The sequence below is a fragment of the Nicotiana sylvestris genome, chromosome 1, assembly GCF_000393655.2.
Source record: "Nicotiana sylvestris chromosome 1, ASM39365v2, whole genome shotgun sequence".
Lineage (NCBI taxonomy): Eukaryota > Viridiplantae > Streptophyta > Magnoliopsida > Solanales > Solanaceae > Nicotiana > Nicotiana sylvestris.
Window position 1 is genome coordinate 149811100 of NC_091057.1, and position 144179 is coordinate 149955278.

General features: G+C 39.0%; 6 protein-coding genes across 10 annotated transcripts; all 6 read right to left on the reverse strand.

The window, feature by feature from the left end:
* Window positions 1-33504: 33504 nt before the first annotated feature.
* On the reverse strand, window positions 33505-40135 carry LOC104218183 (transcription factor bHLH14). 5 transcript variants are annotated; one of them, XR_011405962.1, is made up of 3 exons: window positions 38678-40135; window positions 38448-38533; window positions 33505-34162 (listed from the first exon to the last, which is right to left on the reverse strand). XR_011405962.1 is itself a non-coding variant. In XM_009768608.2 (2 exons), the coding sequence occupies exon 1, from the start codon at window positions 40019-40021 to the stop codon at window positions 38687-38689; it is 1335 nt and encodes a 444-aa protein (XP_009766910.1). In that variant the 5' UTR covers window positions 40022-40135; the 3' UTR covers window positions 36980-37322; window positions 38678-38686. The 5 variants fall into 5 exon arrangements, 3 of the variants coding, with proteins under 3 accessions (XP_009766910.1, XP_070025426.1, XP_009766909.1); XR_708928.2 differs by lacking the exon at window positions 33505-34162 and adding an exon at window positions 36980-37322; XM_009768608.2 differs by lacking the exons at window positions 33505-34162; window positions 38448-38533 and adding an exon at window positions 36980-37322.
* A 21302-nt stretch (window positions 40136-61437) lies between these two features.
* LOC138876008 (uncharacterized) lies at window positions 61438-61911 on the reverse strand. The gene has a single exon (XM_070154895.1). It carries the CDS (start codon window positions 61909-61911, stop codon window positions 61438-61440), a length of 474 nt encoding a protein of 157 aa, XP_070010996.1.
* An 809-nt stretch (window positions 61912-62720) lies between these two features.
* LOC138876019 (uncharacterized) lies at window positions 62721-64265 on the reverse strand. The gene is made up of 2 exons (XM_070154907.1): window positions 64142-64265; window positions 62721-64078 (listed from the first exon to the last, which is right to left on the reverse strand). Exons 1-2 carry the CDS (start codon window positions 64263-64265, stop codon window positions 62721-62723), a joined length of 1482 nt encoding a protein of 493 aa, XP_070011008.1.
* Window positions 64266-73990: 9725 nt separating this feature from the next.
* Window positions 73991-75283, reverse strand: LOC138876026 (uncharacterized). Its single transcript, XM_070154915.1, has 2 exons — window positions 74768-75283; window positions 73991-74665 (listed from the first exon to the last, which is right to left on the reverse strand). Exons 1-2 carry the CDS (start codon window positions 75281-75283, stop codon window positions 73991-73993), a joined length of 1191 nt encoding a protein of 396 aa, XP_070011016.1.
* Window positions 75284-79314: 4031 nt separating this feature from the next.
* Window positions 79315-79980, reverse strand: LOC138876033 (uncharacterized). Its single transcript, XM_070154919.1, has one exon. It carries the CDS (start codon window positions 79978-79980, stop codon window positions 79315-79317), a length of 666 nt encoding a protein of 221 aa, XP_070011020.1.
* Window positions 79981-91604: 11624 nt separating this feature from the next.
* Window positions 91605-95512, reverse strand: LOC104221215 (rho GTPase-activating protein 3). The gene is made up of 5 exons (XM_009772225.2): window positions 94808-95512; window positions 94047-94167; window positions 93833-93952; window positions 92618-92848; window positions 91605-92437 (listed from the first exon to the last, which is right to left on the reverse strand). The coding sequence occupies exons 1-5, from the start codon at window positions 95239-95241 to the stop codon at window positions 91916-91918; spliced, it is 1428 nt and encodes a 475-aa protein (XP_009770527.1). The 5' UTR covers window positions 95242-95512; the 3' UTR covers window positions 91605-91915.
* Between the last annotated feature and the right edge of the window lie 48667 nt (window positions 95513-144179).

Genomic DNA, 144179 nt, shown 5'->3' on the forward strand with positions numbered 1-144179 from the left:
TAATTAGTTAGGTTTTATTTTATTATTAGTAACAAGTAAAAATAGGAAAATCACCATAGCTTTTAAGTTTGCCTTTTGAATAATAAAATGAGAGGAGCCTCGCTAAACAAACATATAAACTACGGGGCCCTCATTAAATGTATATATATATATAAATACTTAGATTTCGGGACGGGCCGTTTAGCGAATTTCACGATTTTTCCCCAAAGTAATAACGCGCTAGTCTCTTTAGGTGCGTATTTTAATAATGTGACCTTCCTAAACTCGGGTGCGCATTTATGTGACCCAAATCCAAATCTTAACGATGTTAAAATATGTCAAAAGCCATGGGTGCGTTTATGTGACATGGTTCAAGACTTGTTTTAATGACGTTGCAATTTTTCTTAAAAAATAGATAAAAAGCGGTTGAAGTTAAAATTTGCACATAGGTTCAACATGTATTAAAATCAGATAGATAAGTCGAATATGACAGTTGAGTGTCCGTGCTAGAACCACGGAACTCGAGAATGCCTAACACCTTCTCCCGGGTTAACAGAGTTCCTTCTCCGGATTTCTGGTTCGCGGACTGTAATACAAAGTCAATCTTTTCCTCGATTCGGGATTCAACCGGTGACTTGGGACACCATAAATCTCCCAAGTGGCAACTCTGAATTAAATAAATAAATCCCGTTTCGATTGTCCTTTAATTAGAAAAACTCCCTTTACGCCCCTTTATGGGGGTGTAGGTGAAAAATGAGGTGTGACAGGTGGTACACCTGGGACGACTTGGCACAAGCATTCGCCTGCCACTTTCAGTACAATCTCGAAATCATTCCAGACCGTCTGTCATTGACAAAAAATGAGAAAAAGCCCGGGGAGAGTTTCAGAGAATATGGATTCCATTTGAGAGAACAAGCCGCAAGGGTCGACCCTCCAATGAAAGAGACTGAGATGGTTGATTATTTCTTGCAAGCTTTGGAGCCGACTTATTTCGGTCATTTGGTGTCAGCAATTGGCAAGTCTTTTAATGAGGTTGTAAAAATGGGAGGCATGGTTGAGGAGGGACTTAAGTCCAATAAGATCATGAGTTATTCAGCAATCAAAGCAACCATCCGGGCCATCCAAAATGGCACTGGGGGTGTGCTTGGGAAAAAGAAGAAAGAAGATGTTGCGACAGTTGAGTCCAGAGCCTGGTTGGGATCTTGAGGCCCATCACCTTACTATAACCAACCCCACTACCAAAATTACCCCCATACTTCATATAGCTCCACAACACTATTACCTACCGCCAGATCCCCATTTTTCCGTCCATCATGCACAAACCTATACCGAAACCCAGGCTCACGCACAATGGCGTGCGCCGACCAAACCCCCTGGAGCAGGTTTCCGACCAAACCAAGCCTTCAAGAATGAGAGATTATAGAAACAGAAGACATTCACTCCACTGGGAGAATCATATACCAGTCTTTTCCACAGATTGAGGCAGTTGGGCATGTTGAATCCAATTGAGCCCAAAATGCCAAATCCCCCTCCTAGAAATCTTGACCACTCGGAGAGTTATGAGTACTGTTCAGGGCCCCCCGGGCATGATACAGAGAAGTGTTGGAAACTGAAAACAGTTGTGCAAGAGCTTATTGATACTCATCGGATTGAGGTTCAGGCCCTAGAGGCACCAAATATCAATCAGAATCTGTTGTCGGCTCACCATGAGACCCATATGATTGAGTTGATACACAAGGGAGGGGAGCCTAAGAAACCCTCACAGATAGTGATGATGATCCGTTCCAGTGAAACCAGGTCAAATGGGAAGGCAACTAGTGGGAAATCAGTGGTCCAATTGAAAGGGGTAGACAATAAGCCAGCTGTGGTAGCCGAAAAAGGGTCGTCAAGTATTGTTGCAGTGAAACCATAGAAAGCTAAAGTGGTGGTACCAGGGGTAGCAAGTAAACCTGTTGTGGTCGTGAAGGGTACTCGCACAGAGCCTGGTATTATAAAACCAGTAATTCAGCTGCCAATGATCAACAGTAAGGCTGTTCCATGGAGTTATGAACAAGTGGTAGTGACGTATAAAGGGAAGGAAATTAGAGAAGAAGTTTGTGAAGCTCAAGGTCTGACTCGTTCGGGGAGGTGTTTTGCCCCCGAAGAGTTAAGAAAATCCAGAATTCCCAAAGATAACCCGATATTGGTAAAGAAAGCTGTGACAGAAGAAGAAGCAGAAGAATTCTTGAGGAAAATGAAAGTACATGATTATTTTTTTGTAGAACAGCTAAGGAAGACACCTACCCAGATCTCATTGCTCTCATTGCTGATCCATTCAGATGAGCACCGCCGGGCGCTGATGAAGATATTGAATGAGGCCCATGTCCCTGACAAGATCTCGGAAATATTTGAGGTGAATAGAGTTACTTTCTCCGATGATGAGTTGCCCGTGGAGGGCACTGAGCATAACATGGCCCTTTATCTGACGGTAAAGTGCGAAGATTCTGTAGTCACCCGAGTTCTGGTTGACAATGGGTCTAGTGCGAACATCTGTCCTCTGTTCACATTGAATAAGCTGAAAATCGACGATGATAGAATCCATAAGAACATCATTTGTGTGCGGGGGTTCGACGGTGGGGGCAAAGATTCAGTGGATGACATAATACTAGAATTGACAATAGGGTCCGTGGAGTTTACTATGGAATTCCAAGTACTAGATGTGGCAGTCTCTTATAACCTTTTGTTGGGGCGACCCTGGATCCATGCCACCAAGGCAGTGCCATATACCTTGCATCAAATGGTTAAATTCGAGTGGGACAGACAGGAGATTGTGGTGCGTGGTTCAATATGTGTGCCCTGAGTGATGCCATTATGCCTTTCATCGAAGTTGACGATGACAAAGGGCCGTAGGTCTACCAAGTCTTTGACACAGTATCAGTGGAAAAGGTCCCAGAGGGAAAAAGCATCCCAGTTCCTAGAGTAACGGCCGCAACTGTCATAGTGGCCTCTGAGATGTAAAAGAACGGGTTCATACCGGGTAAAGGTTTGGGTGATGCTCTTCAAGGCATTGTGCAGCCAGTTTCTCTTCCCAAGAATCTGGACACTTTTGGATTGGGGTTCAAGCCCACAGCTGCGGACATAAGTCGGGCCCGCAAAATGAAGAAGAGGGCATGGGCCCTTCCCAAGCCAATCCCGTGTCTGTCCATATTATTCGTCAGACCGGGTATGAGAAAGCTACTGTTGTCAAAGGTTCCTAGGTCATTGATTGGTGCTGATGGAGACTTGGATAAGGGGTTCGAAAGGTTATTCGCCGAGGTTAACATGGTTGAGGCCGGGGAAGGATCAAGCAAGGCAGACGTGCAATTCGTTGGACCACGTGCAAAAATCAACAACTGGGAAGCTACTCCTCTTCCTACTCGGAGGGAGTCTTGGTAGTGGGTTTTGATTTTCTTTTAGTTGTCTGGATTATTCCAGGGTTTATAATTCAGATATTATGCTCCGTCCAGTTGGATGTGTTAAAACCCTGTTATCTTTAAATTCAATGAAATGCAATTGTTCCTTTTCCTTTATTTCTAATAGTTTTATTTTTGTTTTCTTTTTCTTCCTTGTACAGATCTTTTTATGGTGATATCAATGACATGACATGCATGAGGAATCTTTGGCCCAGTTTTAAAAGCCAATATAACTCTAAAATAATAATACAAGAAATTGAGTGTGATGACGAGTTGAAATATGATGATGATGAGGCCTATGAAGAAATTAGTAAGGAATTAAGCCATTTTGAGGAAAAGCCCAAACCTAATTTGAATGATACAGAAGCAGTTAATCTAGGGGACCAAGATAGTGTCCGCGAAACTAAAATAAGCGTTCATCTGGAACCACAACTCAGGGAGGATATAATCAAAGCACTGTTCGAATGCAAGGATATTTTTGCATGGTCATATGATGACATGCCGGGTCTAAGCACTGATTTAGTGGTTTACAAATTGCCCACTGACCCGGCATTCCCTCCCGTCAAGCAGAAGCTGAGAAAGTTCAAAACAGATATGAGTGTAAAGATCAAAGAAGAGGTCACCAAGCAGTTCGATGCGAAAGTCATTCGGGTCACGCGGTATCCCACCTGGTTAGCCAATGTCGTGCCGGTGCCGAAGAAGGATGGAAAGACCAGGGTGTGTGTTGATTATCGAGACCTCAACAAAGCAAGTCCGAAGGACAACTTCCCCCTGCCAAATATCCATATATTGATCGACCATTGTGCCAAACATGAGATTGGTTCCTTCGTGGATTGTTATGCGGGTTATCACCAAATCCTGATGGATGAGGAGGATGCAGAAAAGACGACATTCATCATGCCATGGGGAACGTACTGCTATCGGGTCATGCCATTTGGTTTGAAAAATGCTGGGGCAACCTATATGAGGGCAATGACCACAATATTCCATGATATGATACACAGGGAAATTGAGGTGTATGTGGATGATGTGATCGTAAAGTCTAGAAAGCAGTCTGACTACGTCAGGGATCTAAGGAAGTTCTTCCAAAGGCTTTGCAGGTACAATCTTAAGCTCAATCCTGCAAAGTGCGCTTTCGGGGTGCCGTCTGGAAAATTGTTGGGATTCATAGTCAGTCACCGGGGTATTGAACTAGACCCGTCGAAAATCAAGGCCATCCAGGAATTGCCACATCTGAGGAACAAGACCGAGGTGATGAGTTTGTTGGGGAGATTGAATTATATCAGCAGGTTCATTGCTCAGCTCACGACAACTTGTAAGCCAATCTTCAAACTGTTAAAGAAAGATGTTGCAGTCAAATGGACAGATGAATGTCAGGAGGCTTTTGATAAGATAAAGGGGTATTTATCGAACCCACCCGTGTTGGTCCTGCCAGAACCAGAGAGACCTTTGATTCTATATTCGACGGTTTTGAATAATTCATTTGGTTGTGTATTGGGTCAACATGATATCACTGGTAGAAAGGAGAAGACATCTATTATCTCAACAAGAAGTTCACATCTTACAAGGTTAAGTATACTCATCTTGAGAGGACATGTTGTGCCCTAACTTGGGTGGCACAGAAGCTGAAACATTATTTGTCATCTTATACTACTTACCTAATATCTCGCTTGGATCCATTGAAGTATATCTTTCAGAAGCCTATGCCTACAGGGAGGCTTGCGAAGTGGCAGATCCTGCTTACAGAGTTTGACATTGTCTATGTGACTCGGACTGCAATGAAAGCACAGGCCTTAGCAGACCATTTGGCCGAGAATCCGGTTGATGAAGATTATGAACCTTTGAAGACTTATTTCCCTGATGAAGAGGTGATGCACATTGATGAGTTGAAACAAGTTGAGAAGCTGGGATGGAAACTTTTCTTTGATGGGGCTGCAAACATGAAAGGCATAGGGATAGGAACAATACTTATTTCTGAAACAGGGCAGCACTACCCTATTACGGCTCAGCTTCGTTTCTACTGTACTAACAACATGGTTGAGTATGAGGCATGCATTCTATGTTTGAGGTTGGCTGTGGATATGGGTGTCTAGGAAGTCTTGGTCTTGGGTGACTCAGACCTTCTGGTGCACCAGATTCAGGGAGAGTGGGAAACACGGGATTTGAAGCTCATACCGTATCAACAATGTTTGCATGATCTTTATCAACGGTTCCATTCAATAGAATTCAGGCATATCCCGAGGATTCATAATGAAGTTGCCGATGTTTTGGCTACTCTGGAGTCAATGTTACATCATCCATATAAAGCTTATGTGGACCCTCTACAGATTCAGGTCCGTGATCAGCATGCTTAATGTAATATGGTGGAAGAAGAACTTGATGGGGAGTCATGGTTCCATGATATCAAAGAATACATCAGGATGGGGGTATATCTTGTACAGGCCACAAACGATCAGAAAAGAACAATTCGACGGTTGGCAAGCGGGTTTTTCTTCAGTGGAGGGGTGTTGTACAAAAGAACTCCAGATCTTGGGTTGTTAAGATGCATAGATGCTAGGCAGGCCACAACTATCATGACTGAGGTACATTCCGGAGTTTCTAGACCGCACATGAGTGGGTACATTATGGCAAAGAAGATTCTCTGAGCAGGTTATTATTGGCTCACTATGGAGCGAGATTGTATCAGTTTTGTGCGCAAATATCATCAGTGTCAGGTGCATGGAGATTTGATTCATTCTCCACCGTCTGAATTGCATTCCATGTCAGCGTCATGGCCCTTTGTTGCTTGGGGTATGGATGTCATTGGGCCAATCGAGCCAGCAGCATCAAATGGACACAGGTTTATTCTGGTAGCCATTGATTATTTCACCAAGTGGGTTGAAGCGAAAACTTTCAAGTCTGTGACCAAGAAAGCAGTGGTCGATTTTGTGCATTCAAATATCATCTATCGGTTTGGGATCCCGAAGGTAATCATCACGGGCAATGGTTCTAATCTCAACAGTCATTTGATGACGGAAACATGTCAGCAGTTCAAGATTACGCATTGCAATTCCACCCCATATCGCCCTAAGGCGAATGGAGCAGTCGAGGAAGCTAACAAGAATATAAAGAAGATACTTCGGAAAATGGTGGAAGGTTCCAGACAATGGCATGAGAAGTTGCCTTTTTGCATTATTGGGTTATCGCACTACTGTTCGTACTTCAATAGGGGCAACGCCTTATTTATTGGTGTATGGCACTGAGGCAGTAATACCCATAAAAATTGAGATCACATCCCTTCGGATTGTCGCTGAGGCTGAAATTGATGATGTTGAATGGGTCAAAACCCACCTGGAGCAATTAAGTCTGATTGATGAAAAGAGATTGGCAGCAGTGTGTCATGGCCAATTGTACCAACAGAGAATGGTGAGAGCATATAACAAGAAGGTGCGTCCACGAAAGTTTGAAGTGGGTCAGTTAGTGCTGAGACGTATCTTGCCTCATCAGGCTGAAGCAAAAGGAAAGTTCTCCCCAAACTAGCAGGGGCCATTCGTTGTAACTATAGTGTTGTCCAATGGTGCATTATATTTGACAGATGTAGAAGGAAAATGTGTAGAATTGACTATTAATTCCGATGCAGTCAAGAGATACTATGTATGATTTCTTTGTTTGATTATACTTGTTTGTATTTGTCATATTTTGAAGATTGAAATGACGAAGGCATTTTGTTCTGCTATCTAAACACTTTATCCCTTGTCACCCCTTTTGAGCCTTATTTATTTTCTTTCATACCCCTCTTTCGGAATCAATGGCACAATTCAGAAACGTAAGTGCGGAAGATAAGCAAATGAAAAAAAAAAAAAGAAAGAAAAAGAAAAAAAGAAGAGAAGAAAAGAATGAAAAGAAAGAAAAAGAAAAGAAGAAGAGAAAAACAAAAGGAAAAAAATAAGAAAAAAAAAAGAAAAATCACAACAACAAAGCAATTTCTATGACATGAACTACGTTCGACCTGATTCCTTTTAAGGATACATAGGCAGCCTCACGGTTCGGTCCCATCAAAACAAAAATCCAAAAGTCCCCAAGCAAGAAACTGGAGCAGAAGTTGTGGTTGTTGTAAGAAATCTGATTCCGAAAGTTGTAGTTTTAACCCATTTGAATTGATTTGAGCCATTTGTACCTTTCTTGCTAACCCTGTCCAAAAGCCCATGTTACGGTCCAAAGAAAGACCTTCTGATCAGTCTTCGAGAAATGCCAAGTCGAGCAGGTAAAAGTAATTCGTGTTAGGGGCATCACTCTGGTTCAAGTTGAGAGAAATAAAAATGAGAGAGTCTTATTGGTGAAAACCTTCACAGGCACCGTAAGGCGACGGGAGTTGAGAGAAATTAAAATGAGAGAGTCTTATTGGTGAAAACCCTCACGGGCACCTTGAGGTGAAAGTGAGTTGAGAAATGAACAAATGAGAGAGGTCTGTTGGTGGAAAACGTTTTTAAGGTACCGCAGGATGAACAAGGTCAAGGTTTGGGTAAAGTAATCAGGTTATGGAAATTCTGGGGCAACAGAGTATGGCAACTGAAAGTTGATTGATTGGATATATTGGGCCGACTAATCCGAAATGCATGTCATGATCATTGGTACCAGTTGTTCCACTCAGATAAGTTTCTTTTTCCCTTTTTAGCAGTCATCCGGTTTTGGATTCTTCTTATCCTTAACTCGCAAAATCATTGCATTTCATTTTCTTTTGGGGTTTATTTGTCTAAAGATGTTTCAATGTCAATCTTGTTCAAAGCAAGTGAAAAAGGATTTCAAAGCTCACTACCAACTTCCAAACTACAAAGCACAACGTGATCATAACATACTAAAGACAACATGATGTAAAGTGGGATACAAAGAATCATCGGAAGTTTCATCGGTGGAATGATTTGGCAATGTCATGGGAGATGCAAAGGTTCTAATAAAGTGGTCAGAGGTGTAAAACAACAACATGGGTATAGAGCACTCGGGTCGTCAAAGGTCATGGGGTTTGAAAGTCAGACAGAAAGTCAAAGTGGTTCAGGGCCAGTCGGGGAAGCCAGTCAGAACAAAACAATGTAGCGGAAAGATCTTCAGCAAGAATGTCATCAGCTAACCACCATCTTAAACTGACAAAATTTTCTTTGATTGAAATAGGGGCAGAAAATTCGTTTGTTCCGGAGGAACTCTCTGTAAGGGAAAAGCAAGCACTAATCAGGTTTGACCGTAAACTCTCAGGACCCTCCTGGAAAATGTGGCTTAGTTAATATTCAAAACAATCATGAGTAGCATTATTTAGCATAAATGTATCCCAAAGGAATATAAGTTGGTTTCAATGTTTGCATATTTAAGATAGGATTCAATTAGGAGATTTTAGGACCTTCCTGGATAATAGGATGTAGTTTAAAACCCTCTTAGATAACAGGACTTAGCGAAACTAATACCTTTAGAAGATATAGCTTAGATCTATAATTGTCAGTTGTCAAGACCTCCCTAGATAATAGGACTTGCTTTCAAATTCTTAGTAATAGTTGGTAGAATGATTCAGTTTAACACTTACCCATGTGCCCAGCTACCAAATTGAGGCAGAAAATTTTCTTTGTTTTATCCGTTTTGTTGAAGTCAGGAGCCCGCCTGGAGAGTAGGGAATACATTTCAAGTTGAAGTCAGGAGCCCGCCTGGATATCAGGGAATAAATTTCAAGCTGAAGTCGGGAGCCCGCCTGGAGAGCAGGGAATACATTTTAAGCGCAACGGTCAGGAGCTCGCCTGGAAAACAAGGGAGTACAATTCAAGTTTTAGCTTCAAATTTTTGTTGTTTTTGTCTATTTTGAATTCAGGAGCCCGCTTGGATAGCATGGGAATACATTTCAAGTTGAAGTCAGGATCCCGCCTGGAGAGCAGGGAATACATTCAGTTCAGCAGTCTGGAGGCCGCCTGGAGAACAAGGGAGTATAATTTAAGTTTTAGCTTCCAAATTTTGGTTTTGTCTATTTTGAAGTCAGGAGCGTGGCTGGAGAGAAGGGAATACGTTTCAAGTTGAAGTCAGGAGCCCGCCTGGCGAGCAGGGAATACATTCAGTTGAGCAGTCAGGAGCCCATCTGGAGACAAGGGAGTACAATTTAAGTTTTAGCCTTCAAATTCGTTGTTCTGTCTATTTTGAAGTCAGGAGCCCGCCTGGAGAGCATGTAAATACTTTCAAGTTGAAGTCAGGAGCCCGCCTAGAGAGCAGGGAATAAATTTCAAGTTAAAGTCAGGAGCCCACCTGAAGAGCAGGGAATACATTTTAAGTAAGCAGTCAGGAGCCCGCATAGAAAACAAGGGAGTACGATTCAAGTTTTAGCTTTCAAGTTGCTATTGATAGTTGTTAATGTGACTCGTTTCATACTTACATGTGTGCCCATAAACCCAAACTGGGGCAGAAAATTTTCTTTTCTATTTTGTTGAAGTCAGGAGCCCGCCTGGATAGCATAGGAATACATTCAAGTTTGAAGTCAGGAGCCCGCCTGGAGAGCATGGGAATACATTCAAATTCAGCAGTCAGGAGCCCGCCTGGAAAGCAGGGGAATACATATCGAGTTCAGCAGTCAGGCATCCACCTGGAGAAAGGGAAAACATCTCAGTTTACAATTCAAGGCGGCAACAAATGGATTTCACCGAGAGAATACAAGACAACAAGGCAACAAGAAATACAAGATCAAGTTTGAAGAGATAGATAGGACTTTTGTAATTCACAGATCATAGCTTAGTCTAGCTTCTTTTTATTTTGACATGGTGTAATAAGGGGTTAAGTAAGCAGTAGCAGCAGCAACAACAATGAAATCACAGCTTCATGGTAGTCCCAGCTACCACACATTCTCGAACTACACTGACCTGATTCCTTTTTAGCCAAGGATACGTAGGCAACCTCAGAAGCAGGGTGCGGTCAAATCTTTCAAAAATGCTTCACATGGAGTATTCAAACGGGCAAAAATCGCTCGTGTACGCTCACTTATCTTTGCACGAAAACTCTTCGTGTTTCCGAGCAAAGAGGGGCAGCTGTGAGCACGTGATTTTTTCCCTATATGAATTACTCCCATAAATTCAAAATAAAATAATTTCTTCAGTATTTACAATTTTGTGTATTTTTGTGACATTTTATGTTAATTGTTTGCATTTTGCCTGTGCATTTTAATTCATAAAAATACAAAAATATCTTGCATTTTGGCATTCAAGATTTAACTTTGCATTTTAGGATTAATTGGAAAATCAATTATTTTATAAAATGGAAAATCACAAAAAATAGTTAAGCTACACTTTTAATGTTAGCTTTGATTTATGAGTAGTTTTTCTGTTAATTTGCTTTTAATTAATTGTGTTAATTATCATTTTAGGTTTAATTAAGTTTTTTAGTTAGTTAATTAAGTTCTAGGAGTTAATTTTGATTTTTATCTTTAATTTGAAAGAAAAAGAAAAAGGAAAAGAAAAAGAAAAAGAAAAAAAAAAGAAAAAGAAAATCAAAAAAGAGTTTAGTCTCATTTGTAAAGACCTGAAATTGGGCCAGTCTTTGATGATTAATCCCAAGCCCAACTTTTTTCCCTTAAGATCTGGCCCAAATCGACCCTCACCCGGTCCAACCCTCCTAGACCCAAGACGACGTCGTTTAAGGCATCATAGATCTGAGCCATTGATTGCATCAAATCAGACGGACGGGAACTGATCTTTCTCAAGTATAAAACTGTCTAAAACACCTCCCCCCCCGGTCACTCGTCTATCCCAAATCCACTCTCTTAGAGACGGTGTGGGAACCCTAGCCCGCCGCCCCTATTCTCCACTGCCATTAATGGCGGCGCCACCTCCAAATGCCCCCAAATTAACACCATAGGCTCGCCTCAACCTCCTCAACCCTAATCTACCATTAGTTTTCCTCAAAACTTCCCTGAACCTCTCGAATCTTTGAAACCCTAGCCACCGCCATGAGTCTCCATCGTCGTCCGGGGGCGGCGTTATTTCAAATACCATTCAAAATCCAGTCAGGCAACCTCCCACACTTTTCTCACCTCATATCCCGTTTTAGTTCATCGAAACACCCCTGTACTTCGCCCTTTCATTTTAAGTTTAGATCCAGTCCCTCTTTGAGCTTCAAAGTTGATTTTGGGTAAAAACGAGTGCTGGACATTTTGTTCTCGCAAGAACAAAACAACTAACACTCATTTTCGCCTCAAATTAGAGAGCAATGGAAGTCCATTCAAGTCGTCGTCCCTTGTTGATCATATTAGGTATTTTCTCTATTTCTCGTTTTTTTTCTTTTCCCTTCTCTTTTGTTCATACTCATCCCCTTCTATCATCTTCCCTTGTTATGTCTCATCTTTTCTTAGAATGCATTTTTATTGCATTTGGTTTGTTTTTTTTCCTTTTTCTTTCTTTTTGCGCTAAATGCTAGTTAATATATGCTGCAGATTTAGAATTCGAGTCATATTAATAATCGTCAGTATGTTAATGTGTTTCAGTACTTTTGATTTCATTTTTGGCCCGTTTCTATGTGCTTTGGTCCAGTTAATTTCTTTTGGTGTTAAAATGACTGAAATGATTTGGGTTCACCTCTTTTGTGGCCTATGATGTTTCTTATCACATTTTGGGCCTCGAAGGTCCAGGCAGCCCAAAGGCTGTTGGTACTTGTTGATGCAGTAGCCCAAGACCATAGGTTAATTTGAATCAATGGGTACGCTAAGGTAAAAAAAACAGGGGTATTGGGGTTATTTTGGGTAGACTAGGCTAATAGAATCTTATGGTAACAGAATAGGAAGCTTCTAGTGAGGGGGTCTTTCGGAATTTCAGGTTTTGGGGTAGCTTAACTTGAGTAACAAGTCAATAGGTGAGGGATTTCTAAGCTAAAAACAAGAATTGAAAAGGGTCAAAGGGTAAAAATTGAAACCAAGAAGGCTGCCCTATTTTCTTACCTATAAAGCATCTCTAATTGGGCATTAAGAGGTTAAGGGCTGAAAATCAAAAAATCAGAGACGGCTAAAAAATACAAAAAAATTATACTGTTCTATTGAAAAATCCTTGGAAATTCTTGTGGTACTCATTCTGTGACAAATTTTGAGCAGCTGAAGGTTAAAAAAGAGTTGAATCTATTTGGTATTCAAGTTTTTTGGTTCACTCTTGGGTGGATTTTGGTTCTAAGCTTTATGTGATATCATTGTGGATTCAAAACTCGGTTAAAGTGGTTTTTTCTCAATCATTTTTGGGCTGATTTTGTTGCTGATTCCTGTTCCTGCTACTGATTCCACTACTGATTCTTCATTTCTCTATTTTGCTTTTCAACTTCCAGGTATACCTTGACATTTGTGGATATTACTTGAATGTAATGGAGAGCTTGACTTTGGAATATGAAACTGTTGTTCACTTGCCTTGAATCATTTGTTTTTTTAGTTTCCTGTTTGATTTTCTGTGTGTTCAAGTTCGCTTGAGCTACATAGCCTCATAGTGGCATTGATTGGTGATAGATTTACTTGAGAATGTTGTGACTGATTCATTTTCTGTAATGACTCACTCTTTACTGTTATTTCTTAGTCGCCATTTCTATAGCTGAGTATTTGGTTTTCTAATAAAGAGGCTTTCATTATAGTGTTTGAATATGGTTTGTTGCATGTGTGAGTATTAAGGAGGCTGAAGTGAGCAGTAGAAGTTTAATTTTGTTGCTTGCTAGGCAGATCCTACGTGGAAATTGGTAATCAGAGGGTGGTAGATTATAGTACCTTGTAGCATATTCATCATGTGCTTAGTTTTATCATAGTTCTGATTCTCAGTATTATTGTATTTTGTATTTAGTTTTATGCTGGAATCATTGGTCTGGAATTTAAAGGGAAAGAATGCTCTTACATTTGCATTCCAAAGGCATTTTCTTGATAGGCGTAAGTTGGAAATGAGTGCCTGTAATTTGCATAGTTTAAAATTTGAAATAGAATCATCAATGTTTGTCTACGAATTTGTTCTCATCACCATGGAATGTTAGCTTTGTTTGAGATAAATAACCTTCTGAATCCACTTATGATTACCAGTATTGAAGCCAAACTCGACTCAGTGTTAGTGAGGGCAACCTTTGATTTCGTTTGTTAACGTGGAAGCATTGGACTTGGGCCCCTGAAGTTGGCCCATTTCTTGTGTTCGTACCTCGCGGTGCGTGTAGCAGTATAAATCTTGCATTGCTCATGTGGGCTCGTCCTTGGTCCCAAATGTCTCACATAGACATTAGACCTCACTCCGTTGCCCAATTCTTTGGTTGACGGAACTGACCAACCAAGCCCTTTTATCATAAGCTAATTTCTTAGCAATAACCCGAGGTGAGCTGCAGTAGGTTAATTTGCAACCCTCATCACATTAGATTGAATACCCCTTGAAGTTAAAGTAATTTGAGGTGTGTCACTAAAACCAATAATGACTTGTGGTCCTCGTGAACTAGTTTAGAAATTTTTTAATTAGAATACAATCGAGGTGCGTCGCGCCAAATAAAATGACAAATTGTGTGGCCCTCTTTAATTATGTCTTTAAAATATTTAGAATTCGAGGCATGCCGTTTAACAAATTTCCACGGCCCTCGCAAAATTAACAATGCGTTAGTTGCTTTAGGCGCGCACTTTAATAATATTACCTTCTTAAACTCGGGTGTGCATTTTATGTGACCCAAATCAAATCCCAAAACGTTGAATAAAATATGTTTAGGATTGCGGGTGCATTTCATGTGGCGCGATCCAAATACATGTTTTAAATGACGTTCAATCTTCTTTAAAAATTAAATAAAAGCGGTTAAAAAGTTAAAATTGGCACATAGGTTCATAATTGATTAAAATCAAATAATTAAGCCGAATATAATAGTTGAGCGACCGTGCTAGAACCACAGAACCCGGGAATACCTAAACCTTCTCCCGGGTTAACAGAATTCCTTACTCGGATTTCTGCTTCACGGACTGTTAAACAGAGTCATTAGTTCGGGATTCTAAATCGGTGACTTGGGACACCATAAATTATCCGAAGTGGCGACTCTGAATTTTAATAAATATAATCCCGTTTCGATTGTCTTTTAATTGGAAAAACTCCTTAACACCCTCCCGGAGGTAGTGAAAAAGGAGGTGTGACAGTTAATATTTTGGCGATTCCGGTTGGAAGGTGAGATTTTGATCCAGGGGTCGGAATGGAATTCCGAGAGATGTTGTAGCTTTGTTATGTCATTTAGGATGTGTGTGCAAAATTTTAGGTCATTCGGATGTGGTTTGGTTGGGTTTTTGATCGAAAGCGTATTTCGAAAGTTTTAGAACACTTAGGCTTGAATTCAATGAGTTTTGAGTAATTTGATGTTGTTTGAGGTGTTTTGATGATTAGAGCAAGTTTGAATAAGGTTTTAGGATGTGCTGGTGCTTTTGGTTGAGGTCTTGGGGCCTCGGGTGAGTTTCGGGTGGTCAATCGGACCATTTCTAAGTTTGAAATGTTGTAGATTTTTGGATCAGCTGTTGCAGAAGATTTACCCTTCGCGATTGCGTAGGGTGTATCGTGATCGCGTAGAAGGGATTGGGAAGGCCAGAATTTAAAGCTTCGCGTTCGCATAGGGGGCCTCGCGTTCGCGGGAAGGCTGGAGAGATGTGTATTGCGTTCGCGAGAGGATACTCGCAATCGCGTAGAGGAAGTGAGTCAGATGGGGTCCAAGGTAATTTGTGCATCGCATTCGTGTATGGTTGTTCGCGTAAGGTTATTTCATCTGGTCATCGCGTTCGCAGGGTGTTGGTCGCGTTCGCGTAGTGTATTTTTGAGGTCTTGAATATTTGCTCTTCGCGATCGCGAAGCTTGTGCCGCGATCGCGATGAAGAAAGAACAGAGCTGGGCAGAATGCCTTTAAGTTATTTCATCCGCGATTTTGGGTCATTTTTCCTCCATAGTTGATCATTTTGAGAGCTTTTTGAGGGAGATTAAAGAGGGATTTAAGGAGAATCTATTGGAGGTAAGATCTTTGAACCTAAAACGTGATTCTATTATGAAATCAACCTAGAAAATCATGGAACTTAAGCTAAAAATGGAAGAACTAGGGCTTGAGATTTTGAACTTTTGAATTGGGATTTGAAGGACCATTTGAGGTTGGATTAGAGAACTTTTGATATGTATGAACTCGTAGGAGGATAAGGAACCCATATATTGAGGTGAGACATGCAACTGATGATGAGCGCGGGGTCGTTTACTATTGGGGATTGTGACTTGGTCCGTCCCGATTGATAATTTTACTGCGTATTTGACTGAAACTTATTTGTTATCATCATGATTTGGGCTGAATGCCATAGGCTTCATACCAACTATTTGAACCCTTCGGGGATTTTTATCACTATTTCCTCACTGTATCGACTTATTACTTGAACTTAGTCCTTTTGTTTTCCACTGATTTACAACTCAACCACTTTTACTCAGTTTTGAGACTTAAATGATGTTTTGGGCTGAGAACTACTAATTTACTAATGCTTGAGGGGCTTGTGATGATTTTCGGACTGAGTGCGACCGAGGGCCAGATGTGAGGATACACTGAGTGATATGAGGCCGAGGGCCTGAGATACATATATACGCCACGAAGTGGCTTGAGTGATGTGTGGCCGAGAGCCGAGAGTTGATGCCACGAGATGGCTAGATATAACGCTTGGGCCGTAAGGGGCCCCTCCGAAGTTTGCACACCCCCAGTGAGTGCAGGTACCCATTGTGATCTGAAAGTGACCCGAGGGGCTAAAATTGTTCTGAGAGTGAGCCCAAGGGGCCGATATTATTCTGAGAGTGAGCCCAAGGGGCTAGTACTGTTCTGAGATATTGCCCGGGGGGCGAACCTTTATGTGTTCATCTTTCATATTTACTTGTCATTTTACCTGTTATACTGTAGTTTTTGTGCCCGAGGGGCGAATTTTCTGTGCTTATCGGCACTAAGTGTTTTGCATTCATTTGCGTAATTGTTGAAAAAGTTATTTCAAAAAAGGTTTAAACTGAGCTAAGATGTTTCTAAAGATTTCACAACTTCACTACTTTTTCTCAAAAGGTTTTACACTGCTTCTATACAGCATGTTGATTTGCTTTACGTGATTTCTTACTGCTCAGTTGTTATTTACCTTTATTACTCACTGAGTTGGAGTACTCACTTTACTCCCTGCACCTTGTGTGCAGATGCAAGTATTTATACACCCGGTAGCGGGTTTTGGCTGATCGGAGGCATAGTTATCGGAGTTTTGCGAGGTGGCTGCCAGCATTCGCAGCATCGCTTTTCTCCCTTTTCGTTCTTCAGTCCTATTTTGTATATTTCAGACCTTGTAGTTGTATTTACACTCTAATAGATGCTCGTGACTTATGACACCCTGGTATCGGGCTGTGTTTTGAGCTGTTTTCCACACATTATAAAAATCTTTTGCTTAGTTTATGGTTATCTATCCATACTTGAATTGTTTATTAATATTTAACTATTTTGAAAAGGCGGAATGGGTTAGTTGGCTGGCCTTGTCTTCATGAGAGCTGCCATCATGACCGGATCGGGGTTTGGGTCGTGACACTCAGCCATCTAGAGGTGGAGGTAGAGGTGCTAGAGGTGGAGGTAGAGGTATTAGAGGTAGAGGTCACGCCGCTAGAGATGGAGGCCAGCCAGCAAGAGGTCGTCCTAGGGATGTAGTTCAGAGTGGTGGGGCCCAACCCCGATGTTATGCTCTTCCAGCCAGGCTTGAGGCTGAGGCTTCCGATGCAGTTATCACAGGTACGGTTTCGGTATGCAGCAGAGATGCTTCAGTTTTTTTTATCCAGGGTCTACATATTCCTATGTGTCATCTTATTTTGCCCCTTATATGGTTGTGCCCCGTGATTCTTTGAGTGCACTTGTATATGTGTCTACACCGGTGGGTGATTCTATTGTTGTGGAACGAGTTTATCATTCGTGTGTGGTTATCACTGGGGGTCTTGAGACCCGTGTAGATCTCTTACTTCTCGATATGGTAGACTTTGATGTCATCTTAGGGATGGACTGGTTATCCCCTTATCATGTTGTTTTGGACTGTGATGCCAAGACTGTGACCTTAGCCTTGCCGGGTTTACCTCGTTTAGAGTAGAGAGGGACTTCTAGTCATTCCACCCGTAGGGTTATCTCATACATGAAGGCTCGACATATGGTCGAGAAGGGATGTTTGGCCTATTTGGCGTATGTTCGTGATTCTAGTGTTGAGGTTCCATCTATGGATTCTGTGCCTGTTGTTCGTGAGTTCCCTGAGGTATTTCCTTCAGACCTACCGGGTATGCCACCTGATAGGGATATCGACTTTTGCACTAATTTGGCTCCGGGAACTCAGCCCATTTTTATTCTGCCATATCGTATGGCCCCCGCCAGAGTTGAAAGAATTGAAAGAACAGTTGCAAGACCTGCTTGATAAAGGATTTATTAGACCTAGTGTCTCATCTTGGGGTGTGTCGGTGTTGTTAGGACAGATCGATGAGAATGTGTATAGATTATTGGTAGTTGAACAAGGTCACAATCAAGAATAAGTACCCATTGCCGAGGATTGATGATTTGTTTGATCAACTTCAGGGTGCCAAAGTATTTTCAAAGATTGACTTGAGATCGGGCTACTATTAGTTGAGGATTAGGGCATCCGATGTCCCTAAAACTGTTTTCGCACTCGGTACGGGCATCATGAGTTCTTGGTGATGTCATTCGGATTGACAAATGCCCCAGTAGCTTTTATGGATTTGATGAATCGAGTGTTCAAGCCTTATTTGGATTCATTCATGATAGTCTTCATTGATGATATTTTGATCTATTACCGCAGCCGGGAGGAGAATGAGCAGCACTTGAGAGTGGTTCTTTAGACTTTGAGAGATAGTTAGTTATATGCTAAATTTTCGAAATGTGAGTTCTGATTGAGTTTAGTTGCATTCTTGGGTCACGTTGTATCAGCAAAGGGTATTTAGGTGGATCCGAAGAAGATATAGGCAGTCAAGAACTGGCCTAGACCCGCGTCAGCTACGGAGATCCGGAGTTTCTTGGGTTTGGCAAGCTATTATCGTTGGTTTGTAGAGGGGTTTTCATCTATTGTGGCCCCGATGACTAGACCCAGAAGGGTGCCCAGTTCAGGTGGTCGGACGAGTGTGAGACGAGCTTTCAGAAGCTCAAGACAGTTTTGACTACGGCGCCGGTGTTGGTTTTGCCCATAGGGTCAGGACCATATACTGTGTATTGTGACACATCTCATATTGGACTTGGTGCGGTGTTGATGCAGGATAGCAAGGTCATTGCTTATGCTTCGCGACAGTTGAAGATTCATGAGAAGAATTACAACAACAACACTTCTATTCATGTAGATGAAAGGCTAATCAATTTAATCGATGTTGTTATTCCAGAAGTTACTCTGAAGACAGAGATGTTGGAAAACTTTGAGTCAACGGAAGAGGAACAGCATCCCGCTCGTGAGCATTTTATGAAATGCCAATAGATAAGGTAATGATGCCTTTAGACAAATCAATAACTATATCTGAAGATCGAAAAAAAAATAAAGTATTGGGTGTTAGGGAAGAAACTTCTAATGAAGATGCTGAAATGGGAACTGAACATTATGAACTAATTGATGGAGGAAATGAGTGCATTACTGATGAGCTGAAATCAATCCCAGCAACGTATGGTAAAATGAGTATCCTCGAATACGAGCGCAATATGTCCGAAACTAAGTTCTATGTGGACGACAATACCTTTTTCACTGTTTAGGAGGTCGAGAAAAAGTACGTTGATGAGAGTAACACTCCTTTGATCGACAAGAAGCTTAAAGAATCTGCCGCTATGGTGAAAAATAATGATAGCAATCACATTATTCAGGTTCATATATTTGCTACTATCGTGAGTGCTGAAAAGAATACACTATGAGGGATTCTGTGACAAACTTGAAGAAGTATATATTTGAGAACAACCTGGCCAGTGAAGTGGAGTTGAAGGTCACAGATAAGAAGATTGACAAGTTGGTTGAAGAGGTTGTTGAGTTTGTAGATGCAAGCCCTGTTCCAGATCATAGCCAGTTACTAGAGCATGTATTTGTTGATCCTAGGAGCCTTAGAATTGGGCCTGATCGAAGGAATGTGGATTCACTGTATTATCTTATGGTGAATGGTGTAATATGCAACACTGGAGCAACTTCTAAGTCTGCCAAGGAAAATTCTTCTACTGAGTTCGTAGGGAAACATTAATTCCTTCTACCTAGCACCATGACAGTTTTTGTAGTTAGTGAGATGTTGATAAAAGAAACTCACATATGCAAAGAAGAGAAACATATTGCTTACAAATTGATGTATGAGTTATTAACTGCTACTTCGACTTCTCGAGTAAATAAAAAACGAAAAAGAAGTGGAGATGAGAAAAATTTAAAAGCAGTAGCTTATGTCATGAAGCAGCTTGATGAATTTGATAAGAGACATATTAAGCTTGAATATATGACCTCTAAAAGGGCATGTGAACAGCTCCAAAACAGAGGTGTTATTCGATGTGACCAAGTAGATAGCTACAATAGAGAGGAAATTGTTGGTTTAAGGATTTTGTGGCATAATGGAGAATTGTGGAGAGGCACTTTGGACACTCAGTGTCTTGAAGTCTTTGTTTCTATAGAGATCACAAAGAACCTTACTCTTGCAGGGCCTGAGATACATAGAGAGTTTTTGGTAAAGGAACTTGCTCATTGCCCGGGAGCTAAGCTATTTTTCTTTGATAGCCATTTCCTTCTAGATGGTTTATTAGTGAAGGAGGTTAAATTGATGAAAGAGAGGTTTCCGAGGTCACTCGAGCATGACATGATCTTAGCACTGGCAATTGTACTTTTTGCTCAAGCTTGTGTTGGAAAGAAACCTCATATCATCCAGGAAGTTTATAACCATTTTTAGCAACTTCACTAGAGAAAAGTAAAATCTCTTGATATTTTTGTGTTGGTGTGCAATGTTGGAGAAAATTGTGAAATAGACTTTCCATTGAAAAAGAGGTTGTGGCAACTTTTTGTTGGAGAAGCTGATGATTGTCACTCATGGTTGGATAACATGTTTAGGCTTTATGTTGTGGCAACAAAAGGTCTATCTCGTATGACTTTTGTTGTATCACACTCCGAGGATGATAACAAGATTGATATGATATTTAGACCTTGTAAGCTTTTGCACACCTAGTTATTAAAATGGATCTTATCCAAATTTAGGAAGACACTGCACATCAGTGTCAAACTTAGAGACATTAATAGTTTGATAGCTTTAGCAAGGATGATAGGTGGGCATATTTCACCTTTAGTTGTTGTTGCAGCTAGTGCAAGGAATGAAGCTGAAACTACAAATGTGGTTGATAATGCTAAGACTAGTGTAGTTCATGCATTGCAAATTGCAAGAAATCTAGCTTGGAAGTGGCAGAATATGATTTTTTTTCTTTTGGACTTGATCACTGTCATAAAAACCAGTTTTCACTTGCTTTCATCAAAACTAAAATTTTAGGCATTTTTAGTAAATTGCTCTATGACATGGATGCTGAAATTATAGTTGAAGATGCTGGCAGTAAAGTGTTGAAGTTATTTCCTTGTTGTCGAAGATGGCGTGCCGATATTATGGGAAACTTTGTTCCTTATTTACTGTTGCAGTTTTGAAGGGAAGTGTGTTGGTGCTAATTCATAGTAATGTTATGGAATATTTATATTTTAAAGTGATTGATACCAATTTTGAGTAAGACAGAGGAAGGGTCTCTATTAGCGTTACTCCACAAGGCGAACTAGAAAATTGCAAGAAAGTTGTGTGTAATCCTTCCTATTTGCTTAACAAGATTATTGTCACGACCCAAAATTTGCTAGTCGTGATGGCACCTAACCCAACCCGCTAGGTAAGCCAACTAATAAATGTCCAAATACAATAATAATAAGACAATAAAAAAAGGAATTATCTGAATCTTAAACTTTTCCCAAAGACTGATAGTACAAATCATGAGCTTTTAAGAATAGAATTTACAAAGCTGATATAAAGTAAATACATCTTATGTTTGAAAAGTACACAAACAGAGTTTTTATAAATCTAAGTCTACCATGAACAAGAGGTAGCTACAACAGGAACGCAGGTACATCTTCAAATCCGGCAACCATCGAGCACAACAACAACAACAGCCAGCATCTGCACACAATGTGCAGAAGTATAGTATCAGTACAACCGACCCCATGTACTGAGTAAGTAACAAACTTAACCTTAGATTGAAAGTAGTGACGAGCTGGAACATAGGTTGGGTCCAACACCAATAACCAATAGCAGTTCATAACAATGTAGAGCATATAAATAAGAAAGTAACTCAGAAATAAAAATGCTCAACTTTTTCAGAGTTTTCCAAAAATAGTTCCACTTTTCAAGAATATCAGTGAAAACTCAAATCCTTTATCGACATCGTCGTATAATATGAGATAGTTTGAAAACTGTAAATTTTTCCAAAAATCCTTTCCACAATAACTTAGATGTTACGTTTCCTTCCAGATAGCAAGTGTGAAATACCTCTCTATGCCCACATATCAATGTGTATAAAAAATCATAAATGATGTGATACCGTACAACATGAGGAAAAATGCATCTTTATGCCTATATGTCATGTGTACATGTCAATGCCATGTATATCAAATATGAATCATGTACTCACACTTTCAGAGTACACAATCTCACTGTCTCATACTTTTCACTCATCATGCTCAACCATTCGGTATTGTATATGGCCCATACGGCCTAGGAAAATCCATCTCGAAACATATACAACACTGATTATAAGTCATCCAGTACCGAGAAAAAAAAAGGCAATCCAACCCTGTGGAGAAATCCATCTCCAAATATCAAGTACTTCGGACAAATCTATGTCCAGGGAAATCCATCCCTCAATAATATTATTCGCGCTCACTGAGGGTGTGTATAGACTCCGGGGGGGTTTCTACAGCCCAAACGCTCTCATAAGCCAGATCTAGGTATAAATCAATATAAAATGTTGTGGCGTGAAGTCCGATCCCATAACTGTCACTCATAATCAGGCTCTCAGCCTCACTCAGTCATCAATCTCTCCAGTCTCACTCACGGGCTCACAATGTCATGAAACTTGCCCGACAACAATGAGATAATGTATCAATAAACGACAACTGAGCCTGAGATATGATATGAATGCATGAATATGACTTAGTACGAAATATCAATGAAATAAGTAAGATGACAACAATAAATGACCACTATAGGTCCTAACAATATCAGCATAAAGCCTAAACATATTATCTAGCATGATTGACAGCTTAGTTACTTAATCACATGGTGATAACACAGATATCAACAAAATAGGGTCACTAAACAGTACCATAAAAACAACTGAGTCGCAATTCACCAGGTGCACGCCCACACACCCGTCACCTAGCATGTGTGTCACTTCATCATCAATCACATAGCACGTAATTCGGGGTTTCATACCCTCAGCACTAAGTTTAGAAGAGTTACTTATCTCGAACAAGCCAATTCCAATACCGAGCAAGCCAAGTGATGCTCCAAAAATGCCATCCCGCACGTTCCGACCTCCGAACGGCTCGAAACTAACAAAAAAACTCAAATACATCAAATAATACTAAAGGAACCAATACCAATCGAAAAAGGTCGAATCTTTAATCAAAAGCCCGGCCAAAAATCCCAACCCGGTCCCGCGCCTCGGAACCCAATAAAGCTCACAAAATCCGACAACCCATTTAATACGAGTCCAACCATACTAGTTTCACTCAAATCCGACTCCGAATCGATATTCAAAACTCAAATATTCACTTTATAAAATTTTAGACAAAGCCCCCAAATTTCACTTTGAAATCATCAATCAAATGCCAAAAACAAAGATGGATTCATGAAATATAACCAAGATCGAGTATTGAATACTTACCCCAATCCATATGGTGAAAATCGCCTCCAAAAATGTCCAAATCGGAGCTCCCCAACTCAAAATATGACCAAATGAACAAACCTTCGGTATTAAGTACTTTTGCCCAGCTGTTCTGCCTTATTTTCCATGCCAAATGATCTCAAAACTTGCTTTTGATACCTTCAATGGATTCCTTGTGAAATTTCAGTCAAGAAAGGCTTTTGAATCACTCCATTTGACCTTATAATGAAGAAGATATGCTGGTTTCAATATTTAGAAATAGTGCAGATTTTTAAATACGAAATTAGTGACAATTTCGTAATTAATCTGAAAAATCTGGCAATCCAATTCTTAGTAAAATGACCACAAAACCCTCATACGATGTCCTAATTTGATGATTCTTTTTGCTACGGATCCGTAATTACGATTCGGATCTAATGCTTCAACCAAAATCGAAATCAGAGCTCATATGTTCAATGTGGTGCGATTTATGCTTGAAGAAACAACGTCGAAACATAAGAAAATGAGCGCAACACAATCCAATTCTATCCAAAACTCACTCGAGCCCTTTAGGACCCGCACGAATATATCAACAAGTCTCATAACATAACACGGACTTACTCGAGGCCTCAAATCAAACTTAATGAACTTTCAAACTTTCAACTTCCAAAAACTCGCGCCAAAATATACCTAATCAACTCAGAATCAACTCAAATTTTGCACACAAGTCCTAATACATCATACAGAGCTACTCATACCCCCAAACTACCGAGCGAAGTGCAAATGCTTAAAACGGTCGTTCGAGTCGTTATAATTATCCTTCCTCAGAAGAAATTGAATTGCATATCAAATGTGTATTTGTTCTGTTGTACTTACGCTCATAATGTTGCCCCAAAAGGAAAAGTAAGTGGAAGTGCTGAATATGATATTATCACTTCACACATGGAATTTCGGGGTGTACTTGAAGTGTTGCAGTCACAGTCTCATTCTCGGGACAAATCCAACAGGTTCTTTATTTTAGTGAAGGAGCAAAGGTAGTGTTTTGCGAGGAATTCTTCTCCCTCTTTCAACAAGTTCACTTACAAAAGTGTGATCACTGATGGTGAGAATTTTGAATCATGGATTCGACTTCCTAATGATAGCACTTGCGTTGTTGGAGCAGTATAGCTTATGAACATTGATCCAAAGAAGCTGGCAGAGTATGGGGGCTATATTCGGGACTTAAACAAGCTATTCTTTTCATTGTTGAAGCTACTTCGAAGCCAAAAGGAAAACAAGATCATCAAGCTAGTCCTTCTCAATTACAAAGATCATTGGATGTTTCTTAAGGCACAAAAGAAAAAGATCAAACCAACTGATTTGAGGACTTCAATAATGTATAATGCTTGCACAGGGCTGGCAATCATTGATCTGGGAAGATACAAATGCATCCAGAGTACATTTTCCATCTCTTCTTCCTTGAGGATAAGGAAGTTCTTAATGGGGGAGAACTGATATGATTAAAAATGGAAGGGGTTGGAGTTATTGGTAGAGCTTGTATAATGGGCTTGCAAGGTTGTGCTATATGAAGTTAGTGAGAGGAGTTGGCGGAGTAGCTAACAAGTCTTACTATTTGCAATTGAGTCCATTTAGCTAATTTATTTTATTATTTTACTATCCCTTGTAAGTTTTTTTTATTTCTTTTTAGTCCTTAGGTCTTTAATCACATTTGGAGCTATATGTACTGTGCGTCAGCTCATTTTCATGGCATGAATGAAATCTGTTATTTTCTTTTTCTTAGCTTAGCTTAATTCTTAGCTTTAGTTTCTTCTTAAATCTCAAATCGTAACTCTACCTTTTCATGTAGATTATGATCAGCTTACTCTGCAAAACTTCTTTAGTCAAGTTAGATAATTTGTAGTAGTTCCTAAGGAATGCTAGAAATCTGATTTTGTTGGAACGTAATGCAAGTTAACATAGATTACTCTTACGCACCAATTAGTGGTTTGCTCAACAACCTCAGCGTTATTTGGTGCCCAAGCTTCTGAATTGCTTATTTATTTCTTCTTTTTATCCTTTTAAGTGCTTATCTTGGAGAATTTATGGTGTTTCTTCTTAGAAGCAGAAACAAAAGTTGTTTTAAAACTTTAAAGATAAAAGCACCCTTACAAAAGATTATATTTGTCAATCTATTCCCAAAAGCTTGCCGGTCAACAACACATCTATGACCAAAGTCTCAGAAACTTGCTTCCTCTCTTTATTTGGTAGTTTTCATTCTTATACTTTAATTCAATAAAATTAAAAACTTACTTAAGTCTCTCAAAATAAATATTTCAAATCATTAATTTATTCGGTGAGCATTTACATCTTTTTTGTAATTTGACGTTCAAAAGCTTATTCTTAGAGAGACTGGTCTAATATAAGTTGCTTATCTAGTACTCCCTCCGGTCCACAATAAGTGGCTAATTTGCCTTTTTATTTTGATCCAAAATAAGTGTCCATTAATATAATCAAGAAAAAATTTAATATATTTTTTCAAAATTACCCTTATGTATGTATCCCTAAAAAGTCTTTTACTCCTCACATTAAATTATGCTGCAATATTTAATTAAGGGTATTTTAGTCACACTAACTATTTTTGTCTAGAATTTAGTATTTCCGTAATGGGCGTGCCCAAGACAAATTGGTCACTTATTGTGGACCGAAAAGATTATTAAGAGAAGTGTTATTCTAAAAAGTAATTTAGCTAAATATAAAATGTTACTCTCACAAAAGTATTTTTCTGAAACTCAAGCAATTTTTTTAAAAGTTTAGCTGAATAGACACCATTTATTGGGGCAATTTACTCTTAAACAAAAGAGATATTGAAAGTCGCGTTAATGCCACTTAATTACCTTAAAGAAAATTCCAGGCAGCAATATCTCTTGATGTCTCTCTATATCTCTCTCAACAGCACACACCCGCTCCAACATAAAAGTGGCAACAAATTTGTACGGTGAATGATTGGTTGGTCGGGTTTCGCTTAGCATAAACAGAGAATACGTCAAACGCTAGTAAATTTGCACTGCGTTAATTTTTCTTTTAATGTGAAACCAAGTAGGAGTAGTAATTTTCATCGCTTATGTCGTGCCGTGCCCTTTCTTTTATTCTCTACTTCTAACCACTATTCTCAGAATGCGTTATGCTAAATGGAAAACTGTAATCCAGGTAGACCAAGGCGGATGTAGCCTTATATAGCATCGCAACCAAATACTATGCGGAATATGAATTTATGCTTAAAAATTTAGTAAAATTTCATCAAATAGAAGGTTTGAACCCAACTTTTTTGAAAAATTTCTCCTCACTATTAATGACATAAAGAAAGCAAGTGCTAGAAACATAAAACTAAAAGTTGCAAACCAAAAATGATGAAAAAGGGAAGTTATCAACGCTTATTTATTTTGTAGCTCTATAGTTTAAAGCATCTGTCTTCTTTGTCACCGTATGCAGAGATACTGTTTAAAGAAGTTGAAACGGAGATGGAGTCAATGGATTAATTCATCAAATTATGAATCAGAATCCGTAGGACCGTTTGGCCATAGATTTTGCCAAAATAAACTTAGGCTTTATTTGACAAACACATGTTTGGACATAGATTTTGGCAAAATCCCAAAACCAGTTCAATAGGTGGTTTGGGCCAAATCCCTAATAATACACATGTTTTTCCAAAATAAATTTGGAAAATATGTTTTAAAAATGTATGTCCAAACATATTTTCATCTTCGAACAAAACTTAGTCCAAATCAGATTTTTAACATAAATTTAAGACTCTTTAGCCAAACGCTAGCGTAGTTTTATCACTCAAAGTGAAAGAGACGCAAAAATCGAAACATGAGCGACATATTTGTTTGTCCATGTGTAAATTTTCACATATAGTTACTTTAGTGGAAGCTTTTCCCCCTGTGTTTTGAAAGCTTTTGAGCACGTGATAGTACGGATATTGCTTTTTGTGAATAAAAATGAAAAATGAAAAATGTGAGGTCGCAAATTGCAATGGATCACGTGTTTTTATTTTATTTTAAATAAAATATATGATAAAGGGAGAGTAAAATATGTGTTGTTCATAGCCCACCAGGTAACGGATGTACGTAGGACCACTCTGTTTTGGCCTTTTCTTTTCCTTTTGAAACGATCTGTGCATCAGATTCGTTAGAGAAGAAACTTTTAATTAAGGTTGTGATTTTAAACGGAAGTGAAAGCAATGTTTGTCTCCCAATAGGCAAAATAATTACTCTTCTCTTAGTGATATTAGTTAGGTACATATATATACAATTCTGTTATAAAATAAAAGTAAAATGTAAACAAGAAGAGATAGAGAGAATGAAGAAGTGTTTTCTTCTTTCACTTTGGTGTAATTTTTCATTGCAATTACATGGCCTTTTATAGGCATAAAAAGTAAAGATGATGGACATAAAATAGGAAATGTAATCTTTAAGTTATTCACAACATGGACATTCAATGTAGCATCCAATGTAGTATCCAATGTACAAACTATTCATAACACTCCCCCTTGGATGTCCATGTAAGATAATGTGTCTCATTAAAAACTTACAAAAAAAATATTGGGATGTACATAGTTATTTATAATATGCATTGCTTGCTGCCTCATTAAAAACCTTACCAGGAAAACCCAGTGGGACAAAACCTTGGTTAAGGAAAAGAGTGCAGCGTGTAGTTACTCCCCCTGATGAAAAATCACTTAATGTCTCGAAGACGACGCATTCCAATCTTATATATCAGCTTTTCAAATATTGAGGTTGGTAATGCCTTAGTGAACAGATCAGCCAAATTATCACTTGAACGAACTTGTTGTACATCTATTTCACCATTCTTCTGAAGATCATGAGTGAAAAAGAATTTCGGTGAAATGTGTTTTGTTCTATCTCCTTTGATATATCCTCCTTTCAATTGAGCTATGCATGCAGCATTGTCTTCATACAATATTGTTGGAATATTCTCTTTCGAAGAAAGACCACATGTTTGCTGAATGTGTTGAGTTATAGATCTTAACCAAACGCATTCTCGACTTGCTTCGTGAATGGCTATTATCTCTGCATGATTTGAAGAAGTAGCAACCATAGTTTGTTTTGTCGAACGCCATGATATGGCTGTACCTCCACTTGTAAATAAATAGCCTGTCTGAGATCGACCTTTGTGTGGATCAGACAAATATCCTGCATCTGCATAACCAATCAATGATGGCTTGGATTCATTTGAATAAAATAAACCCATATCAATGGTCCCTTGGAGGTATCTGAATATATGTTTAATACCATTCCAGTGTCTTTGTGTTGGCGAAGTACTAAATCTTGCCAATAAGCTTACTGAGAAAGCTATATCTGGTCGGGAATTATTGGCAAGATACATTAATGCCCCAATTGCACTAAGATATGGTACTTCGGCACCAAGAAGCTCTTCATCATTTTCATGAGGTCGGAATGGATCTTTCTTTATATCAAGTGATCTCACAACCATCGGGGTACTCAATGGATGTGCTTTATCCATATAGAATCGCTTTAAAATCTTTTCGGTGTATGTCGATTGATGGACAAATATTCCATCTTTCATATACTCAATTTGTAGACCAAGACAAAATTTTGTCTTTCCAAGATCTTTCATTTCAAATTCTTTCTTCAAACAGTCTACTGTTTTTGGAAGCTCCCCAGGAGTTCCAATGATATTTAAATCATCAACATACACGACGATTATAACAAATTCAGATCCAGACCTTTTTATAAAGACACAGGGACAAATTGGATCATTCTTGTACCCTTCTTTCAACAGGTATTCACTCAGGCGATTGTACCACATACGTCCTGATTGTTTCAATCCGTATAAAGATTTCTGAAGCTTTATTGAACAAGTTTCTCGAAAATTTTTATATGCTTCTGGCACTTTAAATCCCTCAGGTACTTTCATAAAAATTTTCGTTGTCTAATGATCCATACAAATAGGCTGTAACAACATCCATTAGATGCATATCAAGTTTTTCTTGTACTGCCATATTTATGAGATACCTGAAGGTGATAGCATCCACTACAGGAGAATATGTCTCCATATAATCAATTCCAGGCCTTTGGGAAAACCCTTGTGCCACAAGTCGTGCTTTATATCTAACGACTTCATTTTTATCATTTCGTTTTCGCACAAAAACCCATTTATACCCTACTGGCTTTATGCCTTCAGGTGTTCGAACTATGGGTCCGAAGACTTCACGTTTTCCAAGTGAAGTTAACTCTGCCTGGATAGCGTCTTTCCATTTTGGCCAATCATTTCTCTGTCTACATTCATTGACAGATTTTGGTTCAAGATCCTCATCTTGTTGCATTATTTCAACAGCAACATTATAAGCAAAAATGTTATCGATAACAATATTATTTCGGTTCCATCTTTTCCCGGTTGAGACGTAACTTATTGATATCTCTTCATTTTCATTATTTTTAGGTACCTGGACCTCCCCTAAGGTCTTATCATTTGTTACGTCTTGGGGCTCTTCTTGAGCCACTACCTCTGTGTTATGTTCACTTTGATCACTTGCTCCTTTTCTTCTTCGAGGATTTTTATCTTTAGAACCGATTGGTCTACCACGTTTCAAGCATGGCTTAGACTCATTTGCTTTAATTAATTGTTCTGTCGGGATATCAACTCGAATTGGAGCATTAGCAGCTGGAATATGTGACTTAGTCACCCTTGGTAGGTTAGTGAATGCATCTGGCAATTGATTTGCAATATTTTGTAAATGAATAATCTTTTGAACCTCTTGTTCACATTGATTTGTTCGAGGATCTAAATGAGACAGTGATAATGCATTCCAATCTATCTTCTTTTTCAGCTGCTTATTTTCTCCCCCTAATGTTGGATATACTAATTCATTAAAATGGCAATCAGAAAATCTTGCCGTAAATAAATCTCCAGTCATCAACTCTAGATATTTTATAATAGAAGGAGATTCATATCCAACATATATCCCCAACCTTCTTTGAGGACCCATCTTTGTGCGTTATGGTGGAGCAATTGGAACATATATCGCACAACCAAAGATCCTAAGATGAGAAATATTTGGCTCCTGACCAAAAGTCAATTGCAATGGGGAGACTTTATGATAACTTGTGGGTCTTATCCGCACAAGTGTTGCTGCGTGCAAAATAGCATGACCCCATACTGAAATGGGAAGTTTTGTTCTCATAAGCATTGGTCTAGTAATTAATTGGAGGCGTTTGATCAATGATTCTGCTAGACCATTTTGTGTATGAACATGAGCAACCAGATGCTCAATTGTTATCCCAGTTGAAATACAATAGTCATTTAAAGGATTGAGATGTAAACTCACCGGCATTATCAAGACGAATTGTCTTAATTGCATAATCTGGAAATTGTGCTCTTAGCTTTATTATTTGAGCCAACAATCTCGCAAATGCCATATTGCGAGTTGATAGTAAGCACACATGTGACCATCTTGTAGATGCATCTACCAAAACCATATAATATTTGAATGGTCCACATGGAGGGTGAATGGGCCCACATATATCACCCTGTATACGTTCCAGAAATGCAGGGGATTCCATCCTAACTTTAATAGTTGATGGTCTAATAATTAATTTTCCTTGAGAACACGCAGCACAAGAGAATTCCTTAAATTGAAGAATCTTCTGATTCTTCATTGCATGTCCATGTGAATTCTCAATTATTTTACGCATCATATTAGAACCAGGATGGCCCAACCGGTCATGCCAAATAATAAAATTATCTTGATTAGTAAACTTCTCGTTTACTACGGCATGTGTTTCAATCCTGCTAATACTTGTGTAGTATAAGCCGGAGGAAAGAGCAGGTAACATTTCAAGCACATATTTCTTACCGGACATTATTGTAGTAATATAAAGATATTCAATCTTTTCATCATTTGTAGTCTCAATATGATAGCCATTTTGGCGAATATCTTTGAAACTTAATAAGTTTCTTTGAGATTTACTACAATATAGTGCTTCATCAATAGCCAAATTTGTTCCTCCTGGTAGTAATAAATTGGCTCTTCCAGAACCTTCAATTAATCTTGTACTACCGGATATTGTATTAACATTCGCTTCTTTCATTACCAAATAAGAGAAATATCTCTTATCTTTTAAAATAGTGTGTGTTGTAGCACTATCCAGAAGACATATATCATCTTTATTAATCTTGAGTCCAACTGAAGACTGGGGAATTTTCATATTCTTCATAAAAAAGACAAATAATACATCATAAGAAATATGAAAGACAAGCAGGAAAAAAACATTAAGAAATACATTAGAAATGTAGAAACTAGCAACACATGATGCATTAGGAAAATACACTCAAGAAAAATAAACTAGTTGCAAACATAAACATAACAACTTTTATAGCTTCATTCCCCAGTAAGATGATTAGTTCTTCAGTCAATATCCTCAAAGAAGTCCCCAACTTCTAAATGAGTAATATTTGTTAGGCCTTCAAAATCATCATCTTTATATGCAAGATGTGCCTTAGAATCATATTTATTTGAGGGACCTGCTTCATCATCATTATTTTGAAAGGTCAAGTGTGCCTCCACATTATTTTCTTTTTTCTTGAGGGAGGCTTGATAAAGTTTGACAAAATGTTCTGGCGTACGACAAATGCGTGCCCAATGACCTCTCATACCACATCGGTGACACATACTAGCTTTACCTTTTGAATGATTAATTTGAGAACCTTTATTGTTCTTCAATTTATTTCTACCATAATGACGATAATTGTTTCGCCCCCTGCCACGTCCACATTTACGACCATGTCCACGATCACGGTGTTTATTTTGTTTTCTTTCAAACTTATCATATGTTACTACAGCATTCACTTCCGGAAATGGAGCTGACCCAGTGGGACGGGCTTCATGATTTTTTTATTAATAGAGTATTATTCTGCTCAGCCACAAGTAGGCATGTGATTAACTCAGAATATTTCTTAAAACATTTTGCACGGTATTGTTGTTGTAGCACCACATTTGAAGCGTGAAAAGTAGAAAATGTTTTTTCCAATAAGTCCTCATCTGTGATAGTGTCTCCACATAATTTTAATAGATAACTTACTTTAAAGATAGCAGAATTATACTCACTTACGGTTTTAAAGTCTTGCAACCTTAAATGTATCCACTCATACCGAGCTTTCGGTAATACCGTAAGTTTTAGGTGGTCATATCGATCCTTCAAATTAATCCATAATTCAAGTGGATCTTTTACGGTTAAATATTCAGTTTTTAACCCTTCATGTAGATGATGACGAAGGAAAATCATGGCCTTCGCTTTATCCTGATTTGATGCTTCATTTCCTTGTATAATAGTATTTCCAAGACCTTTAGCGTCAAGGTGAATTTCAGCATCAAGAACCCATGATAAATAGTTCCTCCCGGTGATGTCAAGTGCCACAAATTCAAGTTTTGATAAATTTGACATAGTGAAAACTATCATAAAAGATGAATAAGTTAGAGAAATAATTATAATAATAAACAATTAATGAAAACAAAACGATTAAGGTAAAAGAAATGAAAATAGAGCTATATCATGTTAACAATCTACTATTTCATTTTATTCTTGCCATAAAGTAGAAATTACATACTTGTTTCATTTCACTTTATATTATTGATATATATGTGTTAATAGAACTGAACGTGACTAACATTATTTATATGTTCCAATAAATATAAAGTAATTAAACTATAAAATTATTGCTTGTCAATTTATTTCTCACAGTTCTTCAAAATGCCTTAAAGATATGTTTTGATCTAGGGAGTCCATGAATATTATAAGTATGACATTAGTGCATAGCTAGTTTGATGACTTTGAGGTCCTCTAAGAGTTGAGCACGGAAGGAAATAGTTATTTTATCACTGCAATACACTTAAACTATTTAAGATGCTCAAGCGCACAAGTAATCTGCAAACAATGAGCATATGATATGTACTGCCATAAATAAAATGATTATAATGATACATACCTTAATAAAATATGGCTCAACTTAGCCGGAGTTAAGAATAAAATTAGAGCTTCGTGCTGATAACGTGTTATAAAATAAAAGCAATGCAGTAAAATGTAAACAAGAAGAGATAGAGAGAATGAAGAAGTGTTTTCTTCTTTTACTTTGGTGTAATTTTTCATTGCAATTACATGGCCTTTTATAGGCATAAAAAGTAAAGATGATGGACATGAAATAGGAAATTTAATCTTTAAGTTATTCACAACATGGGCATCCAATGTAGCATCTAATGTAGTATCCAATGTAGTATCCAATGTACAAACTATTCATAACAAATTCCTCTTTCACATAAGTTTCAGAGTAGCTAATTTTAGGTTAATTCGAAAAGAAAGTTGACGAAGACCTTCATTTTTACCTTATTATAGGCTCATAACTGAAAGCCAGAAAACTAATCTTTACTAGTCATTTTTGTTACGTGGTGCTCGTATTCTTATGTTCAAATACTAATTTCTTTTTTGCTATTGGTGCCCCCTCTTCCCGGGGTGGATATCGGTCGGTTCGGTTCGGTTTTGAACATTATTGGTTTTGCCTATCGGTTATCGGTTTACAAATATCATAACCCGATAACCAAACCGATAAGATATTGGTTATCGGTTATCGGTTAATCGGTTATATATCATTATCGGTTCGGTTATCGGTTTACCCGATAAGATAAAACAACTAAAAAAATTTGCAATATATAAAACAAAGAAATCAAACTGCCAGAACGTGTAAACTGCCAACTTTTGTTGTTTCTTAACAAAAGCACGCTCCCACTTCTGTGCAGTATCTACTGATGTCTGACGGAGAACTGGTGGTGAGTCTTGCGTCTTGACTCTTGGAGGCTGCGACGGAAACAAGAATGAGAACTGAGAGACAAATGACTGAAGAGTGAAGAGGGAATTAGGAAAATAAATAACCCTAGTATATACTTAAGGGTAAATTAGTAAATTATATCATTCTTATTGGGTTATCGATTTTTACCCAATAACAAAAATGCAAATCGAGCCCGAACCGATAACCCGATAAAAAAAAATTTAACCTGTTACCGAACCGTTAACCCAATAACCCAATACCGATAACCCAATAAAGAATTAACGGTTCAGGTTATCGGTTTTACCCGATATATGCCCACCTCTACCCAGTACCTTGAATTTTTAAAAACGTGTGGTTAGTTTTGAAGTCGCCAAACGAATTAATTGGATAATAACGCACGTGTAAATGTGGTATGACAAGTAAGACAATTTTTATTTTGTGTCTAGTAGACACTAGTTGTATGAGGCTCCTTTTTGTCTCACAAATTTTTGGACCCCAATCTTACACTTCTGGGTCCACAAAAATCCAGGTCTACAAAACTGTGAGATAAAAAGGTTGCCTCATACAACTAGTGTCAGTTGTATGAGACACAAAATAAAATTTTCCGACAAGGTAAGGAGGGGCTGTCCTTGATTTAAAACCCGTTTGGCCATAGACTTTGCCAAAATAAATTCGGGTTTTATTTGGCAAACATATGTTTGGTCATAGATTTTGGCTATATTTTGGCAAAATCAAATATCAAATCCATCTCAATAGCTGGTTTTGGGCCAAACTATCACTATTACATTTTTTAAAATTGCCCTAAACTTTTGTATTTTATAAAAGAGTCCACCGTTTATTATTTTGTAATAATATTGCTTTGTCTTCTCGGTCATCTGATATGTATCATGTAGTTCATTATAAAAATGATAATTTTGTACCAGATTTATTTATGTTCAGGATTATGGTTTGCAATAATATAATGAATGTTATTGATAATGATACCGTTAGGTATTTGTGATAGTTTTTAGACTTGTGGCTATAAGTCATATTTCATGTTTATCTAAAATAAATTTGGGAAATATGTTTTGAAAACTGATGTACAAACACATTTTCATCTTCAAACCAAACTTCACCCAAATCAGATTTTTCAAAACAAATTCCAGAATCTATGGTCAAACGCTAGCTTAAATTAAGGTCATAGTAAAAGTTTTTCTTTTTTAATTTTTTTCTATCCACTATCGTCCGCACCCTCATTTGTGGTTTGACTACCTCGGATATCCAGATTCATGTTACGTAAGACTCATTAAAGAAGAAAACACTCTTTATAAGAATTTTTTTTTATTTTCATGGTTCGAACTCATGACATCTGAGTATGAATAGATTAATCTCACCACAACTTTTAAGATATGAAATCTACAATAGCATTATAAGTGCTTTGTATTAAGAAAATATTGAAAGGTGCCAATCTTTTAAAACAGACTAACAAAAAAATAATGTCAATCTTTTTTAAACGAAGGGATAGCGAATTTGTATGTTTTTGTAAGTGTCACTTACTTAGGGTGAGTATGATTATATTTATTGACAATAAGAGACATATATATATATATATATATATATAACTACTAGAATTCCTGTAAAAAGCGATCAAAAATTAGCGACCAAATTTGGTCTGTCAAGAAAAGCGACCAAAGTTGGTCGCCAAACTGCCGAAAATAATAAAAAAAAATTGAAATACTTTAGCGACCAAAGTTGGTCGCTATTTGGCCGCAAATTTAGTCAAATTATTGACTGGACTGGTCAGACTTGCTTGGTCAAATATATACTGAGATTAGCGACCAATATTGGTCGCTAAAGTGGGACCCACATTATATATGGCCTTCCTACTAAGACATCCCATCGCTATAGGTGTGGAATGCAAGGAATAGGGACTTTCTCGCAAGCCGAGCAACTTGATGGGGAGAGCCTCTCCGCTATGCGGGAGACTGTGACAAAGCTCACATCCGAGCTAGAAGCGTCCAAGGAAAGAGAAAAGCTTAGAGATGCTCAGTATATTGGCGTGGTCGCTCAGTGCCAGAGCATGCAAGAGCAGATCAAAAATCTCCTAGCTGGATCTTTTTCGATTCCCCGGTCTCGGCCATCATCGCCAGAGGCTGCCCGTCCCCGTGCTCGTTCCTCCCGTCCTCCCCGTGATCATTCTTCCCGTCATCGACAAGTAGACCCTTCTCAATACCGTGATGATGATGAAACTTCATCAGACGGTGATGATAATGATGTACCAAACAATGAATGAATTTTAGACAATTTGAACTAGACAAATACAATTTGTTTTCCATTGGGTTGTAATAAGAGTTAACCTAGTTTGGTAGTTCTATTGAAATTTACACTTTCTTGGTTTTAATGTAGCTTTTAATGTTGTTGTTGGGTTGTTGTTTGGTATTGTTATTGGAATTGTTGTTTGAATTGTTGTTGTTGTTGCTTGTTAGGGTTTTGGTATGACTGGCAGGTGGTGTAGCTGCTAAAACAGGCAGTTTCTGCCAAAATAATACACAGAAAAGCGACCAAAGTTGGTCTCTATTTGGTCGCTTTTCATGTTAAAAAAAATAATTTTCTGGAGAATAGCGACCAACGTTGGTCGCTATTTACCCAGATTTCTACAAAAAGCGACCAAACTTGGTCGCTATTTCATTAAAAAAATAAAATTTCTGGTGATATAGCGACCAAAGTTGGTCGCTAATATTTAAAAAATAAATTAAATTCATGTATTTAGGGACCAAAGTTGGTCGCTAGTTTAATAAAATAAATAAATAATTGAATAAAAAAGCGACCAACATTGGTCTCTAGTTTCCAGATTTTAAAATATAATATTTGGATTAGAGACCAAAGTTGGTCGCTTTTTAATGATTAATAATAAATAAATAAATAAAAAACGTATTTTATATTTAGAGACCAACTTTGGTCGCCAAATTTATATTATTAAATTAATAAAGCGACCAAAGTTGATCTCTATAGTCAATATCCGGAAAAATTGGTCCATTTAGCTTAGAGACCAAAGTTGGTCGCTAATTAGCGACCAACTTTGGTCCCTAAATAAAAGGAACCATCAATATAACTACCAGACCCTTCTGGTCGCTTTTTAGCCCAATAGCAATCAACTCTGGTCGCTTTTTGCGGACGCTTTTTCCCGAATTTCTAGCAGTGATATATGACCTATAACAAGACATAAACGATAAGTTCAATGAATTTGACGTCTTGCATAGTTCAACCACATAATTTTTTCATGTTATACAAAAGGCAGAAAAGAACAATACTAAAGAAAGGAAAAGTGGATGGGCAAGTCTTTATAGTGGTAGGGTCTGGGATGCAACATGATTCTGATCCTTTACTAGGATGAGCCAAATTGTCCTCCACATGAAATGAAAAACGAGGGAGAAAAAGTAGATATTTTACGACAAAACAAACAGGAACACATGTGAGAAACAGTGACATATTACAATTTGATATATGGTGATTTTGGTACACTATACAACTAAACAGACCAGGCCAAATAAGAGCATGCAACACTTTATTTAATTTAATTCTGACACTTTATTTACCACCGTCCCAAAATAGCAAGTCACAGTTGGCAAACGGGAAACATGTGTTGTATGCTACAGTTTTTAACACTCACAAGTCACAACTATGTCAATCTAAATTTATGATTATTGGTTAAATATATAAGAAATAATACAATGATGAAGTACGGTTAGGTTTCGCGTCTTTTAATTAAGAGGATGTGTTAGTGTGTTACAAAACTTTCATTGTATCTTGGATATATCGTTATAGCCTCAAAATCTTGATCCAAAACTTTGTTTTAATTAGTTCATCACCCCTCAATTCTCCCTGCAATGCATGTTCATTTCAGAATATTAAGTTGAACATATATCTCTCTCGGAGATCTCAAATGTATACAACCTGCATGTATACGTAATAACAAAAAAACGATAAAGATAACAACAACAACAACAAACTCATTGGAGTCCCACAAGTGGGATCTAGGAAAGGCAGTGTATATGCCGACCTACCCATACCATTAAGAGATAGGGAAGCTGTTTCTGATAGACTTCGGCTAAAAAAAATATGAAAACAACAATGGGAACAGGCGGTATAAACCACAAAGACCAGAAAGCAAAGTGATCAGAGGCGAAGCCAGGATTTGAACTTTATGGGTTCGGAATTGTAATCCTTTTAAGTTATTTTAAGTTATTGGGTTCTAAATTAATAAGTTGTACATATTCAATGAATTTCTTAAGACAAATACATGATTTAAACAAAAGCTAATGGGTTCGGTCGAACCTGCATCCCGCACTCTACCTCCGCCCCTGACTGTTTGTTATTGGAACAAGAAATTGAATGACTGAAGATTCGAAGCACGCCTCTACCTAACATGACCAAGGTTATTTAGTAGTAATTTTTTTCTTTTTCTTGAATGATAATTATAGAAATATTCTAAAGCCTACTTGATCCGACTAATTTACACATAAGCAAAAGTGCAATAAGAAGCTAATTAAAGTGTAATTCCTTACCGAAATTAGCTAGATATTGCTCTCTAATGTTGTAAGAAGAGCAGTCCTTAATCCGTCTTCGCTTCTTAATCCCAGAGGAACTTTAACCACGACATCATGAAGCATAAGATTATTGACACTTGAAATGCTGGCATGGTGAACTTGCAGTTGTAGATGTCGAAGCGCACTCATGAGTTTTGCTGATGGGTGATTCACGTTCTCTGATTGAACTCTGATCATAGCATCTGGTCCCACTATCTTTACCTCAACCTCTGAAGATGAATTAGGCCTTAATTCTTGGTCCACTGAAGTATTGGTGCTCTGGTTCTCACCTGATTCATTACTTTTCTGTTTCTTGTTGCTGTTGCTATGATCAATTAGTTGTGATTCTAACTCATCCACTTTGGTTTTGAGTTGATTGATGTAGGACACTGCGTCTGATAGCAATGACGCTTTGTCCATTCTCGATACGTTTGGTACAACAGAGCGCAGCGCGTAGAATCGGTGGTTTAGCTTTTCCCTTCTCTGTCTCTCCGCCTCTACGTGGTTCAACGCCACCATATTTATATTACTGTCCCCGCCTTTAGGCTTTCTCCCTCTCTTCTTTGCTACTGCTTTTTTATCTGAATCCAGCTGCTGGTTTTCTAATTTCTCTTCGCTATCTTGTTCCAAGCCGGTGACAAGACCAATATCAGCAAAACAAATGGATTTCTCGAGAAACTGAATGGGCGGGCAAGAGAGGAAGAGGGACTTGACCTGTTGAACTAAGTCAAAATTCTCTTTGATTAAGTGGGACGAACCCAGTTCGAGCACGCCGTTTGAAGTTGGAATACAAAGCAGAGTCTGAATTCCATGGATCTGAGCTTCTTTAGCCCTTTCACAGCTGGAAAGCTGAAATTGAGCAGCACCTGTAATCCACACAAAATTACCACCACTAAAAGCTTTACCAGGAACTGATCCATTGTCCACGGTGAAAGAACGAGCTAACGACATCACGTAGAACCATTCGATGTCGGTTACATCACCGTCGTCTATTAGATTATTATCTCCATCAATTAGAGCTTGAATTCCTCTGATTACTTTTTTTCTCTCCGATTGGGCCGCCTCTGAGCTGCTGCTGTTGCTGCCATTGTTGTTAGCAGCTGCACCTCCTTTGGCCCCTTGAAAATAGCCATCTCCCCAAGCTAAAAAGGCTTTCCCCTCGTCGTCGCTAGAGCTTTGCCAAAAAATGGCGTAAGCCCACCAATCTGGCTGGCTTTTGATAACATACTGAAGCATATGTTGAAGTCCCAAAGGCAACTGGTTGTCTCCTTGAGATAGTGATGAGTCTACCATGGGAAATGAGGAATCCATGAGTTGTTCCATTTCACTACAATTTGATGTATGGTGATGAAAATAAGAAACAACAACTACTTATTACTGTATCATTAATGGAGTAATAATTGTAATGAAACCTCAGTAGTTGATCAGTGGAAAGAGACCATCCATTAGTATTTGTTAACTACCGTTAAAATAAGTATCGCCTAAGATACCCTTGCCCACTTGCCTAGTACTATTGTAGAGCAATTATTAACACAGTAAAAAAAACTAACTACTCCTTGTTTAAGCGGAAGAAAAAGACTTTTAAAATTTGTAGTCTTACAAGCTTAAAAGGTAAAAGTTTTGTGGGGTCATAATATTTGTGTGGTTATAAAAACTTCTCATTAAGGGTAAAATGGGTAAAATAAAGAGTTTATAGTTAAATTATTTCCAATTGTAGGAATATGTTATTCTTTTTTAAACGGACTAATAAGGAAAGTGTGTCATCTAAATTGAAATAGATGGAGTAATAAATAAAGTGTATAATTTACCATGATACATATATTAATTGGTGTATAGTCTTAATGGATTTGAAAAATAATTTGGAATGAGTAATTAATGTAAAGGGCAAAACAGAAAAAATAAATTCTCTTAATATGCGAAAAGTGACAAGTAAAAATGAAAATTTATTAGAGAATAGTAAAGAACGTCCATTAATAGTCTGTTTGACTAAGTAGGCATTTGGACATAAAAATTGTAATTTTTGAAAAAAGTAGTATTTAGAGTTAAATTGAAAATGATATTTGAAATTTAAAATTACATCTGGACATTCATTTCATTTGAAAAAATGTTGCAGTTTTATGAGTGCGGAAAAAAATTAAATTTTTTTAAAAAGTGGATTTGAAAAACTCATATTCGAAAAATTTCCAAAAACTTGTAAAATTTCATGGACAAACACATTTTTGAAAAGACAATTTGAAAAAAAAAGAATTCTTTTTGTATGGACAAACAGGTCCTAAGTTTAAGGGAGACAAAAAAATACTTGTTTTTTTGAAAAAAGAAAAACTGAATATTTTTAAATAGTAGAGGTGTTTGGTTAAATTTTAGGAAAAAATAAGTATTTTCAAAAAGTAATAGAAACTGTTTTTCAGAAGTTGAAAAATGTGGATTTTCTCTAGAAATACTTATTTTTGAAGCATTGGTCAAACACAAATTACGGCTGTAAGAGCATCTCCAACGCTGCTGTATTTCTCCAAATGTAGTTAATTTTTGCCAAACTGTGGCTCCAATGAGGCCATTTTTGGCTACAACATGGGGGATGAATAGTGTTATTCCAAATTTGGAGTGACACTATTCATCTCCTTCATTACTATTCATCCTTATTTTATTATATTATTATTATTATTATTATTATTATTATTATTATTATTATTATTATTATTATTATTTGTCACGACCCAATTCAGGATCGTGACCGGCGCTTAGGAGCAAGTGCTCCCAAGTAAGCCTCATCGGTATTTTACAGAAAATCGGACAGAGTTTTCCCTGTTTTTGGACTATCCCAAAAATTTTCCCTGTCTCAAATCAGCAACCAAACATCCTAATAGCAATTCAAACAATCGACAACTTATCAATTAACCAAAATAGTCTTTACAATTACTAATCAACCCACTAACAACCAGAAATACTAATTTATCTCCGACTTTGATAATAAAGAACGATACTCGACATAAGACTAATAACAAAATAATACTCATGACACTAAAAGAATGACTATGGAGCGACTCTAAGAATTCAAAGAAAAGACCATTGTAAGCACGTGATTTTTGCCCTATAAAAGAATTACTCCCAAAAAAATTCAAAATAAAATGATTTTCCTTGGTGTGCAATTTTGAGAATTTTTGTGATATTTTTGGATAATTATTTGTATTTGTCTGTACATGTTTATTTGTTTAATTAATAAAAAATATAAAATATGTCGCATTTTGCATGTAGGATTTAATTCTACAATTGTTAGTAATTAAATTGGTTTTACAAAAATTGAAAATTACAAAAATGTGCATCGTTTGCGTTTTTAGCATTTAATGTCCAATTGTACAATTTTATGCTTAATTATTACTTAATTGTGTGTTAATTGTTATTGGGTGCTAATTTGCGTTTTTATAAATTAATTTAGTTATATATAATAATTTAAGGATTTTTAGAATTTAGTTTAGAAAAATAAAAGAAGAAAAGAGAGCAAAAATACAAAAAAATCGGAATTGGGCTCTTCTTCTAATTCAAGCTACAAGCCCAAAAATACCCAACCTTCCCCATGACCCGGTCCATCTCCACACGGGTCGACCCGGTCCGCCCCATAACCCCAATACCTAACCCCTCTTCATTTTTCATTTTTTCCCAAAACAAAACAAAAACAAAAAAACAAAACCAAACCCTAAACTAAACTATCCGCCCCCCACCCTCTCTTCTTCTTTTCCAAAATCCCAAACACCCCATCCATGGCTGCCCGTGCTTCGTCTTCTTCAAACACACACACACACACACACACCAGCAGCTCCATAGTTGCCCAGCCCCATCGTCTCCTCCAACACCCCATCGACCACCCTCACCATGAACAATTCCTCCAAACTCCAAAACACACATCCATGGCTGCCATGGCTAAGCTCCATCGCCATTGCTGCTCCTGCTACATCCAGTCGTTGACGACGAACAGCTCGTCGACCTTCTCCTGAATGACCCTTCTGCTTCTGCTTCTGCTCCGTCTCCAAACGACCACCATCTTGCTAACCAAAACAGTCCCCGACGTTCGTCGTCGTCACATCCAAACGACAACCAGTCCAAGCACCACCATCTTTTGCTTCGTCTTCAACAGACCAACTGACCACATTCTCGTCGAAACCACGACCACGTCGCACAGCCCTGCCATGAACGACCCTTCTGCTTTATCTTCTCCATAGCTGCTGCGTTTTCACTGTCCGCCATGGATGTTGTCGCTGCTGCATCGTCCAGCTTCATCGATGATGTCGATGTTGCTTCTCTTCTTTCTACCATAGCTGCGTCAAGCTCGTCAAGCATTTGCTCCGCGTCCAGCCCCCTCGTCGCCAGCTGCTACTGCTTCACCTCCTTCAGTTGCTTCTTAGGATCGTCTTCGTCATCGTTTGTTCGAGTTTTGGTTGGGATCGTCAAAACAGTCCATACATAGTTCGAGTTCGTCGTTGGTCAGTCGTTGTTCATCGTTTCGATCCGGTTAGTGGATTTTGAGTTTCACTTTTATCCGTATTTTGTTTTTGATATTCTCGAATATAAAATCGGTAAATGTTTGATTTATGTTTTGTTTTGTGTTCATCGTTTTGTTAATTTTTCAATATTTTCATGTGAAATTGTTAGTTTAATGTTTGTTAGATTCAAATTGAAGTTTGATTAATTATTTCTTCAGTTCGTTCCATATGTTTTATGTATTTTTCAGAAATTGTTAATGTTGTTAGATTCAAGTTTAAATTCATAATTATTTCTTCTTCGGTTTTGTTTTTTTATTTGTCTAAAAGAATTTAGTTGTAATAAGGAAATATGTTGGTTTAATCATTTGAATCCGTCATGTTTGTTGTTTAATATGGATTTAATGCATGTTCATTCTTTGTTTGAAGTTCGTTTTTAATCCAGTAATTTAATGTGAGTTTGTTTTGGTTTTTGATTTGTTGATTTAGTTTGAATCATGTATTTTGTTGTTAATATTGTTGTCTCTTTTGCTCATTCATTTTTGGTCTAAGTTAACCAGGATTGGTTCCCAATATGGTTAATTTATTCACATTAATTTGATGTTGTTCAATTTGTGTTCATGTGATTTGTTGTTGAATTTGTTTAGAAATTGGTCATATTTGTTATATTTTGGTTGAGATTGATTAGGTGAATTGATTATAGCTGATGGGGTAGTTTGGTAAATTGCAGTACGTTCAGGGGTAAAATGGTAATTGCAATAAGGTCGGAGGGGTAGTTTGGTAATTGAACATTTTCAATAATTCTTTATGTTAAGCATGGGCGACTAATGTAATGGGGTGGGGTTGATAAAAATTGTTTAATATAATGGAGGGCAAGACATAATGTAGTGAGGGGGGAATATTGTAATTGATTATGTTAGGCATGGGGGACAAGATGTAATGGGTTGAGGTTGATATATTTATTTAATGTAGTGGGGGACAAAAGATGTAAGCATGGGGGACAAGGGTTTAAAATAAAGAAAAAACTTTAATTAGTGGGGACAAAGCATGCCATTGGGGGAATATTTCGGGTTGGGGATTCAAGACAAGAGTCTTGTTATATATAGAGTCATTTGACACATTTTAGGGGGGACTGGAACTAGAAGGACTTTTACACTTGGGGGACTTTTTTACACTTGAAAGGGAAGACTTAGATAAGAGTCAAGACTTGAGAGGAGAGAAGAGATTTGAACTTGAAAGAATTTTGAGAAATTAGAATTTGAGAGTAAAAGAGAAAGACAATTTGAACTTTCACTTGAATAATTTTCGTTTGCCTTTCCTCGGGTGTTATTCAAAATCAGTAAACTACTACATCTTGTATCCGTCTCTCTTCTGCTTTTACTGCGATTGCACTTTGGTATTGCTGATTTTTTAATCTGTTACTGGGTTATTCTACTGGTCGTTACTGGTTTTGCGGTGTTGCTGAATCTGCTGTTGCTGTGTTATTACTGCTGCTGACTCCTCCTTCTTTTCTTCTTGTACTGCCATTTCCAGGTACACATTTGTACACTCTCGGCTTGAAGCGAAATGAAATATTAATCCGGCTTTGTTCCTATTGAATTCCGCCTATTTAGATTTGTGTTTGAATAGAATTTTTCCTTCTTTGTATAAAAATGTAGTTGGCTGATTAATGAGTAATGGGGTTGCATATGTATAACTTCTTCATCTAATAATGTTAGTTTAAATTAATCAAATACTAGTTAATTTGTTTTGATATTATGGTGTGTCAGTCACATGTTCTAGTATTATTGAATAGTAGAATATAGAATAAAGCAGTTTTTCTTTGTACAAACTCGATCGCAATTTTCCATTCGCATTAGCCGCAAACTAATAACTAATAAGTTACGTTTTTCAGCATGTAATTAATTGAGAGATTTTCTTTTATTTTAGAGACAAACTTAATAGAAGAAATATAGTCACTGCAGGTTTATTCTTTAAAATAAAAATGAGACGAGTCTCGCCAAATAAATCACACATCGCTGGGGCCCTCAATAAATACATAACCATTGACTAGACTTTGGATTTGGCCGTTTAGTGAATTTTCCACGGTCTTTTTCTAAAACAACAATACGTAGTTTCTTTAGGATGCATCTTAATTAATCTTACCTCCTTAAATACGGGTGTGCATTTATGTGACCCAAATCCCAATCTCAACGGAGTCGAAATGTGTCTCTAATCACGGGTACATTGATTGTGACGTGGTTCGAGATGCGTGTCCATGACGTTGCAAATTCCTTTTAAAAAATAAGAATGAGATGAGCCTCGCCGAATAAAAATACAAAATTGCGGGGCCCTCAGTAAATATTTGCTTTAAAATTGCTTAGACTTCGGGATGGACCGTTTAGCAAAATTCCACGGCCCTACCCAAAGTAAATGATACGCTAGTCACTTAGGCGCGCCTTTAATAATTTAATTTTCTTAAACTCGGGTGCACATTTATGTGACCCAAATCTAAATCTCAACAGAGTCAAAGTGTGTCGGCGACCACGGGTACATTGATTGTGACGCGGTTCGAGATATATTTTCACAACGTTGCAATTCCCTGTAAAAAATAATAATAATAATTATGAAAGCGGTAAAAAGTTAAAATTTGCACATAAGTTCATATTTGTATAAAATCAGATAATCAAGCCGAATATGACAGTTGAGCGACCGTGCTAGAACCACGGAACTCGGGAATGCCTAACACCTTCTCCCGGGTTAACAGAATTCCTTATCCGGATTTCTGGTGCGCAGACTGTTAAATAGAGTCATTCTTTTCCTCGATTCGGGATTAAAATTGGTGACTTGGGACACCCTAAATCTCCCAAGTGGCGACTCTGAAATAAACAAACAAATCCTGTTTCGATTGTCCTTTAATTGGAAAAAACTCCTACGCCCCTAGCGGGGCGGAAAAAGGAGGTGTGACAGCTCTGGCGACTCTGCTGGGGAATCTACCCAGAACCACTGGTTCAGGGTTAGAAATTCGAGCTTAGATGAATTGTTATATTTGGTTTTATCTGATTTTGTTACATGATACATGCCTAATGTGCCAAATGATGCTTTTACCGCTTTAATATTATCTGAATTGTGTATAAAACTGCTACGAAACTCTTCTTCTTTCTGAGTCTTCTAAATTTATGGTGTACACGTGCGCGTGACCCACCTTTCTGTTAGAAGTCATACCAAATAAGACGAAGTTGGGACAAGTAACTAGGCCGGGCAGACTTTCGTGCTCCCGGTACGTTGCCCCCATTTCGGCTCAAGCTGTCCACTTGGGTAAGCCAGGGCTAGAACAATATGCCTCAGGTTTTTTTTCACTTAGAATAACTCAGCTTCATGCCGGATCCCTAGTAGGAACGTTTGTTTGCATCACGTGCATTTGACTTTGGAGGCTCAACACAGGGGTTGGGTCTGTCTAGGACAGGTGTACCAAAAAAATGACCATCCTGATGCATCTTACCTGCTGCTACTTGTGCATTTATTTGATTCAGACTTGTGTGTTGACCGATTTTTGAATATCAGGAATATTGTAAAATTGAAAAAAAAAGAGAAAAAAAAAAAGAAATAGTGGTTAGGGAATTGATTGTTTATTTTTGAAAAAACCCAATGCCCAAATATTGTCAAAACTCTGCCGAAATTTTGAGAAAATGAGAAAAAAAAATGTCTTATTAGTTTGTTTTATTAAAAGCAAAGGAAAAAAAAAAGTCGTTGTTCTGTCTTGTTTTTCAAAAAAAAAAAAAAATAGTTTGTTTCGCCATGAAAAATGAAAATGAAAAAAAAAGTCTTGTTTTTAAAATAATTTTTTTTATTTATTTATTTGTTTATGAAAATGCCAAAAATGAAAATAAAAAGAGTCTTGCGTTGAACGTGGTTTTATTATTTTTTGCAATATATATATATATATATATATATATATATATATATATATATATATATATATATATATATATATATATATATATATATTTTCTTTATTTCCTTTCTAGAAAAGTTTTTTTTAGACCCCCAATTATTGAGAAAAATCCAAAAATATTTTCCATTATTGATGTCTTTAGAAAGTCTTTTTTTAATTGTTTTAAAAAAAATATTTTCTTTTAATTTCTTCCAAAAAATCCGAAAATATTTTCATTCTTCTTTCAAAATTGAAAAGAAAAGTCAAAATTCAAAAATATTTTTTAGAAGCATTTCTTTCATTGAAAATAAAATTCCAAAAATATTTTCTTTCTTCTTTAGAAATTTCTCTTTCAAAATTCAAAAAGAAAAAAAAAACTTCTTTATCAGTCTTTCCTTCAAAAATAAATAAAAATAATAAAAAAAAAAGGGTTAGTTTATTTACTTTATTCATGATTGCCCAAAATACGCGGGTTTGATTCTCACCGGATGTGAGATACGTAGGCAACCCTCATCGGGTCCAACCTCCCTTTTTGTTAAAATAGCCAAAAATAAATAAATAATTAAAAAACATGTCAAAATTTTAATTTTGTCATAAAGAAGTCGGGTGACGCTGTTTTGTCAAAACATAGCCGAATGTTCCCGAAAGGAACGCCGGAGGGCTGACTTTGCATAAACAGCCACCTTTGGGTCATTTTTTTTAGTATTTTTTGTCCAGTTGACCCACACAGCCTTAAAAATCTTCGTCCCCGAGGCGCTGATGGGCTGTGTTTGCAACACCAAGTTTTATTGTAATTTGAAAAAAAAAACAAAGAGTCAGCGGTCAGGTGAATACCGTTTGGGCTTTTGGTCACAATAAGCCGAGCCAGCTTTGGCAGTGTCTTAAACCGTTCTTGCCAAAATATCCTTAGAGTACCTTTCAGTTGTCGAAAGGCTATTTTCGTAAAAGAACGAACAAGTTTGTAAAGTGTCATAAAATAATTCTCCCCGGCCTCAAAATTCATGTGAAATTTGGAAGGGGCCACATTTGCAAAAAATAACCGTTCGGTTGCATTTGTCAAATGGAGAAAGGAAGCTGGCCATTTGTTTTTGGAGTTTGTAAATCTTATGATTAGAATATATGGGTTGTTTGATTTTCGAGTTTGTAGGTCACCTTCAAACCTTTGAAACCCAGTTTGTTTTAATATGAAAATTGAAAAAAAAATGTTTTATTATTATTTATCTTTTATTGGTCCGAACTACGCAAGGTCTGATTCATGCGGGGTCATAATACGTAGGCAATCTCCATAAGATTCGACCACAAAAAAAAATGATGGAAAAATGAAAAAAAAATGAAAAATGATGAAAAAAAAGAAAGAAAAAAAAAGAAAAAAAAAAGAGAAAAAAAGATGTTGTTAATAATGGGGACCGACAGAGTCCATTCTAACCTGTTTTTTTTGAATCGCAAAGAAAGTTAAGGTGGTTGGTTTGTGGTAATCCAAGACAATGACACCCAGAACATCGCACAGAATCCCTTACCCGCACATAATGATGCACACTTTGCGGGGATCAGGCCTGATAACAGAAACACTCAAATCCTATTGGGGACTTGTTGACTAAGATTGATGATATTGAAGTTGGTAATGGTCTAGGCAATACTGATGCGAAGCTCAGTAGCTAAGATGCCAGTTTTGATAAAGTGGGAGGACGCTCCGTTCCTTGGTTAGCAAGAGAGAAGCTTGTGGTGGCTCATTTTGTTGTCATTTCTGTCGTTCGGATTATTAGGATTGTAATTCGGATATTGTTTTGTGTCAAACCTTCTTATCTTTCCATTTTGTCATAGCGGTTTGTTTAAGTTTTGTCCAGTTTGTTTTAGGATTTTATTCTAGTTTGTTTTGTTTGTCTTGTTATTCAAACCATTCCACCGGTAGTCTAAAGCAAATCCGGTCTTTTATTATTTCCAGTCATCCTTTTGTTTAGTCCTTTTATCATTTTTATTCAACGCCAATTCTAGTGACATGACATGCGCACACAGTTTGGGCCTAATCTTAAAAGTTAATCATAAAATCCCGGAAAGGTGATCAGAACATTTAAAGGAAATAAGGACGATTTGAGATTATTCGGAGCTCGAGTCATGCGGAACTGGGGCAATAAAACATAAAGAAAACCGTTAAAGGCAAGATTCGCCAAATTGACACGAGGGTCGTTCATGATAATGAGAGTGAGAGTGTTGCCCAGCAGTGCTTTAGAGATGACAAATAAAAAGGCAAATGTGTGAATATAATTGTCAAGTCCAACACCATCAGAAGAGGCTACAAATCTTTGTTTAAACTGTGTTGTTTGCACTTGGCATGTTTTGAAGACTGGAATGACGAAGACATTTTTTCTGCTACCTAAACACTTTATCCTTCGTTACCCCTTTTGAGCCTTATTTGTTTTTCTTTCGTACCCCTCGTTCGGAATCAGTAGCAATGACTAGAAAATACGAGCATGGCAGGTAAAGGAAAAAAGGAAAAAAAGAAAGAAAAGAAAGAAAAGAAAACAACAAAACGAAAAGAAAAGAAAAGAAAAGAAAAATGATAAAAAAAAGGTCAAATGAAAAAGAGGAATTGGGAACTACGTTTGACCTGATTCCTCAAAGAGGATACGTAGGCGCTTCACAGCTCGGTCATAGGGTGCATAATGTGCATAGTGTAACATAGTATAACAAAAATAAAAATCCCCAAGCAAGAAACTGGGGCAAGGGTTGCGTTTGTTGTAAACAAATATGGTTTCGAAGGTTGTAATTTTGAACCCCAAATTGATTTGTTTTTTGAGCCTTTAATACCCTTTCTTTCTAGCCTATCCAAAAACCCACATTACGGTCCAAAGAAAGACCTTCTGATCAGTCTTCAAAAGATGCCAAGTCAGACAAATGAGAGTCTTGCCGGTGAACATAACACTCTGTTCCACAGCAGAAAGGACTCTAATCCCCAGCAGAAAGAGTCATACCGGCAACACTCCAAATCCCCAGCTGGAAAGTGATACAAATGAGAGAGTCTTATCGGTGAAAATCTTTACGGACACCGTAAGGCGATGAAAGCTGAGAGAAAAACCAAAATGAGAGAGACTTGATAGTGAAAACCTTTTGGGCACTACAAGTCGAATAAGATTGAGAATTACATGGGGAATCGCCAAGGGAAGATCTTGAAAGATGATTGACGGCGGAGGATAGGCCACATATGCATGTCATGACCATTAGAGTCGGTATCTGCGTTTGATAGGTTTTTATTTATAGTTTCTTTTGTTAAAGAGTCATCTTTTTCCTTTGTCTTTTATTCTGTTCCTTTTTATCTTTCTCCTTTCATAGAAAATTCCCCAGTAGAGTCTGTTTGGTCAGAACCAGTGGGAAATGACTTCAAAATAGGCCATCAGCTTTCCAATTATGCAAGATGAGATATGGCTAGTACATCCAAGTGGTATAGTCAGCAAGGAACGAGCACAAGGCCAGTGTCAAGAAAGATATCCCCAGCAAAAGGGAATTGACAAAAGGATTGACGAGTGTCAAGAGGGATATCCTTGCCAAAATCAGAGGTTATTAAAACCTCAAGGCCAAGGCCCGTGGACAAACAAGGAGAGCAATAAGCATGACTTGGAAAATTCATGCGAGACTAAAAGGTCGGAAAAATGCAAGTCTCCGAGCCATGCCACGAAAGAAGAGGGATATCCCTAGCAGAAAAGGATTATCCTCAGCAAATAATATCGTCCCTTGTGGAATGCAGAGCAAGGAAGGAGAAAGGGGAAAGCCATCCCAAGTAGGAGTATCACAACCAACCACCACGTTTTAAACTAATAAATTTTGTTTGATTTGAAACAGGTAAAGGAAAAATGGCATTGATGACGGAAATGCATGCCACAAGAAAGATTATCAAACTGGGGCAGGAAATTTTCCTTCCATTTAGAAAATTTTCTGGAAGTCAGGTACCCATTCGGGGAAGAATAAAGATAACACCAGTCTCAAGGGAAGTGGTCTTAGAACCAGTGTTGCCCCCAACATAATAAGTTTCAATAGAGAAAGTTGTTCCCCAGCGGACAGAACAAAGGGATGAAACTTGAGCTCAGAAAAAGCAAAAGGCCAGTATCATTCCCAACAGCCTTCCGAAGAGTGAAGCACTAGTTCTGAAGGAATCAGAATCCCCCAGCAGTGTTATCCTCGACAGCATTATCCCCAGCTGATAACATTTTATCCCCCAACAGGTAAGTAAATAATTCCCCAACAGTGATAACCCCAGCAGTTTCGAGGAGTCCAACACAAGTTTGGTGAAAATCGGTATCCTCAGCGATTCCTTTCGGGGAAAGGCAAAACAAGTCTTAAGGGAGGTAGTCTTCGAAGGAAGAAGCTAGCAAAAAAAAAAAGAGAAAAAAAGGGGAAGTAGTTTGCAGAGGAATGAAACATCCTACTTAAAAGGAAGTAGTTTTGGAAGGAGTAAGATAACATATTTACTCAGCAGAGTTATCCTCAGCAGTGTTATCCCCAGCAGGGTTACTCAGCAGTTCGCAGTGTTATCCCCAGCGGATCATCGAGATGTAGAAGCATCCTCGACAGAGTTTCGACCAAGTTTCAGGAAGGTCGGACAACCCAGAGTGGGTAAGGAAGAAAAGGAAAATTCATCCCCAGCAAAATAATCCCCAGCAAGTTTTGAGGTAAGACATTTTCAAGTTTATAGGATATTTTGGGTTCATCCGCCCTCAAAATAGGATTTTATTTTCAAAGTTGTTGAAGTCAGGAGCCCGCCTGGAGAACGGAGGCTGAATTATTTTAAAAGTTGTTGTCGAAGTCAGGAGCCCACCTGGAGAATGGAGGCTGACATTTTGAAGTTGAAGAAGTCAGGAGCCCGCCTGTAGAAAGAAGGTTGTTAAATTTTAAGTTGAAGAAGTCAGGAGCCCGCCTGAAGAGAGGAAAGACGTTTTATTTTTAAAGTTGTTTAAATCTCTTCAACCTAAAGAAAGTAATGGCGTTTTATTTTTCAAAGTAGTTGTTGAAGTCAGGAGCCCGCCTGAAGAGAGGAAAGCCATTTATTTTTCAAGGTTGTTGTTGAAATCAGGAGCCCGCCTGAAGAGAGGAAAGACGTTTTATTTTTCAAAGTTGTTGAAGTCAGGAGCCCGCCTGAAGAGAGGAAAGGCGTTTTATTTTTTAAAAAGTTGTTGAAATCTCGCCAGCCTAAAGAAAGGAATGGCATTTTATTTTCAGAGTTGTTTGTTGAAGTCAGGAGCCCGCCTGAAGAGAGGAAAGACGTTTTATTTTTAAAGTTGTTGTTGAAATCAAGAGCCCGCCTGAAGAGAGGAATGGCATCTTTTAAAGTTGTTGTTGAAATCAGGAGCCCGCCTGAAGAGAGGAATGACGTTTTATTTTTAAAAGTTGTTGAAATTTCGCTAGCCTAAAGAAAGGAATGGCATTTTTTTAAGTTGTTATTGAAGTCAGGAGCCCGCCTGAAGAGAGGAATGGCGTTTTATTTTTAAAAGTTGTTGAAATTTCGCCAGCCTAAAGAAAGGAATGGCAGTTTTATTTTTTAAAGTTATTATTGAAGTCAGGAGCCCGCCTGGAGAACGGAGGCTGAATTATTTTAAAGTTGTTGTTGAAATCAGGAGCCCGCCTGAAGAGAGAAAAGGCGTTTTATTTTTAAAAGTTGTTGAAATCTCGCCAACCTAAAGAAAGGAATGACATTTTATTTTCAGAGTTGTTTGTTGTAGTCAGGAGCCCCCCTGAAAAGAGGAATGGCGTTTTATTTTTAAAAGTTGTTGAAACTTCGCCAGCCTAAAGAAAGGAATGGCGTTTTATTTTCAGAGTTGTTTGTTAAAGTCAGGAGCCCGCCTGAAGAGAGGAAAGACGTTTTATTTTTAGAGTTGTTTGTTGAAATCAGGAGCCCGCCTGAAGAGAGGAAAGGCGTTTATTTTTCAAGGTTGTTGTTGAAATCAGGAGCCCGCCTGAAGAGAGGAAATGCGTTTTATTTTTCAAAGTTGTTGAAGTCAGGAGCCCGCCTGAAGAGAGGAATGACATCTTTTAGTTTGTTGTTGAAATCAAGAGCCCGCCTGAAGAGAGGAATGGCGTTTTATTTTTAAAAGTGTTTGAAATCTCGCCAACCTAAAGAAAGGAATGACATTTTATTTTAAAAGTTGTTTGTTTGAAATCAGGAGCCCACCTGAAGAGAGGAATGGCGTTTTATTTTTATTTTTAAAAGTTGTTGAAATTTCGCCAGCCTAAAGAAAGGTATGACATTTTATTTTTAAAGTTGTTGAAGTCAGGAGCCCGCCTGAAGAGAGGAATGACGTTTATTTTTAAAGTTGTTGTTGAAGTCAGGAGCCCTCCTGAAGAGAGGAAAGGCGTTTTAATTTTAAAAGTTGTTGAAATCTCGCCAACCTAAAGAAAAGAATGACATTGTATTTTTAAAGTTGTTGTTGAAGTCAGGAGCCCGCTTGAAGAGAGGAATGACGTTTATTTTAAAAGTTGTTTGTTTGAAGTCAGGAGCCCGCCTGAAGAGAGGAAAGACGTTTTATTTTTCAAAGTTGTTTGTTGAAGTCAGGCGCCCACCTGTATAACGAGAGGAATACTTTTTAGTCTTATACATCAGATTTTGAAATCAGTAACCCTACCGGAAGGCAGAAGGTTACAACAGGAATCCCCAGCAGGAAACAATAAAAATCCCCAGCACCGGAAAGCAGAAGGTTGCAACAAGAGGTCCCAGCACAAATTCAAGCGCCTGAGTCAAAAGGAAGAAAAGACGCTTCTTGAAAGAAGCGGCTTGTGAACATTAAATTATGCCCAGCATAACAAATCTGATGAAGAAAGTCGTATCCCTAGAGGAACCACCGAAAAGCTTAATGAAGGAAGCCATATCCCCAGCGGACCGAGCAAAATGATGAAAACTGGTATTCAGAAAAGCAAAGGGCCAGTGTCATCCCCAAAATCTCGGAAGAAAAGCACCGGAAGAAACGCAAGCCGACAAGAAAGCAAGGCAACAAGAACAAGTTGAAGATATATGAGATCTCATGATCCGTAGTCTAGCCTAGCTTCTTGTTTTCTTTTAAGCACGGTGTAAACAGTGGTAATAGCATGCAATAGCAGTAACCTTGCAGTCCCACGGTAGTCCCAACCACCAAAACTTCCCGAACTACATTAACCTGATTCCCCTTTAGCCAGGGATATGTAGGAAACCTTTGAAGCAAAGGTTCGGTTAAATCTTTTTCAAAAAATGCTTTACATGGAGTACTCATATGGGCAAAAATCGCTCACTTTATCTTTGCACGAAAACCCTTCGTGTCTTCGGGCAAAGAGGGGCAGCTGTAAGCACGTGATTTTTGCCCTATGAAAGAATTACTCCCAAAAAATTCAAAATAAAATGATTTTCCTTGGTGTGCAATTTTGAGAATTTTTGTGACATTTTTGGATAACTATTTGTATTTGTCTGTGCATGTTTATTTGTTAAATTAATAAAAAATACAAAATATGTCATATTTTGCATGTAGGATTTAATTCTACAATTGTTAGTAATTAAGTTGGTTTTACAAAAATTAAAAATTACAAAAATGTGCATCGTTTGCGTTTTTAGCATTTAATGTCCAATTGTACAATTTTATGCTTAATTATTACTTAATTGTGTGTTAATTGTTATTGGGTGTTAATTTGCGCTTTTATAAATTAATTTAGTTATATATAATAATTTAAGGATTTTAGAATTTAGTTTAGAAAAATAAAAGAAGAAAAGAGAGCAAAAATACAAAAAAATCGGAATTGGGCTATTCTTCTTATTCAAGCTACAAGCCCAAAAATACCCAACCTTCCCCATGACCCAGTCCATCTCCACACGGGTCGACCCGGTCCGCCCCAAACCCCAATACCTAACCCCTCTTCATTTTTCATTTTTTCCCAAAACAAAACAAAAACAAAAAAACAAAACCAAACCCTAAACTAAACTATCCGCCGCCCACCCTCTCTTCTTCTTTTCCAAAATCCCAAACACCCCATCCATGGCTGCCTTTACTTCGTCTTCTTCAAACACACACACACACACGCACCAGCAGCTCCATAGTTGCCCAGCCCCATCGTCTCCTCCAACACCCCATCGACCACCCTCACCATGAACAATTCCTCCAAACTCCAAAACACACATCCATGGCTGCCATGGCTAAGCTCCATCGCCATTGCTGCTCCTGCTACATCCAGTCGTCGACGACGAACATCTCGTCGACCTTCTCCTAAATGACCCTTCTGCTTTTGCTTCTGCTCCGTCTCCAAACGATCACCATCTTGCTAACCAAAACAGTCCCCGACGTTCGTCGTCGTCACGTCCAAACGACAACCAGTCCAAGAACCACCATCTTTTGCTTCGTCTTCAACAGACCAACTGACCACATTCTCGTCGAAACCACGACCACGTCGCACATCCCTGCCATGAACGACCCTTCTGCTTTATCTTCTCCATAGCTGCTGCGTTTTCACTGTCCGCCATGGATGCTGTTGCTGTTGCATCGTCCAGATTCATTGATGCTGTCGCTGTTGCTTCTCTTCTTTCTACCATGGCTGCGTCAAGCTCGTCGAGCATTTGCTCCGCGTCCATCCCCCTCGTCGCCAGCTGCTACTGCTTCACCTCCTTCAGTTGCTTCTTAGGATCGTCTTCGTCGTCGTTTGTTCGAGTTTTGGTTGGGATCGTCAAAACAGTCCATACATAGTTCGAGTTCGTCGTTGGTCAGTCGTTGTTCGTCGTTTCGATCCGGTTAGTGGATTTTGAGTTTCACTTTTATTCGTATTTTGTTTTTGATATTCTCGAATATAAAATCGGTAAATGTTTGATTTTTGTTTTGTTTCGTGTTCATCGTTTTGTTAATTTTTCAGTTTGTTCATGTGAAATTGTTAGTTTAATGTTTGTTAGATTCAAATTGAAGTTTGATTAATTATTTCTTCAGTTCGTTCCCTATGTTTTATGTATTTTTCAGAAATTGTTAATGTTGTTAGATTCAAGTTTAAATTCATAATTGTTTCTTCTTCGGTTTTGTTTTTTTATTTGTCTAAAAGAATTTAGTTGTAATAAGGAAATATGTTGGTTTAATCATTTGAATCCGTCATGTTTGTTGTTTAATATGGATTTAATGCATGTTCATTCTTTGTTTGAAGTTCGTTTTTAATCCAGTAATTTAATGTGAGTTTGTTTTGGTTTTTGATTTGTTGATTTAGTTTGAATCATGTATTTTGTTGTTAATATTGTTGTCTCTTTTGCTCATTCATTTTTTGTCTAAGTTAACCAGGATTGGTTCCCAATATGGTTAATTTATTCACATTAATTTGATGTTTTTCAATTTGTGTTCATGTGATTTGTTGTTGAATTTGTTTAGAAATTGGTCATATTTGCTATATTTTGGTTGAGATTGATTAGGTGAATTGGTTATAGCTGATGGGGTAGTTTGGTAAATTGCAGTACGTTCAGGGGTAAAATAGTAATTGCAATAAGGTCGGAGGGGTAGTTTGGTAATTGAACATTTTGAATAATTCTTTATGTTAAGCATGTGGGACAAGATGTAATGGGGTGGGATTGATAATAATTGTTTAATATAATGGGGGACAAGACATAATGTAGTGAGGGGGGAATATTGTAATTGTTTATGTTAGGCATGAGGGACAAGATGTAATGGGTTGGGGTTGATATATTTATTTAATGTAGCGGGGGACAAAGGATGTAGGCATGGGGGACAAGGGTTTAAAATAAAGAAAACATTAATTAGTGGGGACAAAACATGCCATTGGGGGAATATTTCGGGTTGGGGATTCAAGACAAGAGTCTTGTTATATATAGAGTCATTTGACACATTTTAGGGGGGACTGGAACTAGAAGGACTTTTACACTTGGGGGACTTTTTTACACTTGAAAGGGAAGACTTAGATAAGAGTCAAGACTTGAGAGGAGAGAAGAGATTTGAACTTGAAAGAATTTTGAGAAATCAGAATTTGAGAGTAAAAGAGAGAGACAATTTAAACTTTCACTTGAATAATTTCCGTTTGCCTTTCCTCGAGTGTTATTCAAAATCAGTAAACTACTGCATTTTGTATCCGTCTCTCTTCTGCTTTTACTGCGATTGCACTTTGGTATTGCTGATTTTTCAATCTGTTATTGGGTTATTCTACTGGTCGTTACTGGTTTTGCGGTGTAGCTGAATCTGCTGTTGCTGTGTTATTACTGCTGCTGACTCCTCCTTCTTTTCTTCTTGTACTGCCATTTCCAGGTACACATTTGTACACTCTCGGCTTGAAGCGAAATGAAATATTAATCCGGCTTTGTTCCTTTTGAATTCCGCCTATTTAGATTTGTGTTTGAATAGAATTTTCCCTTCTTTGTATAAAAATGTAGTTGACTGATTAATGAGTAATGGGGTTGCATATGTATAACTTCTTCATCTAATAATGTTAGTTTAAATTAATCAAATACTAGTTAATTTGTTTTGATATTATGGTGTGTCAATCTCATGTTCTAGTATTATTGAATAATAGAATATAGAATGAAAGCAGTTTTTCTTTGTACAAACTCGATCGCAATTTTCCATTCGCATTAGCCGCAAACTAATAACTAATAAGTTACGTTTTTCAGCATGTAATTAATTGACAGATTTTCTTTTATTTTAGAGACAAACTTAATAGAAGAAATATAGTCACTGTAGGTTTATCCTTTAAAATAAAAATGAGACGAGCCTCGCCAAATAAATCACACATCGCTGGGGCCCTCAATAAATACATAACCATTGACTAGACTTTGGATTTGGCCGTTTAGTGAATTTTCCACGGTCTTTTTCTAAAACAACAATACGTAGTTTCTTTAGGACGCATCTTAATTAATCTTACCTCCTTAAATACGGGTGTGCATTTATGTGACCCAAATCCCAATCTCAACGGAGTCGAAATGTGTCTCTAATCACGGGTACATTGATTGTGACGTGGTTCGAGATGCGTGTCCATGACGTTGCAAATTCCTTTTAAAAAATAAGAATGAGATGAGCCTCGCCGAATAAAAATACAAAATTGCGGGGCCCTCAGTAAATATTTGCTTTAAAATTGCTTAGACTTCGGGATGGATCGTTTAGCAAAATTCCATGGCCCTACCCAAAGTAAATGATACGCTAGTCACTTTAGGCGCGCCTTTAATAATTTAATTTTCTTAAACTCTGGTGCACATTTATGTGACCCAAATCCAAATCCCAACGGAGTCAAAGTGTGTCGGCGACCACGGGTACATTGATTGTGACACAGTTCGAGATACATTTTCAAAACGTTGCAATTCCCAGTAAAAAATAATAATAATAATTATGAAAGCGATAAAAAGTTAAAATTTGCACATAAGTTCATATTTGTATAAAATCAGATAATCAAGCCGAATATGACAGTTGAGCGACCGTGCTAGAACCACGGAACTCGGGAATGCCTAACACCTTCTCCCGGGTTAACAGAATTCCTTATCCGGATTTCTGGTGCGCAGACTGTTAAATAGAGTCATTCTTTTCCTCGATTCGGGATTAAAATTGGTGACTTGGTACACCCTAAATCTCCCAAGTGGCGACTCTGAAATAAACAAACAAATCCTGTTTCGATTGTCCTTTAATTGGAAAAAACTCCTACGCCCCTAGTGGGGCGGAAAAAGAGGTGTGACAACCATAACAACTGATAAAAAATAGGACTGTTAAATCGAGTCATTCTTTTCCTCGATTCGGGATTAAAATTGGTGACTTGGGACACCCTAAATCTCCCAAGTGGCGACTCTGAAATAAACAAACAAATCCTGTTTCGATTGTCCTTTAATTGGAAAAAACTCCTACGCCCCTAGTGGGGCGGAAAAAGAGGTGTGACAACCATAACAACTGATAAAAAACTCCGTCCACGCGAACAAGTGCGAGGCTCACCAAGAATTCTCAACCTGTGCACTCTAATTAACGAAATCCTCGCTTGCGTCAACTGTTGTCTCTGTAAAAAAAAATAGCGGGGAATGAGTCACTAGCTCAGTGAGTAATAACACTATTTGGGGACAAGTCAGAAAATATGCTAGTATCTCAAATAGAAAATAACATAAAAATGCCCTTTCAGAAACAATAAATAATTTTCAGTCTCATCACGTTTTTCTTGTAACATAATATAATTAACAATTCAGTAATAAGCTCGGTAACCACTGTATAATATCAGTATTCACATTTTGGGAGGTTTCAATTAACGGATCATGTAATCGGTATAACTGTGGACTTCTTCGCAAGAAGTCAAATATAACGGTAGTCCCTACTCGAGGGAAATCGGTAACGGTATGCTAGTTCTACCTTCCCATTAGCGAGGGCAACGAAAATATTTAAAACGGTATTCATCTCAGATAACTATTTCGGTATCATATCGAGTAAAAGACTTGTCCAACATGCAACTCAAAATAATCGGTAACATATTCATATTAAAAATCACGTGTAAATCATGCAAGTTATGAAAACACAAATTGCGGTAAAATTACTACTCACATTACTCGTGCCGAAATACCTACTACTTCACCTCAAGCAACTCGTACAAATTCCTCCAATCAATCTATAATTACATAATATCGATCTCATGTTAATTTTCTTATTTAGGCTAATTCATAGCTATTTTAGAATACCCAACCCTCGAGGTTTCATGTTTGACTCTTAATTTGCCCAGAATAAATTCTTATTGGTATTTAATTTCTTATACCTTGTGAAACCCTTCAAATATATGAACTGAGATAAAAAGAATTACCAGAAGAAAAGAACCCAGATGAGAAATTCGAGTATTACCCGTAAAGACCAATACGTAATTAAGATTTCTCAAGATTTGGTTCCAGCTTTTTTTTTCTTCTTCTCCTTCTTTTGAAACCCCTATTCTGCGTTTTTCTGAAGCAGACCTTATTCGTTTTCTGAAGCAGACCTTATTTCCCCCTTTCTCTCTTTCGTTTGCTCTTTATTTGTTGTAAACCCCTATTTCTTTTTCCTTTTTTTGGATTTGTTTTGTTTTGCCTTTTTATAGTTATTTTCTTATAATTGTTGTTGTTGTTATTATTATTATTATTATTATTATTATTATTATTATTATTATTATTATTATTATTATTACACCCTTATTTAAAGATATAGGGTATTACATCCTCCCCACCTTATGAAATTCGGTCCCCGAATTTAACTCAAGTACGTACCTATAGACTGAAACAAATGGGGGTACTTGACTCGCGTAGTGTCTTCTATTTCCCAAGTAGCTTCTTCAACTTTATTATTTCTCCGTAAGACTTTCACGAACACAATTTCTTTTGACTGTAGTTTTCTTATTTGTCTATCAACAATAGTCATTGGCTCCTCCTCGTAAGATAACTTCTCATCGATTGGTATAGTCGGTGCTTCAATCACCTGAGATGAGTCTGATATACATTTTCTTAGCATTGAGACGTGAAACACTGGATGAATAAAGGACAACTCAGGAGGAAGTGCCAAACGATAAGCCACCGCTCCCACTCGGTCTAATATCTCATATGGTCCTATAAACCTGGGGCTCAACTTGCCTCTTTTCCCAAACCGCATCACTCCTTTCATAGGGGAGACTCGTAGGAACACTTTGTCCCCAATTGTGAACACTAAATCTCTTCTTCTCTTATCAGCATAAGACTTTTGTCTACTTTGAGCTGCAAGCAATCTTTGTCTGATCAACTGGACCTTGTCCATAGCTTCTTGTACTAGGTTGGGTCCCAATAAGTTAGTCTCACCAGCTTCAAACCATCCGATAGAAGAACGACATCTTCTACCATACAATGCTTCGTACGGTTCCATTTGAATACTGGACTGGAAGCTATTGCTGTAAGCAAATTCAGCTGACGGTAGATAAGTGTCCCAACTACCTCCAAACTCAAGAATGCAAACTCTCAACATATCCTCCAAGATCTGAATAGTACGTTCAGACTGTCCGTCTGTCTGTGGATGAAATGCAGTACTAAGATCTACTCGTGTACTCAATGCTTCTTAAAAAGATTTTCAAAAGCGTGAAGTGAACTGTGATCCTCTATAAGAGATGATGGATATTAGAACCCCGTGAAGTCGGACAATTTCGTTCATAAATATCTGTGCATACCTGACTCCACCATATGTAGTCTTCACCGGCAAAACGTGTGCTGATTTCGTCAGTCGGTCTACAATCACCCATACCGAGTCATAACCTCTAAGGGTTCGTGGTAGCCCGGTGAAAAAATCCATAGTAATTCTTTTTCATTTCCACTCTGGAATCTCAATTTGTTGTAGTAGTCCTGCGGGTCGTTGATGCTCAGCCTTGATCTACTGACAAGTCAAACAACTAGAAACAAAGTTAGCAACATCTTTCTTCATACCTTCCTACCAATAAAATTGCTTCAGGTCATTATACATTTTTGTGGATCCAGGATGTATAGTGTATTTAGTGTTGTGAGCTTCTTTAAGAATAGCGTGTCTCAACCCATCTACGTCTGCTACATATAACCTGTCACCCATTCGAAGAACATCATCACTTTCAACAATTATATCCTTGCTTTTACCAGCTAAGGCCTCATCTCTGTATTTGCATAATCGTTCATCCTCATATTGGGTGGCCTTAATGCGCTCAACTAATGAAGACTTAGCCTGAGCACAAGCCAACAATGCCTCTGAATTTCCGACACTAAATCTGATACTTGTATCTTCTAGTCTCCGAATATCTTTGGCCAAAAGTCTCTTTGCAGGGGCAATATGTGACAAACTCCCCATAGATTTTCTACTCAATGCATCAGCAACCACATTGGCTTTTCCAGGATGATACAAAATAGAACAATCATAGTCCTTGAGTAGTTCCATCCAACAACGCTACCGAAGATTTAGATCTCTCTGCTGAAAGATATACTTCAGACTTTTATGATCAGTATAAATCTCACAAATGCGGCCGTATAGATAATGTCTCCAAATTTTTAGAGCAAATACCACTGCAACCATCTCCAAATCATGTGTAGGATAGTTTTGCTCGTGCTTTTTCAATTGTCTCGAAGCATAAGCAATAACACGACCATCTTGCATGAGAACACATCCTAATCCCACCCTCGAGGTGTCATGGAATAGTGTAAATCCTTCATAACCTGATGGTAAGGCTAATATTGGTGTAGTTGTCAAACATGTTTTGAGTTTTTGAAAGCTCTGCTCGCATTCCTCCTTCCACTGAAACTTTGCATTTTTCTGTGTTAGCTTGGTCAGCGGCGCTGCTATTCTGGACAAATCTTGCACAAAACGCCTGTAATAACCTGCTAAGCCTAAAAAGTTGCGAATCTCTGTAGGAGAAGTAGGTCTGGTCCATTTCTGCACAACTTTAGTCTTCTTAGGATCTACCATAATTCTGTTTTGGAAATAACATGCCCCAGAAATGGTATCGAGTCTAGCCAAAATTCACAATTCGAGAACTTAGCATAAAGTCGATGTTCTCGCAAAGTCTGCAACACAGTCCTGAGATGATCCTCGTGTTCTCCTTGGCTACGAGAATATATCAGGATATCATCAATGAATACTATTACAAATCTATCCAAAAATGGCTTGAACACCCTATTCATTAAATCCATGAATGTCGCTGGAGCATTAGTTAGTCCGAAAGGCATCACTAGAAACTCATAGTGCCCGTATCAAGTTCTGAAAGCAGTCTTAGAAATATCTTCATCTTTGATTCTAAGTTGATGATAACCAGAACGGAGGTCAATCTTTAAAAAGTGGGCAGCTCCTTGTAACTGATCAAACATATCATCTATATGAGGCAAGGGATATTTATTACGTATTGTTATCTTGTTCAACTGCCTGTAGTCAATACACATTCTCAGGGATCCGTCTTTCTTCTTTACGAACTGTACTGGTACACCGCATGGTGAAACACTAGGTCTAATAAAACTCTTATCTAACAAATCCTGTAGTTGTTGTTTTAGCTCCCTCAACTCTGCTGGTGCCATTCGATATGGGGGTATTGATATAGGCTGAATTTCAGGTAGCAAATCAATACCAAAGTCTATTTCTCGTACTGGAGGCAATCCTGGTAAATCTTCAAGAAATACATCAGAAAATTCTTTCACTACTGGTATATTTTCTATACTAACTGTTTCCTTTCTTGTGTCATTTACAATAGCTAAAAGACCCAAGCAACCTTTCTTCAGAAGTCGTTGAGCTTTCATAAAAGATACAATTTTGCAAGTCTCTAGAACCTGACTCCCTCTTAGAATAAAACTGGGTTCATTTGGTATCTCAAACCTTACTATCTTTGCATGACAACTGACTATAGCATAACAAGAATATAACCAATCCATTCCCATCAGCATGTCAAAGTCAATCATATCAAGTACAATAAGGTCATCTAGAGTATCTCTACCCTCAACCCGAATCTGACAAGCACAATACACGTATTCAGCTAATAGAGACTCTCCAACAGGAATAGCAACTAGAAAAGGATCATTCAATAGCTCGGGCTGTCTACTAAATCTCAAAGCAAAGTACGAGGACACATAAGAGTGAGTAGATCCCGGATCAATCAACGCAAGTGCATCAACTGAACAGACAGAAAGAATACATGTAACCATTGCATTCGATGCCTGAGCATCCTGTGTAGTAAATGCAAAAACTCTCGCCTGACCTCTACCAGCATTCCCTTGTCCTTGATTCACGGTAGCACGGTCTGCAGCACCTCGACCTTTGTTTCCTGTATCTGTAGCACCTGAAGTATTACGAGTAGTCTGAGTTGATGAAGTTGACTGAATAGAAGCCTGGTTGAAATTTCTCGGAGGCTGAGGGCAATCCCTCAAGTGATGTCCCAACTGGCCACACCGAAAGCACTCTCCAGTTAGAACACGACATTGCCCCAAATGTGATCTACCACTAGTTTGGCAGACTGGAGTAGTGGCATATATCTGCCTAGAATTACGATGTCCAGAAGATGATGGTCCTCTATTACCTTGTCTGTAATGTGGTCTGTATGTGGACTGTGAAGATATGTGTGTCCCTGTTTAAGAACCCTGTTATTGTTGTTGTCTCTGATTTCCTGCTCTTCTATTTTCACTAAAACCGCCATTGAAAGCCCCTTCTCTCTTGGTCTTCTTACGTAATTCACTAGCTTCACGCTCTTCACGTCCCTTATTTTCAATCTTTCTAGCAAGGTCGACTACATCAGAGTAGGATAAAGTCTTCATCTGTGGGGCTACTGTAGTGTATAAATGACCAACTAATCCATCAATAAACCTCTAAATTCGAGCTTCTTCGGTAGGCACTAAGTGAGGAGTATATATAGCCAGCTTATAGAACTTAGTGTTATATGTTGACACATCCATATCTGGAGTTTGAACCAATCTCTCAAAGTCCCTAGTATATTTTTGCATCAGACTGTCTGGAAGAAAATGATTCTTGAACAACTTAGTGAACTCGTCCCATGTCAGTGGTAGTGCTCCTGTTGACCTTCCTAGCAATACCGTTTCATACCATGTGTTGGCCATATCCTCTAGTTTTTATGCTACAAGCTCTACGGCTCCCTCACTAGAACATCCAAGAGCACGTAATGCCTTAAGTGTCCCATCCAAGAAACCTTGAGGATCTGCTGAATTATCAGAACCTGTGAATTTTGGTGATTTCAATTTCAGTAACTCGTGTAGGGATACTTCCTTATTCCCGAAAGGCTGAGTCTGTGTAGGTACTTGTGTCTGTAAAGTAGCCTGAGGAGCTGAACTTCCGCCCTGAGTAGGAACTATTGCCTTTAACACATTCAATAACCTTGCCACTGCATCTGCATGTAAGGCAACAGTAGGTACAACGGTTGGCACTGGTGGTGGAGCGTTCTGAACTCCCTTCCCTTGCCCTTGATCTAGCATAACAGCTTGGGTTTGACTTATGTTCCCAACTTGGGGTTGAGGAGCAGTCTGTCTTCTAGTTTGATGAACCCCAACTTGACCGCCACCCCGGGTAGCACCACGTCCAGCAGATGAGGGTGTGCGTGTCCTAGCCATCTGCGAAAGAAATATCCCAAAGTCAATCTCAAGTTATCTAAAAGTACGAGCAAAGAATGAAAGAAAGGAAAACATTCCTAGATGTTCAGTAGCCTCAAGATCATAAGTATGGGCACCTACATACCCATAAACAAGACTCTACTAAACATTGCTCCATGTCTCGGGACTTAAAGCCTAAGCTCTGATACCAACTTTGTCACGACCCAATTCAGGATCGTGACCGGCGCTTAGGAGCAAGTGCTCCCAAGTAAGCCTCATCGGTATTTTACAAAAAATCGGACAGAGTTTCCCTTGTTTTTGGACTATCCCAAAATTTTTCCCTATCTCAATCAGCAACCAAACATCCTAATAGCAATTCAAACAATCAACAACTTATCAATTAACCAAAATAGTTTTCACCATTACTAATCAACCCACTAGCAACCAGAAATACTAATTTATCTTCGACTTTGATAATAAAGAACGATACTCGACATAAGACTAATACCAAAATAATACTCATGACACTAAAAAATGACTATGGAGCGACTCTAAGAATTCAAAGAAAAGACCATAACAATTGATAAAAATCTCCGCCCACGCGAACAAGTGCGAGGCTCACCAAGAATTCTCAACCTATGCACTCTAATTAACGAAATCCTCGCATGCGTCAACTGTTGTCTCTATAATTTTGGGGTCATAGACTCTCTTTCTCAAGAAGAGTTAAAACCCACTAAGCTAGAATCAATGTTTGCAACCACTAATCCTTAATTAAAGCATAAATTAAACCAAATAACAAACACTCAATATCAATCTATCATTAGATGGCAACACCCATCAATTACCCATACTAGGGTTGAGACATAACCCTAGCTAATGGGTTTAGCTAGACATAATTGAAGAAGAAACATAAGAAATAAACATATTAATTACTAAGATAAAACTACAAGAATCTATGGAGAAATTGATGCTAAAATGCCAAAATAGGCTAAATCTTCGGTTCTCACGAGCACAGCTCTACTGATAATACAAAAACTTAACCTAAAAATGGTAAAATGTTCTATTTATAGTGGGCTAGAAAAACTGGACAAAATTTCCCCTGCGGGGTCAGTGCGGGCCGCACAAATATGACCACGACCGCACTGGCTCTTTGACTCCAATTTCTATCTCTCTGAACTTGTCTAGTGCGGGCCGCGTAAAAGTGTAGCGCGGCCACGAGAAGCTCTGACGCGGACCACGTGGAGATGACCGCGGCTTCGTGGTTTGCATTTGACAAATTCTCCAACTCTCTGAACCTTGTGATATGGACCGCGTAGGTGAGTAGCGCGGCCGCGTCAGCTGAACACGGGCCGCATGGATCCAACCGCGGCCGCGTGGTGAAAGTTCTGATTATGCATCTCTCTGAATCTCCTAGTGTGGCCGCATGCACTTTTGTGCGGTCCGCACTAGGCTCTTATTCCATCACTTCACTTGGCCTTTGATACTTGAGCAGGTTTCACTCCGTTTTGAGTCGATATTTGACATTTCATCACATTGTTGCTCAAACCTGCAATCAAGCACAGCCTGTGAGCATTTTGGGACTATTTTGTAGCAAATTATACTCAAAGCATAGGCAAGTAGGGGCATAAAACAAGTTAAAATCCTACTTATCAACTCCCCCAAACTTAAACCTTTGCTTGTCCTCAAACAAACAAAATAAGACTCACCCCTTAAAGGACAAATCCAAGTAGTTCCAGTTATCCTAAAGTAACCTCAACAAGCATCAATTGGGACTAACAATTGCCCTCAATACGAATGCATCATTAACACATTTAAACTTTGAAACTATGGATCAAGTGTGACACAAGAGCATCAAAGAGTTGACCCACTTATTCATCTTGGTCTTTCTTTTTGTCTTTTTATTTTCTTTCTTTTTCATTGCCTTCCTTTTCTTTTGCTTTTGTACCTTTTACCACATTGTTTCCATTCTTGTCTTCCCCCCCCCCCAAACTAAGGGAAGAATTGGGTGCCAAGAGAGGATATCATTAAGAATGGGTATAGGCTTGTAGCATTGGTTCTTGAAAGAAGAAGGTTTAAGGCTCAAAAGGGTTAACTAGGGATCATCTCATTGGTAGGCTATGGAATTGTTTAACTTAAAATTCGGATCAAGGAGAGCTTATAATCACTTCTCAAGTCAAAATTCACCTAGGATTTTGCCTCAACAAACATTCAGGGCAAGTTCTAGACCATCGGCTCGGGACTTGGACTCACAATTCGAATTCTCACCACACACACTCAAGGATTGCTAAAAACATCGAGTCGAGGGCCCATAACGACCTTAGTTATGATTCAAGCGCACAATGGTACAAAACGACCACATGATGATTGTTTGGTCAACACAAAAGTCTCAAAGTCACGACTTTCACCATCCTAAACACAACATTATGTCTTTGATCATGGGATCAAAGGCAAATGTGCTAGGCCCAAGTGAAGCTTTGTCTGAGGTACCCTTAACTACTAAATATCAAAATCAAAAGAAAAATCAAAAACAGACTCAAACCCCTAAGAAGGTTGTCACGCCATCTATAATTAAGAAGAGCCACCCGGTTCGCACAATATTCCACCCTTGGAAAGGACCGCGGCATTAAGAAAACCAAGGGCTTATTGAAAATGCCAAAAACAAAACAAAAGGCTATGAGCCTATCTACGAAGCTAAAAATGAATTTTTTTTGCGAAAATAGAAAAATAGAATGAATATGTACAATAGGGGAGTAGATAATACAACGAGGGATGAATATATACATAATGTAACTTTATATACAAACCAAGATATAATAAAAAAAAAATACGAGAAAAGTAGCTAAAATGTAAAGTTATGTACAGACCAATTAGAAAATCAAATCAAAAGAACATAAAAGGAGTATCTAATATGTACAGTCATCCAAATAGATAGTAGGGCGCACCCCCATGAATAAAAGCTGGCATTGTCCCCAATGCCAACTACCAAATAAGCATAAAAGATCAAAATAAAGGATATAGAAGGGCTCTCTAGGCCTGGTCCGTATGCATGGGATCCTCAGTGGTCCCCTGGTCCTCTGTATGGACGGGAACCTCAGACTGGTTCCCGACCTCCTGCTGCTCAGCTGTTGGGATTGGGGCCTGATCATGGACTGCCTGAATGTTGGGTGCATCACTAGAGGGAATCTCCTAAGTCTCTGCAAGCTCAATCACTACACCCTCTGTACTGGGGAGCTTCCTCTTCTTTCTTGGAGGCCTGGGTGCCTGCTCATGCTGTGGCTCTGGTGTTGCTGCTGGAGGAGCTGAATCCTCAAATAACAAGTCTAAAGGCAGCTGATCTGCCAATAGCTTGTCCACGTATGCTCTAAGCACCTTCACCAATTCCTTAGACGCCCTTGACTTTCTCATCTTTTTGTGCTTCTTGGCAAGCTCCTTCAGAGCCTTGCCATGCTACCGCCTTAGTCAAAGTGGTATGAGTCTCCATAATCTTCTCCTGGTTAGCCAGGAGCTTCTTCAAAGTATCCTCAATAGACTGAGGAATCTGAACAGTGGCTGGTGCAGAATGGGCCTCAACTGAAGTAGCCAATGTGGACAACTTGGATGTCGCAGCTGATATCTAGTTGTTTAGACTGGCAAGGGTCTTGGTCAACTGATGGGTCGTGAAAGGATTGGTCCAGGAAAAAGGTACTCCTGGACCCGCTGAAGTACTAGGACCCGCAGAAGAGGAGGGCACATCATCAACAACAGTGGCAGCTGGAATGGAAGGAAGCTCAGTAGTGGGCTCAACAGCAGACTCTACCACAACTGGCTCCTCAGACTGGCCAATCGGGGCAGAGGTGGATGCCTTGTGCTTTTTGTCCTTAGAATTGTCCGGTCCCTGAATGTTGAACCATGAAAATGGGGACACCGGTCAAACTTTCACATCGTAGGACTTTTTCTTTACCTCCGCATACCGGAAATACATCGTGAGAGTGTTGGTATATGGATAGTTCCGGTCGATGTCAACTCCCATCGAAGTGATCGCCTTGTACATCATATTCCCCACATTGATAGGGAAGCCCGACATGATAGAGGCAATCAGCACAGCATGGGGGAGTGGGATAGTTTGGTCATGGGAAGTGGGGTCAAGCCTGTTGCACACAAATTTAAGCCACCCTCTAGCTTCGAAGTTCAAATTCTTCCTCAAAATCTTCACCCCCGCCTGTATCCAATCCGGAATAGTACCCGGATGAGCCAAATACTTAGCCAACCATGGGCGAACCTCCTCTTTCATCTCCAACTTCTCATTGTATTGGGCCTCGTCTTCATCTTCAAAACCCAAATAGTCATTGAACGCCTTTCCAGAAAACACTATATTTTTGTCACGTACTTTGGTCGCAATTGAGCCCTTTTTGGTGTGGGCTACATTGCAATAAAATTCCTTGACCATATGCTCGTTGGCATCTATCAAATCATCTCTAAAATGCTCCCACCCTACTCTGGTATGAAATTGCTTGTGTACATTGGGTAGTATGGGCAATAGGTCTCGTGTGATTATGCTCCTCTATGGAATCAGTTTTCTTTTTTGCCACAATTTTCTGAATTTTTGGAAGGCCACTTGGCTAACAAAGCAGTCTTCCCAAACCTCAACTTTTCTTGTTCGTTCAATACCACCAATCTCGGGCACCCCACTGTCCGGAACCTCATCATCACTATTAGTCCCCCCTGCTGCACTCTCCCCCGATACTGAAGCTTTGGGGGGGTGGAGTATTTGTCGTTACCCGCTGTTGATCCATCAGACGACTCAGGCCGTACATTCTGTGGAGCTTGAATTGTAGATGGGGCTGGGACTGAGGGGGCTTGCCCCGAATCAGCTGAGAGGTCCTGAGAAGGTAGGTACTCACTCCCCGACTGATCATCATCACTCACGACCTGTTTTCTTGTTTTTAGTTTTGGTCGGGGAGTGACTTTGGTTTGTTTCACTTTTCCTCCCCGGGAGGAGTCAACTCGTCCGGGTTGTTTTGCACCTCGTCCTCTTTGTTTTACCATTTTCTGCAAACAGATATGTCTAACTTTGTTAGTATAAGCACATGCAGTGTATCAGTTGATGAAAATAAGTGCAGAAGATCAGCAGGAAAAATTGTAGAACACATTGCAGAACAGGCCCCGCGGACCGCACCATCAGGGGTGCGGCCGCATTGACTGCAGCGTGGGCCGCGTGAAAGCGACTGTGGGCCGCACTGATCAAACACCAAAAATCCAGCCTCTATGAATCTCCCAACGTGGACCGCGTAAAAAGGGGTGCGGCCGCGTTGGGCCAGCGCGGACCGCATAATTAGGGATGTGGCCACACTGGAAGCAACTTGCATTACAGAACAAAGGCCACCGCGGACCACACCATTAGTAGTGCGGCCGCGTCAGGGCCATGCGGACCGCGTGAAAATGGCCACGGGCCGCGCTGAAGCTATCGTAGGGACTGAGTTAGGGTTTGACAAAGTGGTCCATTTTTGTTCAAGTTTTTGCATCCTAGTTGTCCCTACTCGATTACCCAACATGAAATTCGCACTCAGCATTCAAAACCAACAGATAAACTAACCTAGTCATAAAATCTAAGAAAAAACTGAAGAGTAAAGAAGCTAAAACTATTGGGAAGCAAAAAAAAACTAATTAATGATACTTATAAGAAATGTTACCAGGAATATGAAGAATCAACACACTCGATGCAACCACACAAGAAGGTCTCAGAGATGAACAGTAGAAATATAGGGCTCAAGTGTTCAAATTGCGAAAAGTGTAAAATGATGCCTAAGGTCCCTATTTATAGAAAGCTGTGGGGCCCCGTACTTACCCACCAGCGCGGCCACGTAAAACGGACCACGGACCGCGCTGGGTTTAACCTTGCACCTTTGCAGAAAGAAGCCCACGCGGGCCGCACAAAAGGGACACGGCCGCGTGAGACCACTGCGGACCGCAGTAACATGACCGCGGCCGCGTGGTAAACTTTAGAGACCAGACATATGCAACTCATGCCAGTGCAGACCGCATAAAGCTCACCGCTGCCGCACTAGCAACTTCAGAGACTGTGCACTTTTTTACACTTTGTTTTGCACTGCTTCAAAACAATCCCTGCAACATCTCACAAACAATTAGCTCAAAAATCCTAATCTACAAAAAAATCAAAGAGAAAGAAAAATACATGGGTTGCCTCCCAAGAAGCGCCTGATTTAACATCGCGGCATGATGCATGTTACCATTATATCACCTCAAATCAAGAACCGCCACCACGTGGCTGTCATCAAACTTCCCCAAATAATGCTTGACACGATGCTCATTGACTCGAAAAACTTCACCATTTTTGTTCTTGAGATTAATAGCATCAAATGGGGTTACACCAACAATTTCAAATAGTCCACTCCACTTAGACTTGAGCTTTCCTGAGAATAACCTCAATCGGGAGTTGAAAAGAAGAACCATGTCACCAACCTTGAATTCCTTTCCCCGGGCATATTTGTCGTGATGATACTTCATCTTGTCCTTATACAAGGACGAGCTGGAGTAGGCATGAAATCTAAACTCGTCAAGCTCATTGAGTTGCTCAACCCGGAGATTTGTCGTAACATCCCATTCTAAGTTCAACTTCCTCAAGGCCCACATAGCCTTGTGCTCCAATTGCACTGGAAGATGACAAGCCTTCCCAAACACCAACCGGTACGGCGACATACCAATTAGGGTCTTGTAGGCCGTCCGATAGGCCCAAAGAGCATCATCCAATTTTCTCGACCAATCAGTCCTATTAGCATTAACAATTTTAGAAAAGATACTCTTAATCTCTCGGTTGGAAACTTCGACTTGGCCACTCGCTTGAGGATGATAGGGGGTGGTCACCTTGTGATTTACTCCATACTTGGCAAGCAACGAATCAAAGGCTCGATTGCAAAAGTGCGACCCTCTATCACTAATAATAGCACGTGGGGTGCCAAACCTTGTAAAGATACTCTTTTTCAGAAATGCCGCCACACTTCGGGCTTCATTGTTGGGCAAAGCCACGGCTTCGACCCATTTGAAACATAATCCACCGCCACTAAGATGTAGGTGTTCCCACAAGAGCTCACGAAAGGACCCATAAAGTCGATACCCCAAACATCAAATATGTCCACCTCTAGAATTGTATTAAGGGGCATCTCATCCTTTTTAGAAATCCCACCGACTCATTGGAATTCATCACATCTCTTGACAAAATCACCGTCATCTTTAAACAAGGATAGGCAATAGAATCCACAACTAAGCACATTCGAAGCCGTCCACGCCCCGCCATGATGGCCACCATAGGGAGAGGAGAGACAAGTCTCCAAAATACTCAATTGTTCTTCTTCCGGGGTACATCGTCGAATCACACCATCGGTGCAAATCTTAAAAAGATACGGCTCATCCCAATAGTAATCCAAGCTATCCCGCTTGAGCTTCTTCCTTTGGTTAGAAGATAGCTCATACGGGATTATACCGATAACAAGATAGTTGGCAACGCCGGCAAACCACGACATATCATGCATTGACACCGCGAGGAGTTGTTCATCCGGAAAGGCATCATTGATCTCAAGGCCGTCAAAAGGCCTCCCCTCCTCCTCCAAATGGGACAAGTGGTCCGCCACTTGATTCTCACTCCATTTTCGATCCACATTTTCCAAATCAAATTCCTGAAGAAGTAGCACCCATCTCATCAATCTCGCCTTGGAATTTTTCTTGGTCATCAAATACCTAAGGGCGGCATGATCGGTGTGGATACTCACTTTGGCCCCCATAAGGTACGGTCGGAACTTCTCCATGGCAAAAACAATAGCTAGCAATTCCTTCTCGGTGACTATGTAATTCCTTTGAGCTTCATTCATTGTCTTGCTTGAGTAGTACAACGGATGGAACATCTTGTTGATTCTTTGGCCCAAAACCGCCCCCACCGCAACATCACTAGCATCACACATGAGCTCGAAAGGCAAGCTCCAATTTGGTGCGGTAATGATGGGGGTAGTTGTCAACTTGTGTTTTAGAAGCTCGAAAGCCTCCATGCATTTCTCATCAAAGACAAACTTGGCATCTTTCTCTAACAACTTGCACAACGAGCTAACTACCTTAAAAAAATCTTTGATGAACCTTCGGTAGAAACCCGCGTGCCCAAGAAAACTCCTCACCCCTTTGACAGAAGTAGGGGGAGGAAGACTTGAAATCACCTCGATCTTTACCTTATCAACTTCAATACCTCTCTTCGAAATCTTGTGACCCAACACAATACCCTCTTCTACCATAAAATGGCATTTCTCCCAATTGAGAACTAGGTTCGTGTCTTCACATCGGGCTAACACTCGGTCCACATTTTGCAAGCATTCTCCAAAAGAATCCCCGACCACACTAAAATCATCCATGAAGACCTCCAATATATCTTCCACCATGTCGGTGAAAATTACCATCATACAACGTTGGAAGGTCGCCGTAGCATTACATAATCCGAATGGCATTCGAGAGAAAGCGAATGTGCCATAAGGACATGTAAAAGTAGTCTTCTCTTAGTCCTCCGGGGCAATGAGAATTTTATTGTACCCCGAGTAACCATCCAAAAAGCAATAGAAAACCTAGCCCGTAAGACGATCAAGCATTTGGTCAAGGAACGACAACGGGAAATGATCTTTTCTAGTCACCTTGTTAAGCTTCCGGTAGTCCATATACACTCTCCAACCCATCACAGTACGAGTAGGAATAAGCTCATTGTTGTCATTGGCTACCACCGTCATCCCACCCTTCTTCGGTACACATTGCACCGGAGAAGTCCATGAACTGTCAGAAATGGGATATACCACACCGGCGTCAAGCCACTTGATAACCTCTTTCTTTACCACTTCTTGCATTGCTTCATTGAGCCTCCTTTGATGTTCAAGTTAGGGCCTAGAATCCTCCTCCAAAATGATCTTATGCATTCAAAAGGTGGGGATTATACCCTGAATATCGGCCAATGTCCATCCAATTGCCCTCTTGCACTTTTGTAGAACCGCCAAGGTGGCGTCAACCTGCACGTTAGTTAAGCAAGACGAAAGAATAACAGGCAAAATAAAATTAGGGCCCAATAATTCATACTTGAGGTGAGGAGGAAGTGGCTTCAACTCCAACATCGGCGGCTCCTCAATAGATGGCTTGGTTGGTGGAGTTTTGCGATTCTCAAGATCCAAGGATAACTTCCTAGGCTCATAAGAATACGAACCCATACCATGCAATGCATTTACACACTCCACTCTCCCGACATCATCATTGACATCCATATTCAAAAGCACGGCCTCAAGTGGATCCTCAACATTAATCATAGTGCTTGTGTCATCCACTATCACCGCTGTGACAATGTCCACAAACGAGCACACTTCGGTGCTATTTGGTTGCCTCATATACTTGCACACATAGAACACCACCTTTTCATCACCAACACAGAACGTCAACTCTCCCGCATCAACATCAACCAAAGCCTTCCCCGTAGCTAGGAAAGGTCTCCCAATAATAATAGGAACTTCAAAGTCCACCTCACAATCCAATATGACGAAGTCGGCCGGCAAGATGAATTTATCAACACGAACAAGGACATCATCAATTATTCCCAAAGGCCGCTTCATTGACCGATCCGCCATTTGAAGCCTCATTGAAGTTGGACGAGGTTGTTCGATTCCCAAGGTCTTGAAGACCGAATATGGCATTAAGTTAATACTTGCCCCCAAGTCACAAAGGGCTTTTGCAAAGTTGGTACTTTCGATGGTACAAGGTATAGTGAATGCTCCGGGATCCTCAAGTTTTGGAGCCATAGAATGCACAATAGAACTCACTTGATGAGTCATCTTGATTGTCTCACACTCCATTGATCGTTTTTTCGTAACCAAATCCTTCATGAATTTTGCGTACCCTGACATTTGCTCGAGTGCTTCCACTAAAGGCACGTTGATAGTCAAACTCTTCATCATCTCAATGAATTTCTTGAATTGGTTGTCACCCTTTTGCTTGGCCAACCGTTGAGGATATGGCGGAGGAGGCCTAGGCAAGGGTGCCTTGGCTTTGGGCACCACCGGTTCGGGCATATCAATCACGTGTTCCCTAGACGGGTTCACGGCCTCTTGTGTCTCCTCCTCAAACTCATCAATTTCAATCCGCACATCATTACTCACATTTGGTTCAACAACATCCTCAACCACCAAAGGTATATCATCATCCCGCAACTCCTCTTCATCAACCATTACTTGATTCCCTCTTAAGGCATGCACGTCACCGCCTCTCCCGCTTCGCGTTGTCACCGCCATCACATGATTGTTGTGCCCACCCTTAGGGTTTACGACCGTATCACTTTGTAGAGCACCCTTTTGGCGAGTGTTGAGAGATTGAGAGATTTGGCCAAGTTGTACTTCCAAGTTATGGATAGAAGTGTTATGGGAAGCCAATTGAGCATCAGAGTCTTGGTTCTTTTTCATCATTTGCTCGAACATATTTTCAATTCGACCCATGTCATTACCCGAAGAACTAGACCCATGAGATTGAAACGGAGGCGGGTTGTTTGGTTGTTGATACATCTGAGGCCAAAAGGAAGCCTAGCCCCCGATTACCTTGACCACCATTGTTACTCCACCCACCTTGACCATTGTTGTTGTTCCAATTGTTGTTGTTGTTCCCGTTCCAATTCCCTTGATTACCCGAATTGTTGTTCCCCCAATTTCCTCCTTGGTTGTTGTTATTGTTCCAATTACCACCTTGTTGATTGCCCCAATTACCTTGGGGTCGCCATTGTTGGTTAGAAGAGTTGCCTCAGCTGCCTTGGTGATTATTGACATATTGAACCTCCTCGCTTTGATCATCATAACACTCATTCGAAAAACCATTCCCATCATCATAGTTGTCACAATTTCCTTGAGGTTGTTGCCCTATTTGCCTCCTTTTCAACATATTCACTCCTTCCATGGCATTGACTTGGCGCGGGTTTTGGACTTGTTGCAATTACGCTTTCGCCAATTGATTCATTGTTGTTGTGAGTTCCACAATGGCTTGGTCGTGGTCATGCAACTGCTTATGCAAATGTATGACATTAGGATCACCTTGAGGAACGTTTGCCCGACTTTGCCATGCCGAAGAAGTATCGGCCATTTCATCTAAGACATCACAAGCTTTATTGTACAGAAGCTTCATAAAATTTCCACCGGCCAATTGATTCACAATACATTGGTTCGTTGTATTAATGCCCCTATAGAACGTTTGTTGAATCATCACATCGTTCATGTCATTGTTTGGGCACTCTTTCACCATAGTTCTAAATCTCTCCCATATTTCGTGCAAGGGTCCCGTTGGCTCTTGTTTGAAAGCCAAAATTTCATCACGGAGCGCCGCCATGTGACTTAGAGAAAAGAACTTGGAAATGAATTTGTCCGCCAATTCATCCTACATTGTGATGGAATGATTGGGGAGCCTTTCTAACCAATCCAACGCTTTACCCCAAAGAGAGAACGGGAAAAGCCTCAATCTCAATGCATCCTCCGACACGTTTGTCTGCTTGCTACCCCGGCATGTATCTACGAACCCCTTCAAGTGCTTGTAGGCATTTTGATCGGAGGCGCCCGTAAAATACCCTCTTTGCTCGAGCAAGGTCAACATAACATTTGTGATTTGAAAGTTCCTTGCCCGGATTCGGGGAGGAACAATGGCACTCGCGTACCCTTGATTTGGAAGAACTCATGGGGCCACTTTTGGTGGAGGCGGAGGAGGGTCTGGAGTGTTCTCATTAGCATTTGCATTGGCATTTCTACCTCTCCTTTGAGCTTGAGGCAATATATCTTCTTGTTCAAGATCCTCAACCTCCTCCCCCGCGACCACGTTACCAAGAGGGTCATTTCCATTTAAAGCCATGTGTACCTGAGTGATTGACACAAATAAAATTAGTAAAAATAAGGAAAGAGAAGCAAACACAAAACTAACTAAACAGATAGTCAACACCGTAAGCTCCCCAGCAACGGCGCCAAAAAGTGATCGATGCTGACTCAACGCTACACGAATGTAGGAAGATCGGGTCGCAATAGCTTTTATCCGAATAGTGGTTCGGGATCGAATTTCCATAGGGAGCTAGTAGTGGAGTTGGAATGTCTGTCTAGCCTAGAATTGCGTTTGTACTTCTAATTGCACTCCTAACATTTTTGGATTTTCTTTGTATTAATAACTACTATTATGAACTAAATATTAAGACTAAATTATGCTAAGGGAATATGTCTAGGTTGTAATTAATAGAGAGAAAGGCACTAGGGTCATGGAATCACCTAGGTGGTTAATTGACGGGTAGAAACTACTAAGGATAGATTGACGTATTTGGGGCTTATGCTATAACCATTGCACAATTGTACCCACTCTCACATCTCTTGGTAGAGAGAGTGATTTTGCCCAATTGACTCTCTCGAGACCAATTAGGTAGGCCAATTAGACCAAGCAACTAGGGTTCAAGTAGGGTGATTACTCTCTCGAGGTTTAACCCGTTAATTGGGACTACCATTTCTCATGGGTCGATCCCAATTCCTTGTTGGGTCAATTTTGGGGTCATAGACTCTCTTTCTCAAGAAGAGTCAAAACCCACTAAGTTAGAATCAATATTTGCAACCATTAATCCTTAATTAAAGCATAAAATTAACCCAAATAACAAACACCCAATATCAATCTATCATTAGATGGCAACACCCATCAATTACCCACACTAGGGTTGAGCCACAACCCTAGCTAATGGGTTTAGCTAGACATAATTGAAGAAAAAACAGAAGAAATAGGAGAAGAAATAAACATATTAATTAATTACTAAGATAAAACTACAAGAATCTATGGAGAAATTAATGCTAAAATGCCAAAATAGGCTAAATCTTCGGTTCTCACGAGCGCAACTCTACTGATAATACAAAACTTAACCTAAAAATGGTAAAATATTCTATTTATAGTGGGCTGGAAAAACTTGACAAAATTACCCCTGCGGGGTCAGTGCAGGCCGCACAAATATGACCGCGGTCGCACTGGCTCTTTGACTCCAATTTCTATCTCTCTGAACTTGTCTGGCGCGGGCCACGTAAAAGTGTAGCGCGGCCACGAGAAGCTCTGACGCGGACCGCGTGGAGATGACCGCGGCCGCGTGGTTTGCATTTGACAAATTCTCCAACTCTCTGAACCTTATGATGTGGACCGCGTGGGTGAGTAGCGCGGCCGCGTCAGCTGAACGCGGGCCGCATGGATCCAACTGCAGCCGCGTGGTGAAAGTTCTGATTATGCATCTCTGTGAATCTCCTAGTGCGGCCACGTGCACTTTGATTATGCATCTCTGTGAATCTCCTAGTGCGGCCACGTGCACTTTTGGCCTTTGATACTTGAGCAGGTTTCACTCCGTTTTGAGCCGATCTTTGACATTTCGTCACTTTGTTGCTCAAACCTACAATCAAGCACAACCTGTGAGCATTTTGGGACTATTTTGTAGAAAATTATACTCAAAGCATAGGCAAGTAGGGGCATAAAACACGTTAAAATCCTATTTATCAAGCTTCAAGCAATCTTTGTTTGATCAACTGGACCTCGTCCATAGCTTCTTGTACTAGGTCGGGTCCCAATAAGTTAGTCTCACTAGCTTCAAACCATCCGATAGGAGAACGACATCTTCTACCATACAATGCTTCATACGGTACCATTTGAATATTGGACTGGAAGCTATTGTTGTAAGCAAATTTAGCTAACGGTAGATAAGTGTCCCAACTACCTCCAAACTCAAGAATGCAAGCTCTCAACATATCCTCCAAGATCTGAATAGTACGTTCAGACTGTCCATCTGTCTGTGGATGAAATGCAGTACTAAGATCTACTCGTGTACCCAATGCTTCTTGAAAAGATTTCCAAAAGCGTGAAGTGAACTGTGATCCTCTATCAGAGATGATGGATATTGGAACTCTGTGAAGTCGGACAATTTCATTCATAAATATCTATGCATACCTGACTCCACCATATGTAGTCTTCACCGGTAAAAAGTGTGCTGATTTCGTCAGTCGATCTACAATCACCCATACCGAGTCATAACCTCTAAGGGTTTGTGGTAGCCCGGTGACAAAATCCATAGTAATTCTTTCCCATATCCACTCTGGAATCTCAATTTATTGTAGTAGTCCTGCGGGTCGTTGATGCTCAGCCTTGAGCTGCTAACAAGTCAAACAACTAGAAACAAAGTTAGCAACATCTTTCTTTATACCTTTCCGCCAAAAATTGCTTCAGGTCATGGTACATTTTTGTGGATCCAGGATGTATAGTATTTAGTGTTGTGAGCTTCTTTAAGAATAGCGTGTCTCAACCCATCTACGTCTGCTACATATAGCATGTCACCCATTCGAAGAACACCATCACTTTCAACAATCATATCCTTGCTTTTACCAGCTAAGGCCTCATCTCTGTATTTGCATAATCGTTCATCCTCATATTGGGTGGCCTTAATGCGCTCAACTAATGAAGACTTAGCCTGAGCAGAAGCCAACAATGCTTCTGAATTTCCGACATTAAATCTGATACCTGTATCTTCTAGTCTCTGAATATCTTTGGCCAAAAGTCCCTTTGCAGGAGCTATATGTGCCAAACTCCCCGTAGATTTTCTACTCAATGTATCAGCTACCACATTGGCTTTTCCAGGATGATACAAAATAGAACAATCATAGTCCTTGAGTAGTTCCATCCAACGACGCTGCCAAAGATTTAGATCTCTCTGCTGAAAGATATACTTCATACTTTTGTGGTCAGTATAAATCTCACAAGTTTCGCCGTATAGATAATGTTTCCAAATTTTTAGAGCAAATATCACTGCAGCCATCTCCAAATCATGTGTAGGATATTTTTGCTCGTGCTTTTTCAATTGTCTCGAAGCATAAGCAATAACACGACCATCTTGCATGAGAACACATCCTAATCCCACCCTCGAGGCGTCACAAAATATTGTAAATCCTCCAGAACCTGATGGCAAGGCTAATATTGGTGCAGTTGTCAAACATGTTTTGAGTTTTTGAAAGCTCTGCTCACATTCCTCCGTCCACTGAAACTCTGCATTTTTCTATGTTAGCTTGGTCAACGGCACTACTATTCTGGAGAAATCCTGCACAAAATGCTTTTAATATCCTGCTAAACCTAAAAAGCTGCGAATCTCTGTAAGAGAAGTAGGTCTGGGCCATTTCTGCACAACTTCAGTCTTCTTTGGAACTACCATAATTCCATCTTTGGAAACAACATGCCCAAGAAATGATACCGAGTCTAGCCAAAATTCGCACTTCGAGAACTTAACATAAAGCCGATGTTCTCGCAAAGTCTACAACACAGTCCTGATATGATCCTCGTGTTCTCCTTGGCTACGAGAATATATCAGGATATCATCAATAAATACTATTACAAATCTATCCAGAAACGGCTTGAACACCCTATTCATTAAATCCATGAATGCCGCTGGAGCATGAGTCAGTCCGAAAGGCATCACTAGAAACTCATAGTGCCCGTATCGAGTTTTGAAAGCAGTCTTAGAAATATCTTCATCTTTGATTCTAAGTTGATGATAACCAGAACGGAGGTCAATCTTTGAAAAGTGGGCAGCTCCTTGTAACTGATCAAACATGTCATTTATACGAGGCAAGGGATATTTATTATGTATTGTTATCTTTTTCAACTGCCTGTAGTCAATGCACATTCTCAGGGATCCATCTTTCTTCTTTACGAATAATACTGGTGCACCCCATGGTGAAACACTAGGTCTAATAAAACCCTTATCTAACAAATCTTGTAGTTATTGCTTTAGCTCCCTCAACTCTGCTGGTGCCATTCGATATGGGGGTATCGATATGGGCTGCGTTTCAGGTAGCAAATCAATACCAAAGTCTATTTCTCATACTGGAGGCAATCCTGGTAAATCTTCAGGAAATACATCAGAAAATTCTTTCACTACTGGTACATTTTCTATACTAACTGCTTCCTTTCTTGTGTCATTTACAATAGCTAAGAGACCCAAGCAACCTTTCTTCAGAATTCGTTGAGCTTTCATAAAAGATATAATTTTGCAAGTCTCCGGAACCTGACTCCCTCTTAGAATAAAACTGGGTTCATTTGGCATCTCAAACCTTACTATCTTTGCATGACAATCGACTATAGCATAGCAAGAAGATAACCAATCCATTCCCATAAGCATGTCAAAGTCAATCATATCAAGTACAATAAGTCCAGCTAGAGTATCTCTACCCTCAACCCGAATCTGACAAGCACAATACACGTATTCAGCTAATAGAGACTCTCCAACAGGAGTAGCAACTAGAAAAGGATCATTCAATAGCTCGGGCTATCTACTAAATCTCAAAGCAAAGTATGAGGACACATAAGAGTGAGTAGATCTCGGATCAATCAACGCAAGTGTATCAAATGAACGGACAGAAAGAATACATGTAACCACTGCATTCGATGCCTGAGCATCCTGTGTAGTAAATGCAAAAACTCTCGCCTGACCTCTACCAGCATTCCCTTGTCCTTGATTCACGATAGCACGGTCTGCAACACCTCGATCTTTATTTCCTGTATCTGTAGCACCTGAAGTATTACGAGTAGTTTGAGTCGGTGAAGCTGACTAAATAGAAGCCTGATTGAAATTTCTCGGAGGCTGAGGGCAATCCCTCAAGTGATGTCCCAACTGGCCACACTGAAAGCACTCTCCAGTTAAAACACGACATTGGCCCAAATGTGATCTACCACAAGTCTAGCAGACTGGAGTAGTGGCATATATCTGCCCAGAATTACGATGTCCAGAAGATGATGGTCCCTTATTACCTTGTCTGTAATGTGGTCTGTATGTGGACTGTAAAGACATGTGTGTCCTTGTCTGAGAACCTTGTTGTTGTTGTCCCTGATTTCCTGCTCTTCTATTTTCACTAAAACCGCCATTGAAAGCCCCTCATGTCTTGGCCTTCTTACGTAATTCACTAGTTGCACGCTCTTCACATCCCTTGTTTTCAATCTTTCTAGCAATGTCGACTGCATCAGAGTAGGATAGAGTCTTCATCTGTGGGGCTACTGTAGTGTATAAACGACCAACCAATCCATCAACAAACCTCTGAATTCTATCTTCTTCGGTAGGCACTAAGTGAGGAGCATATATAGCCAGCTTACAGAACTTAGTATTATATGTTGACACATCCATATCTGGAGTCTGAACCAATCTCTCAAAGTCCCTAGCATATTGTTGCATCAGACTGTCTGGAAGAAAATGATTCTTGAACAACTGAGTGAACTCGTCCCATATCAGTGGTGGTGCTCCTGCTGACCTTCCTAACAATACCGTTTCATACCATGTGTTGGCCATATCCTCTAGTTTGTATGTTGCGAGCTCCACGGCTCTCTCACTAGAACATCCAAGAGTATGTAATGCCTTAACTGTCCCATCCAAGAAACCTTGAGGATCTGCTAAATTATCGGAACCTGTGAATTTTGGTGATTTCAATTTCAGGAACTCGTGTAGGGATACTTCTTTATTCCCGAAAGGCCGAGTTTGTGTAGGTTCTTGTGTCTGTAAAGTAGCCTGAGGAGCTGAACTTCCGCCCTGAGTAGACACTAATGCCTCTAACACATTCAATAACCTTGCCACTGAATCTGCAGGTAAGGCAACAATAGGTACAACGGTTGGCACTAGTGGTGGAGCGTTCTGAACTCCTTGCACTTGATCTGTCATAACAGCTTGGGTTTGACTCATGTTCCGAACTTGGGGTTGAGGAGCGTCTGTCTTCTAGTTTGATGAACCCCAACTTGACCGCCACTCCGGGTAGCACCACGTCCAGCAGATGAGGTTGTGCATGTCCTAGCCATCTGCGAAAGAAATATCCCAAAGTCAATCTCAAGTTATCTCAACGCATGATCAAAGAATGAAATAAAGAAAAACATTCCTAGATGTTCAGTAGCCTCAAGATCATAAGTATGGGCGCCTACATACCCATGAACAAGACTCTACTAAACATTGTTCCATGTCTCGGGACTTAAAGCATAAGCTCTGATACCAACTTTGTCACGATCCAATTCAGGATCGTGACCGGCGCTTAGAAGCAAGTGCTCCCAAGTAAGCCTTATCGGTATTTTACAGAAAATCGGACAGAGTTTCCCTTATTTTTGACTATCCCAAAAAAATTTCCTGTCTCAAATCAGCAACCAAACATCCTAATAGCAATTCAAACAATCGACAACTTATCAATTAACCAAAATAGTCTTTACAATTACTAATCAACCCACTAACAACCAGAAATACTAATTTATCTCCGACTTTGATAATAAAGAACGATACTCGACATAAGACTAATAGCAAAATAATATTTATGACACTAAAAGAATGACTATGAAGCGACTCTAAGAGTTCAAAGAAAAGACCATAACAATTGATAAAAATCTCCGCCCACGTGAACAAGTGCGAGGCTCACCAAGAATTCTCAACCTGTGCGCTCTAATTAGCGAAATCCTCGCTTGCGTCAACTGTTTTCTCTGTAAAAAAAAATTAGCGGGGAATGAGTCGCTAGCTCAGTGAGTAATAACACTTAGCCACAACCATTTTTATTTGGGGACAAGTCAAGAAACATGCTAGTATCTCAAATAGGAAATGATATAAAAATTCCCTTTCAGAAACATTAAAAAAAATTCAGTCTCATCACGTTTTTCTTGTAATATAATATAATTAACAATTCAGTAATAAGCTCGGTAACCATTGCATAATATCAGTATTCACATTTTGGGAAGTTTCAATGAACGGATCATGTAATCGGTATGACTGTGGACTTCTTCGCAAGAAGTCAAATATAACGGTAGTCACTACTCGAGGAAAATCGGTAACGGTATGCTAGTTCTACCTTCCCACTAGCGAGGGCAACGAAAATATTTAAAACCACGGTATTCATCTCAGATAACTATTTCGGTATCATATCGAGTAAAAGACTTGTCCCACATGCAACTCAAAATAATCGGTAATATATTTATATTAAAAATCATGTGTAAATCATGCAAGTTATGAAAACACAAATTGCGGTAAGATTACTACTCACAATACTCGTGCCGAAATACCAACTGCTTCATCTCAAGCAACTCGTACAAATTCCTCCAATCAATCTATAATTACATAATATCGATCTCATGTTAATTTTCTTATTTAGGCTCATTCATAGCTATTTTAGAATACCCAACCCTCGAGGTTTCATGTTTGACTCTTAATTTGCCAAGAATAAATTCTTATTGGTATTTAATTTCTTATACCTTGTGAAACCCTTCAAATATATGAATTGAGATAAAAAGAATTACCAGAAGAAAAGAACCCAGATGAGAAATTCGAGTATTACCCGTAAAGACCAATGCGTATTTAAGATTTCTCAAAATTTGGTTCCAGCCTTTTTCTTCTTCTCCTCCTCCTCCTTTTGAAACCCCTTTTCTGCGTTTTTCTGAAGCAGACCTTATTCGTTTTCTGAAGCAGACCTTATTTCCCCCTTTCTCTCTTTCGTTTGCTCTTTATTTGCTTTTGGTTACATATGGGCTTGGCCCTTTGTTGTAAACCCCTATTTCTTTCCTTTTTTTTGGATTTGTTTTGTTTTGCCTTTTTTTATAGTTATTTTCTTCTTCTTCTTCTTCTTCTTCTTCTTCTTCTTCTTCTTCTTCTTCTTCTTATTATTATTATTATTATTATTATTATTATTATTATTATTATTATTAATACACCCTTATTTAAAGATATAGGGTATTACATTATTGTTATTATTATTATTTAATTATTTTAATTTTTTACTTTGTTTATACCTAATTATGTTTATGTAATATCTTTATAATATTAATTTTACATCTTAACTTTGGCGTATAATTTTAATAAATTAATTTTCGTGCATTTATTATTTTTATGTAAAATTGTAAGTTAATTTTATTGTAATTTATAATTGTACAAAAAATATATAATTATATCAAAAAGTAAATGGTGCAAATATAAACATTAGATGATGCTAAAATTGAAAGATGCGAATATAAAATATTAGATGTTGCTAAAATTCAAAAGTGAAAATTAAGAATACATTAAAATTGGAAATACATTAAAATTAAAATATATAAAAATTAAAACTACGGTAAATAGCACAATAACTTAGTAGGGACCTATGTCATTTCCATATGCACCAAAATCATTATAAACAACAACAACAACAACAACAACAACCTAGTATAATCTCACTTAGTGGGGGTCTGGGATAGAGAGGTTGTTTCCAAATAGACCTCCGGCATCCTTCCTTCCAAGAACTTCCCACCTTGCTCTTGGGGATACTCGAACTTACAACATCTATGTTGGAAGTGGAGGTTGCTTACCATCAGAGCAACCCCTCTTGTCTTTACCAAAATCATTATAGTATTTAGTAAATGGGACCGAGGATTGTTATGCTTGTGACTGTGAAAATTGTTGACTTCTTTTATACATTATTCGATATCGTTCTTGTCCTAAAAATTTACGACGAGCCGGATCGACAATAGAATCTACACCAATCATTAAAAGTTTATTTTCTTTTTTATATAAGAAAGGAATATAAATTATATGTGATGGAATATTCTATTTTGGAGTAAAAATAATTTTATATTAAATGGTTATATAAAAAAGGAATACAAATTATATGTGATGAATATGTAAAAAAGAAAAAAGAATAAATTTCTTTAATAAAAATAAGAAAATAAAATTAAAATAAAAGATAACAATATAATATTGAAAAGAGAGAAGAATATAAAATGAAATATTCTTTTTTGGAGTAAAAAATGCAATAATGGTTACAGTAACTTTACTCCATTTTGGAGGAGAAAATGGAGGTAAGGGTTGGAGATGGCCTAATATAAGGCAAAAGTATTTTACAAATTGATTAGTCAAACACAAACTGCTATTCTTAAACAATATTTTTTCCGATAAGCATTTCTAAAAAGAACATATTTTAAAATAAATAGATTTTAAAAGCTTGACCGAAACATTTGTATTTTTATTTTAGCTAATTAAAGCATATATAATCAAGACATGATTTTTAGTTTGAGATAATACATAAGATGCTCCCTGAACTTGTCCCCAAAACTCAGTTTCCCATTCAACCTTTACGGTTGTTCTTTTTCCATCATATACTTGTCCGAAATGGATTTAATACCACACTAAAAGCTGATGTGACAAAAAATTAAAAAAATTAAAGTGGAAGCGCCTAGTATCAAAATTTAAAGTAAAAAAATGACTTTTTTGACAAAGAACCCCACTCCCCTTTTCTCTTCATCTTCACTCCCCCCCCCCACCCACCCACCCAAACCCCTCTTTCTTCTCCATCTCAACGCCATTTCTTTCTTCTGCATTTTTACTCTACTCCTTTTTAAGAGCAGATTTTCTTGCTCTATTTCCTTTCCTTTTCTTTCTCCAACTTTTCCTCTCCTCTCCTTTTATCTTCCATCACCAAAACCTCCTTTGCCGCCTATTCCCCTTCCTATTTTCGGCAGAAAAATAAGATGAAATTAATCAAGAGATTGTAAAAATCATCAGTTGTATTCTCACTTTTAACTATTGAAAACCCATAAAAATGCATTAACATTGAAAATTCAATTAAACTATGAAATCCCACCAGATGTTGGCCGAAAAAGTTCTTCCGGTGCCGCCGAGCTTTCATTTTCTCCTATCAACCTCCAACTAGAGTCATATCTCACTTCTCAACCCTTTTTCTATTAGTATTACAATGCCAAAAATCTCAATTAACTTGAAAACTAATTTATCTAAATCTAAATTTTGTAGTTGGGGTGAAGGATTGCTCGGTAGGAAAGGAGTTTGAGAAAAGAGATTTTTATAACAAATATAAGGAAGGAGATACAAATTTTAAAAAGTGAAATAAGAATAAGGAGTAAAAACTAAAAAATAAAGTCAAAAAAGAAAAGGTAAAATCAACTTGAATATGTTGGGATAATCCGTGGCCAAGACATAAGGAGAGTGTGCAACACCTTCCACCATGAGACTGGTTGTATATGTCTCAGAAAGGTATTAAATTCATTTCGGACAAGTATAGGGTAGAAAAAGAATACTCCTAAAGGTTAAATGGGAAACTGACTTTTGGGGACAAGTTGAGGGTGCATCTTATGTATTACCCCATTTAGTTTTTTACCATATAGATGGAAGGAATTTAAGCCAGACTAATTGTGGATAAGCCTCCTGGGATTAAGTTGTTTCCCAATTGTATAACACAGAATCATGATCGAGTCATAGGAAAAGCTCTAAGGAAAGGATTCTCATAGAAATTGAGGTATGCTATAAAAATCTAAGACATTTGTAGACATCAAAATTTTAACGGATCAAGATAAATCCAAAATTTAAGATACTACAAGATGATTCTTGAAATTCTAGGAGTCTACTCTACAAAAATCCTAACTTGAAGACTACTCAACCCTTGCCCTAGGTCACTTCTATAAAAAGGGCTACATATTCCCTTAAAAAAATATCTCAAAAATGGAGATCATCTCGAAAATCCCATAAACTCACGGGATATTCACAAAGAGATCAAGAAGTGGCCGGATAATTCTTGATAATCAAATACTTCAAGAAGATCCACAACATACTTCATGGATATCAAATAAATTCATGAAAGCCCGCAACATCCTACGTTCGAGAAACACGCTGTACTAGCCCTCGAATCACGGAGATAATCAGGAGAGAAGAATCAAGGGAACAAATAAAATTGTACCCGTATCAATAAATCTATGTCTCTTCATATTTATATTGTGGTTGCAATTTATTTTTGTATTCACAAATAATTTGTTGCAAACAACATCTTAAAACACTATCCACATGTGTTAGCTAATATTAAAAGAAATACCCGATACCGTTATATTGATATCCAAAAGATCTATGCTCTACATGAATTCATAAACATCTTAGAATTACAAGATTTGCATTTCATTTTTAAAAAAGTAGATATGAAGTACTCTTATTTTAAGTCAACCTAAGAACGAAAGTATGACAAGTACTTTGACATGAAAAATACTCGTTTTTCAGTAAAACGTCATAACGGTTTGAGGTTGGAGAGGACCTGAGGCCGTACAAAGAGAAGTTTTCAGAGTCCGGAACCCAATTGTGGTTTTTTTAAGGGGGAAAAAAAGATGACATTGTTATATATAGTGTCACAATACTTGACGCTATATATTAACGTTAATTGTGTCGTTAATGTATAGCGTCAAATATTTTGACACTATACTGAAAAAGCTGACACGCCAAGGCATAGCGCCAAAATACCTGGCGCTATACCCCTTTTTAGCCAAAGTTTCCAAAGCACAAAACAAGACTCTGTCTCTCGGTAAAAAGAGTGCGTGTACTTTACAGAAACACCACATTGACTCATATCCAATTTAATTATTCTTTGAAATCACTACATTTTTCTTGTTATATTTAATTTCTTAAGATAACGAGAAAATAAAAATAAAGTAAGACTATTATAATTTAAATTCATATTTTTAATAACTTAATTATACAAATTATATATATATATATATATATATATATATATATATATATATATATATATATATATATATATATATATATATATGGGTTCCGGGCTCGATATTTTGAGGCCCAGTGGCACCAAACTATCATTAATAATTATGTATTTTTTTATAATTTAAATTCATATTTTTTAATAACTTAATTGTACAAATTACTAATTATGTGTGTTGATACAATTATTAACTTAATTGTACAAAGTTTGCATTTTCAACTACCAGTATAAGATACTTAAACAAAAGGAATTCTAAGCTAAAATACTACACATTACTATGCTACAAAGACTCTAAATTTTACTACGCTAAAAGGGTATACGTTTTTTACTACGGTAAAAAGGTTTAGATTTTACTACGCTAAAACACTAATATTAAATCCGGATAAATTTAACATGCTAGTTTCGAAAAAAAACACAAACCGAAATAGAACACATACAAATCAAATAATATGCATTATTATAAAAGTTTCAATTTAAAATATTTGATTTGTAAAATTATTAATTTAAATTATAAAAAAAACACATAATTATTAATGATAGTTTGGTGCCACTGGACCTCAAAATATCGAGCCCGGAACCTATATATATATATATATAATTTGTATAATTAAGTTATTAAAAATATGAATTTAAATTATAATAGTCTTACTTTATTTTTATTTTCTCGTTATCTTAAGAAATTAAATATAACAAGAAAAATGTAGTGATTCCAAAGAATAATTAAATTGGATATGAGTCAATGTGGTGTTTCTGTAAAGTACACGCACTCTTTTTACCGAGAGACAGAGTCTTGTTTTGTGCTTTGGAAACTTGGGCTACACAAAAAGGGGTATAACGCCAGGTATTTTGGCGCTATACCTGAGCATGTTAGCTTTTTTAGTATAGTGCAAAAATACTTGGCGCTATACATTAACGGCACAATTAATGTTAATGTACAGCGCCAAGTATTGTGGCACTATATATAAAAATGTCATTTTTTTTTCACTTATTAATAAATTTTGAGTCCAGAAGAACCACAATTGGTTCCGGACTCAAGTTTTCATGGTTTTGCAGTTGTCACTAGTTTCGTACAATAATTTTTTTTCCTTTCTCTGGTGAAAAAAATTATATTTTCATTTGTTATACAGTAGTATTGTACTAATGAAAGAGAGATTTTTGTCACGTTTTTTTGTAGCGAAACCAATTTCACTAAACTTTATAGCCTTGACACCTTACCGTTGGGAGAAATTCAAAAATAGCCAGATTTATAACTGGTAGTTTAAAAATAGCTCAATTTTAAAAGTAATCGAAATTTAGTCACTTTTTATGTAAAGATAAATCTGAGCGAAAACACTGTTCAAAACCCAGAAAATACACCCGTATATTATGCTGGAGCTCCAGCATAAGTATACTTGAACTCCCACATATTATACTGGAGTTCCAGTATACTTAACTTGGAGTTCAAGTATACTTATGCTGGAACTCCTGCATAATATACTGGAGTTCATACACAGGTGCACCGAACTCCCGTATATTATGCTGGGCCGGTCTTTGTTGCAGAAAAATAGTGGCTATTTTTCATTGACTTGGTAAACGCTGGCTATTTTTGATTGACCAGTGCGAAAACTGGCTATACCATGTTATTTTTACGTTTTCCATGATATTAAATTGAAATATGTGAAAAAGAAATTCATATAGTTGTTTGTTTTATAATTTGGTCAATTATTTTTACTTCTAACTTTGAAAGTTTTAAAGACATGTTTGTGTTTCGCTTTACTCTTTTCCTATTTTTTTTTTAAATAACCCATTGGCTTTTCTTCCTTTTTATGAAAACTGTTGGCTTTTCTATTGAGGACATTCCGTGCCGTCACAGAAGGTCGTAAAAATAGCACGAACTAGTCAGTTTTCGGACTGATCATTCAAAAATAGCCAGCGTTTGCAAAGTCATTAAAAAATAACCACTATTTTGCTGCAATAGGGACCGGTCCAGCATAATATACTGGAGATCGGTGCACACATGTGTATGAACTTCTAGCATATTATGCTGGAATTCCAACACGCGGAAAGCTCCAGCATAATATACTGGAGATTGGAACACCTATGTATGAACTTCCAGCATATTATGCTGGACCGCTATATTATACTGGAACTCCAGTATATTATGCTGGAGTTCAAGTATATTTATGCTGGAACTCCATTATAATATGCTGGAGTTCCAGTATACTTATGATGGAACTCTAATATATTATGCTGGAGTATTTTCTGGATTTTGAATAGTGTTTTCGTTCAGATTTATCTTTACATGAAAAGTGGCTAAATTTCAATTACTTTTGAAACTGTGGCTATTTTTGAATTACCATTTATAAATCTGGCTATTTTTTAATTTCTCCCTAGAAGGTCTGCGAATGGTGATACCTTGGGCTTTCTCCAGGGCACCCTGCAGGATGCTGACTTAACAGGCCCAGAGGTAAAACACTTGCACATTTTATTCACCAAATCTTAAGACCTTATATGAAAACTATAAAAAAGGAAGGAAAAAGAATCAAAAATCCAAAACTACCTAACGCTAATTGTGAGAATAATACAAAAAGATTCACGCAATGGAGAATAATACACATAGGTGCTTCCTGTGTATAGAGTAGTTTCTTCAGTTGACAGTTGACACTATTGCCCTGCTCTTTGCCGAAATGCACCAAATACTAGGCTCCCGTTTGGCTATGGATTTTGGCATTCACTTTTCAAAATTTTTTTAAAAACATTATTTGTCTATGAAATATAATCATGTTTTGGGGGAAAAAAATCAAAAAATTCCAAGTTCCCAAAAACTCGTTTAGGGCAGTTTTTGGGTTGAAAACTTTTCTCACTCACAAAACTTCGAATTTTCTTCAAATAAAATACATGTCCCAACACAACTTTAACTTTCAAAAATTATTTTTCAACACAACTTCAAAAACTCATTTTTCAAGTTTCAATCAAATCTATGTCCAAACACTAGTTAGGAGTCTTTAAATAAAAACAATACTGCTGTCTGCTCATTTCTAATATTTGAGTCCAACATTACCAAGTATACATAATTCCCCTTGTTTTACAGTACTCTAATGCTGTTATTGCTCTAGGGTAGCTGGCAAATGAAGTAACAAATTATACTCTGAAGCACATCTTCATCAAACTACAAGTTAGTACCTGGAACATTCTACAAATAAAATGCTTCTCTCACTAGATTATATATGGATCAAACATTACTGATACCAATATTAGTACAAACTGCAGCAAATATTAAGGATCAAAGAGATAACAGATCCCATCCTGAGGTCACCCATCTCATGCCAATGCTTCTCCACCTCCTCTCCTACTATTTACAGTCCCGATAAGTCTGCTCTTCTTCACTGGCTTACTCAGTTGAAATACAGGATGCCTGTATAGCTTTTGCATTCCCTTCCTTAAACTAAGTCTAATCATTGTGTTCTCACCCTCTTCAGGGTCAAATCCTTCTCTAAACCTACTCTCTAGCGTTTGTCTTCTGCGAGCAACTGGAGAGGTCCTCACAACAGAATCACATTCCTCTCCAGCATCACTTGTACTCTTACAGTTCCAGAATTGCTCTTCTAACTCGCATTCTGTTCCGTCTAAAGTGGCACTTCTTGAGAGTTTACCAGCATTTTGTTTTTCACAAGAATAGCCATCCACATAATCTACCATGCAACTGGTATTATTAGCACATGACGACTGTATTTGGCATGTCACATGTGATTCTTCTCTTTCACGAAGGGTCTTCATAATGAGTGTCTTAAGGAGGTTCATGACTTGGACTGCATGAATCAGTGCAGTCAATGGATCAGCCATCTGCAAGATTTATTATCCCATCATAAGTATATGAAACACAATTCACCAAAGGACATACCATATCATTCCCAATTTAGACATTTGGGTAAAACTAACCCTCATCTCAGTTCCCATGAAACATGCATTTGCGAAGGAAAACATAACAAGTAAAAGCTACACTAAGGAAAAGTTCCCAAGTACCTGAGTCATGTTAGGAGCAAAAACCATGGCAATATTCCTTGCATTCATCTTGTTATAATGCTCATTATGCACAACATCTGCCATTAAATTGATTGCCCACTCAAGCAGGGCAGCTTCAGTTGGAGGAAGTAAGTTCACAAGTTGGGTGCAGTCTTCTTCAGTGTTGCAGTGCATCACCTGCTCCGGGGTTAGAGAATCTAGTACACCTGTAGGCAGCTCCCTAAACCATGCCTGGAGACATATGGAAAGTGTTTGCTCATCAATTTTCTAAGAGTGATAAAGACTATTGCTGGGCCAAGTAGATTGTCATAGAATTAGGGTTTACATTGTCATTTAAGGGGTCTATCTGGCAACAAAATTAAGTAGCCATAAAACACTATTTTGGTGTACTATTCTAGCCCCTGAGATAATTATATTATACGAGGGCTACTTTTCTCAAGAAATAAAGGCAGTTCAGATCTAGCTTATGGTATTATAACCAAAAGACTAACACAATAACCACGAATGGATTTACCAACCAGAGCACAGAATGGCAAGCCGTATCTGATACTAAGAAACCTGTCGAAGACAGAAGCTTAATAAGCTTTTCATCATGGAACAGTCTTGACGAGCATAAATTTATATAGGATCTTGACACAGTAGCAATAAGTAATGCATTTACCTCATGTACAGAAAGAGTTCATTGGAAAAGAGAAGCTAAGATCTACGATATGCTCCTTTGGACAACAATCCCATAGAAAGCACCTAGAACACTCATCTTTGTTTTCCTTTATGTTCAAGAAGCATCTTTTTTGTTGATCAATTTCATGGTTTATTCACTTTTAAAAATTGCACAAGAATGATGTACTAAACAAAAGGGTAAATGCATGTTAATTTTTCAAACATCTTTTTGATTTCCCATTCTTGCCCGGACCAGTAACTTTTATGCCAAATCATTGATCTGCATATTGTTTTCCCTAATCTATCTTGTAATGACTCCAAAGGTCAAACTTGTTTTTTCCATACACGATTTAGCATATTGACATAAATGTGACAATAGACTGGGAAGGTACTTAAACAGGCTAAGCATAGCAAAGGTGGATAAAATTTACATTTCAGTTTACTTCAGAGCTTCAAGATCTTGCTAGCATCTATTCTAATTGTTAGTTTCAACTTACAGAATGCAGCAACAAATGAAGATGGATGAAGGATGAAGGATGAATATGTTAAAGCTACCTTAATCAATCCGGCCAAACAATGAACATCAATTCCATATGGAACACTGCCTCTATTCAGCTGGTTCCTCACAGTTTTTTCTTGACTATTCTCAGCATTTATCCGGAATATTCCTTCTGCCTTCAACCAAAACGCCGAAAAGAATGCAAGTTTCAGCATATCTAATGCCAATAGCCATATTTTAGATTATTCAAGTACAAAGAAAGAAGAATACTTGCAGGCCTCCTTCAGAATACAGACGACTTTGCAGCTTAAGAAGAATTGTTGGCACACTGTTTCCTCTATAGTCATATGAACACTGCATTGACTGGACAGATACTCCAAAAACACTAACACTGTAAAGTACAACAAGAATGTGAGAACTAAAAATTATCAGCTTAAGGAATCAGCACAAGAGATGAGCAAGACAGTAAGCTTGGGCAATACATAAGAATCAATGTGGTCCAGTCCTTCCCAGGACTCGCGCATAAGGGGAGCTTAGTGCACCGGGTTGCCCCTTTTTGCTTTCCTTACAATGGGTAATTTCAATTGAGCAATTCTCTCTTCGGAGCAATTCACTCAGTTGGTTATTTATGCATATCAACTTTCACAGCAGGATGAAGCATGCAAGACAGATTCAGCATTTCATTTGTCTGCGTTAGATCTAGTATATCAGTCACTCAATCAACTATACTCAATATCAAACTAGTTGGGATCAACTATATAAATTTCACATCAATTCTACGTCCTATTATCTCAAAACTGGTAAAATGATTTTCCCTTAGGTCTTACTTCCATATCATTCCTTCACATTTTATTTGTTTTTCATCGGCTGTAAGCTAAATAAATTGTTGAAAATGTAGTTCCCGGATCTGGGTGAATCCTGTACCCCCAGCTTACCACAGATAAACTCAGCTCCTTGGAAATTAAAATTGAAGAAAAGAAATAGTAATACTAGGAACTGAATGGGCATGGGATAAGAAATAGAAAAGGAACCTTGCGCTAGGGACTTTACGGGGAACTTCAGGCTGGAGCTCAATAGGGAGGCCAAGGAAGCCATCGAAGCGATCGAAGGTGACATGAGAAACATGGCAGACATCGGTGGGCCATCCAATGTCCATGTTAGCGACGTCATCTCTATCCACACTGCAAGTCACCAGCGACTTCCGGAGCGCCGCCACAACTACCGCCAGAATTGGAGAGGGGTTGTTATGATTGCTCTGACGTCCACCGGCAGCCCGAATCCGACCCCGTTGCCTCTGGTCCGGACTTGAAAACCCCTCCTCCCCTTCTTCCTCTTCTTCTTCTTCATCATCTACTTCTTCGTAGTCATAGAGAGAAGAGCAGCGAGGAGACAAGTCTAGAACAGAGGAGTTGGAAGCAGAGAGACGGCCAAATGTATACGACTTGGATCGCAACAGACGAGTCATTGAGAATTAAGTAATTCCAAGCAGCAGAATAGTATAAGAACTGAATTTAATTTGCTCAATTATATGAACAAAGGAATGAAGATGAGGGGGAGAGGTTAAGAAAAGGTGTAAAGAAGATAACATACATGCATTATTAATACGAAGAATTAGTAATGATGGAACTGACACCAATGGGTAAGAGGGGGTTGCTTTGCTTGTGAAGGAGAAGAAGGATAGAGGGGACAATTATTATGGACATGAGAGTGAGTGAATAGGAATAGTTGGAATGAGAGCGATAGATGGATTGGGTAGAGGGGTGGGGGGACACCAACGCATTATTATATTGCTCTGTCTTTTTGGATTTTTGTATCATCGCCTCGTGACCAACCTGGAAATACCAGGTACGTACAAACTCTTTTTTGTGTTTGAGTTTGACCGGCCGGTGACTCCGATGGGGTCACCGTCTGAAGCTACCGGAGAAGGCAGACACCACCACTGTTAGAGATTTTTCTTTTTTCTGTCGTGGAAGTTAACAATTAGATTCATGTAATTTTGACCCAATTCTTCAAAATTAGAGAATAGTTCTGTATTGGTCAAAATCTGACCACACGCCGCTACGGAACCAGCCCGCCCTAATTGACTCATAACAAATAGTCAACAAACTTGACTCTAACTGGTTACGACTGTTTCTAAGGCAAGCAATGGGGCTACGGCCCCTCCGCGACAAAAGAGCATCTCCTCAACTGAGCTACGACGACTTATGACAAGCTCGTGGAGCTTGTAACTATAAATACCAAGAAAGAGAACCTTAAAAGGGGCTTCCTCTCTGACACTATGGGAGATCCACAGAAGAGAACGAATATGCTCCATGAATAAAATCGTGAACAGCACGATTGTAACTCCCGGAACCTCTTCAAGGAGAGGCAGGTCAAGCTACTATGATCAATAAAGTCCTAAATATATCATTCTTCAATTCTGTATTCTTATATTTCGATTTTGTCTTCTAATCCAGCGATCAATTATGATTGACTATGATTTACCCTTGATTTATTTTGATTGATTTACTCGTAAAGTGTTCGATAACTTTTGAGTCAAACAATTTGGCGTTGTCTGTGGGGATTTCCTAGCGAAATCGCATAGTTTCTTCCTGGCTCGAAGCCAAAGAAACATCCAAAAAGAAAACAATCCAACTCAAACAAGTCAAAGGCAGCGCATCGAGCAAAGAAATCTCGAATGTCCAAACAGAAGTGTGAAGCATCTCCCTCACCCCTAATACGGTGTCAGGCCGGAAGTCGGCAGAGGGATGTCTCAAACCAGGGATCGAAAATCATCCTGAAACAACCCAAATATCTCGGTTAGGAAGACAACATGTGTACAACACAAAACCACAAATCAAAACAAAGTCTCGACGCTCAACACCCGTGGCGTTGAACCATCAAATTTAACAAGTTCGACCTCAGTCGAACTGGGACTCAGGCTAAGAGCCTTCGCCTTCAATGTAAGTTCGACCTCGCTCGAACTAGGACTTAGGCTACGTGCCCTCGCCTCCAAATTTAAGGAGTTCGACTTCGTTCGAACTATAAGGCTAAGTGCCTTCGCCAACAAAATGGACGAGTTCGACCTCATTCGAACTATAAGGCCAAGTGCATTTGCCATCAAAGTAAGTTCGACCTCGCTCGAACTAGGACTCAGGCTAAGAGCCTTTGCCATCAAATTTAACAGGTTCGACCTCAGTCGAACTGGGACTCAGGCTAAGAGCCTTCGCCATCAAAGTAAGTTTGACCTCGCTCGAACTAGGAATCAGGCTACGTGCCCTCGCCTCCAAATTTAAGGAGTTCGACTTCGTTCGAACTATAAGGCTAAGTGCCTTCGCCATCAAAGTAGAAAGTTCGACCTCGCTCGAACTAGGATCAGGCTACGTGCCTTCGCCTCCAAATTTAAGGTGTTCGACCTCGTTCGAACTATAAGGCTAAGTGCCTTCGCCAACAAAATAGATGAGTTCGACCTCATTCGAACTATAAGGCCAAGTGCCTTCGCCATTAAAGTCAGTTTGACCTCGCTCGAACTGGGACTCAGGCTACGTGCCCTCGCCTCCAAATTTAAGGAGTTCGACTTCATTTGAACTATAAGGCTAAGTGCCTTCGCCAACAAAATGGACGAGTTCGACCTCATTCGAACTATAAGGCCAAGTGCCTTCGCCATCAAAGTCAGTTCGACCTCGCTCGAACTGGGACTCAGGCTACGTGCCTTCGCCTCCAAATTTAAGGTGTTCGACCTCGTTCGAACTGGGACTCAGGCTAAAAGCCTTCGCCATCAAAGTAAGTTCGACCTCGCTCGAACTGGGACTCAGGCTACGTGCCCTTGCCTCCAAATTAAAGGAGTTCGACTTCGTTCGAACTATAAGGCTAAGTGCCTTCGCCAACAAAATAGACGAGTTCGACCTCATTCGAACTATAAGGCCAAGTGCCTTCACCATCAAAGCAAGTTCGACCTCGCTCGTACTGGGACTCAGGCTACGTGCTTTCGCCTCCAAATTTAAGGTATTCGACCTCGTTCGAACTATAAGGCTAAGTGCCTTCGCCAACAAAATGAATGAGTTCAACCTCATTCGAACTATAAGGCCAAGTGCCTTCGCCATCAAAGTAAGTTCGACCTCGCTCGAACTGGGACTCAGGCTACGTGCCCTCGCCTCCAAATTTAAGGAGTTCGACTTCGGTCGAACTATAAGGCTAAGTGCCTTCGCAAACAAAATGGACGAGTTCAACGTCATTCGAACTATAAGGCCAAGTGCATTTGCCATCAAAGTAAGTTCGACCTCGCTCGAACTTGGACTCAGGCTACGTGCCTTCGCCTCCAAATTTAAGGTGTTCGACCTCGTTCGAACTATAAGGATAAGTGCCTTCGCCAACAAAATGGACGAGCTCGACCTCATTCGAACTATAAGGCCAAGTGCCTTCGCCATCAAAGTAAGTTCGACGTCGCTCGAACTGGGACTCAGGCTGAGCCTTCGTCATCAAATTTAACAGGTTCGACCTCAGTCGAACTGGGACTCAGGCTAAGAGCCTTCGCCATCAAAGTATGTTCGACCTCGCTCGAACTGGGACTCAGGCCACGTGCTTTCACCTCCAAATTTAATGTGTTCAGCCTCGTTCGAACTATAAGTTTAAGTGCATTCGCCAACAAAATGGACGAGTTCGACCTCATTCGAACTATAAGGCCAAGTGCCTTCGCCATCAAAGTAAGTTCAACCTCGCTCGAACTAGGACTCAGGCGAGCTTTCGCCATCAAATTTAACAGGTTCGACCTCAGTCGAACTGGGACTCAAGCTAAGAGCCTTCGCCATCAAATTTAACAGGTTCGACCTCAGTCGAACTGGGACTCAGGCTAAGAGCCTTCGCCATTAAAGTAAGTTCGACCTCGCTCGAACTGGAACTCAGGTCACGTGCCTTCGCCTCCAAATTTAAGGTGTTCGACGTCGTTCGAACTATAAGGCTAAGTACCTTCACCAACAAAATGGACGAGTTCGACCTCATTCGAACTATAAGGCCAAGTGCATTCGCCATCAAAGTAAGTTCGACCTCGCTTGAACTAGATCTCAGGCTAAGAGCCTTCGCCATAAAATTTAACAGGTTCGACCTCAGCCGAACTGGGACTCAGGTTATGCCTTCGCCATCAAAGCAGATGGTTTGACCTCGCTCGAACTGGGACTCAAGTTACGTGCCTTCGCCTCCAAATTTAAGGTGTTTGACCTCTTTCACACTATAAGGCTAAGTGCCTTCGCCACTAAAATAGACAAGTTTGACTTCGCTCGAACTATAAGGCTGTGCCTTCGCCATCATTGTCGATAGTTCGACCTCGTTCGAACTAGGACTGGCACTAAGCGCCTTCGCCATAAAAGACGATAACTCTACCTCGCTCATACCGAGTCAAAGGATAAGAACCGTCATCAATTAAAGACTGATACGCCGACCCCAGTCAAACTCAAAGACGAGTCATCACTTCAAGTATGTTCAAAAAAGAAAGAAGGCACAAAATGAACACAAGGAAAACGACGAAAAAGAGAATCCATTATCCACAAAGTTGAGAATGCGGGTCATCCCCGCTTACACCCGGCCAGGACCGGTCAATACAAGATAAAGAAAAATAAAGAAAAACAACAAGAAACACGCGAACGCTAACCAGCGAACGGAACAAAGAAAAACCAAGAACAAATTCTTTCACTCGGCGCCATCCTCACCACCACTCGTACCATCATCGGCCTCGGGCGTCGCCACATCATAACCACAGTTGGCACGGGCCTTACGAGCCTTCTGACGTACCGCCTCGAAAGCCGCCTCGGTCACAATACCTGCCTCTCATAAGTTCTTGAAGATATCGCGTTGAGCTTCGGCATAGACCCAAAGTTCATGAGCCTGGTTGGGAATAGCAGTGTGTGATGGCCCAACTTGGTCACGCAGCTGCTGGTTCTCCTCCTCTAAGGCCGCAATCCAATCCGACAAGACTTGGGCCTCCTGGTCAAAGACATTAATCCGCTCATCGAGCCTCTCTTCCCTAAGGGCCGCAATAGCCCTCTCCGACTCTCGTTCAGACCCATGCACTCAGATCGCCTCCTCCAACGCCCTTGCCCTCGTCGATGCATCCCTATCCAGGAGTTTTAAGGCAGCAACCTCGCCTTTCAGCGCCGCCAACTTCCCGCTCCATTCCGCGACCATTTCCGTCGTTCTAACTTGGTTCTGCTCTGCCTCCAACTCCATCTCTCTCAACTTACCCTGCAGATGCTCACATTCTGCAGCAATCCTTTTTCCCACCTCGAGCTCCTCGTCCTTCAGACAGATCTGCTCCTCAAGCTTGCTTTTGCTGCCCAACACTTGCATCAACTGTTGGTCCCACTTTTCCAGCTCCTCACCCAGAGTCCGGTTACAAGGATCGTTCCTCAACCGCTCGTGTAGCTCTCGGCACCTGTCACGATAGCAGCGATATTTCCCCAGCATCTGCAGGAAGATCCTCGAATGGATATTGGCTCTACGGATGCTCTCCACCTCTAGCAGGTAAGTCTGCAAAACAAAAAAAGCAATTAAACTAAAGCTCAGATTAAGACAAGGAAGAAACAAACTAGAGTCGTAGAACGTACCCGTAGGCCCATCACGTCCACTTCGTTCATCACCTCAACATCCGAAATACTCCTCAAGGATGCGTTCTCGGCCTCCAAACACAACAACTCAAATTGTGACACCAAGCTGCTTCCTTGGGTCAGCAGGTTCAAATCTAAAGAAATCTCAATATAACGGGCCGACCCCTCTGCGCGAACCACAGAGTGGGTAATGCCCTCCTCAAATATGCGGACATCATCAGGGTCCAAATCAGACTCTGACTCGTACTCGTCCACCGCCACGTTCTTTCCCCTCTTCGCCGCTGACGGTACAGAGCAGCCCGCCTTGGGCAACGAAGGTGTGCTCGAGGTTACGATGGCAACCTCTAAGTATCGACCCTCCGCCTCAGCAGCGGGAACTTCCGACCGGGTCGCTAAAACAGCAGCATTCTCTTGGCTTGAACTAGCGGGGGCAACTCCGACCAATTGCTCCCCCTTAACGGTAGATGCCGCAACGACACCTCCCTCTGAATTCGCCGGGGAAGAATCCAAATTACTTTCCGTCAGAGGAGCCGCCACAAACGCTACCCTCCGCCTCTTCGACGGCCCTTCCTCCTCCCCTGTTGATGGCAAGTCAGTCCGAGGGCGGACGGCCCCAGACGGCTCCTCGTCCTAAGACGTAGTCCGTGTCAGAGAAGCTACCACTAACGATTCTACCGACGCTGCCCTCGATAAAGGACGAGATGCGGGCGCTGCAGTAAGTCGAGCGGATGCAGCCGGTCGATGGAAAGATAATTGAGGAGCTCTGACGCGTTGAGCTCTCCCTAGCCACAACAAACAAACATTCGATGAATAAAGGTAAAACGAAACAAAACAGAAAGGAAATAGGGTCGATGTTTCACCTGTTAGGGGCCTACGTCCATGTTTCTCCCAAAACGTCGACCATGTACGAATCCCCACAATATGGGGAAGAACGGCCTCGACCCATTCTCGGATCCCTTCCAAAGGAGGAGGAGGCATCTTTTCAGCTACAGAACATTAAAGTAAATCAACGACTATAAGCACAAGGCGTAAAGAAGGTCAAAATAGAGCATTTTCCTAGCCAAGGGCGGGGACTTACGTGCGAAGTTCCAAACTTCCGGGAATCCGGTCGGGTCTGCCACAAGGTTCAAATAAGCGATGGTTGGTCCTGTCGTCCATCTTGACCACCAAGCCTCTCGACCCTCGGGAGCGCACATGAATCATGGTACCATGAATCTTTTGAGGAGCGAAGAGGCTAAGCATGTGTCTCAGAGTGACCTCCCTACCGGCTAACTCCACGTACTTGATGAATATAAGGAACAACTTGTATAGATAAGGGGAAAGTTGGGCTGGACACACCTCATAGTAGCGGTAGAAGTTGACCACCAACATAGGGAGCGGGAGTGTGTACCCCACGAGGAAGGGATAAGCGTAGAACGAACAAAACCCTCGACGGTCGATCTGGACCCTGTCCTCCATCTTCGCAAGCGCGATCTCGACATAACTTGGAATACCCCACCGCTCTCGCATGTCCGCTATCCCAACTTCCCCCATTAGAGGAGGGATATTCACCTGCTCTGCGCCACCCGCAATGCTAAAGTCCGTCACTGCGTTCCCCGAACGGGATAGAATTTTCTCCACTGAAGGGACTTCTTCGCTTTCCATCAGCTCCAAGTCTTCAATTGCCTGAGCGGGATCCTCGACCACCGGAGGATTCGCCGGAAGATTGTTACGAGAAGAAGTTCCTGCCATTTTTGACTCACAAGCAAAAGAAAGAATAACTTTGTGGTAGAAGCAAGAAAATCGCAGATTATAGCGATCAAGAGAGTAGAGAAAAATGTGATTTAGCAGAAAGGAAGGTATCCCGGGATTTCTCTCAACAATGAGCGATGAATGTGCGAAAAGCAAATGACACATCCTTTCTATTTATAAGAAACAAATTCTCCAATCACAAAACCCAATAGCCATCAGTAATACATTACTGGGCACGAAACGGTTCGGTTTCCCGGAAATGTGCGCCATTATGATTGTCTGCACGAAGCAGCGTTTCACTTGCCAACCAACGTCTCAGTTTTGAAACCGTCGTAACGACACACGAACACCGAAAAGGCGCCCCCGGACAGTTTCGGAATTCCTAACGCCACTAAATGAACAAAAAACAAACCTATCTCCTCCTGATTACGTCACACATAATCCGTCCGCCGAGGTCGGCAGGGCACGACCCCGACGAACGGAAGGACTAACTATATTGGTAAAAATCTGACCATACGGCCACTACGGAACTAGCCCCACCCTAATTGACTCATAACAAATAGTCAACAAACTTGACTCTAACTGGTTACGACTGTTTCTAAGGCAAGCAATGGGGTTACGGCCCCTCCGCGAAAAAAGAGCATCTCCTCAACTCCTCTACGTCGACTTATGACAAGCTCGTGGAGCTTGTAACTATAAATACCAAGAAAGAGAACCTTAAAAGGGGATTCCTCTCTGACACTATGGGAGATACATAGAAGAGAACGAATATTCTCCATGAATAAAGTCGTGAACGACACGATTGTAACTCCCGGAACCTCTTCAAGGAGAGGCAGGTCAAGCTACTATGATCAATAAAGTCCTAAATATATCATTCTTCAATTCTGTATTCTTATATTTCGATTTTGTCTTCTAATCTAGTGATCAATTATGATTAACTATGATTTACCCTTGATTTATTTTGATTGATTTACTCGTAAAGTGTTCGATAACTTTTGAGTCAAACAATTTGGCGTCGTCTGTGGAGATTTCCTAGCGAAATCGCATAGTTTCTTCCTGGATCGAAGCCAAAGAAACATACAAAAAGAAAACAATCCAACTCAAACAAGTCAAAGACAGCGCATCGAGCAAAGAAAACTCGAATGTCCAAATAGAAGTGGGAAGCATCTCCCTCACCCCTAATACAGTGTCAGGCCGGAAGCCGGCACAGGGATGTTTCAAACCAGGGATCGAAAATCATCCTGAAACAACCCAAATACCTCGGTTAGGAAGACAATGCGTGTACAACACAAAACCACAAATCAAAAAAAATGTCTCGACGCTCAACACCCATGGCGTTGAACCATCAAATTTAACAAGTTCGACCTCAGTCGAACTGGGACTCAAGCTAAGAGCCTTCGCCATCAATGTAAGTTCGACCTCGCTCGAACTGGGACTCAGGCTACGTGCCCTCGCCTCCAAATTTAAGGAGTTCGACTTCGTTCGAACTATAAGGCTAAGTGCATTCGCCAACAAAATGGACGAGTTCGACCTCATTCGAACTATAAGGCCAAGTGCTTTTGCCATCAAAGTAAGTTCGACCTCGCTCGAACTGGGACTCAGGCTAAGAGCCTTTGCCATCAAATTTAACAGGTTCGACCTCAGTCGAACTGGGACTCAGGCTAAGAGCCTTCGCCATCAAAGTAAGTTCGACCTCGCTCGAACTAGGACTCAGGCTACGTGCCCTCGCCTCCAAATTTAAGGAGTTCGACTTCGTTCGATCTATAAGGCTAAGTGTCTTCGCCATCAAAGCAGAAAGTTCGACCTCGCTCGAACTAGGACTCAGGCTACGTGCCTTTGCCTCCAAATTTAAGGTGTTCGACCTCGTTCGAACTATAAGGCTAAGTGCATTCGCCAACAAAATGGATGAGTTCGACCTCATTCGAACTATAAGGCCAAGTGCCTTCGCCATCAAAGTAAGTTCGACCTCGCTCGAACTGGGACTCAAGATACGTGCCCTCGCCTCCAAATTTAAGGAGTTCGACTTCATTCGAACTATAAGGCTAAGTGCCTTCGCCAACAAAATGGACGAGTTCGACCTTATTCGAACTATAAGGCCAAGTGCCTTCGCCATCAAAGTAAGTTCGACCTCGCTCGAACTGGGACTCAGGCTACGTGCCTTCGCCTCCAAATTTAAGGTGTTCGACCTCGTTCGAACTGGGACTCATGCTAAAAGCCTTTGCCATCAAAGTAAGTTCGACCTCACTCGAACTAGGACTCAGGCTACGTGCCCTTGCCTCCAAATTTAAGGAGTTCGACTTCGTTCGAACTATAAGGCTAAGTGCCTTCGCCCACAAAGTGGACGAGTTCGACCTCATTCGAACTATAAGGCCAAGTGCCTTCGCCATCAAAGCAAGTTCGGCCTCGCTCGAACTGGGACTCAGGCTACGTTCCTTCGCCTCCAAATTTAAGGTGTTCGACCTCGTTCGAACTCTAAGGCTAAGTGCCTTCGCCAACAAAATGGATGAGTTCGACCTCATTCGAACTATAAGGCCAAGTGCCTTCGCCATCAAAGTAAGTTCGACCTCGCTCGAACTGGGACTCAGGCTACGTGCCCTCGCCTCCAAATTTAAGGAGTTCGACTTCGTTCGAACTATAAGGCTAAGTGACTTCGCAAACAAAATGGACGAGTTCGACGTCATTCGAACTATAAGGCCAAGTGCATTCGCCATCAAAGTAAGTTCGACTTCGCTCGAACTGGGACTCAGGCTACGTGCCTTCGGCCCCAAATTTAAGGTGTTCGACCTCGTTCGAACTATAAGGCTAAGTGTCTTCGCCAACTAAATGGACGAGGTCGACCTCATTCGAACTATAAGGCCAAGTGCCTTCGCCATCAAAGTAAGTTCGACCTCGCTCGAACTGGGACTCAGGCTGAACCTTCGCCATCAAATTTAACAGGTTCGACCTCAGTCGATCTGGGACTCGGGCTAAGAGCCTTGTTTCCTCTTGTTTCCTTTGAGTCAAACAAGTTCTACTATTTAATGTTCTTTTTTTCTCCCCAATTTCCCCTTGTTTCCTCACTCAGCTAAAACAATTAATTAACATTTTTTACCAGAAAAAGGGGTTAAAGCATAAAGCACCTTGGGTATCTTGAATATCTAAATAGGGGGAACGGCATTAATAAGAATTGAGCAGAGAACAATAGAGTGAGAATTCTCGAATTTAAGTATCTAACTAACCGTGCTTGTAGTAAATGTTTTTACATAAATGAATTATTCCTAGCTAAAGGAAGGAGAATTTATGTAGGCGGGCTAGGGAGACGGAATGGCAGCATTAATCTCACCTTCGCACAATTAATATATACCAGGTGCTATCATTTACACAAAGTTTGATAGTACTAGTATATACTTTCTTGTACTTTGTTTATTTTTCTACTCTAAAATGGACGTACACTTTATTTTATGTACTGTTTGGCTTCGGCCAACCCAAATTTTAAGTATATAGTTTCTTGTACTTTGAAAGATATGCTTAACGTTTTCTTACTAAAATTTGAATCCTAATTTTTAAAATTTGCACCCATTTTATTGACCATTAGACTATACTCTCGAATCTTTTCTTTTTCTACTTTTTTGTTCTTTATGTGAAAGTGGGAAACAGTAAATTTGCGAGGAATTACTATAGCAGCACCAGTATTGGAAGACAACGGATTATATTGCATGCACCAGGATTAATTACTAAGCGGGAATAATATCAATTCAAGGCAGGAAGAGAGATGATGCTTAATTACTCCGTTGCTGTCTGCTGTTTGCGAAAAGGACGAAGGAGTGTTGTGCAACATGTCTTCCTTTTGTTGCATTGGCATTTGCAATAACTACAAGTGTATTGAACCCTCTTTTCTATTTTTCCTTCACGTTCATTGGCAATTCACATACCTAGTATAAAGCCTATTGTTTACGAAGTAGAATCTTCCCTTCAGATAGTACTCAAAAGCAGCCTGTTGTACTCAAAGATTTCTTTTTTTTGTCTTAAACACATAATCCAGCCGTGTAGTTTATAAATGTATTTTTAATATCCTTGTCATTGGATTTCTGCTAAAACTAGGTAGAAGAGACTTCAATTTGATTTATGACTTGTTCTATTACTAATTCAATAACAATTCCAGAGCAATAAATTTGCCAAAACAAAACATGTGGAATATTAGAAAGAAGGGGCAGAATTTCCAATTTTTTAAAAAACAAAATTGGGGCTTAATTTGTCAATGGATTAGATGTTACTAATATATAGTTTTAACCTTGGCAGTGTAGCTCTAACCCAGATATATACTTCACAAAATAAGGTCACATGAGGGCACGTGGGATGTCTTTATGGGGGACCTGCTCCTCTTTTTTTACTCTCTAATATTAACTAATGGTCCTCTTTAATTTGGGGCCTCTTTCTTGATTTAGGACTATTATTACTATCCACATAATTACAATTAGGTCTTCACCAATCTGTCACTGCAATTTTTACTTACAACAATTTCTGCTGGATCCTTTTTTCCTCATACCAGCTATCAAGAATACTTCATGCACGTGGTGAGCTACTTTGAGCTTTATGGCTATCAAGCTTTAATTATAAGCTATAGGGGCTTGGTAAATTAATATACGGGTTCGGTAAAATTCGATAGTGTTAAAGCTAAATTATATATATATGTTAAGAAATTTATTAAATATATATCCAAAAGGAAGAGGAAAAATAAATACATGAGGGTATTACTACACAATCTATGTCAAGGCCCCATCAAAATTATTTTGTTTTTCATAACTCATCAAAAGTATTTGAAGTGTTAGAAAGTGATGATATCCAAGAATCGAGGGCCTGACTTCATTATTTTCTAACATACGTGTCTGAACAGGACTCCCCAATTACAGATGACTATTTACGGAAAATGTGAGTTAATAATCCCGAAAAAGAAAGGAGGATTAGTACACTTAATTTATAATCAATTAAACTATTTGATCATGCCCAATTATGCCTTATAAAAAGAACTAAGCGGTCATTGCAAATATAATCCGGTTTACAAATCCGAAGTTGAATCCCACAAAGAACTAAGGCTTAACTACAGTTGTTCACTATCACCAAGAATACAAGCTTGAATAATTCCTAACTTATAGATATTAAGATTCTTGTGTTTAACTAACTAACTAACAAATTAAAATAATAAATTAACACTAAAGATACAACAGGTTGGAGAAAAGATTAAGGAGGCCTAGAGTTATGATTTTCCCAATTGTTGGAATCCTTCCCGCTATGTCTTCTATAATTTCGCCTAAGTATTCTCCACCGATCATGAGCGCTCTGCGTGTTATAATTCTTTCCCGAGTAATTACGACAATTTATTAGACATACTCTCCCGAGTTACGCTAGCTGGCTTTAATTACAGCTCACTTAGATTGCACCCAAGGTTTCGTTATCCCTAATCCCACATTTAAACCCTTGGTTATTGATTCCTCACATACGTCGGGAGTGATGTTGTTCAACAACTACCTAAATATGCACTCTCTCCCGAGTAATACATACTAAATAGGCACAACTAAATGAGGGTCCTTCAATCAACCACAAAAATAATATAGTTGAACAAATAGAGAAAATACTACGACTCAATTATATAAAACATAACAAGGATTTATCCTACAAAAGGTTCCATCAAAACCTTAGATAACAAATTAGCTATTCATAATAGTATGTACAACTACAATACTAAAAGTCATAACCGACAATGAAAAATAGGAAGAGGAAGGAAAAGCTCGTAGAAGAATTTCCCGCCTTGCTCCTATTGTGTCTCTGCCTCCTTAGGTCTAATCTGTGTCAAAAGTATGTCCCACCTCTTCAAAATAGCGTTTTTACATGTATTTATACCAAGTATGGTCGTGCCTAGACGAAAATGCCTTCTCCCGCGCGAAATAGGACACTCACTCTGTAAAATTTGCACTACAGCACCGCATAGGGCGACGCGCCATGCGGGCCGGCAGTGAAAAAGCTCAGATTTTTTATTTTGACAGGCTGCAGAAAATTTTCACAAGCGCAGCGCATTGCGCGCCACACCACATGCCGCGATAGTGGGAATTTGCGAAAACGCAAACATGAAAGTTGTAGTCCTTTCAAATATCTTTCCAACTATATATTATGGAGCCCAAACGGAGTTCTGAGCGAAAGGTTATGTATATTTTACTAGACAATACACCGTATGCCCGCTCGATTCTCCGTTTCGTTCTTAACTATAATCCGTTCATTCCCGAACACGATCCCGGCATAATTTCTTAGGCTTTTACTCAGACTGCAAAGCTCCAAATCACTTGAATTCATTTCATAACATCTACATAGCTCGGAATCACTCCTACAAGGCATAACATACACAATTAGTGAAAAACACTAGCGATTAAAGCTCAAACTCAATTAAAGTGCAGTAAATTAGAGTGCGATAAGCGACTAAAATACGTAATTATATCCTATCATCAACACCCCACACTTAAACCATTGCTCGTCCTCGATCAATCAAACTACACTTTATATAGACACGACCTTTTTCTAAACAATTCTCCTAACTCATCACACCAAGAATATTTAAAATAGAATAATCACAAAAGCATAACATCTTCACCTCAAGATTTGACTCACAAGTACCTCGCATTATTCACAACTCACTCACTTACTCTAACATAGAGATCACTGGCATTACTTTTCCTTCATGAATCAAGTGCCCTCACACGACAAAAGAGAGTAGTTCCACACAATAAAATTTAAGAGCACTTAGGAACTCATGATAGAAAGAATTCACTCACTCTCAGAAATAACATTTATATGCCACAAAAGATGCACCATAGTCTTACCCGTAGTGTATTACTCTACTAATCGAGCTCATTCAATCTAGGATCAAGTAAGACTTTATTTGGTTGTAATGTAGGCTGCGAGACGGGTAAGATACATTTAGATAAAAGAGTGACTACACCTCCCTAAGCACTTTAATACATATACTTTAACATTCAAACCCCATACTTATGTCAAACCAAACTCCGCCTTCACATCAATGTATTTTACCCTATACTTCTTTAAGCACAAGCACAATTACATCAAGAGTCACCACTTATCAAGGAATTGTTTTTTCACAACAATACAACATTTTTTTCCTGTTCTTTTTTATTCATGTGGCTCTTACTTTTTCAAAATAGTGAACCTTTCTTCTTATTTCATTAGCTCCACTCAAAAGCCAAACCAACCACCCCACACTTTAACTTTTACAAAGTTCATAACAATTCAAGTGCTCATGAGAGGTGAAAAGGTTCAAATAGATGGTTAATTCAAACAATTGGGTAAGGCTTGTAATGTGGTTGCTAAAGAAACAATATTACATGCTCAAAGGGGTTAACTACGATACATAACAATTAGGCGGGTAAAATATACATATCTGGCTCAACAAAGAACGCCTATATCACTTCCAAGACTCAACAAAACTACTATTTCACTTTGCAAACACACGGGGCATGTTCTAGACATCAAATGCAATGCACTGAATAACGCAAAACCTTACACACACATGGCACATAACTCACTCAGGATTGGACTCATAGACACTCTGGTCAAAGAAGTTAAGCAAAGTTAAGATCATATAAGGTACTTCTACAAGAGTCAAAAACTGATCCTAAGCGTCACAACCAAAGTACCCACTATTCTCAAGGCATAACAAAGTCAAGAGATATTGCTTCAATTCAAAACACAACACAATGGCTCCTACTCCCAAAAAAAATTAACTCCACCCGATTCAAATAAAACCCTTTTAAAAGAATCACGACACAAAGAAAAACCAAGGGGTAATTGCTCCACTACCTAACAAAAGAAAATCTTTTTTTGTATTTTTTTTCTTTAGACTTAAATCCCTCAAGAAAATTATCTAATAGATCCATCGTTGGAAAAAGTCCAATCTTTAAAAAAATATTATTTAATTAAACTAGCACAACTAAAGTAGCATGAAAAGTCACCCAGACAATCTTCTCGCCCCACACTTAAAATTGTGCATTGTCCCCAATGAATAGCATAACCATAAGAGGGTAAGAGAAACTCTCTGGTAGGCCAAAGGCCGAAGCACTAGCAATTCATGGGGTACTCAAACTTCTCCCAGACTTGGTCTTTCGTGCGGGCACCTCACACTTTGTTCCAACTATCTGATTTGTTGTTGCATCCTTCTAATAGCTTCGCTTTCCATGCTCCTAGAAAATTAAAAATCGGCACTACAAAAATAATACAATAAAAAAAATTATCAAAAAATAAAACAAAGCAGTAAAGCTGGGTTTCCTTCCAACAAGCGTTTGATTTAACGTCGCGGCACGGCGCGAATCACTTTTAGCCTCCACTTCGAACTTATAAATTGGACCCCAAGTTTTGCTTCTACTCTATGATCATGCTCCTGGGGTGGTGGAACGAATCTGACTGGCCCAATAAAATAATATAGTATTCTGCACTTCTTGGCCTTTGGATGAGATGTGTATTCCCGACTTTCTGGCAAGAAGCATTCCAGAATGTAGGCATCTTGTTCATCATTCCTTGACTCCTCAAGTGGCTCGGATGACTCTATTTCCATATCATCATCCAAACACAATGTGGAAAAATGCTTGGAGTGTGGACCAATGCGCTCCACTACAAGAACATTGGGATTATCTACATTCTCAACACTAATGACAATAGAGTCAACTAAATATGTATTCTCAATATCCTTGTTTGACTCTAGTATTTCTTCTACAAGATCGACATCCTCTAAATCTAGTGCGATTGATTGTTGTTGTTCTACTCTGCCCTTCAGTATAATGGCAATTTCTGCAGCCAATTCATGCTCATATTGGCTATTATCCACAATATCAACATGTTGCGCTTTACAAGGTTCAATTAATTTATTCGCTTGAGCCTCCAAGTTGTGAATAGTTGCCCCTTGCCTTTGTACCCGCAGTTGTATCTCATCATATTGTTCCATAAGGCACTTTAGCATATCCTCGATCTCTTTCAGGTCCTCATACCTTGGTTCTTTGTTCCTATTAACTTCACAAGAAAAAGAAGAACCATCAAAGTAAGGGGTGGGGGAAAGATAAGAAATATAAGCACAACCATGAAAGTGACCATATTGACCACCACACATATCACACACATTCCACACATAAGATTGATTTGGAGCACATAACTCGCTCTCGGGAATATTTTGATAATTTTGCCCTGCGTGATTTCCTCCACAATATGCATAACGAGGATCAAAAGTAGAATTACAATATCAAAACTGTCATAATTCCAAGATGGCATGTCTCTCAGATCAAAAATAAAAAAAATTAAAAATAAATAAATAATCAAATACACGAAAACAAAAATAACAGTTCAAACTTGCAACCTAGAAATGTACACCTACAGCTACACCGTTAGTTCCCCGGTAACGACGCCAAAATTTGATCACGCCCAACGATGCCTTATAAAAAGGACTAAGTGGTCGTTGCAAATATAATCCGGTTTACAAGTCCGGAGTCGACTCCCACAGAGAATTAAAGCTTAGCTACAGTTATTCACTATCACCAAGAATACAAGCTTGAACAATTCCTAATTTATAGATATTAAGATTCTTGTGTTTAACTAACTAACTAACAAATTAAAATAATAAATTAACACTAAAGATACTACAGGTTAGAGAAAAGATTAAGGATGCCTAGAATTATGATTTCCCTAATTGTCGGAATCCTTCCCGCTATGTCTTCTATAATTTTGCCAAAGTATTCTCTACCGATCATGAGCGCTCTGCGTGTTGTAATTCTCTCTCGAGTAATTACAACAATTTACTAGACATACTCTCCCGAGTTACGCTAGCTGGCTTTAATTACAACTCACTTAGATCGCACCCAAGATTTCGTTATCATTAATCCCACCTTTAAACCCTTGGTTATTGATTCATCACATACGTCGGGAGTGATGTTGTTCAACAACTACCTAAATATGCACTCTTTCCTGAGTAATACATACTAAATAGGCACAGCTAATTGAGGGCCCTTCAATTAACCACAAGAATAATATAGTTGAACAAATAGCGAAAATACTACGACTCAATTATATAAAACATAACAAGGATATATGTTGCTCCCAAACGCACACACAATAAGAAATATAAGCACAACCATGAAAGTGACCATATTGACCACCACACATATCACACACATTCCACACATAAGATTGATTTGGAGCACATAACTCGCTCTCGGGAATATTTTGATAATTTTGCCTTGCGTGATTTCCTCCACAATATGCATAACGAGGATCAAAAGTAGAATTACAATATCAAAACTGTCATAATTCCAAGATGGCATGTCTCTCAGATCAAAAATAAAAAAAATTAAAAATAAATAAATAATCAAATACACGAAAACAAAAATAACAGTTCAAACTTGCAACCTAGAAATGTACACCTACAGCTACACCGTTAGTTCCCCGGTAACGACGCCAAAATTTGATCACGCCCAACGATGCCTTATAAAAAGGACTAAGTGGTCGTTGCAAATATAATCCGGTTTACAAGTCCGGAGTCGACTCCCACAGAGAATTAAAGCTTAGCTACAGTTATTCACTATCACCAAGAATACAAGCTTGAACAATTCCTAATTTATAGATATTAAGATTCTTGTGTTTAACTAACTAACTAACAAATTAAAATAATAAATTAACACTAAAGATACTACAGGTTAGAGAAAAGATTAAGGATGTCAGAATTATGATTTCCCTAATTGTCGGAATCCTTCCCGCTATGTCTTCTATAATTTTGCCAAAGTATTCTCTACCGATCATGAGCGCTCTGCGTGTTGTAATTCTCTCTCGAGTAATTACAACAATTTACTAGACATACTCTCCCGAGTTACGCTAGCTGGCTTTAATTACAACTCACTTAGATCGCACCCAAGGTTTCATTATCCTTAATCCCACCTTTAAACCCTTGGTTATTGATTCATCACATACGTCGGGAGTGATGTTGTTCAACAACTACCTAAATATGCACTCTTTCCTGAGTAATACATACTAAATAGGCACAGCTAATTGAGGGCCCTTCAATTAACCACAAGAATAATATAGTTGAACAAATAGCGAAAATACTACGACTCAATTATATAAAACATAACAAGGATATATGTTGCTCCCAAACGCACACACAAATAAAAAGAAACTTGAATAGACAAAAAGTAAAAATCTAACCTAGTAGACTAGTTAATTTCTAAGTCCCATGCAACCGCGCCAAAAACTTGTTGCTCCCAAACGCACAGGCAAGTATACGTGGTCGACAAGTAATATAGAATTGTAAGTCCAGATATTGTACCCACATGGACTTGTGATTAACTATCAACTAAATTAAACACAAACAATTAATCTATTCAAGCGAATTCTAAAGTATGAATATTTAACTAAAATTAATCTAGAGTAATAAACTAAGAGATTAAAGAAAATAAGTCGGCGAATTATAAAGACGAATTTAATGTGAGTGAATATGCTAGAGCTATGGGTTAGCTAACAATCCCGTTGAGTTTTCTACCTAAATTGTCTAATTAATTTATCTAGTTTATTGATTGACGGGGTTAATATTACTCGTAGCCTTCTTCTGAAGTACAACTCGCCTATTCAAACTAACCTAACGCCTATATTTCTATGGAATTAGAATTAACAAGAACGCATTTATAATTCCCGTATAGTAACCAAGCAAGGTGATTAGGTATATACCTATCCTAACCGCAAATCCGCCCCTCTAAGAGTTAAGATCTTGCTCTACTAAATCTTATATGCAATCTAGAATTCCCTCTCCTGAGTTCAACCCTAGATTCGTAGATAGTATTCAATTGGTAATCAAGCAATCAAATAATTAAGCGCAAGAATGAATAAATAAACCAATATGATAAAATAATAAGAACAATTCAAGCTTCAAACTATAACGTTCATGTAGCACCCAAAATTCTATAACTAATAAAATATGAGATTAAAAGAAGAAAAGAGAAGAAAAACTAGTTAGAAGCCTCCTCCAAGCGTGGTGTGTGTTTCCCCACATGAATTCTCCTCCAAAGTATGTTAGATATCCTCAAAAGTGGCGTTCTCCCCCTCAAAAATAGGTTTAGTCTTGCTTTTATACATGTTGGTAGGTCTAGGACCGAAATAACCTTGTCCCGGGCGAAATTGGACAAAATCACGTCACCGGCACTCACCAGGGCACTGCCCAAATTGCACATACTGTTTTCAGCGCCACAGGTGGCACCAGGCGCTGCCTGTGGTGCCCAAATGGCCTTTTTCGATTTTGTTCATTTTAGCTCAAATTTTGTGCGTTTCGCCCCCAATTGCTCCCGAATCATTCCTACAAGTAAAAACACTTCAAATTAATATAAATCATAGCATTTAACATTCCAAATTCACGAAACAAGAGTAAAATATGAGGCGATATACATAAAAATATATATGCTTTAAGCTAAACATCAACACCCCACACTTAGACTCTTGCTCGTCCTCGAGCAATGGGACAATCTACTATCGTCCAACTACATAGAAGTACCAATTATAGAGGAGCACTTTAACTTTTAACCACACACTATACCCTTGACTATGATCAATACCGGCACACAAGCATGAACACATAAAATTTCACATTCTTCCCATTTAAGCATGCCCAAGTATAATATTTCAATTCAATTAATTCCAACAACCTAATTGTCACCACCCAACCTCAAAAACTGACTTGCAACCACTAAGCCCTCTCAACTCACACACTTACCCAACAAGAGAGTTTACAACATTACCTATCGTTCATGAGATTATGTGCCCTCACCAACAACCAAAGAGTGAATATAGACTAGTCCACACATTCAAATATGCTTTTGAACATAATTTAAGGACATCACACAATTGAACCAAATTCACTCACTCTTACATAGAATTCATATGCATCCCGTGGTCGTACCATAAGTTTGTCCGTAGTGTATATCTCTACTAATTTAAGCTAGCCAAATCTAGGATCAATTAGGACTTTAAGGTTGTAATGTAGGCTAAGGGACGGGTATGGTACATTTAAAAATAGTGGCTAACCCTCCTAAGCACTTTAATATACCACATTCACAATTCAAGCACATATTCTTCTCAACCAATTCACTTTCCATATACAACATAGCCCTCTTTTCAATTAAGCACTTATATACTCCCACTAGCACAAAATATTAAGAATTGGAGGTGTGTACTTTTTACATACTTTAACTATTATTTTTTTTCTTTTCATTTTTTCCCTCACACACTTCATACATTAAAGTTCATCGGTTAGTGACTTTGATTTCAACTTTTGGTGCACCAACGGGCCTTTCCATGGTTCCACTAAAAACTACTCCCCAATCTCTAACCTTACTTCTTTTAGCGACTAAGTACCTTAGAAGGTAAAGGTTCAATCAATATCAAATTAAGAACAAAATAGGGGTATGGCTTGTAATATGGTTACCAAAAGAAAGGTCTATAGGCTCAAAGGGGCTAGCAATGGAAAATTTTATTTTTATGTGACAAGCACATCCATGATCAGGCAAGAAAATGCCTACCTCATTTTCTAGATTAGCACAACTTACAATTTCGCTTCAATTAACACACGGGGCAAGTTCTAGACTACACAGGATAGCACAGAAAATCATAAATTCTCACACACACGTTGCACATGACTCAATCAAGACGGTTCTGTTCAACTCTCAAGTCAAGCAAGCACATATAATTGAGAAATTTAAGCAATATTACACTATGTGGCATACAAGCCAAATAACTAAGAAAAGGCGTCACAAAATAGGCTATTTACTTTACTTAGGCTTCACAATTCAAACCAAATACACGGGAAAATAGAATGTATGTCATAGCCTAATGTGCCAACATCAACCATGTCAATGAATATCTCAGAGCGACTGAGTTTCTTCCTAAACTACTCCTAAAAAAATAAAAATAAAGTACCCGGTTCGAGCTACACCCTTGGAAAAGAACTAGCGCCCAAAGAAAAACCAAGGGATACTACCTAACTATCCTAAAAAAAATCTTTTTAGTGTTTTTAATCAGATTTTATCCCTCAAGAAAATTGTCCAAAATATCCATCGTCGGTAAAAGTCCGAACTTTTTCTAATTTTTTTTATTACCTAGACTATGTCTACTACGATTTCTAAAAGAAAAACTAAATAAAAAAATAGTTTTATACAATTACACTTCAGAAAGTAGTTTCCTCACCCCACACTTATATTATGCATAGTCCTCGATGCATGATCATAGAGAAAAATATTAAAACAAGGGTGAGAAATACTCCCTGAGGCCTTCTCGGGCCTAGCTCGGACATGATCCTTAATATTAAGGATCGGGAAGACCCCACACTTAAGCTCAAACATGCTCATCAGCATCAACTTCAGGTACTCAGACTTCCCCTACTCTGCAAAACAAAAACAACACGAAACTTGACACTATATAAAAAAATTAAAATACAGGTTGGGTTGCCTCCCAACAAGCGCTTGATTTAACGTCGAGGCACGACGCTATCACGTTCACCACTTTTCCTTCCACTTCGAAGATATAAATCGCGGCCCCAATTTTGCATCAATTTTCTATCACGTTCATGAGGAGGTGGTGTAAAAATAAAGGAACCAAGTAATAGGTATCACATCTTGAACTTCTTGGCCTTTAAGTGAGGAATGTCGTTTTGTCTCCTTGGTGTGGCAAATTTCAGAATATAAACAATTTGTTCCTCATCCATTGACTCCTCCATATGCTCGATTGGATCAATTCACATGTCACCAACCAAACACAATGTTGAAAAGTGTTTAGAATGAGGCCCAATATGCTCCAACTCCAAAATTGCATTACTTTTGACATCCTCAATTTTGCACTCTTCGTCAACCTTGGCATCATTAATAATATTTTGGTCGAATAGTTGGAATTCCTCTTTCCGCTCCACAAGCTGGTCAGTATCCACAAAAATTGGTTGTAGGGCATCAGACGCCTCAAACGTTTTATTCAATTGAGCATGCAAGTCATGGATATTTAAGCCCAATCGGTCTATCTCTTGTCTGAGCTCAGTTCTTGCTTCTATTAGTTGTTCTGTCATATTTGAAAGACCATCACGGAGAAACTCATGAGATTTTATAAGTTGAGCTTGTTCCTCTAGCCAAGATTGGTTCACTATATCTGTTTCTTCAAAATTATTTTCTGGTGGGTGTGAACACGTGATTTTTGCCCTACGAGAACTACTCCCAAAAATTCAAAATAAAACAATTTTCCTTTGTGTGCAATTTTGAGAATTTTCGTGGCATTTTGGATAATTATTTGTATTTGTTTGTGCATGTTTATTTATTAGATTAATAAAAAATATACAAAATATGTCACATTTACATTTAGGATATAATTCTACAATTAGGAGCAATTAAGTTTGTCTTACAAGAACAAAAAAATCAAAAAAATAATGTACATCGTAGTTTTAGCATTTAATGTCCAAATTGTGTGATTTTATCGTTAATTGCTATGTAATTGTGTCTTAATTGTTAAGAGTTGATTAGTACTTTTATAAATTAATTTAGTTCTATAGGTTAATTTAGAATTTTTAGAATTTTAGTTTTATCTTTAAGAAAAGAAAAAAGAAAAAGAAGCAATGGAAATAAAGAAGAAGAAAATCGGATTGAGCCTTTTCTTCAATTTTAAACCACAGGCCCAAAGAACCAAACCCCACCGGGTCGACCCGACCCGGTACACCCCATAACCCCAAACAAACACCCCCCCTTCTTCCATTTTTCATTTTTTCATTTTTTCTAAACCCATAACCTAAAAAACCTAAACATCCGCCCCCTTCTTCTCCTTCTCCAAACCTTGTAGACCGCCAGGTCGTGGATTTGTGCCCTGAAACCTTGGAGACGTTGGTCTTGGTCCTGCAATTGCTGCTGGCGAGTGGTGGCTATATCTCTGACACGGTTTTCACGATCTAGAGCTGACTCTAATAGAGCTCGGAGTTTGGCCTGCTCTAATCTTGCATGCGCTCTTTCCCTGTCGATGTCTGCTTGTTGATGTTCTCTGTTGCATCTTCTTGCCTCTTCTAGTTGTGCACGAAGCTGATCTTCTGATCGTATCCAATGGTCTTTTTCCTTCTTGAATTGTGCTCTGTCTTCTTCGGATTGCCTTACTTGGCGTTCCTTATTAGATCTGGCCTCTTCGTTTAATTGTTGGATCCTTTCTTTTGCTTTGCTCAACGCCCCTTTCGTTTTCCGCAAGAATGGAATCATAATCTTGCATTCTTTCAAAAAGATTGGCGATGGTTTTTTGATCCTTCCAGCTCCTCTTTGGTGTCTCAGAAACTCTTTTCATTTTTTGGAATCGAGCATGAAGATTTTCATTCTCACAAGCTAGACTCTTCTTCTCGCCTTCGGCTTCTTGTGCTTGCAAATCTTTCTCCAAACTGAGGCTTCTCAGATTTTCTTTTAGGGCATGGATAGTTGCTTTGTACCCTTTTTCCTTTTCTCCCCAGATCAACCGCTCTTGGATTTTATCATTGAAGTTTTGAACATGGGGTCTTTTTGTTGGCCTTCTTAGCTCAGGCTCTGGTACATCATCCACGCGAGACCGTTTTTCAAACCACCTTGCATATCCAGGATTTATCTCACCCTTTGTAGTGTCTGGGACTTGAGTATCACTTTTCAAGTATCGACATCCATTCCACATCTGCTGAAGTAGAGCCTCGGGAATAGTGGCTTCTGGGTGTAATTCGATTACTTGCATACTCAAATCTTCATCATCAGGAACTACTTGATATCTCCCTAGTTGTCTTAGGACTCTTAGTGGCGCATACGGCTGGATGCTTCTCAATCCCAATAGTAGCAGATAACTATTTGAGGTTGACATGTGTATCACTTCCCTCATCGGGAGCCATCCCAAAGTCCATTCAATTTGATTTGCCTTCAAAACCCTTAGATGAGATACCCATGCTTCTATCCCTTCTGGAGCCTGATAATTTTTTATTCTTTCCTCATAACTCTCAATGCAATTATCATTGTTTGACCCATACTGTATGATCTTGGGCTGTTGTTGGAGATGTTCAATCACCCACATTTGCAACAAAATTTTGCATCCTTCGAAGACTTTTGCTCCTGATTTACATAAAGTCAAAGCCCGATAAATGTCTGAGAGAATGATGGGGACAAGGGTGTGATTTTCTTTGGTGGTGAGGATTTGCACAACTTTCGCGGTGCGAATATCAATTGTTCGCTCTTTGTTTGGGAAGACCATGATTCCTAGAAAAGCCACCATGAAGGCAAAGCGATGGTGAATCTGCCAAGTGTCTTTGTTTTGCTTGTTAGTAAGGCCTTTCTCATGAATTTCGAACCCATCTGACTTTCCGAACCTTGAGTACAAAAAGTTGAAGGAACAACATCCATTGATGACATTGCTTTTTCTGATTTGACTGCTGATGTTCAGAAGACCGAAGAATCGATGTACCGAGGGAGCCTTTGTGAATATCAGGCTTTGATTTCTTAAACTTCCGTCAAAACCAGCATATCCAGCTATCTCCTCTAATGTAGGAGTAAGCTCGAAGTCAGAGAAACGAAAGACATTGTGAACAGGGTCCCAAAAAGTTACTAACGCCGCAATCAGATCATCACGGGGTTTAACTTTCATAATATCCGTGAGATTTCCCAAATGCTTGACGACCCATTTTTGACCAGCTTCGCCTAAATCATACCACCACATTTGAAGCTGAAATAGAAACTCTTCTGTATTCGTGGATAGGGGGTTTTGCGTGGTGCTCATTTTGTATCTGAAATTTAATTTAATAAAGTCAAGACTCATTTTGAAAATATACACTAAAAAAATCATTTTCAAATTTTTTTATTTATTAAATACCTTTATTTCAAGATTTAAAACTATTTTTTTTTTGAAATTTTTAAAACAACCCATTTTATTCCTCTCTTCTCACCATGATTTCATTTAAGCTGGTCAACAAGCATGTTCGAGGCAAATGAATGCACAAGTAGCAAGTAGGATGCATCAGGATGGTCTTTTTATTTCGGGTTCACCTGTCCTAGACAGACCCAACCCCTGTGTTGAGTCTCCAAGGCCAAATGTACATGATGCAAATATACGTTCCTACTAGGGATCCGGTACATGGCTGAGTTATTCTAAGTGAAAAACCTGAGGTTGATTGTTCTAAACCTGGCTTACCCAAACGGACAGTTTGAGCCGAAGCGGGGGCAACGTACCGGGAGCACGAAAGTCTACCCGGCCTAGTTACTTGTCCCAACTTCGTCTTATTTGGTATGACTTTAACAGAAAGGTGGGCCACGCGCACGTGTGCACCATAAATTTAGAAGACTCAGAAAGAAGGGGGTTTCGTAGCAGTTGTATATATTCATAATTCAAATAATATTAAAGCGGTAAAAGTGTCATTTAGCACATTGGGCATATAAACAGTTGAAAATCATATAGTAAATAAAGCCAATTATCGCAGTTATTTTAAGCTCGAATTCTTTAAACCCTGAACCAGTGGTTCTGGGTTACAGTACACTTTAGTCCCCAGTAGAGTCGCCAGAGCTGTCGCACCTCCTTTTTACCGCGCCCGCGGGGCGCGTGGGGAGTTTTCTCCAATTGAAGGACAGTCGAAACGGGATTTATTTAATTATTTCAGAGTCGCCACCTGGGAATTTTAAGGCGTCCCAAGTCACCGGTTTTAATCCCTGAATCGAGGAGAATATGACTCTGTTTATTATTCTGCGAACCAGAAATCCTGAGTAAGGAATTCTGTTAATCCGGAAGAAGGTGTTAGGCATTTCCGAATTCCGTGGTTCTAGCACGGTCGCTCAACTGTTTTTATTATTGGCTTAATTATCTTGATTTTATTAAATACGGTTTTTATTGCATGATTTTACTACCGCTTTTACTTATTGTTTACAATTATATAAACGAATTACGCGTACGTATATTCGTATTATATACCTTTCATAATTACGGGGATCATGTCACGCATACGTGTACACAATATAATTGATCATATTATATCCTTTATTACAAATTCATATGTTCATGATTTAAAATAGAATTAAGAACGTCACCACCCTTATATTTAAACAGTGAACTGCGCATCCCGGGTTATATGAAATTATTTTACATCCTCGAAGAAATCCCTTTTATTAAAATGTTCATTCGAAGTTGCGCGAACGCATAATTCGAATTGCTTTTATCCATATAATCAGGTTACGCGAACGTATCCCTAATTACACCAAATATTCTTAATGGTATTATGGGTTTTCCGCGAATTGTTTATTATATCTACACATTTTATATGAAATTCCTGAGAAATTCACATTTAAGGGATGCCTTTAAATTCTTTTAAATGAATTCACAATTTATTAAATGTTGCCCGTCGATTATAATTTCCGAGTATAAATTATATTCATCCCACTATTCAAAGTCGAAGAGAAGAATAAAATATGATTTTTAACAAATACAACATATATATATATATGCCAAAGAATGAATTGTATATGAAACTAACAAAATGATTTATGAAGGGAATGAATATTTTTAAACAATTTTTCATTATTTATTTAGTGCAAATTCTATTTCTAATTGCCATTGATATAAAGTGTTGCAATTTGTGCTTGTACAACTCATCTTATTCTCATATATTTGCTTTTAATCTAATAGGCCTAATTATTTTGTTAATTCTGCTTATGGTTAAATGTAAGATATATATATATAATCAAACCGACTGGATTCTCAATTTATGTGAACCATTGTTACTAACTTCCACATTATAACATTCCTAGGCCATTTGTTATTTTAAAAAAAAAGAACAAATCTACCTAATCGACTTAATAAAGTGATATTGCATACAACATTATTCGCCATATTTTGACGTTTGCAAACATAGCGGAGGATACTAATGCAACTTCCGACTATTGATGTTAACCATAATCACTATTATGCCATATATGAATAAAATGCAACCAATCATCATCTAGCCTTAATCCACAACCAAACAATCGAAATACACTAACCACGCATTTCTTGATATTCCCATAATACTTTATACCTGCCTAACAATGTCGTAAGACTTAATTAATAGCCAACTTCATACCATATTCCCTATCTTAACAATTCACCCACAACTATACTTTAATGAAATTCTGGAATAGGTAATGTTATTACAACACTTATATGAATTTCAAAAGAGAATGATCAACTGATAATTAACATGTCAAGCATATTTCTATATTAAACAACATGAAACAAAAAACTGAACTTTATAATAACAAACTTAGATAAATGGAAAAATAGAATTGCAATTCAAGCTTCATTGATTTGTCATGCTGAATCTCTTTCTAACATAGAATTTAAAAGATAAGTACCTGGAAATGAAGGTAGAAGAAGTAAGTTTCAGCAGTTGCAGCAGTAACAAAATACTGGCAGAAATATCAGTATTTCCACAGATTTGAGCAATAATAAGACCCGAGGAACCCAGATGCACAGTAACAGTATTTTTAAAGAAACTTCAGATTTTAACTAAACAATGGAATCAGATAAATCCGAACAGATTCAACGGAAAGACAATATTTCAGATTTCAGTTTCTTTTCTTTTTCAAATTCCTATTTCTGATTTTTCTGTTTCTGTTGTTGTATCTGTGTCAGATTGTGTATGTGTGTGTGAATGTTCTCTTTTGATTTCTTTTCTGTTTCTTCTTCCTCTTCAGATTTTCATTTATGATTTTCTGCTTAATTCTCTTTCTTTCTATACCACTCTAGGTGTATTCTTTCTCTTCAAAATCTGTATTCAAAATCTGACCTTTCTCCTAATCTCTCCTTATTTTTTTTTCTTTTCTGTATTCAAAATCTGACCTCCAGATCAGATTTTTTTTTCTTTCTCTCTTTTCTTTCTATCTGAAAACTCCTCTCAAGTCAGTCCCAATCCCCCTATTTTATACAGGTCTACCCCATCTTTTTTAAGTGTTGCCTGGACCCTTTTCTCTTTTTAAAAATCAGAAAGTTCCATTAAAAACTGCTTTTGAATACTTTAAATGATCTTATCCTGATTTTAAGCAGCCCCATTACCCTTTGTTCCCCATTATTATCTTAAACTATAGCCACTAACATTCCACTTTCAGCTCACTATTATTATCAGATTACCTTCACTGTTTTACCCCAGAAATGCCCCTGAAATCCTACTGTAATTACTGTTATTACTGCCTTAAATTCAGCATCTAACACTACAGATTTTAAAATCTGTTTAAGCAGCTATAACCAATCCTAGGATTAACCTCCTAATATAATTGTATTTAACCAACTTTTGTAAACTTGAATTCAAAACTAACGTCACAACACTATTATACTGAATTCAGCCTAATAATTCAACTGCATTTCAACATTGGACTAAAATCAAACAAACACAGGAGCATTGTCAATATACTGACAATGCCCTGTTCAGAAAACAATATATACACAACATTCATTTGAATTTACTGATTTGCAAACAAACATGATTTAATTGACGAGTATTAATCAGTTGACTATTTACAACATTTGTCAATAATCAGTCTAAAAAAATAGAAACAGACTGTTTCAATCAGCATTTTCAGAAACAGGATTTATAACACAACTAATCGACGAACTTAATCGAGTCGATTACACATATTATAAACAATCATAAACAAACAAAAACAATTATAATTCTGATCAAATAGACGAGTATGAGACAGTATAACAGAATTGACTAGAAAATTATGAAAAATTAAACAGACTAATGAAACAAACATAGAATACATGTAGAATACACATAAGAAACAGAAAAATTACCTCTGAACCTTCAAATTCCACCGGACTCAAACTCAACTTGGGTTCGGGCTTTTTGAAATCAAACAGACCTTAGTCGAAGTATTTTCAACTGAAAATACTTTGACTATGGTCGATTAAACCTCAATCTTCTATTTAATTTGGGCAGAATCCAAAAATTGGTGTTTCTAGGGTTCTTGAAGGTTCGATTTCGGACTTAACCATTTCTGGTCAGATTCGAGGGGAACCAACAATGATACAAGGGTGAGGGAAACCTAGGGGTGATTTGGTGTTAGTTTAGAACAAATCTGGGTAAGTTCTTGTTTGGTTCGAACCTTCAAAAGAAGATTCGAAGAGTTCTGAGGGGGTTCGAACCAAACAAACACCGGAGCCATAACGAGGCATGCTAGGGGGTACTATGGTGTTAACTAGGGGTTGTTTGGTTTAGATCTGAGCTTGGCTCGAATCTTCAAATGAAGATTCGAGAACCTTCAGGAAGATTCGAGCCAAGCGGATAACATATTCGGATAGAGGGTGTTCAGGGGGTTCTGGGGTGTTATTTTGGTGACCGACGGCGTTGTTGCCGCCGGGTTTCAGGCGGTGGGGATGTTAGGGCGGCTAGGGTTAGGGGTTTGTTTGAGGAAGATGATGATGAACAGTGGAGAGGGGGGGTGTTAAGTTAGGGGGCCGGGGTAGGGGTTTGGACTTATATAGGGACGGGGTGGGTTGATGCTGACCGTTAGATCTAGTAGAATGAAAGGTCAGAATTTATCCACTTAACAAAATGATGTCGTTTGGTTTAAGCTGGGGGGGACGGGTTGAACCGGGTATCGGATCGGGTAATGATTACGGGTTAGGTTCGTGGGATCTCAGTCGTTGGTTGGCTTTGATCCAACGGTCACTGATAAACTACGACCAAACGCTGTCGTTTTGACTCTTTTGGACTGGACCGGACCTGGGCATGTTTGGATTGGGCTGTGGGGGGGTAACTTGATTTGGGCCTGGATTTTAATCCAGGTCTAATTATATATATATATATATATATATATATATATATTTTATTCCATTTTCTAATTCAAATTCCTAATTTTAATTATAAAATAATTTTAACCTCAAAAAAATATTAATTACTTTATAGAAATTATTTAACACATGGACAAAACATTAATCACACAGTGAAATATTAAAACTAGAACAGACACATATTTTGTGATTTTATTTTTTGAATCAATTATTAAATGCATAATTAAATCCTAGATATGCATGCAACATATATTTTTATTTTTATTTTCATTTTGTTATGACAAAGTAAACATTTACGGATATAAGACAAATATTTAACAAACACCACGCAAATTCAAAAATTGCACAGTAAAAGAAATTTATTTTATTTTTGATTTATTTTGGAGTAGTTTTCGTGAGGCAAAAATCACGTGCTCACAGCTGCCCCTCTTTGTGCGGAAACTCGAAGAGTTTTCGTGCAAAGATAAAGTGAGCGGATACGAGCGATTTTTGCCCGTTCAAATACTCCGTGGGAAGCATTTTTTGAAAGATTTGACCGAACCTCTGCTTCAAAGGTTTCCTACATATCCTTGGCTATAAAGGAATCAGGTCAATGTAGTTCGGGAAGTTTTGGGTAGCTGGGACTACCGTGGGACTGTGATGTTACTGCTGCTTCGTGCTGTTTTTACTGCTTGCTGACCTCCTTATTACACCTTACTTCAAAGGTAATACAAAAAGCTAAACTAGACTATGGTACATGAATTATAAAATCTTATCTAGATCATGCCCTTGCGTTTCTTGTTGTCTTGATATCTTGGTGACTCTTGGGCATTTGGCTTATTCCGTATTCCTTTTCATTGTGTCCCGTATTTTCTTCATCTGTTTGGGACTCTTGTCGTTTCCTGCTGGGGACTTTGTTGGATCACTCTACTTTATTGATTCTAAGTGTGCTCCTTTCTCATATGAGCGGGCTTTTGACTTCAATACTTCAATTGTATTCCCTTGTTCTCCAGGTGGGTGCCTGACTTCTGTCTGCTTTAATTGTATTCCCTTGTTCTCCAGGTGGGCGCCTGACTGCTTCTTTTCTTTGTCCTTATTCTCCAGGTGGACGCCTGACTTCTTCAATTCTTTGTCCTCATTCTCCAGGTGGACGCCTGATTTCTTCAATTCTTTGTCTTCATTCTCCAGGTGGACGCCTGACTTCTTCAATTCTTCATCCTCATTCTCCAGGTGGACGCCTGATTTCTTCAATTCTCATCCTCATTCTCCAGGTGGATGCCTGACTTCTTCAATTCTTCATCCTCATTCTCCAGGTGGACGCCTGACTTCTTTAATTCTCATCTTCATTCTCCAGGTGGACGCCTGATTTCTTCAATTCTCATCCTCATTCTCCAGGTGGACGCCTGACTTCTTCAATTCTTCATCCTCATTCTCCAGGTGGACGCCTGATTTCTTTAATTCTTCATCCTCATTCTCTAGGTGGACGCCTGACTTCTTTAATTCTTCATCCTCATTCTCCAGGTGAACGCCTGACTTCTTTAATTCTCATCCTCATTCTCCAGGTGGACGCCTGATTTCTTCAATTCTTATCCTCATTATCCAGGTGGACGCCTGACTTCTTCAATTATTCATCCTCATTCTCCAGGTGGACGCCTGACTTCTTCAATTCTTATCCTCATTCTCCAGGTGGACGCCTGATTTCTTCTTTATATTTTCATCCTCGTTCTCCAGGTGGACGCCTGATTTCTTTAGTTCTTATCCTCATTCTCCAGGTGGACGCCTGATTTCTTCTTTATATCTTTATCCTCGTTCTCTAGGTGGATGCCTGATTTCTTTAATTCTCATCCTCATTCTCCAGGTGGATGCCTGACTCCTTCTTCTCTCATCCTCATTCTCCAGGTGGACGCCTGACTTCTTTAATTCTCATCCTCATTCTCCATGTGGACGCCTGACTTCTTCTTCTCATCCTCGTTCTCCAGGTGGACGCCTGATTTCTTTAATTCTCATCCTCATTCTCCAGGTGGACGCCTGACTTCTTTAATTCTCATCCTCATTCTCCAGGTGGACGCCTGACTTCTTTAATTCTCATCCTCATTCTCCAGGTGGACGCCTGATTTCTTCAATTCTTTGTCCTCATTCTCCAGGTGGACGCCTGATTTCTTCTTTAATTCTTTCCATCCTCATTCTCCAGGTGGACGCCTGACTTCTTTAATTCTCATCCTCATTCTCCAGGTGGACGCCTGACTTCTTTAATTCTCATCCTCATTCTCCAGGTGGACGCCTGATTTCTTCAATTCTTTGTCCTCATTCTCCAGGTGGACGCCTGATTTCTTCTTTAATTCTTTTCATCCTCATTCTCCAGGTGGACGCCTGATTTCTTTAATTCTCATCCTCATTCTCCAGGTGGAAGCCTGACTTCTTCTTTAATTCTTCATCCTCGTTCTCCAGGTGGACGCCTGATTTCTTCTTCTCATCCTCATTCTCCAGGTGGACGCCTGATTTCTTTAATTCTCATCCTCATTCTCCAGGTGGACGCCTGACTTCTTTAATTCTTTTATCCTCTACCAAGTGTTTCCTGACACAGATGTTGTTTTTCCCCCTGTTTTAAATCAAAGAAAACTTCGTTAGTTTAAAGCAGGGTGGTTAACTGGGGTATTCTCGCCGATGGCGGGGCTTCTTCTTCGTCTTGTTTTATTGCCTTGGAATGGTTGAAAAAGACTGTTTTGTCTTTGTAATTGATCTTTGACTATAGGATTCCCCTCTGTATATTTTCCTTCAAACCCTTTTAACTGTAATCATATGTCCCTCCTGACATTGCTGATCCACTTTTGATTTCACTTTTCTTCCTCCCATATCTTATTATTTTTATCTCCCGCCTTTCATGGCCGTTTTTTTTGCATCATGTAATCCTGAATCTTGGTAGTATACCCTGACATTCCTTCTTATTTGTTTGGAATAAAACTTATCTCAAAGCTTTTTAAAAAAAAATAAGATTATTAGTGACGAAACGCGCTGATTTCGACAATTACAGAATGAAAAGAAAAATCCAAGTTTGGATGACTGTTGGAGAAAGAATAAAAACTTATTTGATTGGAGTTTTTTGGATGACTGTTGGAAAAGGAATAAAGGACTTATCTGATTGGAATTACTGGCACCAATGATCAGGGTATGCATTTCGGATTAATCAACCCAGTCTTTTAATCAATCTCCTTTCAATTGTCTCAAGGAGTTTTCATCGATAAACTTTCCTCATTTTTCACTTCTTCACTTCCTTTTCGCCTTATGGTGCCTACGAAGGTTTTCACCAATAAGACTCTCTCATTTTACTTTTCTCTCAACTTCCGTCGCCTTATGGTGCCCGTGTGGGTTTTCACCTATAAGACTCTCTCATTTTTACTTTCTTTTCTTGTTTGTACCAGAGTGTTATGAACCATCTTCATTTGCTTGTCTCAGCATTTTTCTAAGATTGATCGAAAGGTCTTTTTGGTATGGGGTTAGAAATGGAAAAGGTATTAAAAACTAAACAGTTTTGGTATGAGTTTAAAATTACAACTCTTGGAATCTTTTTCTTATTTCCAATACAACTCCTGCCCCAGTTTTCTTGATTGGGGTCTCTTGATGTTTCTTTTTGTGCACATTATGCATATTGTGCACCCTATGACCGAGCCGTGAGGTGCCTACGTATCCTTCTTTGAGGAATCAGGTCAAACGTAGTTCACTAAATAATAGTGATTTTCTTTTCTTCTTTTTTTTATTATTATTTTTTTATTATTATTATTGTCATTTCATATTTGATTTTCATCGATTCCAAGAGAGGGTAGGAACGAAACAAATATGGCTCAAAGGGGAAGCAAAGGGTATAGTGTTTGGATAGCAGAATAAATTGCCTTTGTCATTCCAATCTTCGAAATAATGCTAAATACAAACATTCAAAAGTTATGCATAATATCTTTTTACTGCGTCAGAATTGATCGCCATATCTATGCATTTGCCTTCAATATCTGTTAAGCATAGTGCACCATTCGATAATACTCTGGTCACAATGAATGGTCCGTGACAATTCGGGGCAAATTTGCTTTTTGCCTCAACCTGATGTGGAAGAATACGTTTCAGCACATGTTGACCCACTTCGAACTTCGGTGGACGCACTTTTTTGTTGTATGCTCTTGCTATTCTTCTTTGATATAATTTACCATGACATACTGCGGCCAATCGTTTTTCATCAATCAAGTTTAACTGTTCCAGACGGGTTTTGACCCACTCATCATCATCAATCTTTGCTTCGGCGATGATCCGAAGGGAAGGAATCTCAACTTCTGCAGGAATTACTACTTCAGTGCCATATACCAACAAATAAGGAGTTGCTCCTACTGAAGTGCGAACAGTAGTGCGGTATCCCAATAATGCAAATGGTAATTTTTCATGCCATTGTCTCGAACCTTCTACCATTTTCCGAAGTATCTTCTTTATGTTTTTGTTGGCTGCCTCGACTGCTCCATTCGCCTTGGGCCGATATGGGGTAGAGTTGCGATGTGTAATCTTAAACTGTTGACATACTTCCTTCATTAAGTTGCTGTTAAGATTAGCACCGTTATCTGTGATGATCACCTTTGGGATTCCGAATCGACATATGATATTTGAGTGGACAAAATCGACCACAGCTTTCTTGGTCACTGATTTGAATGTCTTGGCCTCAACCCATTTGGTAAAATAATCAATGGCTACCAAGAATGAACCTGTGCCCATTGGATGCTGCCGGCTCAATTGGTCCAATCACATCCATGCCCCAGGCAACGAAGGGCCATGGTGCCGACATTGTGTGCAACTCGGATGGTGGAGAATGAATCAAATCTCCGTGTATCTGGCATTGATGACACTTGCGCACAAAACTGATACAATCTCGCTCCATGGTAAGCCAATAGTAACCAGCTCGGAGGATTTTCTTTGCCAACACATATCCACTCATGTGGGGTCCGCAAACTCCCGAATGTACTTCAGACATGACAGTTGTAGCTTGTCTGGCATCTATGCATCTTAATAATCCAAGATCTGGTGTTCTTTTATACAAAACTCCTCCGCTTAAGAAGAATCCATTTGCCAATCGCCTAATGGTCCTCTTTTGATCTCCTGTGGCTTGTGCGGGATATATCCCCATCCTGATATACTCCTTGATGTCGTGGAACCATGGTTCACCATCAAATTCTTCTTCAACCATATTGCAATAAGCGTGCTGATCGTGGACTTGAATATGTATCGGATCTACATAAGCTTTGTCCGGATGATGCAACATTGATGCCAGGGTAGCCAATGCATCGGCAACCTCATTATGGATTCTTGGAATATGTTGGAACTCCACTGATTGAAACCGCTGACAAAGATCATGTAGACATTGTCGGTATGGTATGAGCTTCAAGTCTCGAGTTTCCCATTCTCCTTGAATTTGATGTACCAAAAGATCCGAATCTCCCATGACTAAGATTTCTCGGATACCCATGTCTGCGGCTAGCCTTAACCCCAAAATGCAAGCTTCATATTCAGCCATATTATTGGTGCAATAAAATCGCAATTGAGCCGTAACAGGATAGTGATGCCCTGTTTCAGAAATGATTACAGCTCCTATCCCGACTCCTTTCATGTTAGCGAGCTCCATCAAAGAAAAGTTTCCAGCCAGGTTTTTCAATTCGCTCCACCTCGTCGATATGCATTATTTCTTCATCAGGAAAATAGGTTTTCAACGGCTCGTATTCCTCATCGACCGGGTTTTCGGCTAAATGATCGGCCAGTGCTTGGGCTTTCATTGCAGTCCGAGTCACATAGATGATGTCAAACTCTGTGAGCAAAATTTGCCACTTTGCAAGTCTTCCCGTTGGCATAGGCTTTTGAAAAATATATTTCAATGGATCCAAACGCGAAATGAGGTAAGTAGTGTAGGACGACAAATAGTGTTTCAACTTCTGAGCCACCCATGTTAGGGCGCAACATGTCTTTTCCAGATGAGTATACTTAACCTCATAAGCTGTGAACTTTTTGCAAAGGTAGTAGATGGCCTGTTCTTTTCTGCCGGTGAGGTCATGTTGCCCCAATACACAACCAAACGAGTTTTCCAAGACCGTCAAGTAAAGAATCAAAGGTCTTCCTGGCTCTGGCGGGACCAACACGGGTGGGTTCGACAAGTACCCTTTTATTTTATCGAATGCTTCTTGACACTCATCGGTCCATTTGACCGCAACATCCTTTTTCAACAATTTGAAAATTGGCTCATAGGTTGTTGTGAGCTGAGCAATAAACTTGCTGATGTAATTTAACCTTCCCAACAAACTCATTACTTCAGTTTTGTTCCTTAGAGGTGGCAATTCTTGGATGGCTTTGATTTTTGATGGGTCTAGCTCGATACCTCGTCGACTGACTATGAATCCCAGTAACTTTCCAGATGGAACTCCAAATGCGCATTTGGCAGGGTTAAGCTTGAGGTTGTACCTGCGAAGTCTTAAGAAGAATTTCCTTAAGTCCCCAACGTGGTCGGACTGATGCTTTGATTTTATGATCACATCGTCCACGTATACCTCAATCTCCTTGTGTATCATGTCATGAAACACTGTGGTCATCGCTCTTATATAGGTTGCTCCGGCGTTCGTCAAACCGAATGGCATTACCCGGTAGCAATAAGTTCCCCATGGTGTGATGAATGCCGTCTTTTCTGCTTCTTCTTCATCCATTAGAATTTGATGATACCCGGCATAACAATCCATGAAAGATCCTATATCGTGCTTGGCACAATTATCGATCAAAATATGGATATTGGGTAATGGGAAATTATCCTTCGGACTTGCTTTGTTGAGATTGCGGTAGTCGACGCATACTCTGATTTTGCCGTCTTTCTTTGGTACAGGAACGATATTAGCTAACCAAACAGGATATCGAGTGACTCGAATGACCTTTGCTTCCAACTGTTTGGTGATTTCTTCCTTGATTCTCACACTCATATCAGGCTTGAATTTTCTCAGCCTCTGCTTGACAGGAGGCACCGTTGGATCGGTGGGCAATTTGTGAACCACTAAATCAGTGCTCAGGCCCGGCATGTCGTCATACGACCATGCAAAAACATCTTTGAATTCTATGAGTGCTTTAATTAACTCCTCTCGGATCTTTGGTTCCAGATGGACACTTATTTTAGTTTCTCGGATATTACTCGTGTCCCCTATATTGATGTCCTCGGTATCACTCAAGTTAGGTTTGATTTTTTCCTCAAAGTGAATTAACTCTTTACTAATCTCTTCAAAAACCTCATCTTCATCATATTCTGATTCATAATCACAATATATTTCTTGAATTAATATTTCGGAACCAGATTGATTTTTAAGACTGGGCTGAGGATTCCTCATGCATGCCATATCACTAGAGCCAGCGTAAAAAGAACTGTACAGGAAAGAAGAAAAAGAAAAGAAAACTATCAGGAATGATAATAAAAAGGAAACTGCTTTTTATTGGATGATGAAAGATAACAAGGTTTTGCACACTTCAAACAAACTGTAAGATAAGCTTTGGGATTACAACCCTGAAGTAACCCAAACAAACTGAAAGAAAATCAAAATAAACTACCAAGACTCCTTTCGAATGGGGAGAGGAGTGGCTTTCCAATTATTAAGCTTTGTTTCTGGCCCAACGAATTGAACTTCTGCGTTGCTACACCCTTCTCCGTTTTCCAACATATTCACATCATCAAACAATTTCTCAAATCTTTCAATCAATTCTTCCTCAGGATTGACCCGGTATTTAGGAATTGTTGTTATCGGGCGATTTTTAGCACCGGTCTTGACAAAAGACTTTGATAGAGGTGGGACTGGTTTTGGAAGATCCCATGCCTTATGTTTCAGCTTTCTGGCCTTTTTCACATCGGTGATAGTGGGTATGAACCCCAAACCAAATGTTCCCCAGTTCTCGGGGAGAGATACTAGTTGTATAATTCCTTGCAAAGATGAGACCAGACCTTTGCCGGGTATAAAACCATTTTTTAACATTTCATAGGCTACCATGACTGATGCAGAGGATATCTTTGGGTTCGGAAGGTATTTCCCCTCTGGAATTTTCTCTACCGACACTGTGTCGGACACTTGGTATACCCATGGTCCCTGGTCATTTTCTGTTCCCTCGACCGGTACAATGGTACTGCTGTGAGCATTTAAACTTTCTTCCCCATACACAACTATTTCTTGATGATCCCATTCAAACTTGACAGCTTGATGTAGTGTTGACGGGACTGCTTTAGCAGTATGGATCCATGGTCATCCCAACAACAACTTGTAAGAAACAGTTATGTCCAACACTTGAAATTCCATTGTGAATTCAACTGGCCCTATTGTTAGTTCCAACACTATGTCGCCAAATAAATCTCTGCTTCCACCGTCAAACCCCCGTACGCAGATACTATTCTTCTGGATCCTCTCCTCTTTAATTTTTAATTTGCTTAAAGTGGAGAGAGGGCAGATGTTTGCACTTGACCCATTGTCAACCAATACCCGGGTTACTACGGAGTTTTCACATTTCACGGTGAGGTAAAGAGCTCTGTTGTGCTCGGTACCTTCCACAGGCAATTCATCATCAGCAAATGTAATTCTGTTTGTCTCAAAGATTCTGTTGGCTATTCTTCCCAAATGATTTACAGAGATTTTTTCAGGAACATGAGCCTCATTCAGGATTTTCATCAAAGCCAGACGGTGCTCCTCTGAATGGATCAGTAATGACAACAATGAAATTTGAGCGGGCGTCTTCTTCAATTGATCCACAACAGAATAATCATGGAGTTTCATTTTTCTTAAAAACTCTTCCGCCTCTTCTTCCGTCACAGCTCTCTTTATTGGTGTTGGATTATTTTTAGTTTTTCTTAACTCTTCGGGTGTAAAACATCTTCCCGAACGAGTCAAGCCTTACACCTCACACACTTCTTCCTTGACTTCTTTTCCTTTGTACATTACAGTCACCTGTTCATAGTTCCATGGGATGGCTTTGTTGTTGATGACTGGCAGCTGGGTTACAGGTGTGATAATAACCCGATCTGTACGGGCTCCTTCCACGAATACAATGGGTTTGTTAGCAACCCCTGGTACTATCACTTTCGGCCTTTCTTGTTTTGTGGCAACTTTGCTCGATGATCCCTCCTCGACTATCATAGATGGTTCATCACCATTTCTGTTCTGCTTAGGTACCGGCTTCTCCTCTGTTAACTGCTTATCTGGCTTGGCTTCATGAGACTTGATCATCATGACAGTTTGTGACGGCTTCTTTGTCTCCCCATCAGCTTGTATGATTTCTATCATATTGGCCTCTTGATGGGCTGGCATTGGATTTCTATTGATATTGGGAGCTTCGGGGGTTTGAACCTCGATTTTATTAGTATCAATCAGCTCTTGTATTGCATTTTTCAAATGCTAGCATTTCTCTGTATCATGGCCTGGTGCACCGGAGCAATATTCACAGCTAATGGTGTAATCCAGATTCTTTGGAGGAGGATTGGGTAGCTTGGATTGTATTGGTCTTAGCATGTCTAGCTGTCTCAGCCTGTGGAACAGACTAGTGTAAGACTCTCCCAATGGAGTGTAAGTTTTCTTTTTCTGTTCCCTTTCTCCCCTGAATGCTGGCCTAGGCCTGAAACCTGGTCCGGGATAGGCTCGTGGGTAAGTACTTGGTATGGCAGGAGCACGCCAATTGGCGTGAACAGGTGGCTGATTGTATGCTTGAGCATGGTTAATGGAAAAATGAGGCTCCGAAGGGTGATAGTAATGTTGGGATGAATCGTGGTGGTAAGTTGATTGGCGAGGTCGTTGTTGATTATAGTAAAGTGGTGAACCTCTGGGTCCTGACCAAATTCCTGAATCAACTACCGCTGCTTCCTCCCTCTTCTTTCTTCCGATTCCTCCTACCCCCCCTTGAATAGCTTGAGTAGTTGCCTTAATTGCTGAATAGCTCATGATTTTATTTGTCTTGAGGCCTTCTTCCACCATACCTCCCATCTTCACTACTTCGTTGAATGATTTCCCTACCGCTGAAACCAAATGGGCATAGTAAGTTGGTTCCAAGGCTTGGAGGAAGTAGTCTACCATTTCACTCTCCTTCATAGGAGGATCCACTCTTGCTGCCTGTTCTCTCCACCGAAAACCATACTCTCTGAAACTTTCATTATGTTTCTTCTCAAATTTTGTCAAAGATAATCTATCTGGGATGATTTCCAGATTGTATTGGAAATGGTATGCGAATGCCTGTGCCAGGTCATCCCAGGTGTACCATCTCCCATGGTCCTGGCGTGTATACCACTCCAAAGCTGATCCGCTTAAACTTTGACTGAAGTAAGCCATCAATAATTCATCCTTTCCCCCAGCTCCTCGCATCTTGCTACAGAAACCCCTTAAGTGGGCTACTGGGTCGCCGTGCCCGTTGTATAGGTCAAATTTGGGCATCTTGAAGCCAACTGGTAATTGTACATTGGGGAATAAGCACAAATCTTTGTATGCTACACTGACTTGCCCACCTAATCCTCGCATGTCTCTGAACGATTGTTCTAGACTCTTGACCTTCCTGAACATCTCTTCTTGTTCAGCATTTTTGGCTGGCTTGTCAATTTCGGTTGGGAGATCAAAACGAGGAGCAGTTGAATGGATTTCGGAGGCTTTGAGGGTGGGCTCCGGGGGGTAATATTGGTTGTCCTGGGCCTGGAATGTAGGCTCACTAGGAGATTTGTGGAATGTAGCCGGGGGAGGTGCTACGAAAACAGGAGTCACAGGTGGAGGAAAGTATGGAACTGGTTTCGGAGGTGGAGACTGCGGTGTCTGAGAGGTGGTGCCTCGGTAGTGCTGGTAAATGGGGAAATTTGGGGATAATTCAGTGGTAATATTATCCTGAGTTTGGGTCATTGATGGAGCAGGGTTAGTTGAGTAAGACGGGGGTAACTGTCCTGTAGACCAGGCTTGGTACATCTCAGCCATTTGCTGCTTGAGTTTAAACATCTCTTCTTTCATTTTCCCGACATCCATCTCCTCTAGCTCCATACCTGTGTCAACATCTGGGATAGACATACTTTCGGGTATTGGTCCTTTTGATCTTGTGTGATAATGATAATATGCCAGTATACTCTTTAGAGAAACTAACTGCTTGAATTCTGAAAATGAACAAACTTGTTAGTTTTGAGAGTTTAACACATATATAATCACACGTTGAGATGCAATGCTCCTAGACAAATAATCCCTTTCTATTATGCATTTGCTCGGCTGCTTGTGTCGTCCCAGCTTTCTTGAAATTTTTATTGTTATTCACTTTTATTTATTATATATATATTTCTTTTATTGTGGTGGTCGAATCTTATAGAGATTGCCTACGTATCATGCCCCCGCATGAATCAGACCTTGCGTAGTTCGGACATGAGGCAAACACTTTTATTCATTATACAAAGATGAACAGACATTACATTTGAAAACTTTGTAAGAAAATGGCTTGAAACACACACACTTAAATCAAAATAAAAGATACAATTCTTAACATCTCACAACGTGCCCCACTTTCCACTTGTGTTGTAAATTAATAGATTATTTGCTCAATGTGGGGCTTGACCTGGATGACCTCCCAGCGTATGATACATCCTTTCCAACTCCATTGCTAGATGACGGGCAAAAATGGGTGCATGCTCTGTAAACCTTTCATAATCCATTCCTTGGCAGTTTACGTAACTTTGAGATGTGTAGACCGCCAGGTCGTGGATTTGTGCCCTGAAACCTTGGAGACGTTGGTCTTGGTCCTGCAATTGCTGCTGGCGAGTGGTGGCTATATCTCTGACACGGTTTTCACGATCTAGAGCTGACTCTAATAAAGCTCGGAGTTTGGCCTGCTCTAATCTTGCATGCGCTCTTTCCCTGTCGATGTCTGCTTGTTGATGTTCTCTGTTGCATCTTCTTGCCTCTTCTAGTTGTGCACGAAGCTGATCTTCTGATCGTATCTAATGGACTTTTTCCTTCTTGAATTGTGCTCTGTCTTCTTCGGATTGCCTTACTTGGCGTTCCTTATTAGATCTGGCCTCTTCGTTTAATTGTTGGATCCTTTCTTTTGCTTTGCTCAACGCCCTTTCGTTTTCCGCAAGAATGGAATCATAATCTTGCATTCTTTCAAAAAGATTGGCGATGGTTTTTTGATCCTTCCAGCTCCTCTTTGGTGTCTCAGAAACTCTTTTCATTTTTTGGAATCGAGCATGAAGATTTTCATTCTCACAAGCTAGACTCTTCTTCTCGCCTTCGGCTTCTTGTGCTTGCAAATCTTTCTCCAAACTGAGGCTTCTCAGATTTTCTTTTAGGGCATGGATAGTTGCTTTGTACCCTTTTTCCTTTTCTCCCCAGATCAACCGCTCTTGGATTTTATCATTGAAGTTTTGAACATGGGGTCTTTTTGTTGGCCTTCTTAGCTCAGGCTCTGGTACATCATCCACGCGAGACCGTTTTTCAAACCACCTTGCATATCCAGGATTTATCTCACCCTTTGTAGTGTCTGGGACTTGAGTATCACTTTTCAAGTATCGACATCCATTCCACATCTGCTGAAGTAGAGCCTCGGGAATAGTGGCTTCTGGGTGTAATTCGATTACTTGCATACTCAAATCTTCATCATCAGGAACTACTTGATATCTCCCTAGTTGTCTTAGGACTCTTAGTGGCGCATACGGCTGGATGCTTCTCAATCCCAATAGTAGCAGATAACTATTTGAGGTTGACATGTGTATCACTTCCCTCATCGGGAGCCATCCCAAAGTCCATTCAATTTGATTTGCCTTCAAAACCCTTAGATGAGATACCCATGCTTCTATCCCTTCTGGAGCCTGATAATTTTTTATTCTTTCCTCATAACTCTCAATGTAATTATCATTGTTTGGCCCATACTATATGATCTTGGGCTGTTGTTGGAGATGTTCAATCACCCACATTTGCAACAAAATTTTGCATCCTTCGAAGACTTTTGCTCCTGATTTACATAAAGTCAAAGCCCGATAAATGTCTGAGAGAATGATGGGGACAAGGGTGTGATTTTCTTTGGTGGTGAGGATTTGCACAACTTTCGCGGTGCGAATATCAATTGTTCGCTCTTTGTTTGGGAAGACCATGATTCCTAGAAAAGCCACCATGAAGGCAAAGCGACGGTGAATCTGCCAAGTGTCTTTGTTTTGCTTGTTAGTAAGGCCTTTCTCATGAATTTCGAACCCATCTGACTTTCCGAACCTTGAATACAAAAAGTTGAAGGAACAACATCCATTGATGACATTGCTTTTCCTGATTTGACTGCTGATGTTCAGAAGACCGAAGAATCGATGTACCGAGGGAGCCTTTGTGAATATCAGGCTTTGATTTCTTAGACTTCCGTCAAAACCAGCATATCCAGCTATCTCCTCTAATGTAGGAGTAAGCTCGAAGTCAGAGAAACGAAAGACATTGTGAACAGGGTCCCAAAAAGTTACTAACGTCGCAATCAGATCATCACGGGGTTTAACTTTCATAATATCTGTGAGATTTCCCAAATGCTTGACGACCCATTTTTGACCAGCTTCGCCTAAATCATATAACCACATTTGAAGCTGAAATAGAAACTCTTCTGTATTCGTGGATAGGGGGTTTTGCATGGTGCTCATTTTGTATCTGAAATTTAATTTAATAAAGTCAAGACTCATTTTGAAAATATACACTAAAAAAATCATTTTCAAATTTTTTTTATTTATTAAATACCTTTATTTCAAGATTTAAAACTTTTTTTTTTTGAAATTTTTAAAACAACCCATTTTATTCCTCTCTTCTCACCATGATTTCATTTAAGCTGGTCAACAAGCATGTTCGAGGCAAATGAATGCACAAGTAGCAAGTAGGATGCATCAGGATGGTCTTTTTATTTCGGGTTCACCTGTCCTAGACAGACCCAACCCCTGTGTTGAGTCTCCAAGGCCAAATGTACATGATGCAAATATACGTTCCTACTAGGGATCCGGTACATGGCTGAGTTATTCTAAGTGAAAAACCTGAGGTTGATTGTTCTAAACCTGGCTTACCCAAACGGACAGTTTGAGCCGAAGCGGGGGCAACGTACCGGGAGCACGAAAGTCTACCCGGCCTAGTTACTTGTCCCAACTTCGTCTTATTTGGTATGACTTTAACAGAAAGGTGGGCCACGCGCACGTGTGCACCATAAATTTAGAAGACTCAGAAAGAAGGGGGTTTCGTAGCAGTTGTATATATTCACAATTCAAATAATATTAAAGCGGTAAAAAAAACATTTAGCATGTTAATCATATAAACAGTTGAAAATCATATAGTAAATAAAGTCAATTATCGCAGTTATTTTAAGCTCGAATTCTTTAAACCCTGAACCAGTGGTTCTGGGTTACAGTACACTTTAGTCCCCAGCAGAGTCGCCAGAGCTGTCACACCTCCATTTTACCGCGCCCGCGGGGCGCGTGGGGAGTTTTCTCCAATTGAAGGACAGTCGAAACGGGATTTATTTAATTATTTCAGAGTCGCCACCTGAGAATTTTAAGGCGTCCCAAGTCACCGGTTTTAATTCCTGAATCGAGGAGAATATGACTCTGTTTATTATTCTGCGAACCAGAAATCCTGAGTAAGGAATTCTGTTAATCCGGAAGAAGGTGTTAGGCATTTCCGAATTCCGTGGTTCTAGCACGGTCGCTCAACTGTTTTTATTATTGGCTTAATTATCTTGATTTTATTAAATACGTTTTTTGTTACATGATTTTACTACCGCTTTTACTTATTGTTTACAATTATATAAACGAATTACGCGTACGTATATTCGTATTATATACCTTTCATAATTACGGGGATCATGTCACGCTTACGTGTACACAATATAATTGATCATATTATATCCTTTATTACAAATTCATATGTTCATGATTTAAAATAGAATTAAGAACGTCACCACCCTTATATTTAAACAGTGAACTGCGCATCCCGGGTTATATGAAATTATTTTACATCCTCGAAGAAATCCCTTTTATTAAAATGTTCATTCGAAGTTGCGCGAACGCATAATTCGAATTGCTTTTATCCATATAATCAGGTTACGCGAACGTATCCCTAATTACACCAAATATTCTTAATGGTATTATGGATTTTCCACGAATTGCTTATTATATCTACACATTTTATATGAAATTCCTGAGAAATTCACATTTAAGGGATGCCTTTAAATTCTTTTAAATAAATTCACAATTTATTAAATGTTGCCCGTCGATTATAATTTCCGAGTATAAATTATATTCATCCCACTATTCAAAGTCGAAGAGAAGAATAAAATATGATTTTTAACAAATACAACATATATATATATATGCCAAAGAATGAATTGTATATATATATATATATATATGCCAAAGAATGAATTGTATATGAAACTAACAAAATGATTTATGAAGGGAAGGAATATTTTTAAACAATTTTTCATTATTTATTTAGTGCAAATTCTATTTCTAATTGCCATTGATATAAAGTGTTGCAATTTGTGCTTGTACATCTCATCATATTCTCATATATTTGCTTTTAATCTAATAGGCCTAATTATTTTGTTAATTCTGCTTATGGTTAAATGTAAGATATATATATAATCAAACCGACTGGATTCTCAATTTATGTGAACCATTGTTACTAACTTCCACATTATAACATTCCTAGGCCATTTGTTATTTTAAGAAAAAGAACAAATCTACCTAATCGACTTAATAAAGTGATATTGCATACAACATTATTCGCCATATTTTGACGTTTGCAAACATAGCGGAGGATACTAATGCAACTTCCGACTATTGATGTTAACCATAATCACTATTATGCCATATATGAATAAAATGCAACCAATCATCATCTAGCCTTAATCCACAAACAATCGAAATACACTAACCACGCATTTCTTGATATTCCCAGAATACTTTATACCTTCCTAACAATGTCGTAAGACTTAATTAATAGCCAACTTCATACCATATTCCCTATCTTAACAATTCATCCACAACTATACTTTAATGAAATTCTGGAATAGGTAATGTTATTACAACACTTATATGAATTTCAAAAGAGAATGATTAACTGATAATTAACATGTCAAGCATATTTCTATATTAAACAACATGAAACAAAAAACTGAACTTTATAATAACAAACTTAGATAAATGGAAAAATAGAATTGCAATTCAAGCTTCATTGATTTGTCATGCTGAATCTCTTTCCAACATAGAATTTAAAAGATAAGTACCTGGAAATAAAGGTAGAAGAAGTAAGTTTCAGCAGTTGCAGCAGTAACAAAATACTGGCAGAAATATCAGTATTTCCACAGATTTGAGCAATAATAAGACCCGAGGAACCCAGATGCACAGTAACAGTATTTTTAAAGAAACTTCAGATTTTAACTGAACAATGGAATCAGATAAATCCGAACAGATTCAACGAAAAGACAATATTTCAGATTTCAGTTTCTTTTCTGTTTCAAATTCCTATTTCTGATTTTTCTGTTTCTGTTGTTGTATCTGTGTCAGATTGTGTATGTGTGTGTGAATGTTCTCTTTTGATTTCTTTTCTGTTTCTTCTTCCTCTTCAGATTTTCATTTATGATTTTCTGCTTAATTCTCTTTCTTTCTATACCACTCTAGGTGTATTCTTTCTCTTCAAAATCTGACCTTTCTCCTAATCTCTCCTTATTTTTTTTTTCTTTTCTGTATTCAAAATCTGACCTCCAGATTAGATTTTTTTTTCTTTCTCTCTTTTCTTTCTATCTGAAAACTCCTCTCAAGTCAGTCCCAATCCCCCTCTTTTATACAGGTCTGCCCCATCTTTTTTAAGTGTTGCCTGGACCCTTTTCTCTTTTTAAAAATCAGAAAGTTCCATTAAAAACTGCTTTTGAATACTTTAAATGATCTTATCATGATTTTAAGCAGCCCCATTACCCTTTGTTCCCCATTATTATCTTAAACTATAGCCACTAACATTCCACTTTCAGCTCACTATTATTATTAGATTACCTTCACTGTTTTACCCCAGAAATGCCCCAGATTTCCTACTGTAATTACTGTTATTACTGCCTTAAATTCAGCATCTAACACTACAGATTTTAAAATCTGTTTAAGCAGCTATAACCAATCCTAGGATTAACCTCCTAATATAATTGTATTTAACCAACTTTTGTAAACTTCAATTCAAAACTAACATCACAACATTATATTATACTGAATTCAGCCTAATAATTCAATTGCACTTCAACATTGAACCAAGATCAAACACACACAGGAGCATTGTCAATATACTGACAATGCCCTGTTCAGAAAACAATATATACACAACATTCATTTGAATTTACTGATTTGCAAACAAACATGATTTAATTGACGAGTATTAATCAGTTGACTATTTACAACATTTGTCAATAATCAGTCTAAAAAAATAGAAACAGACTGTTTCAATCAGCATTTTCAGAAACAGGATTTATAACACAACTAATCGACGAACTTAATCGAGTCGATTACACATATTATAAACAATCATAAACAAACAGAAACAATTATAATTCTGATCAAATATATGAGTATGAGACAGTATAATAGAATTGACTAGAAAATTATGAAAAATTAAACAGACTAATGAAACAAACATAGAATACATGTAGAATACACATAAGAAACAGAAAAATTACCTCTGAACCTTCAAATTCAACCGGACTCAAACTCAACTTGGGTTCGGGCTTTTTGAAATCAAACAGACCTTAGTCGAAGTATTTTCAACTGAAAATACTTTGACTAAGGTCGATTAAACCTTCAATCTTCTATTTAATTTGGGCAGAATCCAAAAATTGGTGTTTCTAGGGTTCTTGAAGGTTCGATTTCGGACTTAACCATTTCTGGTCAGATTCGAGGGGAACCAACACTGACACAAGGGTGAGGGAAACCTAGGGGTGATTTGGTGTTAGTTTAGAACAAATCTAGGTAAGTTCTTGTTTGGTTCGAACCTTCAAAAGAAGATTCGAAGAGTTCTGAGGGGATTCGAACCAAACAAACACCGGATCCATAACGAGGCATGCTAGGGGGTACTATGGTGTTAACTAGGGGTTGTTTGGTTTAGATCTTAGCTTGGCTCGAATCTTCAAATGAAGATTCGAGAACCTTCAGGAAGATTCGAGCCAAGCGGATAACATATTCGGATAGAGGGTGTTCAGGGGGTTCTGGGGTGTTATTTTGGTGACCGACGGCGTTGTTGCCGCCGAGTTTCAGGCGGTGGGGATGTTAGGGCGGCTAGGGTTAGGGGTTTGTTTGAGGAAGATGATGATGAACAGTGGAGAGGGGGGGTGTTAAGTTAGGGGTCGGGGTAGGGGTTTGGACTTATATAGGGACGGGGTGGGTTGATGCTGACCGTTAGATCTAGTAGAATGAAAGGTCAGGATTTATCCACTTAACCAAATGATGTCGTTTGGTTTAAGCTGGGGGGACGGGTTGAACCGGGTATCGGATCGGGTAATGATTACGGGTTAGGTTCGTGGGATCTCAGCCGTTGGTTGGCTTTGATCCAACGGTCACTGATAAACTACGACCAAACGCTGTCGTTTTGACTCTTTTGGACTGGACCGGACCTGGGCATGTTTGGATTGGGATGTGGGGGGGTAACTTGATTTGGGCCTGGATTTTAATCCAGGTCTGATTTTATATATATATATATATTTTTTTATTCTATTTTCTAATTCAAATTCCTAATTTTAATTATAAAATAATTTTAACCTCAAAAAAATATTAATTACTTTATAGCAATTATTTAACACATGGACAAAACATTAATCACACAGTGAAATATTAAAACTAGAACAGACACATATTTTGTGATTTTATTTTTTGAATCAATTATTAAATGCATAATTAAATCCTAGATATGCATGCAACATATATTTTTATTTTTATTTTCATTTTGTTATGACAAAGTAAACATTTACGGATATAAGACAAATATTTAACAAACACCACGCAAATTCAAAAATTGCACAGTAAAAGAAATTTATTTTATTTTTGATTTATTTTGGAGTAGTTTTCGTGAGGCAAAAATCACGTGCTCACACCAGCGACGCGAGCTCCAGCCAGTCTGCCATGGCCGCTGCTTCTTCTTCTTCGTTTGTCGCTGCTTCTTCTTCTTCGTCTGTCGCTGCTCAGCACGCACATACACAGTCCATCGTCACCACCCCAGCTCCGCCTCACGACCAGCATAGCTAGCCCGTCGCC

Coding starts and splice junctions, on each gene's coding strand:
- LOC138876033 (XM_070154919.1), bottom strand. CDS start 79,980: ATGCAAGATGGTCGTGTTATTGCTTATGCTTCGAGACAATTGAAAAAG.
- LOC138876019 (XM_070154907.1), bottom strand. CDS start 64,265: ATGAAGACTTTATCCTACTCTGATGTAGTCGACCTTGCTAGAAAGATT. Junction 64,079..64,141: donor AGAAGGGGCTTTCAATGGCG/GTTTTAGTGAAA, acceptor GTTCTTAAACAG/GGACACACATATCTTCACAG.
- LOC138876026 (XM_070154915.1), bottom strand. CDS start 75,283: ATGGTTGATGAAGAGGAGTTGCGGGATGATGATATACCTTTGGTGGTT. Junction 74,666..74,767: donor AAGCCCTTTGTGACTTGGGG/GCAAGTATTAAC, acceptor CGGTCAATGAAG/CGGCCTTTGGGAATAATTGA.
- LOC138876008 (XM_070154895.1), bottom strand. CDS start 61,911: ATGGAACTACTCAAGGACTATGATTGTTCTATTTTGTATCATCCTGGA.
- LOC104218183 (XM_009768608.2), bottom strand. CDS start 40,021: ATGGAACAACTCATGGATTCCTCATTTCCCATGGTAGACTCATCACTA.
- LOC104221215 (XM_009772225.2), bottom strand. CDS start 95,241: ATGACTCGTCTGTTGCGATCCAAGTCGTATACATTTGGCCGTCTCTCT. Junction 93,953..94,046: donor ATTCTGAAGGAGGCCTGCAA/GTATTCTTCTTT, acceptor TTTTGGTTGAAG/GCAGAAGGAATATTCCGGAT. Junction 92,849..93,832: donor GTTTGGCCGGATTGATTAAG/GTAGCTTTAACA, acceptor ATATGTCTCCAG/GCATGGTTTAGGGAGCTGCC.